This window comes from Chionomys nivalis, chromosome 9 (assembly GCF_950005125.1).
Source record: "Chionomys nivalis chromosome 9, mChiNiv1.1, whole genome shotgun sequence".
Classification (NCBI taxonomy): Eukaryota; Metazoa; Chordata; class Mammalia; order Rodentia; family Cricetidae; genus Chionomys; species Chionomys nivalis.
In genome coordinates, this window is record NC_080094.1 from 793,530 (window position 1) to 907,736 (window position 114,207).

At 50.3% G+C, this 114,207-nt stretch overlaps 2 protein-coding genes across 19 annotated transcripts; both read left to right on the plus strand.

The window, feature by feature from the left end:
• Window positions 1-6,611: 6,611 nt before the first annotated feature.
• Window positions 6,612-15,536, plus strand: Eef1a2 (eukaryotic translation elongation factor 1 alpha 2). Of its 2 annotated transcripts, XM_057781623.1 has the most exons (8): window positions 6,612-6,903; window positions 8,108-8,324; window positions 9,742-9,921; window positions 10,412-10,708; window positions 12,115-12,265; window positions 13,366-13,622; window positions 14,434-14,668; window positions 15,093-15,535. In XM_057781623.1, the coding sequence occupies exons 2-8, from the start codon at window positions 8,181-8,183 to the stop codon at window positions 15,218-15,220; spliced, it is 1,392 nt and encodes a 463-aa protein (XP_057637606.1). In that variant the 5' UTR covers window positions 6,612-6,903; window positions 8,108-8,180; the 3' UTR covers window positions 15,221-15,535. The 2 variants fall into 2 exon arrangements, with proteins under 2 accessions (XP_057637606.1, XP_057637607.1); XM_057781624.1 differs by lacking the exon at window positions 6,612-6,903 and having other exon boundaries at window positions 15,093-15,536.
• Window positions 15,537-26,878: 11,342 nt separating this feature from the next.
• On the plus strand, window positions 26,879-85,647 carry Kcnq2 (potassium voltage-gated channel subfamily Q member 2). 17 transcript variants are annotated; one of them, XM_057782050.1, is made up of 17 exons: window positions 26,879-27,356; window positions 47,993-48,083; window positions 49,041-49,167; window positions 49,488-49,663; window positions 50,341-50,466; window positions 52,192-52,302; window positions 52,821-52,916; window positions 56,559-56,653; window positions 57,932-57,961; window positions 61,021-61,089; window positions 64,843-64,872; window positions 69,161-69,214; window positions 72,888-73,111; window positions 73,655-73,763; window positions 74,243-74,467; window positions 79,101-79,224; window positions 79,640-85,647. In XM_057782050.1, exons 1-17 carry the CDS (start codon window positions 27,061-27,063, stop codon window positions 80,360-80,362), a joined length of 2,706 nt encoding a protein of 901 aa, XP_057638033.1. In that variant the 5' UTR covers window positions 26,879-27,060; the 3' UTR covers window positions 80,363-85,647. The 17 variants fall into 17 exon arrangements, with proteins under 17 accessions (XP_057638033.1, XP_057638041.1, XP_057638034.1 ...); XM_057782058.1 differs by having other exon boundaries at window positions 74,243-74,374; XM_057782051.1 differs by having other exon boundaries at window positions 73,658-73,763.
• Window positions 85,648-114,207: the final 28,560 nt, after the last annotated feature.

The window sequence follows — 114,207 nt, forward strand, 5'->3', positions numbered from 1 at the left end:
CAGTGACATATGATATGCCCATATATTGGTGCCTTACTCAACTCTCATCAGAGGAGCTTCTTGCAGGAGATGGTAATTATCACAGAGACCCACAACTGGTCATCATACAGAGAATAAGAGATTTTAGGATGCTCAGCCTTAAAGGGGTATCTATGTCACACCTCACCCCACAGGCTCAGGGATCTATGTGGAAGTAGGGGCAGGACGCAAAAGGTGGTAGAAGACATCAAGAAAACAATGTTTTCAAAACACGATAGGGAGGTTGCACATACAAACTCGCAGAGACTGTGACAGCTTGCATAGACTGTTACAGTTTTCAGGTTACAGACTTGTGAAAACTCAAGCCAGGCAACATTCAAGTTTGGAGGATGAGAGGCTGACATGAAGCCCATCCTGGGTAAGGCGCTGTTAACACTTGGCTGTTGCTAGGAGAACAAAAGCCAGTTTTATTTTTCAGTGGAGTGACACCTTGAATATAGACCGTGAGCCAGACACTCCAGAGCCTGGGAGTAGTTGGCCAATACAAGTTAAACTCTTTTGACTTTTTGTTTGTTTGTTTGTTTGTTAGAGAGAGAGAGAGAGAGAGAGAGAGAGAGAGAGAGAGAGAGAACATAAGAGCTCATTAAGTTGGGTGGATAGGGAAGAGGGGAAGAATCTAGAAGGAGTTGAGGTGGAGGAATGAATGTGATCAAAACACATTGTATAAAATTCTCAAAGAATAAGCCAAACATAGAGCTACACCTTTAGTTCCAGCATTTGAGAGGCAGAGGCAGGCAGACCTCTGTGAATCCCAGGCTAGCCTGGTCTACATAGTGAGTTCCAGTGGTACTCTAGTAGCCTAGAATGAGACCCTGTCTCAAAAAGCCCCCTCCCCAAATCTCAAAGAATAAATAAAAACATTGCTATAAATCAGATATACAAATGGGTAACAGGCAAGTATGACTGTGACTGAAGCCAGCCAATGTAAAAACAGCACGCCATTGCAGATGAATATGTACACACTAGGCTACATCCAAGTTAAAAACTTAGTTGATCTTGTCAATATCACCTTTTAAGAGACTGGGGTCAAGGGAGCCTCTCACACTCAGCCTTAGAGTTGTTGAAATTGCACGTCTACTCCACCATGCTGGAAAAACATTGTGAGCAATGCTGTCATGAGACGGAAAAGCAACTTACAAACTAGAGGACAATGTTTTCAAATCATACATCTGACAAAGGACTTGTGCTCACAATCTATAAGGAACTCTCAAAACTTGACACACAAAAAGATAAATAGCTCAATTTAAATCGGGTCAAGGACTTTACTAGACCTTTCTCCAGAGATTTACAAACAGCCAATCATTACGTGAAAAGATGTTCTGTGTCTCTGGTCACTAGGGAAACTTAACTCTTCTTGTTGACTGACAGCTGGAAGCCTCCCAGCTCACTCTCACCCAGCAGGAATATAAAGAAAGGACCTGGAGGTACCAGTTGCTCTCACATTCCAGCTCTCACAGTCTCAAGGTCCTGTGAACCAAGACAGATAAATACTCAAAGGTGTGACTCATTGGGCTTCACCCAGCCTGAGGCCACCACGTGGCTAAATAGAAAGAAAATTCTAGAAAACAAATGGCACTGGACAGCAATGGATCCAGCCAACGTGTGTGGGCTTCCTCGTTTATATATTTATTTGAGGAAGAACTTCAATTTATAGTAATGCCTATCCCAGATACATCCAGCACAGGTTCAGTGCAAGCCCACTGGAAGCCTTGTGGGGAGACGGAGGCTGAAGGCTGAATGGCACTCAGGAGGAGTCTCATGGCAGCTCTAACATCTTGGGAAGCAGTCTGTGTATGTCTGGGAGCCAAACGTCAATTGAGCAAAGGCCAGCCATCTCCAGAGGAGATCACAGAACTCAGAGTCACTTCCCAAAGCTCTGTATACGGTGAAGGAAAACCAGGTATATGAGGAATGAGGGCAGTGCCATCCATGGTGAGGGAAGTCAGTCAGTCACCAAGGGCTTCCAGCCGCTCACAACTGGTCAGTGCTGCCTGGGGATTAGCCGCTGCCTGGGTCCAATGGGGTACTGATACACATCTGGTCCACCATCACAGGGGTTGAATTGAGTCAAGAAGCACTACACCAAAGTCTTTGACTCTCTGTTTCAGAACCATCACTCATGATGCATACACACCTGCTTATGACAGGTTTGCTTGTAGCAGGTTAAAACTGCATGGGATAGCGTCTGACACAGCGTGGCTGAATCCCACAGCCGTGATGGTTGTGGTGTAGTGTGGATGTGTTTGGAGGCTTGGTCCCTGAGGTGGGACTGTTGGAGAAAGTAGTCTCTTTAGAGCAGAGGCCCAGGAGAAGGTCTTCAGGGTACGGGACTGTGCCCTTGAGGAGGACTGAGAGACCTGGGCCTCTCTTTTTGCTTCCTGGATAGGAGGTGAGTGATTTTGTTCTTTGACATATTCCTGCCTTGGCATGGGGCTATTGCACCATGAACCCCAGAGCTGAAGGCAGACTTCATTAGTAGCTCATATCAAGTGTCTGCTATGGTGACAGCAGCTGATGAGCAGGGAGGGGACTCAGACGGAGGATGCAGGTTGGAGGCTCCGGTTCGTGCTGTTTAAAAACAGCTCCAGTGAATCTGTGTCAGGAGTCCTCACAGGAGTGGCCACTGAGCGGTGGCCATTACCAGGAGGGGCACAAGGGAGTGATCAGGATGTTGATTCCGAGGCTATGTTCACTCTCTGGAAACTCAAAAGATACGGTCTTCCAAGTCTGTTCACGCTCTTTTGAAAGGATCTGCACGGTACTAGAGCAATAGCTCAGTAGTTAGGAACGTGTGCTGCTCTCTTCAGGAGGTCCAGTAGCTCACAACTATCTGTAACTCCAGTGTCAGGGGATTCGATGTCTCATTTGCATGTATAGACACCCCTCAGATTTAAAATTATGCATAATCTAAAATAAATCTTTTTTAAAGGACTATACCCTCTATATGTTGTACCCCCTCTGCGTCCCTTTGCCATCAGGTGTGACTATTGGTGGCATGAGATGATGGCCTCCCAGGGCTTCTCCTGGATCATGTAGACTATGGTTACTCCTAAGGTTGGCTGTTCCCTGTAGGGTCCCTGGCCCACTGTAAGGCAATTCTTTTCAAGGGGTGAGAGTTCCTACAGGCACTTGTGAGCACTGTTCCCTGGGCAGTCAGGCGGTTAAGAACATGTGTCCAATACACAGGTGCTGTGCTGCCCTTTCCCCAGTTAAAGATAGGACCACTGATGGGAGCTTTGCCTCCAGTGAGTCCTCAGAAGACCTGACCACACACAGGGTCCCCTCCATCCTACTGGACTTGGCTGTGGAGAGTGACTTGCCTCATGTACTTTCCTGGTCTTCCCTTCTGTTTCTGGGTGTTACTGGATGGTGTACCCTGACCTCACCCCAGAAACGGGTCTGCTGTGTGGCACTGATGGAATGTGACTTGTGTCACACAGTGTCTGTCATACTCTTAATGGTTTCCAGAGGGTGAGCAGTTCTCTGCTCCTTGGATGATGCAGTGCTGGGCTCCCTGGAGGAGGAGGGAGGAGCCTCCTGCCCGCTGAGCTGCTGCTCACCATGGCAACAGCTCCCTGTGGCTCTGGGCTCCCTGACAGACTCAGGATGCCTCAGACCTTGCAGGCCTCATGCCTTGGAGGATAGTATATTTGCTTCTGGCTAGGCTGAAATTTCCCCGCCTGCCCAGATGCTCTAACTCAGGAAGGTACCGATTGTTTGTTAAGGCCCCAGAGCCTAGAACTCCCCTCATCATAGAAACAGTTTATTTGCTGCCCCAGGAGCTTTCTCAGTTTGCTGGTATTGGTCTGGAAGCTGGTCTCAAGGGAGGACTTTGCTTCAGTGGCTGCCCAGGACTCAGGCTCAGGTAGTGACCGGCTCCATGCCCAAGGACCGTGTTTTGGGGCCGGAAGGCATCTGGCAGCCCAAACCAGGTGGAGCTCCCTGGAAACTCTCTGACTAGAAGGTGTCTAGTCACCCTGTCCCCAAGACCCCGTGTAAGCCACCGTGGGCCAAGTGACACACATCTGTTGAACACTGATTCCAGGAGGCTGGCCTGGGCATGGCTCACAGAAGGCACCCACACAGGTGGTTAGCTGGGCACCGCAGCTATTATTAACCTGACAGTGACATCACCGACAGCCAATGGGAGGCAGGTTTATTTGCAGGGCTGGCAGCTTGATAACGGTTAATTTTAGCTGTATCTTCATTCCCAACATTTGTGAAACCCCCACCAGCCAAAGAGGGGGATGCTGTCTCCCCAAACAGCTTGGAGATAGCATCTGGGGGCTCCCGTAGGAGCTGAGTAGGGACAGATCCTGCACTCTATCCTCCACACTGCCCCTAGGAAGAATCCTGGTTTCCTGTAGCCTCTCCTTGCTTGCCCTGCCCCACCTCTGGCAGCTTCCCAGTGTCACTGTGATTCATAACTGAAAAGCAGGCCACAAGTGAGACCTAGGCTTCAATCTGAAAGTCATACTGTCCACAGTGCTAGTGTTTTGAGTCACCTACTTGCTATGTGATCTCAGGTGGTAGGCTTAGTTTTTATTTGTCCAGTTTCCTCATAGGTTTTGGGGTCCCCAGGCCGACTTATTGGATCTGCTTTTATTTAGTGTTGCTGACTTCTTAGTTGGTTAAGTACTACTAACTATGCACTTGAAGAGGCTAGAAGCACAAAGTTCTGGCAAGGTGCCCAACCAGGCCCTACAGAGGAAGGTGGAAGGACAGGAGAGCCCTTCACAAGCACTTTCTATGGTGGTATTTAATCCATGGATAAGGCCAGCGCCCTCAGGACCTAAGTCCCCCTAGAAAGCCCCATCCCAGCCTTGGGATTCGGTCCCAGTGCTGAGCTTGGGGGATACATGCAGATGGAAGCAATTGTTGCTCAGTTGCTGGAGCCATTGTGTGCCTGGCAATGCTGCTGGGTTAATAGCCTCTTGGAACTGCTGCCCTCAAGGCTGCTCAGTGGGGTTAGTGTGTTATAGCTCAGCTCTGTTACCTCTTGAAGGTTTGTTTTTCTGCATAGTCACAGGGTCTTCCACGCTGGCAAAGGCTTCAGGGATTGGCACTGGTAAGCAAAGTATGTCCTAATGACAGGGTGGTACTTTTGGCCTGCCTCCCCTAGGTCAGCATATAGGTGTTTCAGGTAGGAGATAACCTCTTGCCATCAGTGGTCAGTCCTCTAGGACTAGGGCAAGCTCCTGGCCTTGCGTCTCAGATGCACATAGAGGAAGGCTACATAGGAAATGGGTGTCCGATGATACCTCCAAAGTTGAAGGACTGGGGGCTATCCCCAAGGATCCTGGACTCTGGGTCCCTCTACTGAGCCCACCCAGCCTTCTGAATCCTAAACCAGGCCTGATCTCCATGCAAGAAGGAAGGCATTCCGTGGAGAGACGAGCTGGGCAAGCGGGTGTGGTGAATGCTAATGTCTTGCCAGGAACTTATTTTTAATTCCTGGCTCCCAGTTGACAGTATCAACAGTCTGCAGAAGTGCCAGGTCATCTGAGAGGCCTGCCTGGTCTCTGACTGCCCTCAGCCAATGGACCCTCCGCTTCACCTTTACTCCTTCTTCACACTGGGCACCCATCTCCAGGGGCTCCTCATGGGCACCTCCAGTAGGAGGTGCTGGGCCCTGACCTGGCGCTTCTATGTCTTGATCAATTCCACACCGCAGTGGAAAGGATAGACATAGGCCTGCTGTCGTTCAGCATAAATACCCAAGGAGCTTTTGCTTCCTGCCTGCCCTACCATACCCTGCAGTGGCAAACACTGGTGGTAGCATTAGAAAATAGGAAGCTCTGGGTGAGGTGACAAGATAGGGATCTCTGAAGAAGCCTCTGATGACACATGGCGGCCACAACCCCCTTAAGGCCTATTTTGGAATCCTCAGGGCCTCTCTATTTCCCACCCATGGGGCCTGAAGGAAGCTGGTGCTCAATCCTGGGCTAGTGGGGGTCTGAACTCTGTTTGGATGTTCTTGATGGTCTTAGGTAAGACAGTCTGACCTGGAATGTGTGTCTGAACTCTAATGGGCTTCATGCATTCCCCACACCTAAGGGAATAGGTAGAAAAAGCCTCTTTCCAGGACTTCAGAACAAGGTTGTATCTGGGCTGGACTTGCTGATGGCCGCAAAGGTCTGCCATGTTGGGTCCATGCAAGTAAGCTTAGGGGCACTGTACCAGGGGGATCACATCATAGAAAGCCTCTGGAAACTGCCCTTCATGTTCACTGGGACTCAACCGTGAGCAGGGCCAGCACTGGATGCCCACATCAGGACTTGCAAGGACCTTGACCTGGGCTTGTGCCTCTTCTCTCCCCATCCCACCTCCATTCTCTGGCTCCCTGTCTTATGTTCCACCTTCCCGGGAACATCTTCATGTTGAGTGTACCTTTCATTCTTCTGCTCTATAGCAACCACTGTCTCTGCTATCCCAGCTCTTCTGTAGGTTGCTTCTTTCCCTTCTCCATCCCTGCCCCTCCCTTCCTGGCTCTGTTTCCCTGCCCCCACCTCTGCGTGCTCCCCGCCCTTTTGCCTGTTTTTCTCTCCTGATCTGCGCTCTAGTTCGCTGATTCTCTCGCTTGCTCCGGTGCATCTTTGCAGCTGCGTCCTCTCGGATCCTCGTTACGCCGGCTGGCGCCCGTGGGTGCTTGGCCCCTACGTCCGCGCATCTCTCGCAGCCCATCCACCCGTCTCCCGGAGCCCGCCTCCCCGCCCCCCCCGCCCCCCCCGCCGGTACCGCATTGCCGTACTGCAGGGGCGCAGTGCATTGCGCCGGCACCGTCAATAGGTGGACCCCCTCCTGGAGAGATAAAACCGCCGGCGCCGCCGCCACCAGTCCCTCTGACTGAGACTTCGGCTCTGGGTAAGGACACACACTCGGGCCGGCAACCCTTGCTTAGGTTTCCACCAAGAGTTCGCCTCCCTGGGAATCCATCCCAAGGTAGAAGGGGACACGGGGCACCTAGCTGAGCTACACCCCTGGGTTGGGGGTCTCTCGGTAGCACACCGGGCATGGTGGGTCCCTGTGGCAGCCGAACGACGTGTCTCCTAGGCGATTGTTTACTTAGTGACAGCGGCAGGGGGCCTTCTGAAACCTAGGATCACACTGTCACCGTGACCTTGGGGCTCTCCTGGGCGCTGCGGGGCTGGACAGGCTGGTCAGTGCGGTTGTTGGCGTGGTTCGGGGCTCTGGGGGTGTCAGTGATTTGTCAGAGAAGGGTCGGGGAGGTGGTGAAACCTGAGGACCCCTACCCCGCCCTACGTGACTCCCACCCTAGTATCACCCCCTCCCCGCCCGGGCCCAGCCCGGAGCTTCTCAGTTGATCTCAGCGATGCGCAGGTTCTGAGACCCAGGGCCTGGACCAGATGGTAGGGGGCGAGGGTGAGTGAGGGAATCTCTTAGGACACTTACTGAGCTGGGTCAGGGTGAAATTTTTATTTCTCTGGCTAGAACAGGACACTCACCTCTCAGCCTTGATGGCTGCCCCCTGCTTGAATATGGGGAGGGCCTGAGCTATTCTGGGCCCATGCCTGGGCCCCATCCAGCTGTCTCCCCTGCCAGCCTGTGGGCAGAGAGAGGAAGATGGCGCCCTCCCTGAGGAGGGGCTGAGGAGTGCTGGCCTTTTCTTCATGGTGGCAGCAGATGGGGGTAGGGCAGTGTCCCTCCCTGAGCTGTGTATGTGTGTGTGTTGGGGGGGGGGGGGTTGGCGGCATCGAGGACAGGGAGGACAGGGCACTGGAGAGCTGGGCACAGTGACTCATCACAGGGCTCTCCAGAGGATCACACAACCTGCTTGCTGCTCTGTGATATCCAGACCGGATTAACCCTTCCTTAGGGAACTTTCCTCTGAATCAACTCTCCAAACATTTACACTCCAACAAACCATTTGGGCGAAGGAGAACAGGTGGCTTAAGAGTGCAACCTGGCCGGGCTGGGCTAGGACCAGGGTAGGGGGCAATCCTTCCTCGTCCTACCTCAGGTGACTGGGTGGGAGTGGTGTGGGTGTCTCTGCTGGGCTCTCTCTGGGCCTCCTAATCACCTGTCTTCCTTGTCACTGGCCCCACAGAGTTCCTGCCCAGCACACTCTCAACCCCGAGCCAGAGCCCCCACAGTGCCAGCCCCTCCCTCCACCAGGCAGAATGGGCAAGGAGAAGACACACATCAACATTGTGGTCATTGGCCACGTGGATTCAGGCAAGTCCACCACGACGGGCCATCTCATCTACAAATGCGGGGGCATCGACAAGAGGACCATTGAGAAGTTTGAGAAGGAGGCAGCAGAGGTGAGCACCCCAGGCCTGGTGCTGGCATTGCTCGGTTTACTTCCTTCCGTTCCAAGGATAGGGGTGACTGGAGATGGGGATGAACAGGGCAGCCTCCCTCTGAGAATGCTGCTAGATTTGCTTCGTATTGAGGGAGAGAGAGTTTGTTCCCTGCTCAGGTCCACCAGAGGGCTCTGGATTCTTGGTCTCAGTGGGCCAGAGGGCCCTCAAGCCTTATCCTCTTGCTCCTCAGGGCTGAAGCTGGATGTGGTGCTGCCCTTGCTTGTCTTGTAACAACCAGGGCTCAAGGATGCTATTAATAGCATCTTGATGGGCAGTCAGCCTTGCCAGCTCCACTTTCTCCAGATAAGCTGGGGAAGGTTGCTGGTTCAGGATGATGCCTGGAGTGGGGGGGTCTGGGTAGCCTGCTCCTGGCAGAGACCTACGAATGGGCAGTGGTTGTAACTGGATTCTCTTCTCTGCCCCCAGAAGAGCTGGCTCCTGGGTAAGGGCTGAGGGCAGCCACTCTCTCTGTGCTGAACTCCTGCTCTGTGTGTATGTGTGTTTTGAGCCACAACTCTGTGTGTCTGAGTCTGATGCTTTTACCCTTTAGGGGGTGTTATGAGGGGAGGTGGTAGGAGGGAGCTGAATGATTGAAGGTCACCTGGGTCAGGTCCCAGCTGGGTTTTGTCTGGGTCTGACTGGACAGCTCCTCCAGGCTGGGTAGCAACCCTGGAATGCAAAAGCCTGTCCTGGGAGAGTCTGGTAGGGAGTTGTGTTAGGCTGAGCAATGACCACAGTTGTGTTCCAGGTTGTAGGAGTCTCACCAGGATTCTCACCTTGCCACAAGCTGGCAGAGAGCAGCCAGCCTTGCTCTTAGTAGGGGTGTTCTTTCTTTTCCTATTTTGGTGGAAGGGGAGAGGGGAGATGTCTCAGAGCTATTTGGAAGTACTCATCAGCTACAGAAAGAGCTGGAAAGCCATACGTTTCTCAAAACCTTGACCAATTTATTTATTTTTAATTTGTTTTGTTTTGAAATAACTCAGAGAGGTTTTTTTTTTAATAGCCCCAAATCCATGAGATGATCGACCTATAACTGACTAGGGTGTGGAGCCTTAGCCTCAGGCAGTGAGGAACCCTTTGCCAGGTATAGGAGTTTAAATGAGGTCTGGCAACTTCCAGATCCTCATGCCCCCTGCTGGGGGACTTGTGTGTCCACAGTCATTTAGGAGGGGAGTAGGGGTGGGGCTGGTTGATCTGGGTATCTTCATTTTGTGGCAGAGCAGGGTTTGGGGGTCAGGACCAGAGAGATGGTGCTGAGGTCCTTGGTTCAAGGTGCTTTAGCCCAATCCTAATCTCTCATGACTGCTTCCATGGCCCAGGGCAGGCCAGGCAGATGGATGTGACTCCTGAGTGCTGTGTCCCCCTACCCTTCCAGATGGGGAAGGGGTCCTTTAAATACGCCTGGGTGCTAGACAAGCTGAAGGCAGAGCGGGAGCGCGGCATCACCATCGACATCTCCCTTTGGAAGTTTGAGACCACCAAGTACTACATAACCATCATCGATGCTCCAGGCCACCGGGACTTCATCAAGAACATGATCACTGGCACTTCCCAGGTGTGCAGGGAGAGCACCTGCCAGGACAGAGCCCCGCCCAGTTCACCTCCATCCTGCTTGGCACAGAGTTCCTCAAGATCTGAGTCAGTTAGATGGGGTACCTGCAGGGTTACCCCACCACTATTGGGGCCAGCGAATAGTCAGAGGGGGAGATTGTGGGCATGTTCCTTCACAGACAGAGTCTTGTAGAAGAGGCCACACGAGGGACAGTGAGAGATGGGTAGAAAATCAGTCAGACAATCACAGGAAGACATAACAGAATCAGAGGCCAAATGACCCATCCAAGGGCACACAGCCTGCTGATGGTGGAGCTGATGGCCAATTCTGGGCCTCCTTGACTCAGGGCCTGGGGGAGGAGTCCCCTGCTACTCTTGAGGTAGAGATCCCGAGTCTCCATCCCAAGAATAACAGCCCAGGCCCCATTTTGTGGGTGGTTGGGACAGGTAAAAGGCTGACCCAGGGGGCTCACTGTGTCTGACCTGCTGGATAGGCGGACTGTGCGGTGCTGATCGTGGCGGCAGGCGTGGGCGAGTTCGAAGCCGGCATCTCCAAGAACGGGCAAACCAGGGAACACGCGCTCCTGGCCTACACTTTGGGTGTAAAGCAGCTCATTGTGGGTGTCAACAAGATGGACTCCACGGAACCAGCCTACAGCGAGAAGCGCTACGATGAGATTGTCAAGGAGGTCAGCGCCTACATCAAGAAGATCGGCTACAACCCAGCCACGGTGCCCTTCGTGCCCATCTCAGGCTGGCATGGTGACAACATGCTGGAGCCTTCACCCAACGTGAGTGAGGACGGGGATGGTGGGGGAAGGGTGGGCCAAGTTCCCTTTGGTCTAGCTGGGTTTCTGGGAGCACTGTAGTGATGGGTGCCAACCTCCTGGGGATCTCCCCTAGTAAGGGACCTGCACTTGGGGTCCTCATGAGGCCAAAAGAGGAAGATGGGGTTCCTTCTCTGGCTGCTGCCTGTTGGGCCCTGGATCTCACTATGGGGGAAGATCAGTTTTTATTTCTCCCAAGCCTTTGTCCTAGCTTTTGATACTGTGCAGGACCAGCAAGGCCACAAGGTCCTCCTTAGCTGCCTCCTCTGAGGTTGGAAGAGTAGGTTGGTATCTGGGAAGCATGCATGTCCCTGGGCTGGCCTGGATTGTGGAGGAATATCTCTTGGCTGGTCAACTGGAAAGCTTGAAGCTTCTGCAGCTCTGGGCTTCTAAGTTGGGGGTGAAGAGGAGGTTTTCAGACAGAGTCTGGGACCTAGATCTTGGTCTATCCAGAGGAGACCCCTTGCCCAGAAAGGTGGGCACTTGACTTTAGCCAGTTTTGCAGCTACCCACAATGAATGAAATGGTGTGAGGACAGGCTCTTTGGAGATAGCTGGGGGCCAGTGCCTGGTGGTATGGGGACAGAGTTTGGCAGGCAGGGGATACCCCATCTTGCTCTTGCTGATGTATGATCATCAGGACCTTAGAATCCCCTGGAGACTTTTGATCAGTAGGGGTCCCCCACCCACCACTTCCTACTGCTCTATTGTGCTCTGTTCACCCTTTCTTCAAGAGCCATCAGTTGACCTGAGATGCCTGAGACTTTGTCATAAAGATAAAGGCAGGAGGACACACAGCCCCTTTGGTGGATTTACTTCTTGTCTGTGGCAGGTGGATCACGCGGAGCTCTGTGTTAGGAGGGGTTGAAGTCACCTCCAAAGAGGCCCTGGTGGTGGTGGTGGTAGACCCTGGGCAGCTTGGCAGCAAGCAGGGCTTCGGGGTTGGGGCATAGGCTGGACTTTATCCTGGATATGGCCATTGGTCAGACTTGAGTCCCTACTCTCCTGGTTCTTGCCTGTCTTGGGCTGTGATTGACCAGGTCCCTGATGGAGCAGGGAATCAGGCCAGGTTGATGGGCCTCATTTGTAAGTGTTTGGGACATGGCAGTACAGTCTGGGGAGGTGTTTTTGTTTGGTTTTGGTTTTGCTCTTTGCCACTTCCCTTTTTTCTAAGTTATGTTTGCTCAGGGTCCCTGTGAGGTTGGGGATGTGAGAAGGGGTTGAGGAGCAAACTATTCATCTTGAACAGCGAGTCTCCTTTCCCAGGCTACCCTTTAGGCAGGTGCCACCCCCAGAATCTTGGAGATCTGAGGCTGAGGGGGTGCTCAGGTGGGTTGCCCTTTAATTGGCACCTTTTTTTCTTCTGCCCAGATGCCATGGTTCAAGGGCTGGAAGGTAGAGCGCAAGGAAGGAAACGCAAGTGGTGTGTCCCTGCTGGAAGCTCTGGACACAATCCTGCCCCCAACTCGCCCCACTGACAAGCCCCTTCGCCTGCCACTGCAGGATGTGTACAAGATTGGTGGTGAGTGAGGCCTCAGTACTGGAGCTCCCTGAAGGTGCTAGCAGGCTCTGTCCCCAGCCTTGACCAGGACATCAACAAGGAACCCTCAGGCCGGTTGTCTCCACTTCTCTCCCAAGACCAAGTTCTCTTATGCCCATTCATTTATCCACCGAACTTGATTCTTGTTCTATCCATCCAACCACGTCCACGTGTCCACTCGGTCACCTCTCCCACCCACCTCCACCCACCCATCCATTCACCCAGTGTTCAGTAGGATTTCCTTTCCCACGCCCCACTCCCCCAAGCCACCAGCCAGAGCTAAGGACATTAGATGGGAGTGTTGAACTGACTTACACTTCACCTGCAGGGAGAGGGGTGCCTGTCTCATGGGAGGCAGTCTTAGTCCAGGAATGAGAATTACAAGTCATTAGTCAATAAAAACAAAAGTAAAAATATGGACCAAGCAAAGGGAGAGGAACAAGAATGTCATGCTGAGGCTTACTGCAACACAGAATACAACTGTTGGCTCTTCTGTCACCCCACAACGCTACCACCCCCGTGCTCCCAGAAGACGGAGAGCAGTGGTCCCTCTCCCAGTCACTCATTCATCTAGGTATTTCTGTAGTAGCTACACTGTCATTGTGGGCAGGCCTGTCGGAAGGGCTGGGACCAGATGCCTCTTCAGTGTTAGAACCGCAGAGTCACAAGAGGACCCAGGGAGTCCTGTGTGGGCAAGAGCAAACCTAGTGAGTTGACCCGTGCCTGGCTGTGGTTCTCAGAGAGAGGAGGAAGGCTTGTGATGCCCTTCAGAGGGACAGCTGTCCTTTAGGGGACGACCCCATTCCCCCTTCTCTGCCCTGCCCTTTATCCTTGAGTCCTGGAAACTCTGATTTAGTTTCTCATTCCCTGACTGGACCAGGGGATTCTCTCCTACTGTCACCTCAACCACTGCTTTCCTAGGGACCCTCTGTCTACTTTCCCCCTCCGTAAGTCTATTTCCATTGACCCCCTCCAGAGAGGAGCGAATCCTAAGCTCTACCTACTTTCAGGCTCTCTGCTTTTTGTTTTGCCCTGAACCCCTCCTCTGGCCTACCCTCTCACAGTCCCCTCTCTTGGCCTAGGCATTGGGACTGTGCCTGTGGGCCGAGTGGAGACTGGTATTCTTCGGCCTGGCATGGTGGTGACCTTTGCACCCGTAAACATCACCACGGAGGTGAAGTCTGTGGAAATGCACCACGAGGCACTCAGCGAGGCCCTGCCGGGTGACAATGTTGGCTTCAACGTGAAAAATGTGTCTGTCAAGGACATCCGCCGGGGCAATGTCTGCGGGGACAGCAAGTCTGATCCGCCTCAGGAGGCTGCCCAGTTCACCTCCCAGGTTGGTGGCTGTACTAGTTGTGTGTATGGTGTATATGGACATTCCTTCTCGGAATAGGGGAGAGACGGGCCAAGGTGTCACAGAACAGTGACCTGGCACTGAAGGGGAAAGCCCTTCATTTCATCCGAAGGCCACTCATGTTCCAAGGCCACACAGGGGCACATAAAGAAGCAGAGCCTCAGGTCTCCCTGAGCAGTCCTATTCTGGGATATTTGACTTTCAAAAATACTTTTATTAACTTACTGACTGGGGTATCACTGTTAGCACTTTATTCTCTTAACTAAAAGTAAGTCACATCTGCTTGTGTGTGTGTGCGTGTGTGTGTGTGCACGTGTGTGTGCGTGTGTGTGCCACAATACACGTGTGGAGGTCAGAGGGCAACTTGGAATCAGTTCTCTACTTCCACCATGTGACTCCAGGGATTGAACTCAGGTCTTCAAGACCCGGCAGCAAGCGCCTTTGTCCAGAGTCATCTTGCTGAATCTCCTGCTCTACGTTTTCATGGAACCCTCTTTAACTACTTCTCCATGGGATAAGAGTTGTTAGGATAATTTTATTGAAATGTAATAGAAGCACTCTAATTGGTTCTGGCCAGGGTTAATATGTCTGTGTTGTCCTGATCCTTTCAAACAGTGCAGGTTCTGTTGATTGCCTTGTGGTTTGCTATATGCTTAGCAAGATGTTGGGGTCCGAGCCCAGAAGGGATCCCACACAAACATGGGGATCGCGAGGTGACCCTGTGACTGGAGCCACCCCATGTAACACTGTTCCAGGAGATCTGACTCATGACTGTCTTCAACTCTGCTCACAGGTCATCATCCTGAACCACCCTGGGCAAATCAGCGCTGGCTACTCACCAGTTATCGACTGCCACACAGCCCACATCGCCTGCAAATTTGCCGAGCTGAAGGAGAAAATTGACCGGCGTTCTGGCAAGAAGCTGGAGGACAATCCCAAGTCCCTGAAGTCTGGTGATGCGGCCATTGTTGAGATGGTCCCCGGAAAACCCATGTGTGTGGAGAGCTTCTCACAGTACCCACCCCTCGGTGAGCTAGGTGTTCCAAGGCGTCAACTAAGATGGTGGTTGGTCCAAGCTGGGGTCAATGTGCTGCTGGCGGGCGGGGTCAAGGGCTGGGCTCCTTTACTAAGGCAAACTACTGAGCAAAGTGTAGTGTTTAGTAGGAGGTCTCATCTCTCTCTCTCTGTGTGTATCTATCTCTCTGTCTCTGTCTCTCTCTCTCACACACACCTGCAAACACACCACCGTCCCTTTCAGTGCTTGACAGACAGCTAGGATGGTGCTTCTTATCTGAGGAAGAACCTTTGAGGGACTTCCCGAGACCAACAGCAAGTCGAGAGATCCCCACCCCCTTAAACCACTTAAATGGCGTTAAGCTGTTCTGCGGACGCCCAAAGCACCTGCACACTGCATCCTGGGCGCCCCCGCAGTTTATGCATCTCTCCCCGCAGGCCGCTTCGCCGTGCGTGACATGCGGCAGACTGTGGCCGTGGGCGTCATCAAGAACGTGGAGAAGAAGAGCGGCGGCGCCGGCAAGGTCACCAAGTCCGCACAGAAGGCGCAGAAAGCGGGCAAGTGAAGCGCGGGCGCCCGCGGCGTGGCCCTCCCCGACGGCGCCGCGCCGCGCCCCCAGCCCCGCCCCCGGCACTGGCCCCGCCCCCTCCCCCGCCCCAGGCGCGGCCCCTCCACCCCGCCTCCCCTCCAGGCGCATGTCTGCACCTCCGCTTGTAAGAGGCTCTACGTCAGCGACTGGATGCTCGCCATCAAGGTCCAGTGGAAATTCTTCAAGAGGAAAAGCGCCCCCGCCCCAGGCTTCCGCACCAGCACTCACCACGCTCAGTGCCCGTTTTCCCAATAAACTGAGCGACCCCAGAGCCGTGTGTGCCTACTGCTGGGGCCCTGATTGTTAAAGTCCTGTTGCCCAAGGTGTTCAGGCTGGCACATCTCACCGCTGACAGGTGACCTAGCCAACTACCCTCCTAAGCTGCGTGGGTAGGCGGTGGGGCCCACTGAGCGGGTGCTGGAAACTCCCAACTAGGTGAGGATGGAAAGACCGAATGGCTTTGATGGCTAGGACCCGTTTTGTGTGCCTTGGTGGGATGTGCAAGACCGATCGTAGAACCAAAGCTGTGGCTGGTTGTCACGAAGGGCCCCCTAAGGAATCGTGAGAACTGAGAGTTTCTCCCCATGAGTGTGGGCACACACTTCTTTCCCCTAGGTTTCTGGGCTCTGACAGAAGCCCATTCTTGCTTCCACTCCTGACTGCTGAGCCAGCCCCATGTCCATGCTGCCCAGATCTTAAACCCTTAAATTGCAGCAACACCTGCTCCAGAAGCCAGGAGACCAATGACTTATGTTAGGTGGGCTGGGATTGGTCTACTTGTTCCAGAACATGCCATGACTTTGATGGCCAGGAAAGGCTATTCTCCACTCACTGCTGTCCCGGGAAACTGTCTTCCCCACTTCCCACTTCTCAAGATCTGTTCATGTTATTGCACGGAGCAGTTGGATAGGGTGAGCAGATTTCCTTCATAAGGACTCAGGCAAGGGTACTGGTCCTTAGTGTTCCCAGGTCCCATTGTGTCAATTTCCCAGGGCTATTGTAACAAGTGGCCATACATAGTGTGACTTTGGAGCCAGATCAGGCTGAAATCGGCACCACTGGACAGAGGTGAAACCATTGCAGCTCTCCTCTCCTGGCTTTGTTGGCATGTCGGGGCTATTGTCCCAACCATTGCAGCCTGCTGTTTTCATGTAGCCTCATCTCTTCTGAATGTGAATCTCTCTTCTATAAGGACACCCGTGGCTGTGCTTAGAGCATATCTGAGAACCCACATAAGCTTCCCCCTTACCAATTGCATCTTCAAAATCCTTCCTTGCTCACAGCTGCTGTTCCAGGTGTCAGGTTTCTGACACCTTCGATACATTCAGGCCCTAGGCTAGGTGAAGACAGACATTGCAGCCGTGATGGGCAATTCTGACCTCCAGAGAAACATGCACACAGTCTGAATTCTCCCACCTAACCACAAGGCAGAATGGGCACCTCAGCATCCATGAAGTGGGGATAGGAAGGGAGGAAGACCAACATGGCTATAAGATGATGTGCCTGGGAAAGTGGTCCTCAGAGCTGTGCCCACACACAGATCCACACGAGATGGGTCTGAACTGATGAATCCCAGGCCTCTGAGGGAAGGCTGTTGGATACAGATACCCAGGTGAATCTGAACGTCAGATGAATATCAGATACTTTTTTTTTTTTTGGAGACAGGGTTTCTCTGTGCAACAGCTCTGGCCGCTGTTCTGTAGAACAGGATAGTCTTGAACTCACAGAGATTCACCTACCTCTTCCTCCCAAGTGCTGGGGATTAAAGGTGAGTGCTACCACCACCTGGCAGATACTTTTTTTTAATATAAAAGATTTTAGACATTTATAGTAAAAAGGAGTTGATTGTTAATCTGGAATTCTGATTTGGGTGTCCTGTACTTTGTCTTATGACTCTATCCAAGGACACCAGGCATATCCTGAGTCTTTTCTGGGCCACCATTATTGGCAGGAAGGGTCAGGTAGAGTGTGTCAGTCACAGAAAGTTGTTTAACACTTAGTCCTCATTGAATTGGAGCTAAATTAAGGAAACCCATTAGCCTGAGAGAGGATAAATGTAAGAAAGAGCCCCTGGCTGGAGTTAAAGGAAACTGTAGGCAGACCTGCCTCATCCTCCTGTAGCAAACTTTTGTGTTCTCCGGGAACCTTGGCAACCCAAACACTACAGGTTGTCCCAGTTCTGCCTGGCCAGCTGGTCACAGTGGTGTGTGTTGGGCCACACTGTCCTTCACTAGGCAGACACATTCCAAGGACTCCCTGGACTGCACTCCTGGTTCCCACTGGGGTCATTGGTAAATGAGTGTCTGTTGATTGTGGTGTCTAGAAGGTGGAGCCTCTGGGAAAGATCTTTAAGTCTTGGGCCCCTCTTCCAGGCTATGGTGATGATAAAGGCAGACATAGTACAGTAAGGGTCTGAGGCCTTATAGTAGTCTCTACTCCAGGTCAGAGCAGACATCTGGACTGAGTTCCTGGTGTCTATAGTCAGTGGGGTTAACACCTGGAGTTACCTCTGAGACTGCCAGGACGTTCCCTTTGTCCTATGAGTTGGGGCTTCTTATGTCTATCCCACCTATATCTCTTGGAGGGCAAGGACTGATTTTTCCACTTCCTACTGGGTTTCTGGAGAATTCCAGGAGCTGCCCACATTTAGGCCAGGAGGGACATCAGAGGACAGTAGCCATTGACTACATATCAGATCTGAAAGATAAAAGGGGTAAGAGATGCATCTGCTTTCCTGAGGGATGCCCAGCGCTGGTTATGAGCACACAACAACCATTGTACACGCCTCTGCTGCTGCCTGAGCCAGGGCTGAGATGGAGGGGCACTTAGAGCAGAGAGGACACGTGGCAAATGGGGGCTAAGGACAGGCAGGCACAGGGAGACTGAAGTCTGACCCCTGGACATTGACTTGGGGTACTTAGCAGGCAGTCAGACAGGAAGGTTGTAGGATAATGATGCATTACCATAGCTGATAACATTCAGGGGCCCAGCAGGAGTGACAGTAACACATTTCCGAAGGCAGTGTAGGGGATGGGGTGAGGGCCGGGGAATGCCACCCTATGCTGGGTTAGTGAACGATTTACAGCAGGCTCCACCAGTGCTGTCCAGTAGCCTCCATGTACACTTCGAAGGACTCTGAAAGATTCATGAAGCAAGTCTCAGGGATGCTGCACCCTCCCATAATGTTTGTAGAGGAACCTTTCTTTCCTTCCCCAGGATCCTGAGGGTGACAATCTTGTCTGGATGGTGGCTTCTGAGCCCCCCCTTTAAGGACTGAGCCTTGTGGCAGCTTTGGGACTCTGGATCTTCCCACATTCTGTGATGATAGCAATGAGCCTCTTTGAGGATAGCTGTGGGTACGCATAGGTGCTGCTGAATGGGCTTGTGAGTGTGAGGATTAGTGTTTACCAGTGTGTGCTTGTGTGGACCTGGGCCTTGTGTGGATGTAGTCGGGGTGTGGAACTGCACCTATGCAGATTGTGAGGCAGAGAACCTGAAAGAATGTCTCAGAGATGTTAGAAGTAGCTTATATATGCATGTGTATATGCTTGTGTGAATATGCTTGCTTATCAGTATATGCTGTGTGTGTGTGTGTGTGTGTGTGTGTGCATACAAAGAGATTGGTTTCATGCCTGTGCTTTAGCTCTGTCTCTGCTTCTGGCTGGCTTCTGAGTTGGGGCTGATTGTCCAGGAGGGGCCTTCTGGGTAACTGGAACAAAACAGCCCTGGGGAAGCTGTTTCTGCCATGCATGGAGCTGGTGTGAATTAGGAGGACTGTACTGGAACATGCGTGGGCCTGGTGTCTACTTCAAGACTCTGTTTATTGGTGTGAGGGAAATCTCTTCCGTAGAGATGGTGAATGAGGACCCTAAATGAATTCTGGGGAGCTGTGAGGGACAGGGTCAGTTCTGGCTTTCTTTGCTGCACCTGATGTCTTAGTTGGGGTTGGTTGGCAGAAGAGGGCCATGAGCAGCAGCAAGGCCGTTGAGGCTGCATGAGGCTGAGAGCTGCTTAGGTGTAGCATTGGTCATGGTTTCTGTCAGTGTGTTGGTTAACTTAGTCCCATCAAATCAGTCAGAATTTGGATGGAGGGTCTGAGTGGCCGGAGGCACAGAAACTGGGATAGTATAAGAGAATGTAGAGCCCTACTTCTTGTCTCCAAGTGGCTGGAAGGAGGCCACTTGGTGATGAGGCCTCTGTCCCGGCTACAGTGCAGGGATGTGCCACTATCTGGCTGCAGGCCCCTACTCTTCCTGGCACTGGCTCACTTTGTTCTTTGGAAGATGCTACAGCACCAAGGACTGAAGAACACTGCGGTAGGTCTCTTTCTCACCAGGAGACAGGCTGGATGGGCTGGGACTTGCGATGTAGCAGGAGCTGAGAGTACTGTGTAACCTGGGGCAAATAGCAGGATCTGAGAGTGGAGCAAGAACTAGGTACATAAAGAGTCGGGGGCTGTAGTAGAAACTGGTAGCATATCAGGAGCTGGAGGTGTAGCAGAGACTGGGGGTGCAGAAGGAGCTGGGGGTGTAGCAGGATTTTGGGGTATGACTGGAGCTGGAGATGTAGCTAGAGGCAGTGCTTGTATAATGCGTCTGGGAAGGGATTTGTGGAACACAGAGAAGTTCACATTCTCTGGTTGTCTCCCTGAAGATGCCAAAAAGAGGCTGCCACCCTGCCTTGTTCTGGGTGTCAACATCCTGAGTGGGAAGGGATCCTTCAGCCCAAGCCTGTGCAGGGTGTGCCGTGGGTCATAGGCTTTTCCTTGTATTTCCACCTCCTGGAAGGTTGAGGCTGCTTCCAACTGGCCCTTTAGCTGTCTTTGGTACCCTCTCACTGCTTCCCTGATGCATCCCTGATGGCCTCGAGTTTTGTCCTGAGTGCTGAGGAAGGCAGAGCCTGGCAGAGATACGCCTAGCCAGCTAGAGTTGGCTCATTTATTTTTACCTTACCACTTATATAATACTGCACAGCATCGTTCCAGTGCTTCACAAATCTCATTCCACTGTCATCACAATCCTGCAGTGTGATTGTCTTATTCCCATTATAGGTAAAGAAACAAAGGCACAGAGACTCAGTTACCTCCCCAGAACCACTCCTGTAAATTAAGCTTATAGCTGTAAAACACAGGCAGTGGCCCCACTGTCCTGCAGAACTCTCAAAGAAGCATCAGCCCACCAACTGAGAACAGAACCACCAAAGTTGCTTTGCTGAAATTGGACGTTGGGGTCACACCAATACTTTCTGGATGTCCTAAAAGCCCTTCCTGGGGGATGGGTAGCCTTCTTTCATGTGCTTCCACTCTGCCTTCCTTTCTCAAGAAAGTTATTATCTCTTGGCTTTGGCTACTCAGAGCAACATTGAGGTGGGTGGTAACTGAAGGATTTGTTTATTTTGGCTGTTTCACGCTAGGTTACAAATGGTTACATACCACAAACAGGTGCATTTAAAGAAAGGCTATGTTTCTGACATTTCTAGAAGATACAGTATCACAGAAAACTGCCTGACACTCTTTCTGACTCTTACAATCTTTCCACCCCCCTTTGCACTATGTTCCCTGCAGGAATTGTTTTGTAAATCTGTTCCCTGGGACTGGGTTCTGAAACCCATTTTGACTGGTTGTGGTTTTCTGTAATGGTATCCATCTGTTATAAAGAGATGTTTCCTGACAAAGGGTGAGAACTAACTTATCTGTGGGGGTTAAAGACAAATATTTAGAGTGTAGTTATGGGATTATGTTGATTTAGTAAATTGATTGCTGTAGGTTCTTTTCCAAGACCCATGCCTTCACTAGTCCTGGGTAGTTGGTTAGGTTTCCAACACTAAGCATGATGCCCTTATTGCTGAATGGGTTTTAATTCCAATAAAAGCACTGTTAGATACGCCAAGGTGTGCATGGCACTACTACTGCTGCACGCTCAGGGTTATGTGCCATGTTTGTCACTGTGTGGTTCAGAGGCATCACAGCTGGGTAGGACTGACTGCTGGTTGCTTCCTTCCTTTGGAAGCTGGCATGGTGCTTCCTAGGACCATGAAAGTTACCATTTAAAAGAGAGCAAGGAGGGTTATACGAGAGGCCTTTGGAGAGAGAAAAAGGAAAGGGAAATGATGTAATTATATTGCAATCTCAAAAATAAAGAAAAAACCCAAAACAAAAAAGGAAGGATATAGTTAACCCCCATTTCTTAACTTTAGCTCCAGTGACATTTGAGCTGGATCATTCTCTTGTGGGGATGGTGTGTCTTTACACTGTAACACTATATTAAGTGTGATTACACTCGTTTTGGGGACAGGTAGCCTCCCTGCAGTGTACATTTTACTGTCTTTCTCCTAAGAGCCAGCCTCAGGTTATGTAGCGTTCCCTCTTCTACTGTAACCACAGGAAGGTCTGTATTGGAGTCATGGAGGAGGCAGATGCTTGGACCTGGGTCATTGTGGGCATTCTCCTGTCATTAAGTAGCTAGATACAGCTAGGAAGGTCAAGCTGTTTTGCAATTTGTTCTGTTCTAAGAGGAGGCTGTGATTCTCCTTCTGCTAGAGGAAGACTGGGGGCTTTGTTGGCAGCTGTGACAGAAGAACTCAAAGCCAGGACATTTTGGAGGTGGAAGTCCAGGACTAAGGTGTATGGGGAGGGTCTGCCTCTGGACCTGCAATCTTCTCTGTGGCCTCATGTGCAGGGATCAGTGAATGCACTTAGGCCTCAGCTCCCTACGTAGCCTTGGACTGGACCATGGGGCTCCATCCTCACCATTTGCTCTTCCCCAGATGCCCTGAACTGACACCATCACTTTGGGTGTAGGGCCCCAACAAATCAACTTGGGAGACACAAACAAACTGAGTCTAGTCCAAGATTTGCTCAAGCAAATTGAGTCTAGCCCTTGGGCTGCTCAAGGTCATCCAACCTGTAAGAGCTACAGGGCTCCCGGGAGCCACACTTTGTAGCAGGCATTGCCTGGCCCTGCCCTTATTGTACCACCTTGACTTTGACAAAAGAGGAAGGCAAATTTGCTGGATGCTGGGATATAGCCACAGGGGTCACAGGAAGAGGCTGAAGCTCCTGTTGAGTATTCTCAAGTCATCTGCTGGTGGGGCATTTGCTAACTTTGTCTGAGGATAAGAGCCAGTTGCAGAAGGAACCTCAAAGACCCATGGTTGCTTCCCCAGGCTGGAAAGCATTGTTCAAGCCTACTGGTCAAGCAAAGCACCATAGCAAGCCTGGACTAGCTGTAGGCAGGAGCCAGAAGCAGATAGCTTGTGCATGGGCAGGTGTTGACCACTCTGCCAGCAGGAGCATCTCTAGAGAACAAAGTTCCAGGCACCCACACCCTCCCAGGGTACACTCCAAGGGCTCCAAGTTATGTAGTTCCTGTGGCTGGAGGCTCAGAGTGACCATTCTCTGATGAAAGTGGACAAGTCTCTCTGTGGATTAGGCTGTGAACTGTGAGGAGTCATAAGACCCTGAGCCAAGCTTACTGCACAGGGAAGATGAGCATATGGTAGGCAAATGAGCGATAGTTTTAGACCTACAAGGAACTTGGGTTGAAAGAGAAGGCAGGGAATGGGATGGGGATATCTGACTTCAGGGCTTTCCAGACACAGTGTCCATCCAATACCAGGACAGGGAACAGCATTCTAGACAGAGTGCACTGCCTGTAATTGTGTGGAAGTCACTGGGGGTGCTGTGCTTGTGTCTGAGAGGGAGTGGCAGGGCCAGTCTTACAGATGAGTGGCGTGAGCTGGAAAATGTTAGCACACACGTGCATCTTGGATTGCTCCACAGTGGGGCCTGTATCCAGCTCCCACTGCATCAAGGAGCCGCTATCTTCTTCACCTTTTATCTTCAATGGGTCAGGGAAAATTGCCACAGCTTCTAGGATGTGAGGAGGGGTGTGCAGGTGGTACTTATAAAACTGTGGTCCAGAAATGAAGAAGGAGGGATACAAAGACATAAGACTATCATAGAAGAGGGAAATCAGAGCTTTCTAGAAGCCTGAAAAGTTTGTCTTGGGGCTTCTTTGGACACTGCTAGGGCTGCCACCATTCTCTGTCTGTCTCTATCTGTCACCACAGTGAAATTATTACCAGTGGTTGGGAAGTACAAGTTCACTTCCTCATGTAATTAGCTAGTTTGCCAGGGGCTAGGACAGCTTGTTGAGAGCTCTGGTCCTTAAAAAAATGAAGCAACTATAAATTAAATTTCTATTGACTTCAACCAGTAAGTGTTCCTGTTAGATTAAAAAAACAAAACAAAACAAAACGCTTTCCCATCTTGTCTTTCCCTCACTTCATTGCTTTCCATTATCCAGACCAACACAGTCCTTCTTAATAGTGGAAAATTCCTTTGAGGGGGCCCTTTCTGCTGGGTAGGCACTTCCTGTTGTCCAAATTATAGGATTAAAACAACCACAGCTCTGCCCAGTCAGAGTGACTGAGAACCTGTCTCTTCTCATTTCCCCAAATTGAGTCTGTTTCCCGACTGGCAGCATTTTCCCTTCTGGTCCACAGCAGCTGTTCTGTCTTCTTGAGATCTCACTGGGAAGGAGGTCTCTGTTGGAAGGGCTGCAGTGGGGAGCATCCCCATGTACTGTGATCACTGACCCTTAGCATGAGGGTGACCAAAACTCCCGGCTGTGAGTGCTATTATGTAACAGTCAAGTGTGCTGAACGCACGAAGCTGGGCTTCCCAGCAGGGGTTTCGGATGGTGGCAAGTGTCTGCACATATTCTCTGTGGCTTCACTCGAGGCTTCTGACGGTCTGGGCAGCACAGATCATGGAAGCTGGACATTCTTTTCACATCCTTTTCGAAGCATTCCCTGTGCTTGGCATCTGTGAGACCAGAGTCCCACCTCAGCTGGATGGAAAAGAATGGTAGATTTCCATCCAGAAAGCACTGGGATTCCTCTGACTGGTATAGCTGTGTGTAGCTCTCCATCTTGAGTAGCCACAAGAACCATGGCTTATAGACCCTCACCTGTGTCCAGCTCTGGGACACTCAGTACAAAGATACAAACTCAGAAAGACCCAGGTAGAAAATATGTGGCCATAACCTCTTGAATTTTATTCCTTCTTTCTTTTTTGCTTTAAGATTTGTTTTTTATGTGCATTGATGCTTTGCCTGCATGTATGTCTGTATGAAGGTGCCAGGTCCCCTGGAACTGGAGTTATAGACAGCTGTGAGCTGCCCTGTTGGTGCTGGGAATTGAACCCCGGTCCTCTGAAAGAGCATCCAGTGCTCTTAACCAGTGATCCATCTCTCCATTCCCCTTTCTTATTGCTCGTTTCTTGAGGCATGGTCTTTCTGGCCTTAAACTTTTGATATTCCTACCATCTTAACCCCCGAGTGCTGGAATTACAAGTGTGACCCACTATGCCTGGATAAATACATTAATTTTGGAAAGGTTCTGGGGATGGAACCCAAGACTTTATACACGTTGAGCAAGCACTTTACCACCAACTCATACCCCCAGGAAGGAATATGAAGGAGGACTCCAAGGGCAATGGGCATTGGCATAAACTTCAAACTGCTCTTTGATAGAGCAGGAGCCAATGTGATTCCATGTTTTGATGGCTTGACGTCTCTCCCTGCTTCACGTAGCTCAGTGATAGCAGAGTAGGGGAGCCCCCCCCACATTCCCTGACCAGGATCAAGAGAGGGAACAGGCTGAGCCGTCAGGTTGCGAAGCGGGTGCTGAAGGGACAGCGCCCAGCGGGAGGATGACTTTGCTAGCCTGCAGCCTGGACCAGAGCTCTCTTTCTCCGCTGGAGCTGGGTATCGTGTGCATCTGAATTTTTCCACCCCCACCCCGCCCTCTGGCATCCTGTCGATGCAGCCTTGGCATAGATGGCCTGAGTCTGTAAGCTTTTGCCATATACTTTTAAATCAAATGAAATTCCTGTTGCTTGTTTGACTGGTTGTTCATGACCCACTTTCTTGGGTCTTGGGGAGGTCAGTGGCATTTTGATAACTGAGCTGCTGACAGTGCATGGCCCACAGGTATGCAAGGCATGATATTTAAAAAAATATCATAAATGATTAATGAGCCAGCTTGCTGGGAAGGCATCCTAAACAGAGGAAGCAGGGAGTTATAAGCCACGATGAAGGAGTCACTTTCTAGAATCTTCTGAAATGTAGCAAAGCTGTAGGTCCATAAAACATTGGTAGAGAAGAGAACAGAGATCTGGGAAGTGTAGTGGTGTCTGCACCAAGCTGACTCCCCTATGAGCTTCCGTGTGTGTGTGTGTGTGTGTGTGTGTGTGTGTTCTTACTCTGCAGCACCAGGGAGTTTGTGGGGCTAACTGATGGCTCCTAACAACCTCAAGGATATGTTCCCATATTTTTTTTCCCTGAAAGAGAAGATGATGTTATGGAAGTCCAGACAACCTTGAACCTTGCCCTCTTCTCAATGCCTCCTCTTGGAACACATTTCCCTTCTTGGGAACCAGGACCTTTGTTCCTCAGGTCTCTGACTTCTAATCAGAAAAATTGCTGTCCCAGGAGGAGGGATGAAATGGGCCAGGCCCTCCGAAGTTGTCATCAATGAGCTGTGGTCATTTATCTAGTTATTTTTAAAAGTATTATTTTTTATTTTTATGGTATGTGTATGTATATTTTGCCTGCATGAATTTGCATGTACCATATGTTTTCAGTGCCCAAGGAGGCCAGAAGAGGGCATCGAATCCCCTGGAACTGGAATTAACAATTTTTTTTTTTTGGTTTTTTTTTTTTTTTTTTTCGAGACAGGATTTCTCTGTAGCTTTGGAGCCTGTCCTGAAATTAGCTCTTGTAGACTAGGCTGGCCTCGAACTCACAGAGATCCGCCTGCCTCTGCGTCCCGAGTGCTGGGATTAAAGGTGTGAACCACCATCGCCAGGCCTTACAGACAATTGTTAACTGCCTTGTGGGTGCTGGGAACCAAACCCAGGTCCTCTGTAAGAATAATCAGTGCTCTTAACCACTGAGCCATCTCTCCAGCTCGACTTAAGTAGTTCCTTTACAGAGACTTGCTTGGAGAAGATGATCCAGAGGTCATGATAAAGCCAGTCTGAGGAGGGAGTGGACAGCACTTTTCTCCTCTGGAAAAATCAAGACCTCCTCTGACTGATTGGGTTGAGCCAACTGGACCTCCCTTAAGCAAGTTCAGTTGGCTCAGTAAGCCTGAAGTAGGCAAGGATTCTGTTCTAGGGCTGCTCAGGCTAACTCTTGGAGAGCCTCTACAGCCTTCCAGCATACCTACCCAGGGAAGAGGTGGAGCCCCCATGTCTGGTCCGCTTGATGATAAGAGCTAAGATTCTAGTGGGCTGATCTTTAACTCACAACTTGACAATGGTCAGTATCATCCTCTCCCAAAAGGATCTATTTCTTGACCTCAAGTCCACTCTGGACCCACTTTGGGATTCCTCAGAGAGCTGGAGCTGGGTCATAGGACTTGCTTGTGTAGCTTTGCCTTTCTCAGAGGTGACAACATGGTTGGACTTTCTGTCGAGCATCACGAGGCTAGGACAGTGGGAAGTCTTGTCTGGTGAGGCAGTACACCTGGACCTACTCTCCCTGCCTGCCTCTGCAATGGCGTCCTAGGGGTTAAGGCACGCGGGGCGGGGCGGCGGGCGGAGCCCTCGCGGAAGCGGGCCAGGCACCGAGGCGCGCGCGGAGCGGGGCGGCTGCGGCGTCCCCGCGCGCGGCCGGGCCAGGTAGGAACGCGGAGCCGCAGCCGCCTCGGCCATGCGGCTGCCGGACCGGAGGCCTGGGCTGGGGCCCGCGCCACCCCCCGCGCGCCGCCCCCGCTGAGAGTGCGCCCCACTGGGCGTAGCAGGCACCATGGTGCAGAAGTCGCGCAACGGTGGCGTGTACCCCGGCACTAGCGGGGAGAAGAAGCTCAAGGTGGGCTTCGTGGGGCTGGACCCCGGCGCGCCCGACTCCACTCGCGACGGCGCGCTGCTCATCGCGGGCTCCGAGGCTCCCAAGCGCGGCAGCGTTTTGAGCAAGCCGCGCGCGGGTGGCGCGGGAGCCGGGAAGCCCCCGAAGCGCAACGCCTTCTACCGCAAGCTGCAGAATTTCCTCTACAACGTGCTGGAGCGGCCCCGCGGCTGGGCATTCATTTACCACGCCTACGTGTAAGTGGCCAACGATGTGGTGCGCGGTGGGCCTGCGATACCCTAGCCCGGCCGTGGGTTGATTGCGGGCGCAGCTGCGGAGGACTGAGGGGCCCTGGTGTGCGTGTCCCCGCTCGCGCTTGGGTCGCGTCGTGGGCGTGGGGTTTGGGTCACGGCACTGCAGTCTCTGGTTAAAGCGAAGGACAGAGATTGGAGAGTGACTTTGAAGATCATTCTGGAGTCACTGATTTTTTTTTTTGCACGCGCGGGGGGGGGGGCGGCGGCTGCGTTGTACCAGCCCTTCCCCCCGGAGGACGGGATGTGCTGGTGCCCCAGCCCCCCTCAGCCGGAGAGGCCCCTCCCCACGGCCCACAGCGCGGAACAAAGGGCCGGCGAGGAGGGAGGGCGGCTAGGCTTTAGGTTTGAACTCATCAGCCGCTTTGCACCCATGGGTCTCACCGACAACCAAGTAAGGGTGGTAAAGAGGGCTGGCTTCTTCTCATCCATTCTCCTAACCTCTTGCTACCCATCTGAGCTTCCGGGTTGCAGAAATGGGGAGGGGACCTAACATCACATCATCTCAGCGCTGGGCTGAGGACAGCTGCCTGCACCCATTCCTGGAGGCCCCCTCACCTGTCCTCTACACTCTAAGCAGCCCGTTTGAACCTGCTGATGGGCCCCTCTACACATTCTGGGCTCTAAATCCCCAAGTGGAGACCAGCAGTAGGGACCACTGTTGATCCCCAGCACTGCCAGCCTTGGGCCTGGAATGGTCTGGTCCTTGTCTCCAAGTCTGGGACTCCTCCTGGGGCACAGCTGGCAAGGGGCAACCCTGTGTTCATGCGCACATGAGTGTTCGTGTGTGTGTGTGTGTGTGTGTGTATAACCTCCCAGTGCAAGGACGCTGGCTCTCCCATTCCAGTGGAACCAGGAACAGAGGAGGAACACTGAGACTCGGCCATTTTGTATGAGAAGCATTTGGGGATGGGAGTGAGATTCATGTTCAGGAAAAGTCTCTATCAAGGTGCTCACTTGTCCTGGCCTCGGCAGGGTGTGTGTCCTGTGAGTGGGCCAGTGTGTGTCTGGGAGTGTTCTGTAGGTGGTTTGGATAGGTCTGGGGACAAGGGAAGGTCCATAGAGGGAAATTCTGAGCTCCTTGCAGAATGATGGGCAGAGGGTAGCCACAACTGGTGTGTGTGTGTGGGGGGGGGGGGGCTCCTGTGGACAGTCCTGAGATTCCCCAAGGCAGAGGTTTTTCCAGATAGGCTGGCCAAGGTGAGCAGCCCATGAATCAACTCCTACCCCTTCCAGAGAGGTGAATTTGATTTTCCCCTGCCCAGGGTGCTGTGTTTCTCTTTACTCCAAGGAAGAGCCCATGTGTTCTTCAGCTATAGCCATTTTTTCCATCCTTGTCTTGGGGCACAAGGGTTGCTACTGTGGTTGGCTGTAGATTGTCAGGTCCTGGCCCCAGGTGACTCTTGGGACACAGACAGGATGGAATCCTGTGTCCACAGGGCTGGATGTGGATATCCAGGATCGTAGCATTATCTAGGATTCTTTTTTTGAGTCTGTAGCCTTTATGGGGCCCTGTCCTGTCCCTGGATTTGACTTGGCAGTTTCTCTGTTTCTGCTGCCTGCATCCTGATTCCTAAAAGCAGCAGCATACAAAGCTCACAGTCCAGCATGGGAGGCCCTTGCTTTATGGACTCTGTGTGCTACTCCAACTTACCTATCCCCACGTCAGCCCCAGTTCATCAGAGAGCGACCCCTGTCCCTGAAGTGTGCCAGACTTTAGGGCACACTTCAGGGTTTAGACACTTTAGGGTTTAGACTGGTAGCATGAAGGTGTCCTGCTTCAGCCTGCTGCAGGTCCCTTGGCTCCTCTACTTTGTGGCTAGGGCTCACAGGGAGGTGCCTGGGGGTTGGGGGCAGGAGGGAGAGCATTGAAGAACAGAGGATCTCTGGTGCTAACTTGGGGCCAAACACAAGTGTTTAGTCTCAGAACCCCTGATAGCCTTATCTTTTCATCAGTAAGCCACTCCTGGCTCCCTGGACTTTATATAGACCAAGTGATATTTTCTAGGCTGCCTATTGATCCCATTGTGAATGGTGACACATCTCTGACTGCCTATCTTGCTCACGACCCATCCCCCCAGCTTCCAGACATGGAATCCTCCACACTGACCGCTATCTGATTTAGGCAGGCCAGTGGCTTGAGATTCCCGAGCTTGCGTTCAGCCCTTGTGTTGACAGTTGACCCCCCACCCCCCATGGACTAGGCCATGCTGTGTGATAGGCAGTATTTGGTTTGTTCATTAGTTACCAAGGAAGATGCAGCCTCTCCTGGTATCTCATGGGGAACAGAGCCAAGGCTCATAGAAGTGAGTCCTCATCTAAGCTGTGCTGGATTTCCCTGGGCTACCTTCCTTCTGCCTTTAGCCATCAAAGCCTGATTTGTGAGAGGTGCAGTTATACCAGCCTCTTGTCCAGGCCCCTTGGCTCTCTGAAGGTCAGCCGCTGTCCAGAGTCAGGAGAGAGGTGGCCATCCTTGGTTTGGACTTCTGGTGGTCAAGGCCAATCAGACCCACCATCCACAGGGCCCTGCCGTTTGCCTTTTACAAAGTGATGCCGCTATGTACTGCTTGTGAGAGATATTTTCAGAAACAGTTCTGCACTCATCTGGAGCAGGGGCGGGGGTCACCCAGGCAGACACTGTGGATTGCCTAGCTCTTTTCAAGGGTGAGCCACAGCAAAGACAAATCTAGACAGAGGTGGGAGTATTATGGGGCCTTAGAGGAATCAAATCCATCTGTTGTGCTCAAGAGAACTGGATGGGAGCTCCAAGTAACTCGGGGACATAGGGAAAGGTTGCTGGGTCATGATGCTCCTACCACATGCTCGCTTTATTGCCTCATGGCCAGAGGAGCTTGGTGGGGAAACAGAAGCTGAAAGGGTTCTCCTGTGTAAGCAGAGAGGTGGCCTGACTTAGAACTGAGAGTGTGGACAACTTGGTCTTTTCAATATCCAGGCCAGCAGCCAGCTAGAAGAAAAATTGGCATTTAAAACAGCTAAGTGGAAAACCAAGTCATGAAGGTTTGTACTGCGGATTCTGGGCTTTCCCATGGCTCATCTCTTTGGGCTGATCACCAAGACCCCTCTGTCCACCGTGTCTAGGTATCCCTATAAGGGCACTAGGAGTCCCAGAGCCATTGCCAGAGGCTGTCCAACTAGGTAACACCTCCCATTTCATAGTAAGAGCAACATCCAGGATCAGGTTCAAGGGTCTTTGAGTGCTTTGGGCTCAGATCGGCCTCCTTCCCCAGTGGAATGGTGTCTAGTCTGCCTTGTAGATCTTTCTCATTCCCCTTAACTGCTTTTAGCTCCAAGGCTGGAAGTTGGAATTGGCGGATCATTTGAGGAGTAGGTACAGGCCTGGTCCTCACTAGAGCAGACAGGAGAGGTGTTGACTTGAACTTCCAAGGTCTGGTCTCCGACTGTATGTTTTTTGGCATTTGGGGAAGAACCCTGATCACTGAACGGTGGTGTGTGCTCAGCTTCTCTCAAGTAGCAGGTCTTCCTGCAGCCTCATTGATTGAGATTCAGAAAATCTTATGGAAATTTCCCAAAAGATGGGAATACCTCAGAGAGTTGTGGTTTCCAAGGAAACCTGTGTTTCTTCCCCGGCCTGCTCAGTTTCTAACCCTCAGTGATAACTCAAACACTGAAGAGATGAACAATCGTAGTCCCTCTGCCCTGGTTATGTGTAGAGTAAATCTTTAAACACCCTTGCATCTGCAAAGAAACAATGAATTAGCAAGTAGGCAAGGAGCTCTCTGGGTAGCATTCCAGATGCGAGCAGAGAAACCTCATTTCTACGGACACCAGCTTGAGTCAGACATGTAATGAGTCAGATATGTAAAGTCATCTATACGGAGACTCAGGAGGGCCCACAGCATGTTGCCAGCCTGAAGAAATTTAACATGGAGATTGTTAGGTGCTGGGAGTGCTCCCAAGTGCTGGCCTTGTAGGTAGGAGGCCTACCTCTGATTCTGAAAGTACTTGAGTCTGGAGTGTTTTCAAGGAGCCAGGGACAGTATCTAAGTACAGATGGAACCCAGTGGTGAATGTGGGGTGTTTAGTGTCCAATGAACAAAATACACAGGCTTCTGTAGATCCCGATGATCTTGGCTATTTCATTGCATCCTGGGTGAGGTGTTCTGACCCCCTGTTATTGAGGGAACAGGGTCCCTCAGTTGAAGTGAGGATGGTGAGCCCACTACTTATTGTAGGGTTGAATCTGGGGAAAAGGGCAAGTCCTTAGGACCAAGGGCTCTCTGGAGAACTGTGGAGTGTACTAGCAGCTGGATTTGAGCATGTGTGGGCTGAATTGACATGGGGAGGCATGGAGAAAGGATGTGGCATGTGCTGTGTGCGATTTGTGTATCTTTGAAGTTGGATGAAAGGGTTGGCCCTGGCCCTGATCCTGGCCATATCCTTTAAAGACTGAAATGCCACTAGTGAGCCCCATTCTGGGAGGAGAGTAAGCTCTGAGCTGGCCATTGTTGTCCCCTGGTAATGCAGAGTTGATGAGGGGAATGCTTCTTTTCAGGGACCTTCTTATTATTACAAATAGTGTTAAGCGAAACAGACCACCTTGTCACATAACTATCTATGTCTTCCACCCACCATGTGTGCACCTTTGTGCTCTAGCTGCTGAAGGTGAGGTTGGCAGGAGACTCTTATTACCTCTCAGGGGTGAAGGATGGCAGGGTTGGGACTGAGGGTTCTGGATGTCCCTCCTGCCACTGACTAGTTCAAGATTCTGGACATCATACGTGATGTTCCTAGGTGGGTGTGGATTTGGGTCATTAGACACAAAGATTTATAGGTACTGATGTTCATGGATTATGCCGCCTGAGATTGGCAGAGTGAGACTTTATCCAGTGGATGTGGAAGAGTGGGGACCACATCTGGCCCAGTTGTAGGCAGTGACTTTCCGCCTCCCACACATCAGTTAACCCTTAGGCAAAGCCTTGGGATATAGTCTGTACCTTGACCCTGGAAAGCTTGTTTGGGCCACTGTTTAGCAGGAGGCATAGGTTTAGAAGGCTTAGGCATGAGTCCTGAGTGTCAGAAGTTTGTCCAATGCTTGTCAGCTCCCGGAAAACCAACCGTTTTCCTAGAACAGTGTGTTTGGGAGTTTGAGGATGTGTTCCTGTGTGGAGCTGAGCGACATATGTTACAGGACTCTCATGATTGGGCATTGAGGAGAGGAACGATTCTGTCTTGACAAACACAGTGTGCACGTTCTACCAGTAGTCCCTCAGACTGCAGAGGAACTGCTGTGTAAGCCCTGTCAACATCTGGTTTCTACCCAGATGTGGATGAGTTGGCTTGACTGGGCCCCCTTCACAGTGAGTGTTGTCCTCTGTGTGTGGATACCTGCCAAGCATGGGCCTTTCCTTGTCATGGCTGGAGCTTTGCTTCCAGATAATAATTTGCTGGTAGCTCCGGGAGCTTCTTCAACACCGCCTCACTCACAGTGGCATACCAGACACCAAGCTATGGTTTGGAGGAGGAAACCCAGCTGCAGCCCTCCAACCACCTAACAACAGCAGAAGCAGTTCAGCCAATCTGAGGGCAAATGCAGGGTATCGAGTTGACCCGTGACTGTCCCCAAAGATCAGGTTGGCAGTGACTCATGGCTGCCATGTGCCTGCCCAGCCCTTTACAGTCAGGCTCCCACTGGGGTCTGTGTTCCAAGTGAACTCTGCTGACTTGCTTGAAGTTCTCAGAATCCCAGGTGTGTGCTGTGAGCTGTGTGCGGGTGCTATACTTTATGTCCACGGTCAAGGGTCTTGAGAGCAACTGTCTAGTGTGCAGATGCATCATTCTGTTCAGGACTACCTCCTTGTGCAGGACTGGAGGCAGTAAGAGTCCTGGAACTCTGCATCCTCTCTTATCCTGTGTGTGCAGGTCTATGTGCGCATGTGTGTAGAGGCAAAAGGTTAACCTTAGATGTCATCCAGAAGCTATCCATCTTGCTTTTTGAGACAGGGTCTCTCACGAGGACTTGGGTTTCTCTGATTCAGTTAGGCTGTCTCTGCCTCCTCAGTGCCGGGATAACAAGACTATACCACTATGCCTTTTTAAAAAAAAAAACAACAACAAAAAAAAAACACAAGTACTGGGGATCAAACGCAGGTCCTCATGGTTGTACGTGAAGGATTTTACCAACTGAGCCATCTCCCTAGTCTCATTTTTATTCTCTTTATCATTCCTGGCACCACCCAAGGTGAGAGACTTAGTGGTGAGGCTAAGGGATGTTCCAGAGGGACATGCTAGAAAGAAGTGGGCTAAGAGCAGCAGCAGCTGCCCCATGCACTCCTTCTGAGCAGGTGGTCTTTGGTCTGGGCATAGAGACCCACCCAAGGGGAAGCTCTTAGCATTTTCCCTGGTCATCCCTGTCTCTCTTCAGTTGGCTGAAGGGAGTGGCTGCAAGGGCTGTGGGACATTGGCTTCTCTACGTGGAAAAAGGAGGCAGGATATGTTCCAGACACACTCTTCATTGTCTTAGGGCTCTGCTGGCTATCCAGCTGGAGCAGAATTAGATCTTCAATTTCTTTTTTTTTTCTTTTTATATTGGGAATAATTTTGTGAATGCCTAGCAGAGCAATTATTCTAGAATATTCTAAATGAGAGTTGCTTGGAAACTGTCTGCATAGATTCCGTGATGATCTCACGGTGTCAGTCACTTCCAAGGCGGCATCCCTGGAGAGCCTTCCTTCCCCTAAGTAGGGGGGCTCTTCTGGCTCCAGGTTCTGCCTGGACTCTGGCCCCTTCCGTACAAGAGCCACGAACTTTGTCCTGTGCTGGAGACGTCACAAGACTGGTGCTACCTGTCTACTTTGACTTGGTGGGCATGAGGCAAGGGTCAACTCAGTTTTGAGACGCAAGATAGAAATGAGAAAAATTTGGAGACCCTGTTCAGAAGAGGCTGTGTTGAAGGATTGTGCAGTATATGTGTGTGGTTCTGAGCCAGATGCAGTGGTGCTGTGTGATACCTGGAGGAGGCACATGAAGGACTTCTGGAGCACCAGGGTTTGGCGGGAGGCTCTTTAGATGCTCTCTTTATTTTTGTTTGGATATTTTTTGAAAGATTCACACACATATGCAATATATCCTGATCATATCCACGCCTGTTCTCCCTGCTCCTTTCCCCAGCTATCTTATCTGCTTCATGTCCTCTTTTTTAAATTTTGTTTTTAATTTTAGATTTACTTTTACTTTATTTTGAGAAAAGGTCTTACCGTGTAACCCTGGCTCGCCTGGAACTTTATATGTAGACCAGTTTGGCCTCAAACTTACAGAGATCTTCCTGCTTGTACCTCCCAGTGCTGGCATTAAAGGCCTACACCACCACACTTGGCTGTTTTACTTTTTATAACCCATTGAATCCAGTTAGTATGGCCTTTAAAACGTGGGTGTGGGCTATCCACTAGGGCCTGGGCAACCTACCAGTTGTACCTCCCAAAGAAAGGCGATTCACCCTTCCACAGCAGCCATCGACTGCTGATAGCTCCTTAGTTGTGGTGTGACCTGGGTGACTTTCCTCCCCTTCTGGGTTGGAATTATTAACTGGCTGATCTTGTGCAGGTCTTGGTAGGTAAACCCAGCTGCTGTGAGTTCATGTGTCCAACAGATATGTCACGCCAGGAGGACACTTCACAGAAGCTTTCCAATCTTCCAGCTCTTACTTTTTTTTTTTTGTTTTTTTCGAGACAGGGTTTCTCTGTGGCTTTGGACCCTGTCCTGGAACTAGCTCTTGTAGACCAGGCTGGTCTCAAACACAGAGACCTGCCTGCCTCTGCCTCCCGAGTGCTGGTATTAAAGGCGTGCACCACCACCGCCCGGCTCAGCTCTTACATTCTTTAGTTTTCTTTGATGTTCTTTGAGTATTGTGCGTGTGTGCGTGTGTGCATGTATGCGCGTGTATGCGCACGTGTGCGTGTGCATGTATGTATGTGTGCATGTATGTGTGTGTGCATGCATCGTGTGTGCGCGCGTGTGCACGCGTGTGCATGCATGTATGTGTGCATGCATGTGTGTGTGCGCGTGAATGCGTGTGCGCATGCGTGTGTGTGTGTGTGTAGTTATTTAGTTATTAGAACTAGGTGGGGGGCATTACTCACCCTTTTCAGCCCTTACTTCCAGAATAGGCAAAATTCACATGAATCACACAGCAGTCCAGTGGAAAACCTGGGGCTGCATGAGGTGGTTAGCAGTGCAGAGATTCTCCAGACTGGCCTTCTCACTACTTAGCTGTCTTCCAGCCTCTTCTCTCCTCTAGAGATATGGTTTATACGTATTCCCAGGGCACATTTTTCGACCATGTGGAATCTATAATAGCCTTGTTGTTGCCACCTTTACCCTGCCAGTCCTGGCATTTTCCTGTACTGAGTGTGGGGGAGGTGCCCAACCCCACCCCAGGCCCGCTGCCTGGGCACATCCTAACATGTGTGAAGGGTTCCTTGTTGATGGAAATGAAGGACGGGTCTGAGCTTTTGCCTCTGCTAACATTGCCGCTGTGAGGCCCCTGGATGTCTTAATACACACGTCTGGGCTGTAGGAGATATCGCAAGAAGCTTCAGACTACTGTGAAAATGTTCTCATCCAAAACCAGTATTTCTCCTCAGGCTGGATATACGGATTTGGTCTTGGTGTTCATTACGTTTGTAGAAAGCCTCTGGTAGGAGACAGCATTGTGGAGCAAGGCAAGGGTCTGGACCATTCTTGTCACACCTTCTGTTCAGATGGCCAGCACAAAGGAAGGCCTGCTGCACTTGGGGAGGAGGTGGGAGTTTCTGTATTCCTGGAACTGGGAAGGGACAGGAAAAGGATGGGGCAGGAGTGTGGGGGAGCTGGATTGGCTCCGTGGTGCTGACCATGGTCCTGGATTCAAGTGCACAGTCGTATTTTCTTTTGGGTGAAAAGCTCCAAGCTGTGATTGCTGCTCCAGCCTTATGTTAGCCCTGAAAGGCACAAGAGCTTGGGGGATGATTTCTATGGGGTAGTAGGGACTATGAGTCAAAGGCACAGGGAGGTTTCCTTCTTCCTGGGTCAGCATGAGAAGAACTTCTCCATAACGGCGCTCCGTGACACCTAGTTGAATTAGCCAGGTGCTGAATTCTGGCATGCAGAAGGGACTGTGTGGGCAGACAGCTCTGGAGGCATGGGTATGACCAGCTTGCTTTGTCTCTCACAGAAGCGCTTAGTTATGGATATTATTTCTTTTCTTTTTTTATTATATCCCCAGTGTAGGAAACTGGGAACATGCTGGAAAACAAGAAGTGCGTAGAGATTTCCATCCTCTGCCTTTCTGTGAGTTTGTAGAGCAAAACGAGACCTGGGGTCTGGTTTCTATCCTGTGTTCACACCACACTGGAGTTTCCTTATGGATCATCTGTTCTGTGCTGTCTTCTCCTAGGGACTGTTTGTCATTCCATCTAGTTCACTTGGGGACACCCAGGTTAGGATGGTGTCTGAGTTAGTGTTCTGTAAGCCTGTATGTCTACATATGCCTTTGTCCATGGTATATCCTGTCCAGGTGGGTCATTTCTGCAGCCTGTGCTTCTGATTATGGCCCCGTTCCTTGCTCCGTTCATTTGGATCATTGGGAAGTCTGGTAAGGAGCAAGAGAGGCCCAGGGGTGGCCCAGGAGAGGCTAATATCAGGACGAGCTTCTGTTTGAGGGATGAGAACTCCATCACGGGAGCTGTACACATTTGTGGGAGAAAGTATTCAGTAATGATCAGGAATCAATGCTGTGAGCTGTGGGGCCAACCCAGGAGGCAGGACCGCAGCTGTCCATCTAACATGGGATAGTGGATGGGGAGGCCTGGGAGGTATTCTGTCAGGAAAGCCGTTGTTGGAGTACCATGAACACCTGATGGACCGCCTGAACCATGGAAGAAAATGGAGATTCACGTTCAGGAGTGGTTGAGGTTCCATGGTGATCTTTCATCATCAGCAGCTAGGGAGAATTGTCAATTTCATGAGGACTTCTATAAGCCACTTCTACTCCTCACAGCTGCAAGGTGGGGCCTATGGGGGGAGGAGCTCTGGCTAAGTTCGGGAGTATCTGTGTTAGGGGTTGAGTATCACGGACTAGCAGATACGGGGAGGAGTGCCTGGGAATGGAGGGAGGGACACTGGTACTGACCAAGGGCATCATCTTTTCAATGGTGGGAGAGGACATGTCCTGGAAGGGGTGATGCCCAGCCCATAGTTGCTGAGGTTCTTTCATGATCTGGAAACAACATATATACTCAAGTCTTCCCAGAGAGATTGGGTTGGTCTTGCCCCAGAGACCCCAGAGAGCACCCTTCATCTTTATCTCCATTTTCACCAAGATGGCCCCATGGAGCCCAGTGGTCAAAGGCTGGGGAGTCTCTGGAGAGCATGCAGACTGTCCTTTTACAAAGAGACCCTGAAGCAGAAGTATTGCTTGGAGCACAGAACTAACCACTCTGGAGAAATAATTAACTCTGCTTGCCTGTTGTCTTTTAAAACTGAGATGAAATTCTCCTAGAATAACCCTTGCCAGTTTGGGTGAATAAATCGGGGGTAGTTTGAGGAATTACCACATGGCCAGCAGTGCTCTGTGGTGTCGAGGACTCAGGTCTCTATGGGCAATTCTCCACAGTGCCCATTTCCATGTCCTGGTGCTCATTGATATCTTCCTGTCTGTGATAGGTTGGTTCTGGACATTTCCTACAAGTGGGATCATCATATTCCCTGTGTCCAGTGCTTTTCCCCATGTGCAGTTTCCTCTGAGTGCCTGGGTTGTAGGGCAGTGGAGCGAGCTTTACTTCTTTCTGTGGGTGGCTGGGGTCTATTTTGTCTGTTCATCTGTCTGCTGATGGATATGTGGGTTATCTGTGTCATTAGGCTATGCAAGCCCAGTTGCCATGTAATTTCTCTGAGGACACAGTGTTGTCTGTGGTCAACTGCTTTTGCACTGTGCCAGGCTTAGGGTGGCCAGGGTCTTGTGCAGCCCCGATCTCATCTGTGCTCAGACCTACACACCGTACTGACTTCCTTCTGTCTCGGCCCCCTTGGCCGTGCTTGTGAACAGCACGAAGAAGCTCCAAGTGATGCTGGAACTGGCATGAACACGTGTTCCGGAGTTGGCTCCAGTATGGTCAGGGTAGGATCCCACTAGTCAGGACCTATGGCCTGTGTACAGGTGTGGGCGTGGCTTTCTGGACGTTGGGAAGGACAGAACAGTGAAAGTGAACTTGCTTGAGGAAGGAGAGTCTGGGTTGTGTGAGTAGAAGGAAGTTCCAGGTATCAAAAGGAGATGTACAAAGGCCCCGAGGAATGGGAGGGTCGTGGCAAGGCTGAGAAAGAGCCGAAAGGAGTAAGGAAAGAACCAGGTATGGCCAGGATCTTAGGGCCCTGGGGCCAGCATAGAGCTGTGAATCTGGCTGACACACATTTCCACCGCTACTCTGGCCGCTCCTGGGATTGAGATGGGACAGGTTTCCTGTGGTCTCAGGGGGCTGCCCAGCAGACTGGCATGGGGCATTCTGGAGGGGGGACAGAGATAAGCTCCTGGGAAGGGGTAAAGATGCTAGGTTCGGGGCTATGAGCCTTCAGTCGGGCTGCCTTTTTGGATGATTCGACAGACAGGGATGCAGTGTAGGCTTGGGACAGCCATAGCTGATATATACTGAGCTCTGGCCGGCACCCATGGAGACTAATGGGAGTAAACTAACCTTGTGGAGGTTTAGTCTCCAGGGATCTCATGTAAGAGGTGCCAGGTCCTGAGGTGGTGCCTGGGAAGGTTTCTGCCAAGCCGAGCCCTCCATCGTCCTCAGCTTGGCCATCTGTGCCTGTAGCAGGTACCTGGGCTTTCTGGGGAAGCCTAATGGTGTCTGTAGCAGCTTCTGAGGCTGGAGTCCTTGTGAATCGTGGACTTCTGATGGGATGAATAACAAGAGAGCAATGTGTAGGCGTGGGTCAGGGGCAGTGGAAGCTCCAGACCTCTGTAGCATCCCCCATCCTTGAGATAACCATTGTTGGTCAGTGGGGATGAGGGGGCCCATAAGAATCCCTCCAGACCTTGGTGTTTGGAGATGAGGGACAAGATGGGGGCCATTTGTGGAGGCCTCAAATGCTGAGTCAGCAGCCGAGCCTCTGAGAACCTGGGGCTTCCTGAGCTGCGGTCTTCAAGGTCTAAGGCATTTTCAGAGCAGGTGTGTGCAGGGCTTTGTCTGTCTCTCCTGGGCAGCTTCCTCTCACCTCCCGAGGACTTTATGCCCTGGTGAGTGGTTCTGGGTTGGGTAGATGGGCCTTGGTGTGACAGACAGGCCAGTACTACTCCGGGGCAGGGCAGCATGAGAGGTCCTTGGATGGAGCGTGGCCTCCGTCCTGTCCAAGTCCAGGGGATGAGCAGCCATCAGCATCCCAGCTCCGCTTCATTTCCGACATCGAAGGAGGCAGTCGTCCTGGCAGCAGAGCAGTTTATTAGGGGCAGAAATTAGATTCCAGGTTACAGCGCTGCCTGCGCCTAATGGACGAGGCGGCAGGAGGTCCTTGGGGAGTCATGTGTGATCTGCACCAGAGGGGATGTGCGTGGCCTCACTGTGGCTACTCTCTTTGGGCCTTACGGTGCTCCCGCCTCAGATCAGCCTTATGGGAATGGGGATTATCCTGGTGGTGGGGATGCCGTGTGGGCATGTGATTCCCTTCTATGGATGGGGTTCCTATACAGGGTAACTTTGCCTGCTGTAGTTGAATCCCATGTGGGCCACGCCAGTGGCCTTGGAGAATCTTTTTTACTGTTTGTAAGTGGGGGCAAGAGCAGCTGTCTGCGTTTAGGGTCATCACACCACACAGCTGGCGTGAAGTATGCCAGCTGAGACTTTCAGCCCATGGAGCCAGCTCTCAGTAGTCTAAGAGTTGTGGGCAGGGCTGGAGGTCTGTGCTAACCCATCTTCCTTTACTGTCCAGACATTAGATCTTCTTTCAGTTAATAAACATGCAATAGGATAGTGGACCCTGGCCTCCTTGGGGCAGCCTTTGCATCAGGATGCAGGCTGTAGTGTGTTCTGGGTCTGGCAGTGGGATAGCCAGTGGGAGGCAGTATTGGGAGGAGATGGCAGCACCTTTGCCTTTGTTATGTTTTTCCAGAAGAGAAAGATTCCCTGTTATAAGACTGAGGGGGTGGGAGGAGGAGTGTTTCCCTGGGGTGGCAGCCATCCAAGTGTGCAGGGATCCTTGCATGGGCTGCATACATATCCAAACTGTGCCCTCGACAACGTAGGCTGGCACCAGCTGCCACTGACCACTAGGAGGTGCTTCTGGGCCTGACTGAGGGCCGCTTGGCCCTGCGTCTTTGCCCATCCCCCACCTTTGCTCCCAGCCTGTCTCCTCTCTTCTGTATCCTGGCTCAAGTGATCATTCTCTACCCAGAGTTGAGAAGTCCCTCTAGTTGCTGGATAAACATAGCCTGGCTCTAATTCTCCCAGTGGTTTCTTGTGATTTGGGCCTGGATATGTCTCTAATTTCAGAACAGTTCCATGCAAGCTTCATTTCTAGGTGACTTTCTCTGAGCTAGGGTGGGTTGCCAAGGACTGTCTGAGGTCCCTGCCTTGCTTCTTTTTGGCTCTTGAAATCTGAGGCTGGGGACCAGCTGCTCGTGATGCTGGTCTCCTTGGCAACTGCTGTCAGGGAAGCCTCCTGAAGTTGAATCTATTATCATAATTAGCCCCGAAACCCCTTGTGTTGTAATTCTTGGCTGCAGAGAAACCAGCCCTCTTCCTGACCCAGGCCTCTTGTTCTTTCTGAGTCTCCAGACTTAGCAATGGCTGCACTGCAGACTGTGATGAACGTCTTCTCATCCAAGGCTCCTTCCTAACCTTGGTTTGGGGGTGCTGTGGGGGAGATGTGGCCAAATGTCAGAGGGTGTCTCATGGCTTGGAGCTCCCAAAACTGCTTCTCCCATGTTTCCCCAGTCCCATCTGGTTGAAGACAATGCTGAATTCAAGTCTGAATGTTTGTCACAGGGACAATTCTTGTGATGGCCTGGGGGGAAGGGAGGGGATGGACATTCCCAGGACAGTTTCTGCCTGTGGTTGAATGACCACTGACACATGATGGCTTAGCCTGGAGGAGGCTAGCCTTGTGTAGGGGGTAATCTGAGGGATACGTCCATTGTTCTGTTGTCATTTCTTCCCCATACTGAGGCAGAGACCTGGATCCTGTGAAGTACCACATCATGGAGGCTAGAGATTAGGGGAGCATCCATTACCCCTCCCAAGGTTAGAAGGTAGGAAGAGCCCTGCCTGTCTTCTAGAGCTCCAGTGCCCCTCCTCATCTCTTAAAGCGGACACGAGTGTGGGATGTGCTGGGGCTCATCCAGGGATGAGCTGGATGGGACAGTCACCAGTCACTGAGGTACTTACAGGTGGATGGGTAGTCGTCTTGGGCCTGGAGGCATGGTTAGGCTAGGCCCCCTCTCCTTGGAGGCTTCCTGCCTGGGAGGAGCCTGGTCACACAGCCTGAGCTCCTTCCTGTCTCTGAGCTTCCAAGAGCAGCGTGGGCGCTGCTCTTCCTGCGTGTCCCTCGCAGCCTCCCCTGCACCAGCCTTCCTGGAGGGGGCCATCTGCTCTGTCTGTTCTGAAAACTTAAAAAACAAACCGTGGAGTGGAGGAGCCATGGCAGGCACTTTCTGGAGGCTGCTGGGGTAGCAGGGCTCCAGAGTGGTTTTTCTCTGTACGGTGGATGATATATAACCCGCTGGCTGCATGAGAGTGTTCTGGGGAACTAGGATTATGTTCCCGCCATTGGCTTTACATAACCAGGTCATCGTGGCCACATTCATACTTGCCCCTGCCTGTAGGGCCCCTAGAATGTTCTGAGAGGGCTCAGTGGTTTTTATTTAAATTCACTTACTTATTTGACGTGTGTGTGTGTGTGTGTGTGTGTGTGTGCATGCACGCATGCACATATGTGCCAAGTTGATTTCTCCTCTCATTTGGGTCTGACTGATCAGGTCATCGGGTCAGGTGATAGACTCTTTTTTTCCTGCTGAGCTATCTCATTGGCTCAGATTCAGTGATGTTTTTCTTTTCTTTTTTCTTTTTAGTTTTTTTTTTTTATGGGAAAAATCTGGATAAATTTATTCTTCACTTTTTATTGTTTGAGATTTCACACATGCATATAATGTGTTTTTAAACTTACCACCATCCCCTCTCTAATCGCTCCCTTATCCACCCACCACCATTTTTTCCCTCTCAACTTCATGTGTTCTTTTTTTTTTTTAAAAAAAAAAAAAACCTACTTGGTCCACTTGGTGTTGCTAATGTGTAGTGAGTGTCAAGCCATGGGCTGGGGGATAGATAGCCGCCTGGGGGCAGGATCCTTGAAGACAATGGGCTCCATCTAATCCAGCCTCCTTAATTTGCCAATAGCTCTTCAGCCAGAGGTGGGACTTCATGACTGTCTCACTCTTCCAGTCTGGTTTGATCTCGCACGGGTCTTGTGCATGAAGCCAAGAAGCCCAAGAAACCACTAAGGGGAAACAGGGAGGTTTCAAGGGAGGGATCAGAATGCAGATGGTATGAAGGGGGCAGGGAGGGAATACTGACTGGTACAGGAAGGGTTAAGTGAGACGGGTAATAGGAAGACAGGGTCCCTTCGGTCTTTTTAACATAAAACAATATGTTGTACCACGGGGAACTGGATTTTCTGAACTAAGTGTGGATTCTCTGTCTTTGAGGTCTGCCCCTGAAGGTCTGTCCCTGGCCCTGAATTCCTTTCTGCCCAGGTCCAGCACATATCCATCCTCTCTGCCAAATCATTCTTCTGGTCAAAACACCTTCCCTGCTTCCCTTCTGGCCAAGCTAGCTCCTCATTACTCCGCAGGCCCTGGACCCAGGGACCCCTCTTTGTGGAAACTTCCTCTGGGTTCCTGCCCAGGCTAAGCTGCTCCTGGTATACTTCCATGTTCCTCACGTGTTTTCATCACCACTCAAGCCTCCATGATCCTTATCAGGGCACGGGCATCTCCATTATTCTTCCCTCTCCTTTCCTGCTGTTGGGAGTAGACACCCAGGCAGTCGGAATAAGTGCTAGGAGGCATTCGAGATGTCTGTACTTTCTTTTATTTATCTTTTCAGTGCTTAGTTAATTGAACAAATTGGCTAATGAGCAAAGGAAATTAATTGCAGTTTTGAAATGTGACTGTGGCTTTTGTGTTGTTCTGATCGCTCCAGCAGCCGCCACTGCCGCCAGAGCCTCTGTACAGGAGCGTGGAATCCTGGGGCTCCAGGGCTGGATGCTCTCAGAGCCACAAACCTGAGACCTGTCGGAAGCCTGGGGCTACAGGGCTGGGTGCTCTCAGAGCCACAAACCTGAGACCTGTCGGAAGCCTGGGGCTACAGGGCTGGGTGCTCTCAGAGCCACAAACCTGGGACCTCTCAGAAGCCTGGGGCTCCAGGGCTGGGTGCTCTCAGGAGCCACAAACCTGGGACCTGTCAGAAGCCTGGGGCTCCAGGGCTGGGTGCTCTCAGAGCCACAAACCTGGGACCTGTCGGAAGCCTGGGGCTCCAGGGCTGGGTGCTCTCAGGAGCCACAAACCTGGGACCTAAGTCCAGGAAGACGGTCAGGGACCGTGCATCTCTTCTGGGCCGGTGTTGGTGGAGCTTTAGTTAAGGCTAAGGTTGAGGATCCTGGTGACAGATGCTTCCTGAATGCTGCTGGCTATCTGCTGCTGTGGCCTGATTCAAGCTGGAACATACAGTGTGGGCCCCGGCGGCATCCTCAGCTCTCGCTGGGGGGAAATGGTGTCTTGACTTCTGACCGGTGATCAGAGTGATAGGGTTCACTGTCTCTCACGCCAGCTGGCTTCCTCTCGGTCTCTTGGAGTTACTTTTCGGTTTTTGAACTCTATACTTCGGTTTTTGAACTCTATACTTCTATATATCTCCCTTGGCCAGTTCCCTGTGTCTTTCTGAGAGTACCATCCCAACCTCACCATCCTCTTGGGCTGGATATATGTCTGATGGCATATTGCATAGGTCATGGCATGGTATATTCACCAGCCTGCATGGGTCTTCATGGTACCTGCTAGTTGGCATTTTGAGAGCAGGGTAACCAGATCCTGGGTAGATGTTGGTGAGGTCAGTGTTGAGTGATGGAGACATTTGCTGGTGGTACCTGGCCCCAAATCTCTTCCCATGGCAGTCCTAGAGTATCATCAGGGCATTCCCCTTTGACGGCTAACTCACCTGGGGTCCCCAAGCACATGGCTAAGTCCCCTTGTCCTTTCCTTACCTATGCAAGTCATTTGTCTATTTCAGTGTGGCTGTGCTAGTATCCCATTGGCCACGTCTTGGTGCTGCTGTGTTTTCAGATGTGATGGACGCTTTTGTCAAAAACCACAGTACAGGTCACGCTCTACAGAGTTTAGGTACTTGGAATCATGGAGGTCTCAGAGCCCTGTTTTGGTGCCAGGAGTCTGCTGAATGGGGGATGAGATAGTAAGCCTCTATAAGTAAGGCCTACAGCAGGTCCCTGAGTTCAGGCAACCAGGTGGGCAACTGATGATTGCACAGGATGGGTATGTATTGATTACTGATATGTGCCAGGCTCTATCAATGAAACGCTTGAATTTCTGTCGCTACCCCAATGGGCCAGTTATGCTTTGGGAACGTGGGACCAGGACCTTGAGGGTCTGAGATGCCAGACTGGTGGTCCTAGGCTCTTCACCTAGACAGTGGGCCTTTGGACCTGTGTGCTGTGTACTGTTTCCTCTCAGGATGTGGGACCCAGCTTTGGGGGTTCAGGATTCTCCTGCCTCTACCTCCTGAGTGCTGGAATGATGGGTATGCATCACCATGCCTGGCTTATACTCTGCCGGGTACCAAACCCAGGGACCTGTATATGTTAGGCAGGAACTCTGCCAACCAAACAGGACCCACAGCTCCCTGTTTTCTGCCTTATGTCTTATTGGTTGTGGTTGTCTGAAGGGAAGGGGCCAGGGCGAGGTAGACCACAGCACCATTATGATGAGTGGTGAGATTGTAGAAAGACCTACCCTGACCCTCAGCCACTTACAGCCTAGAAAAGTCAGAGGTCTTTAATCTGCAGGACCAGAAACCAAATGCAGCATCTTTAGTGATGGGCGTCATCTCCCGCAGCTCCAGGGGTTCTGGCAGACCTGGATGGGAGGGCTCAGCTGTGTGCTCTTTCTCTTCCCCATTGCCTGTGGCTGGTTCCCTGGGACTTAACTCACAGACTAATTTCCTAGGCTAAAACCATTTTCCAGGTGGAAAGGGTCACCTTTGTCCTGGTTGTCTGGGCAAAAATCCTGGGCTGATATTTCTGGCACTGGCTGGCTAGGATTTTACCTGTGAGCACTCCGAACCCTGGACTAGAAAAGACAGTTAGGAGGTAGAGTATGTCTGTGCCGTAGAGGAGAGACGGTACATGTCCCCACACAGATAACAGCAACTCAATGACAAGTGGTTCTGTTTGTGTTTGAAGCAATCCCCAAGGAGACACGTGACAAGGGGTATGTCTGTGAGGAGGACCCTGCAGGTGGTCATGGCAGGTAGGGAAGCAAACTGTGCCGAGGTGAGAATGAAGCCTGGTTCATTGACTCTGTCAACCTGGATCGAACTTTCTAGACTCTAGCATCTAGAGAGTCTGATGCCGGGGGTGGGGTTATTGTCAGCATATTTAAACACAATAGAATTTGGGGGAAATTTTCCTAGTGTAATACAATCCCTGGTATACAAGGAGGCATAATTACATTGAAACTTTACTCAGGGTACATATCATTTCTTCCAACAGGATGGGCTCTGGAGATGGGCTACCTGTGTTAGCTTATGGGCCTAAGGAAGGATCTGGCCTGATCTCAGTCATACGGCTATAGTAGAGGTCATTTGGATGATTCGCCACCTCTGGTCCTGGCTGTGGGAGCTTGATATCCCTGGCCCAGCAGATAATGCACATCTCCAGACTGTGAATCACCTCCAGTTCCCAGCTTTCTGGATAGAGGAACAGGTTTTAAGTCCATTCCTATGAGAGAACAATTCTGTGTGCTTAACACTCCTGGTTTTCCTGGAGATCATTGGGCGCGAGTCCTTTGTGCTGTGCTCCAAACCTGTCTGGGCTGGAGGTGACCACCCAAGGGAGCATGCCTTGCGGACAGCACCTTGAGCCTGCAGTCGCATAAATCAAAGAGTAGCAAGAGGGAAGTTGTGAACTAAGGGGTGGGGACAGTGGCTGGTGCCACGCATTAGGCTGAGAGGGAGATTTGTGTGGAAGGAACCTGACCCTCTGGACTCGTCTGCTGTCCAGGTAGGGGTCACAGGAGGACACGGAGGCCCAACAGGAGCATGGTAGCTCTGTTGAGATAGTCATCATCATTGCTATCATCGTGTGCTGGGCATGTGGATGGACGCCTGGCTTTTGAAGGTAGCCAGGGACGGCTGGCAGGTGGAAACAGGCCCGAGAAACTCTTGGAGCAAGAGTTCTTGTGGTTCTGATGGATGTGAAGTTCTTCTTGGTGCCTTGTGGCCAAGCATGTTCCATGCACAGGACCCCATGACTCCGTGTTGGATGTGCCTCTTTTGTGTGATGGGTTGTCATCTGCAGGGGAGCTGCCTAAGAGATGGGTTCCTGACACACACACGTCCCATGCACACCCGCGAGGCTCATTTGTATTGGAGTTTTCATTTTCTGTTTAAAATTTTTTATTATAGTTCTCTCTCTCTCTCCCTCTTTTTTCTCCACCCTATCCCCTTTATGGGAATTGTTTTTCTCCTACCATGTGGTCTAAGGGATGAAACTCAGGTCCTGAGGTTGACAGCAAGCGTCTTTACCTGCTGAGCCATCTCACCGGCCCTAGAGTCTGTCTCTGGTGATTTAGCTGCAGCTGTTCCAGTCTCACGGGATGAGGTGTGGGTGTGGTGGTCCTCAGCCGGCAGTGTTATTGCCGTGCTATCATGTGTTTAGGTTGCTTGGTGTGCCCTTGTCAAAGGCTCTGAGCTGGGCTCCTGTGGTAGGACTCTGGCACTTGTCCTCTGGGGTTGGGTAAGGGAGAAGGCATACAGCTTGTCAGAGGATGCGCATAGCCATGAAAGAGGCAGAGGTCTTGCAGGAGAATTTTGGTAGGCCAAGGAGGGTCAGGTAAAAAAGGAGAGAGAAATAATTACAGCATACGCTGGTCTGCAGGGGTCTCTACATCTTAAGGAAGGGGAGATGGAGAGACCATGGCAGCTAGGGCAAGGCTAGAATGATGATCTGAAATGTTCTTGCTCAGCACCAAATCCAGTTGGAAGAGAAGCTTTCTGCCTCTGAACCTAGGGAGGAAGTGTTGCATTTCATGAAAAAGTATGAATATTTGTCTTTTGTGGGGCAGTGTGGGAGTTGGTTCTTTTAATTGCTCTTGCACTAGCTAAGGCTGTCAGGACCCAAACCAGATAGACCAGAGAAAGGGAGGGGGCCTGGCCAGCAATCAGTGTGATTACAGAGTCTTGGGTAGGAAACGGTGAGAACTGTGCTCTCCCTGCTACTGAGTGCCCTCCAGCGACTCTCATCCCAGGCTGGCCCACTAACCCTGTGCCTCTCACCTCCTGCAGGTTTCTCTTGGTCTTCTCCTGCCTTGTCCTTTCTGTATTTTCCACCATCAAGGAGTACGAGAAGAGCTCAGAGGGGGCCCTCTACATCTTGGTAAGCCGCACCCTTGGGTAGGGCAGCGGGGAGAAGCCTGGCTGGGAAAGAGCCCTGGTTGATCCCGTGCTGAAACCTCTGCAGTAGTCTTCCTCCCAAGTCTTGGAGCCCTCCAGTTATGTCCCTAACTCTGAGTGTTTGAGCAAGTCAAGCCGTTGTATCCAGGGCTCCTTCAGAGCAGAAGGCGTTCATGCATCCACAGCCACTATTGCTTCCGGCATTGTGATGCAGACCTCAAGCCCGTTCCCAGACTCCCAGTCCATAGCAGAAGTGACATCACAACAAACAGCTCTCACCACCTCTCCTTCCCACCCGGCTCTCTGGAGTCTAAGTGCATAGGTGTTTCCACTGGAAGTGTGGGTGCTCCACAGAAGATGTGGGTGAAGGGGTGGGAGGCCGTGATGCTCACTCACATAAACCCTGCGATGGGGCCGGGGTGGGCGTCATGGAAACAGTACGTAATTGCTCTGTTGCCGTTGGTAACGGAGGTGGCCCTTCAAGGAGAGCGATCCCACTAGGATGCTCTTCCACCCACTTTGCCCCCACTGCCCCGGGGCTGCCTGAATTCTAGAGGAACCCGCTCTCCCTTCGCTCTGACTGAGAACTCGCTCAGTGCTGGTGTCAGTGTGCCCACCCAGTACCCTGACACCAGAGCCTCCCAGGCCATCTCAAACAGGACAGATCTCGCTCAGAAGGGAGGCAGGAAGGGTGGTTCCTCTGGCAGTCTACAGGCCAGGACTTGCTGATAGCAGTGAGCCCTGGGAGAAGTGTATCTAGAAGGGATTCAGTCCTGGCTGACATGAGCTGGGGGACCTGTGGGGTAGACCTGCAGCTCTAACTTCTAGCTCCTGAGCCATGGGACTTTATTTATCCCTGTCCTGAGACTGCCGGTGTAGTATGCAGCCAGCCTTCCTAAGACCTGACAGTATCCTCATCTGTGCTCCTCCCACCTCCCAGGAAATCGTGACCATCGTGGTGTTTGGCGTTGAGTACTTTGTGAGGATTTGGGCTGCGGGCTGCTGCTGCCGGTATCGAGGCTGGAGGGGCAGGCTCAAGTTTGCCAGGAAGCCATTCTGTGTGATTGGTGAGGCCTGGCCGACATGGCCACCAGAGTTGGGTCTGGGGCAGGAGTTGCTTCTGTCCTGGCCACTGTGGGCTGAGTGAAAGGGGAGGGTCTTCTGGAAGCTTTCTTACTACTGACGTGAAGTTGGTGCCCCTGGCGACAGGGCCTAGATGTTGGCAGGGACAAAGTGCTGGGTGTCTTCCCTGGACACCGCAGGTAGGCAGGATGGGCACTGGGAACCACCCTTCCGCAGGCCCTACATGACCTTGCATGTCTATGGGGCCATTGATCCTTTGGGGGTCCAGAGGAGGTGACCCTGGGCACTGTGCCTGTCTCCACAGATATCATGGTGCTGATTGCCTCCATCGCTGTGTTGGCTGCCGGCTCCCAGGGAAATGTCTTTGCCACATCCGCGCTTCGGAGCCTGCGGTTCCTGCAAATCTTACGTATGATCCGTATGGACCGGAGGGGTGGCACCTGGAAGCTCCTGGGATCCGTGGTGTATGCTCACAGCAAGGTGAGCCCTGGCCCAGCCTGGGTCTTGCTGGTTACCCTGGCTCCAAAGTCTGGGGGTGCTCTAAAGTGGATGTAACCGGGGACCAGGTATGGGCGATCTTCCCCCTTCCTTCCTCATCTATCCCCAGAAGCTCTTTTCTATTTTTAGTTTGAGCTGTCCTCCCTATTGCTGGCAGCCCCTGTAGCTGAGTGTTTCCCTTCCTGGTTCTGAGGGCCTGGATCGATACTATGCCTGAATCACCTGCGTAGGGATTGTTTAAGCTGTGGCTTGTAGTGGCTGCTGACCAGGGAACTCGAACTGAGTGTATACCTGTTTAGGCCTGCACCCCCTTTTGAGGATATCTCCACAGTATCCAGTGCTGGGACTTCAGTTCCTGGCTTGGGGTATGTGTTCCCAGCCATGGACAGGATGTCTACTGGGCTGTTGGATGCTCTGCTCCAAGGTCTAAAATATTCAGTTGAAAGCGTTGTGCTGGTCGGCCAGAAGTCACCCTTGATTATCAGACAAGCCCTGCTGCCGGCCCTGACCAGTGTCTACTCTAGCTGTACCTTGTTGGCCTCGCGAGGGGACTCTGTCCCCCAAGGCCCTTGAGGTGCACAGTTCAGGGCAGGGCTCTCACGCTTGACATTGTCTGAGTTGGCCCGAGTGGGGCAATGATACGTTCTCTGCCTTTGCAGGAACTGGTGACTGCCTGGTACATCGGATTCCTCTGCCTCATCCTGGCTTCCTTTCTGGTGTATTTGGCAGAGAAGGGTGAGAATGACCACTTCGACACTTATGCAGATGCACTCTGGTGGGGCCTGGTAAGTCCTGGTCACGATCACTTCCTCCTCCACGTCCTCTTGATACTGCTGCCCTGAAGATATAGCCTGCCCCTTGGGACCTGGAGGAGAGACCTGACAGCCAGCCCTTAGGCTGACTGGGGTGGGCATGTCTCTTGGAGGCCCCCTGGTGGCTGACTGTAGTCATGATGGAGATAACAGTTGAGGGTGATGTTATTGTGTTGGTAGATGTGGTAGCGGACAGACTGGGTTCCTTTCTCCCCGTCACCTGCTTGCTGGAAGAGCATGCAAGTTTCAGTTTGAATCTCCAGCACCCACATAAAAGCTTGAGTGACCACACACACACACACACACACACACACACACACACACACTGCAAAGGGGGCCCTGACTCTCTGGGGCTTTTTTAGATGGTATGCAACCTGCTGACAGTGACCCTGACTTGCTGCTGCCCAAATGCTAGAACCTTACCTGGCCTTTATGACTGAGGCTCCCCATGCTGGACTCTGGATACTCCAGAGTCCTCTGTCATTGTCCCTTTTCAGAGGGACTGTTAGACACCATTGGATTTCTGCTTGGAGTGGGCAAGGATGACAGGCTTTCCTGGATCCCTTTTTTCTGAAGACCACACTAGTCCTGAGATCCATCCCAATTAGAGAGAAATGGGTTTCTTGTAGCCCCTCCTACTCCAAAGCTCTGGACTCCTTGGAGGCTCAGGGAAGAGGCTGTTGTCACCTGACAACCCATCAGATGGTGATCTAGACAGGTACTGCACTTGCAGTCTCTGGGAGAGGATCAGACAGCGTCCCCGGGGATGAAGCCACAGGGTAGTTTATTAATGATCTTCCTAATGTCCTCCTGGGAAGGAGCAGGGCTGTGGGAATGAAGTGAATTTAAGGCTGGGAGGTAAGTAGCAATGGCGAGTGTGTGATGGGCACAGGACAGGAGCCACTGGACTGTCTGTGTACCCAGGCTCTGCCACAAGAATCAGCTTGGCGTCCAGGAGATCTGAGCTGTAACCAGCTGGCCCCTGGGTCCTGGAGCGAGATGCAGTCCATTCTCTTCAGAATTTTTTGAGCCTAGGCCTTTCTTTTCTCCCAGAACTGAAGCAAACATTTTATCGTTATTGTTTCGAAGTAATTCTTGTATTTTAAAATGTCTGCTGGTTCCTAAAATACAGCCCCCTCACTGCTACTCATTTGTCTTCTTGGCCACCCCCTACCTGCCACCACTACCCTCCTCCCCTCCTGAGAGACTGTCCCCATCATCCCTGAATCCTACTCTCCTTGCCCTCTATGGACCCTGGCATCCTTGCACTTCCTATCAGTTCACTGATGCCCCCTACTTCTGAGCACAGAGCAGGGGCTTAGATACGTCAGCACCTCACCCGATGGCAACCGCTGTTCTTGTTTGGTTCCGGAGTGTACTGTGTAGCCCACCCATCTCAAGTGTTCCCTAGAGTCTTGGGAATGAAGAGAGATTGGGGTTTGGTGGGATCGAAGGATAAAGGATAGCCTTACTGACCCTGGCCTTGCTTTGCCCTAACATGGGTGATGTAACAAGGGTGACCCTCCTGTCTGTCCAGCCCAAGTCTGAGTGGCTTCAGTGTCCAGCTGCCCCCAAAGATATAGGCAAACTACTTGGGAGAGCTTCTCACGACTGAGCAGGGATGTCTGGCCTGGGATTAAAGGCCTCTGGTAGGCCATTGCCAGTCTTCCTAAGTGACCGGAGCCCCCTGCCCCTCAGATCACCCTGACGACCATTGGCTACGGGGACAAGTACCCTCAGACCTGGAATGGGAGGCTGTTGGCCGCGACGTTTACTCTCATTGGTGTATCGTTCTTCGCTCTTCCTGCAGTGAGTCCTACACCCCTTCCTGCCCTAGGGATGTTAGGGGGTGTCTCAGAGACTCCCTGTAAGACTTGACCACAGGCCACCTGTGAACTGTCCCCATGGGGTTCACATTCCCTAGAGAGGTCCCATACCAGACCAGAGTGAGGCTTTCCTGATTTAGATGGCTATCTCAGTATGTAGACTTCTAGAATCTTTAGACCAGGCCTTTTGACACAGCTCTGTTGACTTCTGTGGTTATCCCGTCTGAATGACCCTAGACAGTAGGGTCCTCATTCACCCTATACAGAATAGGATGGGTATGCCAATTGCCGCACTGGGGATGGCAGAGGGCAGCTGGCTGCAGCTCCCTTGTGGACAGAGCAGGTTAGGAGGGCTCCTGTTTGGGATCTGGCCAGAGAGTCCCCCAAGCCTGGTCTCTAGGTGATGAGGTGCTAGGGAATTCCAAGGATGCAGGAAGTCTTGTAGGCAAGGGTGAGGAGGGTCATGGTCCCAGGGTGTGGTCTGACCTCAGTGACTTGCAGGGCATTTTGGGATCTGGCTTTGCTCTGAAAGTCCAAGAGCAGCACCGGCAAAAACACTTTGAGAAGCGGCGGAACCCTGCAGCAGGTCTGATCCAGGTGAGCCTCAATTCCTGCCAGGGACCAACCCCCGTTCTGATTCCACCTTACCTAGAAGGGAGCCCACCAAGATTTTGGCATTGACAATGGCTGTACCAGACTTTTCCATGTCTATGGATAGACCCATGTTTGGAAGACAAGATTATTTTCAATATGAGAATAGTTCAGACAGCCTGAGGTCACACCCAGTGACTCACGGTAGTAATGCTGTCTGGCCCTCTTCCCAGAAGGTTATTGGCTAAGGCCATACTGTCCCAGTAACCATGCAGATCTTTCCAGTGCCCTGTGGGTAGGTGTCTCATCATATCCGTTCTGCAGCCATGAGACCCACAGCTTAGAGATGTTGGCAGTTTGGCATCAAATGGCTCTTGAACCACATCTGTGCTAATTCAGCCTAGCTGCTCAGCCTGTGGACACTGTGCCTTCCTTCACTGAGCTTATCCAGCTGGCTTTATCATTTAGGGGCAGATGGAATGTAGAACACCTGAGCATGCATGCAAGAAGACATATTTCTGCTGGACCCTGGAGCTGGCCAGGATTTCTTGCCAGCTGAATGTGGCCCTATATCTGTCTCTCTTTTCTAAAGGTGTGGCCTTCACAGTCTCAACCTTGGGTCCAGCCTCTTTTTGTGTATGTATTACATAGCTTTCACCGCAAAACACATGAACACATGGCTACTGTTTTTTTCGTAATTGAAAAAAAAAAAAAACAACCAAACAAAAACAGAATGCCCATTTGAAAAAGAAAATGACTACATGCCCATGGGGTCCAAAGGTTTAACAGAAGGCAGCAAAACTTCAGTATCTCCCCATATACTCCTCTCAAAGGCCATTCAGCAGCTGCCTATGAGTCTTCCAAAAGTCAGAAGTGACACTAAAGAGCAACAACATATGCTGTCCCCACTTCACCCACAAGTGACAGAGGACATGTGTGGGTGAAGTGTCTCTGCCTTACCTGCACGGTTTTCCCCACTGTGAGTTCAAGATGTCTTCTAGAGCTTCAAGATATCTCCAACCCATTTATGATGCAAGGCCGTAGAGTAATTGATCAAAAGGTCCTTCCTCTGAGTGAAGCTGGCCTTCCTGCATGTTTGGGGGCCAAAGATTTGGTTAGCGGTGACCCCAGTAGCCTTGAGGTAGGGGCAAGGGTATAAAGACTGGTTTTTCAAGAGATTTATCACTTGGGTATGATTCTGGCTCCCAAGCAGAAAAATGCCTGGAGGGGAGTCTCAGAGGAGGTACCAGGGCCTCCTAAGCTCTCAAAGTATCGCCATTCTGTTGCAGTCAGTCTGGCCAACCCGGACTCCATGTACTTTATGTAACTGAACTATTGATGAAGACCAAAGCAAGTCCATGTTCATGGACTAGAAGACTTCATCTTGTTAAAATGCTCTTCCCAAACATTGATATGCAGGTCCATTGCATTGGTCATAAGTCCAACGACTTCCACCCCTTTTTTGCAAAACCAGAAAAGCTAATCCTAAGGTGTCTATGGAATTATAACAGACTCTGAATATCCAGGCAATGCTGAATCAGGAGAACAAAGTATGGGGACTCACACTTTAAGCTTCTAAATTACAAAGCTGTGGTTATCAAAATGGTGTAGTTTTCACTTAAGGGCAGGTACACCAGCAGAACAGTGAGTGCCCATTTGAGTAGCACATCTGCAGGCTGCTTACAGATGAGAACTGTTTCAATCCATGGTGTTGGACAAATGGTTTTGTTATTGTTACTGCTTTTTTGCTTGTTTTGTAATAGAAGCTGGCCTCAAACTCATGTGATTCTCTTGTCTCAGCCTCCTAAGTTCTGTACCACAGACATCATACTCTGTTTGGAGTTTTGTTTTCTTTTTCAATGATGTGGTGCTTGCTTGTGTTCCCAGAACTCTGGAGATAGAGGCAAGATCTCGAGCTTGAGGCTAGCCTGGGATGTATAGTGAGACCTTGCCTTAAGTAAAAAAGTTAAGACTATTAAACACTTTAGAAGTAAACAAGATTTCGGGCTGGAGAGATGGCTCAATGGTTAAGAGCACCGTATGCTCTTCCGGAGGTCCTGAGTTCAATTCCCAGCAACCACATGGTGGCTCCAAACCATCTGTAATGAGATCTGGTGCCCTCCTCTGGCGTGTGGGTATACATGGAGGCAGAAAGTTGTATATATAATAAATAAATAAATCTTAAAAAAAAAAAAAAAAAAAAAAAAAAAAAAAAAAGAAGTAAACAAGATTTATTGTTTTTATCTTTTATATATGATACCAAGAAGCACCAAGGTAACAAAAGAAAATAGAGAACATTAAAATTAAAAACTTGTTCCTCAAAGGACATTCAAGAATGAAAAGACAACCCATAGAATGGGAGAAAAGTTTGGAAATAAATTTAATATCCAGAATCTATAAAGAACCCCCAAAACTCAATCACAAAAAGACAAACAATCCAGAGGGTTTTGAGGCAAGGGACTCAAAGAGACATTTTTCCAAGAAGAGAGACAACTGGCCATGAACCTGTGAAAAGATGCTATGTTATTAAGAAATGAAAATCAAATCATGAGATGCCACTTCACACTCACTGGAATGATTAAAACTTTAAAAAGTGGGAAATAAGTGTTGGTGGGGACTTGGTGGCATTGGGCCTTCACACATCACTGAGGGGATATGTGGTACAGCAACCACTCAGAAGACAATAATCAGAGCTGGGCTCACTGGTAGAGCTCCTGTCTCCCATGTGTAAGGCTCTGGATTCTATCCTCAGCACCAAAAAGAAGAGAAAAACAGAAAAGAAAGTGACACATGGAATTGTTTCCTTACCCACACGTTCTCTCCTTTGTTAGAACCCAAGACAGGTATTCAGCCAAAACCTTCCGTGTTTATCATGCTCTATACATAACAGCCAGAATATGGGATAGCTATGATCACTGGTGGATGATCAAAGTGTATGCGACACACCTGTACAACCAAGTGTTTTGTCAGGAAAGGGATAGAGCTGAGTGCACACTGAAGTTCAGGTCAGCTCTGAGGGCCTTTCCCTCCATGTAAGAAACTAACAGACCATATAATCATGGTTAGGAAATTTCAGAAGCAGTTGAATCTCTCGAGACTAAAAGGCTGATGCTTCAGAGCCTGGAGGAGGCTGGAATGGGAGTGTGGACGGATGGGCATGTCTTTCTGAGGGTGAGAAGCTATGGTTAGATAGCGGCCATGGTGACGCAACGGCGTGTGTACTTTAAAGCAGTCAAAGTGATGGACTTTATGTTGTGTGGATTATGTTGCATATACAAAACAAAACATAACAACAACAAAAACGTATAGAGAATGGAAAGAAGCCCGAGCCAGTGAGGAAGACCGAGCCTGCGCCATCTTGCCTGGAGGAAGGAGCTACCTCCTTACCTTACCTCCCTCCCTAGGTGTCATGGGGTTGGGTTAGGTCTTGTTTGGTCTGGGGAGGGCAGTGAAGTCACCCACCCCATGTCAGGAGAGACAGAAGGGAAGGAGATCACCAAGGCTCACTGTGAGCCAGAGCCAGAGTTATCTCTCACCTGAGGCTGTGGGGTGAGGACAGGCACGGGGGCTGCAGTTCTATGTCGAGGAGGTCCCTGGAGCGGGGTAGCCTCAGCCCAGCCGTAACCATCTCACCTCTTTCCACTGCAGTCTGCCTGGAGATTCTATGCGACTAACCTCTCACGCACCGACCTGCACTCCACATGGCAGTACTATGAACGCACAGTCACTGTCCCCATGTACAGGTACCGCGCCAGCCCGGCCTCCCCACCCTGCATGGTGGTTTGCTTTTTAATTTCCATTTGTTCTTTACCCCATTAATTTTTATTTCTTTTTTTTCCCCTGCGTATGTATTTTTCCACAAAGGATTCTGTGTGGTTTATTTCACCGTATTGATTTTGTTCTTTGTTTTACAGTGTCGTGGCTTTTATTTCTTACTCTTGTTCCCATCCTTTGCTTTCCACTCCTCTTTGGGGAACATTGTGTTGTGATCCCCACCCCAAGCTGTTCCGTGAGATGAGTGAAGGCCTTAGTGCTGCAATGCCCAAGAAGGGCAGTGGTGACTATATTCTTCTGACTGTGCTCTCCAGAAGAGACCAGGGTGATGATGGTGTGCATGAATGAGTGAGTGTGTGTGCGTGTGTGTGTGTGTGCGCACACACGAGTGACTGAGCATGTGTATGCACGCACATGCGTGAGTGAGCATGCGTGTGTGTGTGTGCGCGCGCGCATGCATGAGTGGGCATGTGTGTGTGTGCGCGTGAGTGTGTGTGTGCATGAGTGAGTGAGCATGTGCGTGTGTGTGTGCGTGAGTGAGCATGTGTGTGTGCGTGCATTAGCAAGGCAGAGAAAGGATACCCCACGAGGATCTGAAAAGCAGGAAGAGGTCAGGAAGTGCCTTTCTGGGGGGTCACCAGGGAAGAGTGTCAGCTGGACTGAGGGCCACTGCTCAGAAGTCAGGTAGCAGCACTGGCTTGGGAACGGTGTGCACAAAACTTGAGCTCAGGTGAAGATGGATGGCCAGATGCTTTAAGTCAGAGCCCCTTGGGTGCTGTGAGAGAGAAGAGGCTGGACCAGCTTCAGCTTCATTGCCTCTGTCAGAGCATTTCATCCCACCTGTTTCTATCCATCAGAGTCACCTCCAGGTAGCATGGGCACAGCGCTCTTCCAGGACTCCTGGGCTGGGGATCATCTTCAGGGATCTGGCAACGGTCTGATAGACCATCCACCACTCTGCCTGCACCAGTCACAGCCGGGCATTGCTTGGGACAAAGATGGCCTTGCCATTCCTCCTTCAGCACCCACCCCAGGCTCCTCTGGAGCCCTGAGCCCTTGCCTGGCCCTGCCCCAAGCTCCATGCTCCTTGCAGGGCATTGGGACAGGACTGAGCTGTGGGCTAATTTTCTTTATTCTGTTGTTTCCCCTACTTCCCTCAACTTTTTTTTTCATTTTCTTTTTCTTATCCCGTTCTTTTAAAAAATTTTGGTTCTTTCCCCTCTGTGTGTGTGTGAAACCTTTGAAAGCTCGCAAACTCAAACCTATGGGGCCTCCAGGTAGGACATGCATGGGATGGGAGATGTGTGTAGCTCTCGTCTGTCTGAGTTCGGAGTGTGGCAAGCCCTTTAGAGCCTCTATCCCACCCCAGAGTACCCACCCTTTAGTTCTAACGCTACCATCGTTGGACCCTGTCGCCCTGTGCCCCTCCCTGCCTGGAGTCCCTGTGTTAACCTCTAGCTCCTTCTAGACCAGTGTGAGCATATCTTGCCTCTCTGACTCCTGCTTCCTCAGCTGCTGCTTTCCCGTTGCTGGATCCCTTGTCCTCAGTGTGTCTTGTTCCTTGGCCTGCTTCCTGCCTTGTCTTACAGCTGATTCTCTACCCCTGCCTCTACTCCACCCCCACAGCCCCACTTACGAGCAGAGTGGTGGTCATGGGACTCACCATGCTTCTGAGAGACCTATGTCTGGGACCAGGAGCACACCCCAGACCGTTATAGTACTCTGGTCATCTGTTCCAGGGTCTCCCTTCCAGAGTCTGAATCTCCCCCACAGTGGAGAAAGTGTGAAGGCTCAGGAAACAGATTATTTTGAGTGGCGACTCCCTCTTGCTGTGTTTAGGGCCAATTTGAGAAGCATGAAGCTTATTTTTTGCTCGTGTGCAGGCAGCTGAGCTGCCCAGGAAGGTTTACCCTTCCTGTTCAAGGCGAGCCAGCCCCTCCCTGCTTGCATGGAGCCCGTGCTGGTGGAAGACCCACGTACCAGCACAGCCCTATAAAGTCCCTCCTGACCTGGTCCAGGAGCAGGTATAGGTTCTTTTTTCTGGAGCTGCGTCCTGTCTCCTGCCTTTTGTAGGGACTGGACTAGGACTTTCAAAATAGAAGGGTTGTTCCCTTGGGAATGCCCTTGGATTTCTCCTTCCCAGATGCTAGAGACACAGGCAGCTGTGGAAGTAGCGTCCTAATGTCTAGCCTTTCCTGGGGCTCCCGGTCGCCTTGCACATGGAAGACCTGTGTCCTGTCCTGCTCCTCCTCACCTCAGCCCATCTTCTCCAGCCAGTACCACACCCAGAAAGAAGATGCCCCCCCCCCAACCACACACACACACACACACACACACTCACACACTGTCCCCAACCTGTGTGGCTGGAGTTGTCCCATGAGACCGACAGTATCCTCAGATCAGCCAGTATTCTCCTGGGGTTGCCCCTCCCTCAAGCCTCTGTGACTGCTCAGGGGTGACCAGCTATGTGCACGGCCCCACTTCCATGTGTCTGCCCCGGTGGCTGCTTTGTGTGTCCCGGGCATGCGTCCAGTGTGGCTGGGAGGACTGGTCTTACATGTGTCTAACCTGGGCTGATGTGGTGGTGGTTGTGGGGGTCCAAGGGAGATAACTGTGCCAAGGACTCTGCTCCAGGCCCCAGGGCTGGGTGAAAAAGTGGAGGGGAGGCCCTCGGGGTTCTAGCAGCTAACTTTGATTGCTAGGCTCCTGCTTTCTTGCTGACTTGTCAAGGACAGTGAATGGCCTGGGGGAGGGGAGGCAGAAAGGGGTAAGGAGAGAAGCTCATGGGACTTTTGTTTTTGTTTTTGTTTTGTTTTTTTTCCCAACATTTTCAGCGACCCTCTAGGTCTGGCTCTGGGGATGTGGCTATGAAGCAAGGAGGGGCCCAGATATAGGTATCCTTGCCAGAGCCTGTGCCTCTGGGGTAAAGGGAGAGGGGAGGAGAAGACAGAGGCAGCAGTGGCCCAGAGGTGCAGGGTAGGTCTCTCTGAGCGGAGGAACAAGATTGAAGAGCAAGACTAGTTTTCCAGGAAACCCAGTGTTCCTTCTGTGTTGGAGGTGGTGGGAAGCCATTAAATGTTTGAGTAGAAGGATAGCAGGACTGTTGGGCATAATTGAGAGAGCTCATGGAGTGGGGTGGGGCAGAGAGATGATGAGAGTCCAGGTGAGGCAGGCAGATGAGGAAGAGAGGATATTCCCGTGTCCACACTGAGAGGAGGCCTGGCAGTGATGGGCTGGGAGGTGGCTAAGTGTTGTAGGAACCCAGGCACAAGAACCCAAGTTCTGCGTTTCTTACCTGAGGGGCCAAGAATGAAAGACAAGAACAAGGATAGAGCAAGGGTCCTGAGGGTCCAGGTGCATAGTTGGGACTCCAGGAGGTCAGTACTGAAAGAGATTTAAGAGAATCTGCAGAGTGAGGCTGTCCTGGAGCAGGTAGGGTCAAAATAGGGATAAGAGTGTCAGGACTTGGGGTCACAGGAGCCAAGGGACCACTGTGTTTATCCTAAAATGGGGGGGGGGGAGTTTTATAAAAAAGGCATTTGCCTGGAGGAAGCTGAGGGTCTAAGGGCAAAAATGGGTTGGGATGAGATTTTACCCCTATGCGGGAAGGGAGTCATTCCCCTTCCACATGGAAGCACGTTTTCTCTGAGACTGTGGCTGTGGCAGTGGGCTGACCACGTGCCAGGGCAGGCAGGCAGAGGCCAGGCATGGGGCTGAGAGTTGTGTGCAGCCAGGTCAGGAAAAGGAACCGTCAGCCTACCTGATGAGGGTCCCCAGGGCATCAGGGCCTGATTGAGACCAGAGCTTTCCCCTCAGTTGTCCAAGCTGACATCCCATAGACCCGGAAATGAGCTTCTCTTTGCCCGGCAAAGCCCTTTTCTGTGACCTTCCCCCGTACCATTCTAGCCAAGAAGCTCCCCCAGGGGACTTAAGAGACTTTGAATATTTTGGGGTGCTGTGCTTGCAGCTCCTTGAAAAATTTCAGGGGCAGGGAGGTAGACTGGAAGGGAGGTCAGGGGAAGAGGTATCCTAACTCTGCTCTCTTGATCTACTCCATGCTGAAGGGATGGGCCCCCATGGCCTGCTGTCCATGCAGGGTCCTGACCATTTCCTGTGTCTGAGGCCCCAGGAACAACATGAGAGGAGAGAGAGAGAGTAAAGAGAGCCCTGGAGCTTGGGAGAGGTGGAGGCACTGAGCTCAGAGCTTCAGGTGTTCCACACCCATGCTCTGGCATCTGCTGCCTGCTCCCAAGGGTGAGGGGGATGTGGGTGTGCAGAGCTGAGCCTCAGCTCTTGTGAAGGTTAGACCTACTCACTTCTCCCTCTCTTGCCCCAGACTCATCCCACCTCTGAACCAGCTGGAGCTGTTGAGGAACCTGAAGAGCAAGTCCGGACTCACTTTCAGGTCAGCACAGGGTCTCCTCCTAAGAGTCTGTTCCTAAGACTGAACACTGGGCCAGGTGGGCAACCTGAGTCTCCTGAGAGACTCTCGAACCTTGGCCAGTGACAAAAAGCCCTGGGACTGGTGTATACTTGACTGCTAGTCTTGATGATGTAGGTGACTTCTGTGTCTCCTGGCTGGGTTGAGGATCCTGCTCCTAGGAGAGTAGCTAGTTGAGGGATGGGCCCAAGGTGAGCGGGGTAAGGAGTGGAATTTGATAAAGGGTCATCTGGCTCCATTCATGGCTCATGCTTAGGACCCTGGTGGGAAGTAGTGTCCCAGCACTGAATCTCCCAGTGTTGGGTGGTAACATGTCATAATACCTACTGGTTCTTTAATTACGGAATCTGTGACTCGTGGTATTTGGACCAGTGATGGGTGTAAAGAAGGGCTTGCTCTCTACATAAGTAGACAATAGGGCTAGCTAGATCCCCAAGCAGCTTCCTGTCTCTGAAGAGCCTTTGGAAGGGCAGGAGGGTGGCAGTGGGCTAGCGGTAGGTCCTGTTCCTGAAGATATATGGGAACTTCTGAACCTGCTAAGGTGACCTTCAGCAACTGTTCTGCACCTGGATTTTCTGAGTGGACCCTGGATGCATTCATAATGTCCATATGAGAAGAAGGATTTTGGAGTAAGTCGCAGGGAAGCTAAATGAAGACACAGGCAAAGGCTGTAGTGATACAGCCACAAGCCAAGGCTACCTGGAGGCGCAAGGTGGATCCTCCGTTGGAGTTTGTGGAAGGCGTGCAGTGTCTGGAATCTCTACTCCAGGACTATAAGAGAGTAACGTCTTGTGGGTTCAACAACTCGATTATGACATTCTGTTGCTGAAACTCCAGACAACTCAGATTTTGAGTCTATAAAATGGGGTGATGTTGTAACAAATACCCAAAAGCATGACCGTGAGTTTCAAAGGGGTAATGATTGGGCTGGAAGAGGTTTGAGGCACTTATTAGAACAAACACACACTACCCTGAAGGGATGGCTGACGGAAGTATTGGTGTTACAGATACTCGGGGAGGTCTCCCAAGAAGTGAGGTTTGGGTTTATGGTTGGTTGGTTCCATTGCTTGTAGGATGTGGGAAGACAGAACCATTATGGCAGAAGGACGTGATGGATAAAAACTGTCCATCTTATGATGGCAAAGAAGAAGAGAGAGGCAGGAAGAAGCCAGGAGCATGACCTGACTCACCCTTCACACGCACACTCCACTGGTCTGTCTCTGTCTACAATCCCTGTACTGCTAACAGCCTGTTCACTATGAACTCATGAATGGATTAACTCAACACGTCTCAATAAAGCCATTGTCTGGGGACCAAGATTTCAGCACATGATATGATCAAGGAGATGCTTCCTATCCAAACTAAATGGGAATTGATACTGATGGTACTTCTGGCACCATTCAGAAGGAGGTCAGCAAAGAAAACTAAGAAAGATGGTGCCTGTGGTGGAGTTTCAAAAGCTTGCCTGCGTTGTTCCCCATTGGGTGGAAGCAGAATCATGAAGTAGATTTGGATGGTTAACCATTGGAGGAGTTTTCCTGCAAGTACTGAATGAGCCTCTTCAGGATTCTACAGTGAACTCTCCTGATCAATGGATTTTATCATGGGTCACTTCAGTGTCCCACATTAAGACTCTGGCAAGTGCCACCCACCTTGGGCCACATCAGAATTACACAGTGGACCCCCCTGAGGCTCCTTGGGGTACCACGACGTTCTGGGCAGCAGAGACACTTAAGCTTGGACTGAAAAGGGCAGAGACAAGCGAAATGAAGGCGGTTCTGTAGATTGTTACAAGCAGGAAGGATGCCAGTGGTCACGTACTGTCGTCAGAGCAGCAGAAGTAGAGATTAACAGAACCAGGGGTTAGCTTTTTACTAACTCTTGAATCTGAGTAGAATTTGCCCTTTGCATTTCAGACTTTGATAGCCAGGGATCCCTTTACCAACCTTTCCATTTTGAGAGAAACTGTCACCCTGTGTCTGTCCTGCCATCACAGCCACTAAGTGAGTGGCTTACTTTTGAGACTCATGTCTGTGTGCAGAGGACTTTCCCACACAGGACAACCACACTGGAGTCGTGATAACCTCGTTTATGTGATTTATCAGGCAATTAAGTGATTTTTTTTATAAAGACGGCGTTTCTCTGTGTAGCAGCCCTAGATGTCATGGAACTAACTCTTGTAGGCCAGGCTGGCTTTGAATTCATAGAGATCCGCCTACCTCTGCCTCCCGAGTGCTGGGATTAAAGGCGTGCGCCACCACTACCCGGTTTATTAAGGTTTTTTTTATTTTATTTTATTTTATTTTATTTATTTATTTTTTAAAACAGAGCTGATGCTGCAGAGGGTTGAGATTTAAGGAATTAGTGATGGGTGGTGTATTCTAGACCTTACACACACACAAATATGGGTGCACGAGCACTAACTCTCAAAACATGTCTGTGAATATGACCTTACCTTGAAAAAAGGCCCCTGTTCAGGTTGTAAGTTAAAAGCTTCAGCATCTACATGACTGTCTTCATGAAGGTCAGGAGAGGAGACACAGAATGCCGGAATGTATGCAAGGGGAAGATGGAAGAAGAAATTTAAGAAATAAGCTGTTTACCAAAATAAGCTGGAACCCCAAAGCTTGAAGAGACAGCCATTTCCCTGGTCCACTGGAGGAGTGGCTACCCATACCTTAACTTTGGATTTGCGGCCTCCAGAGTCAAGAAAGGAAATCTTGAATGCCTGACTGTCCCCAGATGCAGCTGGGGTTGATGGGGTGGGTAGGAGTGTGCACATCCCCCAGCTATTCAGGCTCTCTGGGAAAGATCACAGGGTTACCTCAACTGGACCCTCACAGGTGTACGACTCCTCCATGAGGCTGTGGAGGGAACTGCAATAGCTTGGGTTTATCGGAAGCAGGTGCAGGAACCTGTCTGGACCGCTTCTCTCTGCTGTATCTTCTCTGTCAACGTCAGAGGTACAATAGCTGTTGTGCACATTTGGAAATGTAGTGGTGAATCCTTGTCATACAAAAGACTGGCCTGGCACTGCCTTTCTGAGGGCACCAGGGCTCACTCCTCATTTTCGCTTTTCTGCTAAATAAGACCCAGCCACCGTCTCAGTGTTGCCACCAGAAAGAACCAATCCCAATAAAACAGATAATGGCCACCATAGGCCTGCAAATAGACCAGGGCTGGGGGATGACTACTGGCCTTGAAACAAATGCTGATTCTAGACCGTGACAAAGTCCTTGTCTGATTCCCGCTGCCACTGAAAAACTGCACGGAAGGAGGGAAATTCCATTAAGTCAAGAGCTTTCTTCAACCACATTTTTTTTTTTTTGTAATTTTATTATTATGCTGGTACGATCCTGCTGAAATGAGTATCCATTAATCTCAAATAAAAGAGTCCTCTGGGTTAGAGGATCACAGTCCCGTTGGGAGTCCCTTTCTTCCCCGGAGCCTTGCTCCTAGGCCTTGTCAGGTACTCTAGGAAGACCTCTCTTTGCATTGGGTCCTGTAACATACAACCCAACCTGTGGGCATGACAGCTGTCAGGGCCTGAGTAGATCGGAGGGACCCTAGGGGTGCCATGGGGCTACCAGAGGGGGTATCTACTAACTCTTCCTCTGTTTGACAGCTGTCAGGGCCTGAGTAGATTGGAGGGATCTTAGGGGTGCCATGGGGCTACCAGAGGGGGTATCTACTAACTCTCTCTTCCTCTGTTTGAAGGAAGGAGCCACAACCAGAGCCATCACCAAGGTCAGTCCCTCCTGCCTCCAGCTGCCCTGGTGTGTGCCGCGCCCATCTTGCCTCGTTCCCTCTGTGTAAACCATGTGCCATGGGGCGGGGCTACCGTGGGGCCCTGAGTGTGCTTCTGTGTGCAGTGTGTGATAGTGTGTCCTGACACACATCCGGAGTCACTGCTCAGTTACAGCCTCCTCACAGGGATTTGGGCAGCAGAAGGGTAGGGCTTCTTGGGATCGTTCCCCCCACCCTCACCACTGCCCACATGGGATTCTGAGGCTGATTCCTGTGTACGCTGCTGGGATTTGCAGACCCAGCTGGCAACCCAAGCAGGTGTCCTTCCCACCAATTTAGTGTGTATGGGGATATCGAGCCAGATGCTGGCAGAGGGGAAGAGAACCTAGTTACCCTGATAGCCCCCTGGGGTGAGAGAGAGTCAGAGTCCTCCTGAGGAGGTTGAGGTGCCCTATCCCCTCTCATATCTCCATGGAGATTTCCACCTCGCTGCTCCCTCTCCTGATCCCTGCTGCCCTCCAAGAAGGCTCCATTTGCTCAGGCTGGTTAGATGGGGATCCAGTGTCAGCATCGCTTGGTAAAGATGGACACAGACCATGCTGTCCTGGCACTTATAAGCAAAGAAAGACTACCTCACAGATTTTGAGTTGGGTGTGCATCTGCCTGGGTCTCCAAGGCCTTTAGGCTGAATTGTCCCTCCCCTCAAGTGACCTGTCCACAAGGTGCAGTGTGAATATGGCCCCTAGATTTTAGGCCTGCCTTCTTGTGCCCCCCGACCCCCGGATAGCAGGGTAACCTAGAATATATTTTTTTTAATAAACTGTTCTTGTGCAGAGAAAGGTAGAATTAGGCCGAACCTGTCCTCTGTCCCTTGGAGAAGGACACCGTCCTCCCCTCCCATACAAAAGGAGAATTCATGGGTGGTTGTCCGAGTGGCAAACACTGGCTTCCCAAATCAGCTCAACGGACAACCAATGAAGGGGAACCCTAGTCACTGAGAAAGCTAGCTGGAGAGAGATGGGCAGTCTAGTGTAGTCTTGGTTGTTGACAAGTGAAGGTAGGAGAGCTGGCCTGGCCTGGCCTTGGCGTGGGTAAAACAGCACTAGCAGCCTCACCGTCCACAGGCACCCACTCTCACTCCTCACCATCCATCAGGGCCATTCTGCTCTGTTCCTTACGCAGCACTGTTTCCAATGACCCCAGGGCTAGGACACCAGGGCTGAGATTGGCCTAACGCTCGGCCGTGCCCCAGGTGAACCGAGACTGTCCTGTTGGTGATGGGTCCAGACCTTTTGTCTTATCTCCACACTACCCTGACTGCCTGACGCTCGCACCCTGACTGGGAGCGAGCTGCGCAGGAGGCATCTGGCCTCCCGCAGTTTCTTGCGCTTGTTGCCATAGCTTTAGCACGCCCTGCGCGATCCTCGTCTCAGCCTCTCTCTTTCTCTCTCTTCCTCTTCTGCCCCCATCTGGAAAATCTTGCTGCCCCCAAGTGCTTTTAATCACTGTCATTGCCCTTCTTGGGCCCCTTTCTCGTCTGCTCTGTCTTTTGGGATGAGGTGCTGACCCTGAAAGCAGGACTCAAGGTGAGGACCCACGGGAGCCCCCCGGCTCTCCGGTATGTTCCATGGTTCCCCCGCTCTCCACCCTGCCACTCCTCTGTCTTCCCCGCGTGTCAGTGGCCCCTGCCTGCCTGTACCTCCACACCCTTCCCTGAGGGCCAGCGCCCACCAACCCAGTCCTCCTCCCAGGACGCCCTGCTTCCAAAATGCTCAATTGGGGCAGCAGTTTGCCATCCCTGGGAAGGGTGTGCAGGACCTTTGCACGGACACTGGGCTCCTCAAGGAGGTTGGGGCACCTGGAGAGCTGAGTGTTGGAGCGAGTGAGGAACAGCTTCTGTCGAGGGAGACCCCAATGCCTTCATTGGGTTGTACACATGCTGGCCAGGTCATGGAGGGCGGAGTGGTATCTTTAGCCTCTGCCACAAGCAGCTATATCCTCTCTTTAGCATCAAGAACATAGAAAGTGTGCAGGAAATTGCTGCTTAAGTGAAAATAGTAGAATGAGCCTTGTTTGAAACGCCGAGTGTGTGGTGGCAAGCCTAGTTCCCCAGAGTCTCCCCGTCCTTGGACTCAACTAGCTGTAGTCTAGCAGGAGTCAGTGGCCATGCTCTGACGGGCTCTAGACACTGCCTGGCAGTCCTAGCGAGCATTATCTGTCTAGACACGTGGGTGGTGTGACCCCAGGGCCTCTTCCTCAGCTGTCCGAAGATACCTTCCCAGTATCTTACGACTCAGGACAAAGGTGTATGGGGGGTTGGTTCCTGAGGAGACCCACGTGACTAGGCTGGACTCACTAGGGGCCTCTGGGCTGGGGAGTCCAGGGCAGGTGGGAGCTCAGGCCTGTGCTGTATCAGTGTTTCTTGTGACTGCACTTGCTGTGACTGTCCTTTGTGGGCCTGTCCTCTTCCTCATTGTCTCCTACCCTGTGCCTAGAGGAATCCTTAACCTCAGCTTTGCCTTTCTTGTCCATATGGATCCACTCTTCTTCACAGATGGAGGTGTCTATGTGTCTTGGTGCCCATCTGCCCTGTTTGGCCTGAGCCGGTGTCTGTGGGCATATCTGTTCCCCCACTTGGGTTCCTTGTGGGCCGGCCAGTTGGTATCTGCGTGGGATTGAGATTGACCAATCATTCACAGATACGGCAGAGCTTCACATTGCTGATGGGTCAGAAAAACGGGGTCTGAGGGATCGGACAGTGCCATACCCTTGATACCCACCAATCAGAGAAGGCTGTGAACAGAAGCTTCCTCTTCCTCAGATCTTGTCAGGCTCTCAAACCGCGTTTCCCCAGACAGGAATGACTGGCCACTTGCAGCATTCATTAAAACAGACACAGTTGGTGTAGATTCCTGAGTCTCAATGGCCAGGTGTGGTCAATGGCTACCCCACTAAACAGCACAACTGTCAGAGATGGTCTCTACTGCAGAACTAGGCCTCAGATCCTGGCTTCTCAAGAAGCCAGAGAGTTGGGGAACAAAAGGGACTTTTGTCAAAGGTGTTAGGAATGAACCCCCTCTGTCCTTTGTTCCTAAGCGGAGAGGCTCACGCATCAGTGACACAAAGCTGAGATTGGAAGTGGCTTGAATCTGGGGCTTGTTTCTGATCTGAGACGATCCTTCAGGCTGCTTTCCTCAGGTGCACAGTTTGCACCAGCGCTGCTATAACTACACAGGAAGAAGGCCTGGAGAAAAAAAAGTGTTTTTGTAATTTTCTCTTTTTCTTTTCTTTCCCTTTTCCTTTTTGGTTTTTCAGGACAGGGTGTCTCTGCATAGCCCTGGCTGTCCTGAAACTCGCTCTGTAGACCAGGCTCGCCTTAGACACCGGTTTCTTCCTTCTTACTTTTCCCCTTCCTTCCTTCCTTCCTTCCTTCCTTCCTTCCTTCCTTCCTTCCTTCCTTCCTTCCTTCTTTCCTTCTTCCTTCCTTCTTTCGTTTCTTCCTTTCTTCCTTTTTTTTTTACTTAATTTTTTTGCATGTTCTAATGCAAAACAAATCTCAAAAATTTGGAGGGATTCTTGGAAAGGGCCAGTGTTTGCTAGGATTTTGCTAAGGTATCTCAGGTACCTCTTTGGAGCTCTGTTGGCCCAGGCCATCGCAATAAGGTGGACTCATGGAATCCCAGATGAATGTACTTGGTCAGTCCTAAATATGAGTGTGTTCCCAAGCCTCTTCTCTTGAGCTTCCTTCTAATTGGGGGCAGCCACTGCCTCCTGGATAAATCAAAGTCCACTGCCAACAGGGCCATAGGATGGTGTGGCAAAACCTCGCCGCTTGCCGTTCGGTTTGTTAAGCTAAACTGCACATTTTTTCCCTCCCTAAAAGGCGCATGCTTTGCAGCGGTCACATCCCAGACTATCTCCATCCACATCTGGCCTCCTGCAACATCTTGGTTCATGTATTATTATTATTTTGTTGGCATGAATATAGCAAAAAATAATACATCTCTTGAAACATGAACCCACACTCTCTGGCTTTGGAAGGAAAAGGTATTTTTGGAGGAAAACCACAGGGGTTCTTTTTCTCCAAAAATAGAAAACTGTTTTCTTTCCCAGGCCGCGGAAGACTTTCGCGCGCACCCCTTTCTCTCTGTCCCTGCTCAGGCGCAAATACTGCGGCTGGGGGACTGTGAGCCTGAACTCCCCGGGTGGTCACAGTGCCTCAGTTACCTGCTCTCTGTTCGGGTCCTGTCGCCGCCCCCGGGACTAACTATGCTCTCCTCATTTCCAGTAAAGGCAGACCGTGCCGAGGGTGCCTGTGTGGATGCTGCCCCGGACACTCTAGGTACCACGCAATGCTCGCACGGACTGACCACGCTGCACGCTCCTGCCCTCCCTGCTTACTAGAGGTTCAGGAGGAGCCGGCACAGTGCCCACCCAACTCTGAGTTCCCTGATGCCTAAGCACAGGGCAGAGCTGGGTGCCTGGCCTCTGACTCTAGATAGAGCCCCCTCCTGTCAGAGCAGGGGGCTGTCTGGCCAGGGTTACTGCTCTAGAAACAGTCCGATGTCCTTCAAGGAACATTTCCTCTGGGGCCGGCCACTCTGGTACCTCTATTAGGCATTAAGGACCGAACCTTAGCCGGCACCTCACTGAGGGAGGCAGCTCGCTGTGTTCTGGGCCCTTCAGGACCTCCAAAAGCCAAAGGCCATGTCTCCCCCTTCTGACTTGCAGGCCTGGATTAGGGAAGACTGGAAACGGGATAGTGAAAAGCCTAACCCTTTGCACCTTGACTACACCTTTTCCGTCCCATCCCCCTGTCTGTTGTCCATGTGTGAAGGCATCTGTCCTGCTTGCTCTGGGACCCCTGCCTCCTGGTTGCCCTCCCATGCCTGTCCCTTTCCTGGCTGGTGCAACCCAGCCATATGCAGGCAGCTGTGGTGGCCCCCGCATGGGGGAGCCCCCATCATGTGCATGTGGCCGGCCGTGCCGAGCAGCATGCTGTGCATTTGCACCCGTGCATGCTCCGTGTCCTTCTCCACTGGGAGATGGGCTTGAAGGCCACCTCCACACCTCCACGGGCCTCTCTGCTGACTCTGTGCTGGAGGTGGGTGCTTGTGGGGAGAATGTCGCAGCTGTAGACAGGGAGCTGGGTGTCTGCACTGCCCTGCGAGGCAGCCTGCTGAGGCCCTGGCTGAAACTGCCTTGCTTGCCCATGGCCTTCGTGTCCAGGTGCTTCTGGCCACAGGTTGGACCTTCAGGGCAGAGGCTAAGGTCAGGCTGCTTGAAGACCAGGAGGGCTGGGAAGGATGGGCCTGCAGGAGCCCAGCCGAAGTCTGCCTTGCCCTACATGTTCTTGTAGACTGTCTCTTGGGCATCCTCGGTCCAGCACAGGCTGGGCAGTTCTCTATGGATGCTGGCTCCCTGCAATGCTGAGTCTGGGTCCCCATGCACTGACTAGGGCGAGGACCATCTCATGGCTAGTTTCCTTTTGTAATTTTAACTCTGGGGAGGGTGACAGGAAGAAAGAGACTGGGGTTTGCTTGCTTCCCCAGTCTGTCTTCCTGAACTGACTCCTGGCTGATGTCATGCCTGTGACACACTGGGTAGTTCTGTTCATGGGCTCACTTGCTAGGGCTTCTGGGGTCACTCTGGAGAGCCTCCTCCCTGATGTTTGCTTTGATCTTGGCTTGGTGACTTGGGAGGTAAGAGGGAGTTCCTTAGACTCCATGCCTCTATCCAGGCCCTAGAGATGTCCTGGCAACAGCAATCCACTTTGTTCCTTTCTGTCAGGGCCTCCTTCTAAGGAAGAGACAGCGTGAAGAGCTGGAGACTGAAGAACCAAGATTAAGGGTGGGGGTCCCTTTCCTGGCAGCTGTACCTCTGCTGTGGGCTGCAGCCCTGTGTAGGGCTGGAGTCCAGGCCTGCATTTGTGTGGTTGATAACTTCTCTTGGTGGCTGTGGAAGAAATCACTACTAGGAAGGAAAGGGGGCTGATTTGGGGTAATCCGCCCGAAGGGACCTGCTTAAGTCCCTCTTGATGTAACAGGAGTCAGAGTCGGGAGTCAGGGAGAGCCTGACTTGACCTCACCAGCTCAGTCTGACTGATAGCTGGAGTTAAGTGCACACTGATTATAAATTGTTGCAACACTGGGTGACTCCTGGGACCCCAACAGGAAGGCAGCTCTGTAACTTGATTTAGGGTGATCAAAGCCAGGCTGCTTAGCAGTGACTCATTTCCCTTCCTTCAGTGTGTGAGCTGGGGTGGGGGTGGGGCGGGATAGAGGAAGAGCCCCTGAGTGATACTGGGAAATGTGAGCTCCCCCAGCCTAGCTCCTACCCTGTCTTCCTGGGATAGTTCCTGTGATAGAGGGGCCCACAGGAGGAGAGAACATTATGGAAACCCCAGACCCTAGAATATCTAGTTTTCCTTAGACCCAACTAGACTTTTCTCTTTAGAAAGGGGTCAGAGAGTCATGTGGATTCTGGGTGTCCCTGGCCACTAACTGCCTATGTGTGGCCTCCAGTATTTAACATAGAAGTCCAGACTCAGGGCCATTTTCCAAAGCTAGCAGATGTCCCTGGATCCTGATGCCCCGAGGACACAGGACATTTTGAATCTTGACATCCTATTCTTTCTCCTTCTTTAGAAAGTTTGAGCAGGCAAGGATGGTCTCCCAAGTCGCCTACTGTCCCAATGGGGTGGGGAGGGCCACTAGCTCCATCTAAGTGGATGGACTTAGCACGGTGGCTTCTCTGCAATAGTCAGCTCTACTCTGTCTGCTGAACATGTCTCTGACTGGTGGCCCATGGTGGGGCACTGTGGATGGGTGTGAAGTTGGGTTCTGAGGCATTGATGAGCAGTACTGAACACTGAAACTTCCTTGGAGTTACCCTTAGTACTCTGTTAGGTATTGGCATGGGCCCTGTCTGCAGCTACTCCTGGAAGTCCTGTGACTCCTATGTGGCTGAACATGTGAGTCCCACTTCACAAGAGACTCGCTGCCTTCTGCCTCTGGAGTTACGGTGGGGTCATCAGTAGAAAAAGTAACTGGCCTGGACTGAGGCACGTTGCCCCCAGAGTAGTGGTGGAGGTCACCTCTGTCTGGAGCAACCTAGTCACAGACTCTCTGTCTCTTGATGTCTAGATCACAGTGAGCTGCTGAACTCTGGATTATGAAGAAACACAGCGTGAGGGAGGTCTTAGGACCTTCTAGAGTCTGGAAACAGCAGCCCAATGGGAAAGAACTTTGGGCAGGGGCTGGCTATTATCACTCCATTTCTACAGCCACCGCCTGGGGCCGGCCGAGGCTTGGGACAGCCAGTCCTGTGACAGTGGAAGCCTCAGAGTAACCTCATCCCTGAAGTCCTCCTAGAATCATCCTGACGGGGGTGGGGGTGGGGTCTGAAGTCCAGAGACCAGACAGTGTTGGGCATCAGTCCCACACAGAGGCCAGGCAGCTTCTGGGAACTCACAGAAAAGGCTGGAGCCAAGGTGGAACTAGACACATTAGTTGTAGCCCTGATTTCTGGTGATCCTGGAAGAGAGGGAAGCGGTAGGATGATGGTGGAGACATTGGCACAGGCAACAGGGAAAGCTGTTGGCTGGGCCAGTACAGACAAGGTCCAGGGAAGAGATCCAGTCTCAAGTGTATGGGAATGTGTCTAAGCGTCATTTGGGGAAGCGGACAGGACAGTGTGGAGAGAGCTCTGGCACCTTGTAGTGTTAGCCGAATGATTCGGGAGTCCCGCCGTTGCTTCCCCAGGTCTGGCCACACCTGTGCAGCACCTCACCTCTTCCCCGTGCTTCACCAGCCACCGCTCCCTGTTCCCGGCGTGGTCGGTTCCTCTTTGGACTTGCATCTCCCTCCTAGCTTGGGGATGGGGTGAGGGTATCAGTCTCAAAGAGACATGACTTGTTATTTCCAGAATGATTTCTCTTGCTGTTTTTCTGTCTGTCTGTCTGTCTGTCTGTCTGCCCGCCTGTTCTGTCTGCTGAATGGTTATCCTGAGAACAGTCAGAAGGTCAGTTTGAAAGATCGTGTCTTCTCCAGCCCCCGAGGCGTGGCTGCCAAGGGGAAGGGGTCTCCCCAGGCCCAGACGGTCCGGCGGTCCCCCAGTGCTGATCAGAGTCTCGACGACAGCCCAAGCAAGGTGCCCAAGAGCTGGAGTTTTGGTGATCGCAGCCGTGCACGCCAGGCTTTCCGTATCAAGGGTGCTGCATCCCGGCAGAACTCAGAAGGTGGGTCAGCACCACCTTCCCCAAGGCTGCTGGGGGACGGGCAATAGCATTTGGCTATATGGTGCAAATGGAAGTCTCTTGGAGCGGGAAGCCCCCACTCTTATTCTTTTAAGCGACGTCATGTGAGATGATCTACTTTAACACACATCATTCATTGGCGTCTTGTAATTCCATCGCTTGCGGTGCGACCTCTGCAGATAATGGAGAAGCCCTGAACCCTCTAGGTATCACCCAGCCCTCTCCAGCACAGGACGCCATACCTGCTTCTCTCCACCTCCAGTCTGTACATGTCACATGCATGATATCGAGCCTCATATGGTTCATGGTGGCCATTTCTGACCACAATGTGGTCATCCATTCATCTGTTGGCAGGGATGTCCTTTTAAACCCTCGTGTTTGTGCAGGTGATAGCTAATGGAGAAGAGACTGAGAAAGCAGAGTTGCCTAGAGGCAGGGGTGGGTACTGCAGTGCAGCAGAGGCATTGAAAGGGTGTGGGGGAGCCTGAGTGGGCCCCATAGTTGTCTGTGCTCCCTTCCACCCAGAAGCAAGCCTCCCCGGGGAAGACATCGTGGAGGACAACAAGAGCTGTAACTGCGAGTTTGTGACCGAAGATCTCACCCCTGGCCTCAAAGTCAGCATCAGAGCTGTATGGTGAGGGACCCTTGACCAGTCTGCCTGAGAGGGCCCTGTGCAGTGACCTCCTGGGGTCTTACCGAGTCACCAAAGGCCACAACTACTAGCAAAGCACAGAGAGTCCTGAGGGGAACCCCTGCCCATTCTAGCTCCTCTGTCTGTCAACTTGTGCCCAGAGGGCCAGGAAACCCTGGTGGAGCTGCTCGAACCTGAGAGCACAGACCCTGACTGTATGGATGAGATAGAGGCCAAGGGCAGGAGGGTTTTTCAGACAAATAACAGCTTCCTCATACCAGTGGCTCCAAGGAGGATGGGACCTGTCTTGAGGCTGAGCAGTGACTGGCCCGTGGTGGGGAAGGGTGAGTGGGTATCCCAGATGAGAATGGGTACTACTTCCCAGGGATTGTGGTGTTGAGGGTGACAGGCAGGTGGATATGGGAACTGGCCCCTGGCAGTATAGCCTCTGTCTAGAATTCATGACCTCTCCATCTCTGCAGTGTTATGCGGTTCTTGGTGTCTAAGCGAAAGTTCAAAGAGAGTCTGCGCCCCTATGACGTGATGGATGTCATTGAACAGTACTCGGCTGGACACCTGGACATGTTGTCCCGCATCAAGAGCCTGCAGTCCAGGCAAGAGTCCCTGCCTGTCCAGTCTGGGCATGAACAGGGCCCTCCGGGACAAAACCAGGCGTGGCACAAGGGGCACCAAGGGCTGGGTGACAGGTGTGCAGAACAGGGCCAGTGCCACCATTGGAGGTCTCTTCCCACCTTGTTGGCTTCTTGTTGCTTTCTGCTGTGTTTTCACACTATCTTGTGTCTGTCTTTGGTATTTTTTCCGCCCCTCCCTTTTCTCTCCCACTCACCTGCACTGTGGTGGCAAGTGTGTATATGTGTGTGTGTCCAATGCATATCTGTGTGCACATGTGTGTGAATGTGTACATGTGTGGGCATCTGAATATACTCATGTGCATGCACAAGTGCATGCATGTGTGCATATATGTGTGCAAACATGTGCATATGATGTGTGGGTGTATGCACGAGCACCATGTGCTGTGCTGTGTATATGCATGTGTGTGTTGGTGAATATGTATGCATGTGTGTGGTGTGCACATATGTGCTGAGATGGAAGTATTTCTGTGAAGAAATGGAAACAGGGATTCTTGTGGGTCCTGCCAGTCAGTGGCTGGGAACCCTGGAGCTGTTCCTCCAAGATACAGCCATCTGCTTCCTCATGATGGGGTCCTACTTTCTGAGTAGGGAGGACATCAGAGGCAACCACTGGGTTATCTGCGTGTAAAAACAGGTTTGCTAACTCCAGAAGTCATATACACATGCATCATATACACATGAGTAAGGCCTGAGTCCACCCACACATGCACATGCATTCAACATATGCAGATGTACACATACAGATGTTTCAACCTACCTACAACACGCTCACAGGAATGCGTCCTCAGATGCACACATACAAGTGTGCATTCCCCATGTGCAGGAGCACACAGGTATATGCGCAGACCATGTCCATAACTGTTCCAGCATGTCCCCACTCCCCATGTTTCTAGGCACACATCCTTAGCACACATGTGTGTGTTTGTGATACAGAGGAGGAACCTGTCTCCTAAGGGGGGGCACACCCTGCTCTCCAGTCCTGGAAATGGAACATGGGTTTCCGTTAGACAGAAAGTAAGGAGCATAAAGACAGCTTGGGGGACTCCTTGATGTCAAAGAAAGTTGCAGCAATGGCAGGTGTCAGGATAGTAGGGCTTCTAGGCCATGAGCTGCTCTCATAAGTGGAGGCCAGGCAGGTGTCCCCAGTTCAGTCTGGGCCCCTCTAACTTTCCCAGAGCAGAAGAAACTCTATATATGTTGCACGTGGGTGAGTGAGAATCCCCAGCCTCCAGCAGAATGCCATGCCCATCCCACAACTGTCTGTGCTCCACAGCCTTTCACCCCACACGTCCCTGCTCCTTCTCTTCCTGTCTGGGAAACAGATGCCAGCGAGGAGCCCTGTGCTTCTGGGCTCTGATGCAGACTTCGGTTGCTCTGTGGCTGCAGAGTCTCTTTGTGGGACTTAGCGCCCAGCACCAATGCATCCTGTACTCTGCCTGAGGTTCACTGGGCAGGCTGGATGGTTCTTGGGACATGGGAGAAGCCTGGCAGATGTGAGGGCCACAGTGCGGGTCCACTGTTCTGTTTTGAGCATGTTTTTCAGAAGAATCACTATTGTCACGTTATTCCATGTTTCTGTGCATGCCCGGCAAGTCACCTTGGGTTGTTTATGATGTGTTTTGCTGGTGTCTCTCTTCTTGTTTATGCTGCCAGGATAGATATGATTGTGGGCCCCCCACCCCCTTCAACTCCCCGGCACAAGAAGTACCCTACCAAAGGACCCACGGCCCCTTCGAGAGAGTCACCCCAGTACTCACCTAGGTTAGGATGCACTGCCTCTCCCCAACCCTCTGCTCTTTGCTCTTGGCCAGCCCCTTTGCTCTCGGCTGCATGATGGCAGCAGCTTGCACTTTTCTTTCCACAGGGCAGGGGACATTCAGGTTCTCTCTCTTCCTAAAGGGCACGTTAGAGAAAAGGCTACTCTTTGCCAGGGTTATTAGGTAGTGCCCCGAGTCCTCCATCTACAGAGATTGCCTTTCCATGGACTTCTCTATCTATCTGGTGAGGCTACTAAAGCAGAGGACATTGTACCCTTGACCAGTTCAAGCCCTTCATACCTACCCATTACAGGGGTGACCATCATGCGCACCTTGGCTCTGTGTAGATTAAAGCAGAAGGGTTTACTTTCCTGGGCTACTTCCTTAGATGTGAGATGCACCTGCCTACTAAATTGTTCTGAAGAATAGTGACGGCTGGGGATGTAGCTTGGATGCTAGAGCACTTGTTTGGCATGTGTAAGGCCCTAGGTTCAATTCCCAGCACTGCAGGGGGCAGAAATAAATGAAAAAATCCCCCATAGTACACCCACCACCAAGCTGACTCTGTCAGTTATGGTGTTATTTCAAGTTACCACCACTATTATTGATGTCGTTGATAAGAAAGATGGCAGAGGGCTGGAGAGATAACTCAGAGGTTAGGAGCACTGGTTGCTCTTCCAGAGGTCCTGAGTTCAATTCCCAGCGACCACATGGTTGCTCACAACCATCTAAAATGACATCTGGTGTCCTCTTCTGGCCTGCAGACATGCAGGCAGAACACTGGTATACATAATAAATAAAAACATCTTTAAAAAAGAAAGGAAGGAAGAAAGAAAGAAAGATGGCAGCCCACCTTATCCAGATGACAGATGGGGGCCAAGGAACAGTCAGTTGTCAAAGTCAGCTCTGGTGTGGTTAATAGAGACTTCAAGACCTGATTACCCTGTGACCACTCAGATAATTCCCTGTCTCCCTCTGGTGGGCCTGATTGTCTAGGAAAATAAAGCTCCCAGGGGCAGGCTCGCAGAGGGCAGGTAGACACTGCCCTGTCTGTCAGCTGGGGGCAGAAGAGCTCCGGGCGGCTCAGAGAGTTTGGGAAATTGGAACTGGCAGATGTAGCATCTGTCCATTTGGGCCAGGGTTGCTGCTCATGAGCACATAGGTCAATGTGATGAGCATACAATCCATGAGAGAGGGACCCTGGGGGAACAGGAAGTAGATGGTCAGATGACTTCCAGACTAAGAGTGGCCCATGACACTGTCTGCCAATGAGACTGAAGCCCGTGTTGTCCCCTGGGTCTTTCTGACAGTTGTGGTAGAGCTGGCCATCCAGGCATAGGCTGGGTAGGGCCTGCAGACCTCAGAGCCCTCTCTGCTTTCTCCTGTGTTACAGCAGGGTGATAGACACACACACAGGAAAGGTCTTATGGCACAGTTGCTCTCTCACCCAAGAGGTGAGCAGCACCTGGGGATTGAACCTTGGGGGAGGAGGTGGCACAGGTCTGCAGAGGACCCCTGTCTGACTACCTTGCAGTAACTTGAAGCCCACCCCTGAGATCCACCGGGCAGATGGCCCATCATGTGGCAGGGTGAAGGGGCTGTGCACCTGTGCCTGGACCGTGTGGACAGCGGGACAACAGGGAACCTGTTCCCTTGCCATTGCCACTGACTCCCCCCGCCATCCCTCCCACCCTCCTTTGCATGAGCCCAGCACGAGTCCAGTGGAGCATGCAGAAGCTGCCCCTGGCTGATGCAAGCCTGCACCTCCCTCTGGAGTTGCCAGAAAAGCAGGCAGGGCACCCCAGTTTGTATAAAGTGAAGGGAGAACCTGATGACATGTTCCTGCTGGCGTGTGCTTTATGGGTGGGGCTACACAGCTCAGCCACACTCTGGATACAGTGGGCTTCTAGGCTCTTCACAGCCTCTTTATTTTTAAGTGGTCTGCAGCTCCCAGCCCATGCTCACTCCTGTGACTCCTGCCAGCCTCTCCTCATGCTCACATAACATGCCCTGGATCTGCTGGTGCCACACTGGGCAGATAGGAACCCCCATCCCCTGGGACAAAGGAATTTCTTCCCTTCTTGTTGGTATTATGCTATCATTACTGATCAACTCAGTTGAGTTTCTCACCTCACCCAACACTTTACAAGCACACACATTCATTCCCATGGGTGTGAGTCTACCCCCCACACATGTGAGTTCACATGCACCACACTTGCATGCATGCATCAGCACACTTGTGTGCGTATATCCCCCACCCCCACCTCACAAATCCCTGGTTGGCAGTGCTCATCTCTCCCCTGGTTGTGCTTTGACCGTTCCTATGTGGCTCTTGTTTCCTTCTCCCTTCTTCTGATGCATGGAGCTGACACTCACTTCCTCCCTGCTTCTGTTGTCCTTGCTGCAGACATTTAACACTGTCCCTGTAATACCCATTGGGGTCCAAGGAACTCCATGGCACATTAATGTGGGAGTAAAGCTCGCAGGGGGTGGCTACTTGGGCAGAGGCACAACCTCCCCTACTCTGATCACTTGGTTAGATGCCCACCAACCACCTCTGACCCCCTGGGCCTAAGTATGCTGTGAGACCAGTGAATCCCAGATCTGGGAAGAGCTCTGAGGCAAGACCAATGGGGTTGGAGCCATGCTAGGGAGGGCCCTAGGGAGACACTTCCCTTTACTCCTTGTTAATGTGCCAGATCCCATGGGGATGGAACAGATAGGAAACAGGACCCAAGGTGTCAGGAGGCAGCCTGAGGTCATGAGGCACCAGCGTCCATCTGCCTGGCACCTGCTGCCCCCCGGTCGGCTCTGGATAGGGCTCGGAGCCCAGATCTGGGGGGCTGCGGGTTAGCCCAGGAAGAAGGGGCAGGGGCCTGGCCACACCCTCCCAAACTCATACTTGGGGGCTGGGTCTCTATTCCCGCTAGAGTGGACCAGATTGTGGGGCGGGGCCCAACAATAACGGACAAGGACCGCACCAAAGGCCCAGCAGAGACGGAGCTGCCCGAAGACCCCAGCATGATGGGACGGCTTGGGAAGGTGGAGAAACAGGTGCGAGAAGCTTGGGTGGGGAATGGCTTCTGCTCTCTCTCTCTCTCTCTCTCTCTCTCTCTCTCTCTCTCTCTCTCTCTCTCTCTCTCCTCAGTCTCATTTTGTTAACCTGTGGCTGCCGAGTAGCCCAGGCATAAGGATAGATGCAGCAGGAAGTTGCCTGAAGTTGCACATGGCCCTACTTCTTCCCCTTCTGTTTTCCTTGCCCTGTACTAGTCTTCACCCTGTTGGAAATGGATCCTTAGGAGCAACCACATGAGTCCCTCTGTGAGCTGGCCTGAGCTCAGAGGTTGAGCTGTTGGGAGTCTGGGGTAGAGGAAGGGCAGTTCCCGGATTCCTTTCTTCGCTCCTTCTCCCCTGGGTGCATCCTGGGTCCTCTCCTCAAAGGCGCCGCCAACAGCTTCCATTCTTACAGGTCTTGTCCATGGAAAAGAAGATAGACTTTCTGGTGAGCATTTATACGCAGCGAATGGGCATCCCACCAGCAGAGACAGAGGCCTATTTTGGGGCCAAGGAGCCTGAGCCGGCACCACCGTACCACAGTCCAGAGGACAGCCGTGAGCATGCGGACAAGCATGGCTGTATCATTAAGATCGTCCGCTCCACCAGTTCTACAGGCCAGAGGAACTACGCTGCACCCCCAGCCATGCCCCCTGCCCAGTGTCCTCCGTCCACCTCATGGCAGCACAGCCACCAGCGCCATGGAACCTCCCCTGTGGGAGACCATGGCTCACTGGTACGCATCCCACCACCTCCTGCGCATGAGCGGTCGCTGTCTGCCTACAGTGGGGGAAACAGGGCCAGTACCGAGTTCCTGAGGCTGGAGAGTGCCCCAGCCTGCAGGCCCCCTGAGGGTGCCCTGCGGGATAGCGACACCTCCATCTCCATCCCATCTGTGGACCACGAGGAGCTGGAGCGCTCTTTCAGTGGCTTCAGTATCTCCCAGTCCAAGGAGAACCTGGATGCTCTGGGCAGCTGTTACGCAGCCGTGGCGCCGTGTGCCAAGGTCAGGCCCTACATCGCGGAGGGGGAGTCTGACACAGACTCAGACCTCTGCACACCGTGTGGGCCTCCCCCACGCTCTGCCACTGGCGAGGGCCCCTTTGGAGATGTGGGTTGGGCGGGGCCCAGGAAGTGAGACTGGGCTGGGCTGCTGGGCCCCGTGCCATACCCACTCTAGGTCCTGATTTGGAGCTGGAGTTCCAGGGCCTCTCCTAACGTGACAGAGTGACATAGAGCAGTGTGGATTGAGGGGATGCTTGTGGGATCTGGCTCTTAGGGCTCATGTGGAGTGGAGAAGAGGCAGGGCTCCTTGGCACATATGGTAACATTTTATAGAAGTTCTTTTCCAACCAAGAGGGGGAGATTAAGGCGGGACCCTGGAGGCCCCAGGAGCTATCTACGACAGCAAAGCTAGCCCTGCTCGGTCTTCTTGGGGGACAGATATCACCCTGTGTGTGAGGAGCAGCAGAGTGATGGTGGCACCTGTAAGTGGGGGTGTGGCTGGGATCAAGTACGTGGGAGATAGCGGTGAAGTAGGGCCTGTCTGCTTCTGATGGCCAGTCCTGAGGCCCAGGGATCTCCCAGCATAGGCTGGAAGCTCAGGAGGTACCATAGGTCGCTGGGAATGGTCCACCTTCACACCCGACTGCTTATCCCCCAGTTCCTGACTGCCCCAGTAAAGCATCGCTAGGCCCACTGTTTGTGTGTGGCTAGGAAATGCCCCTCATCCCCGGGCATCTAGCTAGAGAGCTGCTGGCCGGCATCTTCCTCTTCCAGGTTTTGTGGAAGATCAGGACCCTTTTCCTGGAGCTGAGGAAGGGATGAGTCCTTAGGGGCCAACCTGGAGCTTAGAACTGACCCTTGGGCCCCACCCCTGGCTTCCACCTCTTAGGGGAGGACCCAGCCCACAGCCTTTTTCTGGAAGGGGGTTCTGTGGGAGGCTCTGGCTGCCTCCTCCCTGGCACTGTAGCCCGGGAGGTCTGGCTTGGCACCCTCATGGCCTCATTTTTTCCTGGTGTGGCGCTGGTCTTCAGGCTGTAGCCAGTACGTCAAGAGAACCATCTGGTGAACAAACCAGCACTGTCCTCAGCCAGGGCACCAGCTTGCCCGCTGCCCACTTGGCTCTACAGATCCAGGCAGGGCTGGATGGCACGACCTCGTCAAACTGCCAGCTCTTTCTCCACGAGAGCATGTCCTCTGTGCCTGGTCAAGGATCCTTCCCACGGAAGCCGGCCATCCACAGTCATTCAACCACTTGAGGTCCCTTGGCTGTGGCCTCTGAGTGTTTGTGGGAATTGGGAACACCTTGTCCTCTACTCTGGTGAGCAGGACTCTGTCCATCTTGTGAGTGGACCATCTCGGACCATATGGCAGCCATCTCTAGAGGGAGACAAGGTAGAGCCCTCAGCTGTGGTCCTGCAACGTCTGGCACAGGGGTGTCCGGCAATGAATGATATAGCATTTTTGGGGCCCCAGTCTCTATGAGGCAACAGTATTCCTGGTCAGTGAGGGCAAGGGCTGGAGAGCTTGAGCCTGGGAAGAGCTCTACCCACTTCTCCCCCACTCCCTTTTAAGTGTTCTGGAAGGGGTAGAAGCACCTTGGGGGGATAACCTCAGCAGGAGGCACCCCATCCCCAAGAAGAACTTGAGGTCATGTCTCTGTGAGGGACCTGGGCATCTGGGGAGCTGTGTCTGCTATCTGATGTGGCCTCCATATCCTCTATGTCAGGTCTTCTAGGGACTGCACCTCAGGATGCCTCTGCCAGGTGTCACACTCTGTGCCCCTTGGTCTCCTAGGGCCAGTGCCTAGCCAGCTCCTTGGTATGAGATGTCTCTTCCTATGTGGGCGTGGTGGGCAATGTAGACAGGAAGAGAAGCTGCCCCTTCACTAGTCTTCTCTTGGAGAGTTGAGCCTAGGCTCAGACCCTCCACCTGACACACGGGAAGAGTCCAGGGCAGAGGGGCAAGTGCACCTGCCCTGGACAGACCAGTCGTCAGAGTACTTCTCCCCTAGACCTGGGTAGGCAAGCTGTCTCAGCTCTACGGAATGTAGAAAAGAGGTTTGCATCTGCCCTACATGGTCCACACAGTGTATCCTGCCTCGTGTGCGTGGCCCCACATCCTGCCCCCAGAGCTGCCATGGATACAAGAGCCTGGGATGCCCTGAGCTGAGGTTTTGTGGGATGAAGGTGGACAGGCACCCTCCCTTCCCCAGAAACCCTGACCATACAGAATCTATCAGAAACCCTCATTTAGGTTACAGTAAAAGAGAGACAGGCCGTGGTCTGCTCTGCAAATGAGGAATACTGGTCAAGGCTGCAGTGTTGGCTACTCAGAGCAAGTTCATCTCGAGGGGTGACATGGGAACCCTAATATGAGAGATAACCGAACCCCTTCTTGGGGACCTAGAACCAGGCCCGAACAACACAAATGTGCACTGCCTTGGCGTCCCCACCCTCAGGGAAACAGGACAGGACGGAGGCTAGAAGCTCCTATAAGAAATGTGTGCACTTTCTTGGGTATTCACACGTAACCAAGTGTGACTGAAGGCCAGCAGCTGCCCCATGGCAAAATTTTCCTCAGAAAACATTTATCCCAACACATTCCCTCCCATGCCTACCAGCACATACCCATACACTGGGCATGTAAGTACATTCATATATGTATACATAAAAGCTTACAGACCATGCTTTCATATGCACGCACAAGTATACACACAGAGACACAAAGTGTACATACAGCAGGTGTACTTTCAAACATGTATTCCTTGTTACACACATATACATGAAAGCTCACACAGTTTGCCAGACCACACATACATACATATATGCATACATATGAACACATGTAAACATACAGGCTTGTAGGTTACATGTTAATTCTGCACGTGCACATACAGCAGGTATCCACCTTTATACCTGCATAGTCACATATATGAACATGTGCACACACACATATGAGTAACCTGTATGTCTAATGTATACACACACGTAGGCTTCAGCCCCCAACACTTTAATCTTTTTGTCTTTGGCTCTTCCTAATGGGAGCTACCTGGAGAGGGCACCACAAGACTTAACGATAAATGTTCTAAAGTGTTGAGCACTGACTGGGTGGTATGGAGCCCATTGAATTCCCACACTGCCTTCTCCTTGAACTAGCTGGTAGCTGTCTGTAGGAGCCAAGAGAGGCTGTGGCTAGGTCAGGGTGAAGCAGTTCTAGTGCCTGCTGAGGTCCAGATCAGTCTTTACATTGGGTCGTTCTTGGTATTGGCCAGTTCTCAATGCCCCTCTGTATACATGCCTGCTTCATCATGCCAGGCTGTGATTGGTATTTTCTGGCTTAACATCTTCCTTCCAGACCTTTTCAATTGGCCTCCAGGAAGTATACTCTTGTCTACCAGGGCCAGAATACCTGGGGTGAGGGGCCATCTGCTGTCCTACATGTGATCTGGGCAGACCAAGTGTCCATTAAGCTAGCTGTTACCCTTTTGCCTTTATAATGGGTCTCTTTGGAGGGCACTCTAAGCTGTAGTCATCCCCAGTCCCTAGAAATAGGGGACTCATATCCAGTACCCCCTTCCACCATTAATGCACTGGTTTAAGGTTCTTTTTCCCCTTGAGCGGATGGCTACAGATTCAGAATGTGGGAAATAAGGCCAGCCTGCCGTCTGCCATCCCTACTGGGTTTATCCTATATCAGGGGCACTGTGAAGAATACCTTTGCCTTTTGTGGAAAGAAGTGGGCCCAGAGATGTCTTTAGACCTCAGAGGTGAGAGAATCTGGGACAGGAATGCCGTTCTGAAACACCGGAGATTGCGTCTTTCAGTTTTCTGTCTGTAAGTAGTGCAGAGAGTGGAGGCTAATACACTTGCCCATGGCTCACACCCCAACACCAACAGGACAACAGGTGGGCCTTTCTCTGAGGCCACAACCTCTTGAAATAAACGTGAAAAACTTGGTTTGAACAGTGGGGCCCACAGTAGAAGGACCCAGATATCTGGGGCACCTTGCATTCCGGCAGGGTGGGTTGGGGGTAGAGTGGAGAATCGATACACAGAACACCCCTGAAGCCCAAGCTCACATGACTGGAATGATATCATCTGCTCCCATGATATAGAGACACTGGCCTTCTGCTCACCTGAGACTTCCCAGAGCATAGGATGTAGGATGTGGGGAAAGAGTTCCAAGAAGAGTCTGCAGGCATGTCTGTCTGTCTTTCTGTCCCAGGTTCCTACTGTGCCCCAGCTGAGCTTCCCAGGGAGGTATTGTGATGGAAATGAGGGTGCCTCTTCTTTCTGAGGAGTCTTCAGCATGTGCCCAACACATGCCTTAGACCCTAGGTTTAGGGGGCCCAGTGTCCCTGTGAGTAAATAAATTGGGGCCACAGTTTGATGAATTTTGCTTATCTATGAGGTGGTTCTAGCAACAGGTCTTGGGGAGCACCAGGAATGGGAGTAGAGAGAAAGGATTACATCCTAGGAAGGAGACCCATGAAACACCTAGAGGTGCCTGGGTTTTCTTTGTTCAGAGCTCTGTCTTAGATGCTCCTGGTGTCCTGGCTGACAGAGGATACTGGGCCTGACCTATGACCCACCCCGAAGCTCCCCTGGTATCTAGCTCTCTATCAGAGAAGGGATAGTCCCCAGGCTGTTCTGGGACTCTTAGGCAGGAGTATACACTGCTAACACCACACATCCAATTGGGACTGGCTTACAAAGTTGTTGCCTTAATGTATGTTGAGGGAAATTCACCAAGGTCACCCCTGCCTCACCTGATTCAGACAAAACTGGACTCCACCTCCAGGTCCTGCTACTGGAGAAGAGTGCCGGTATGATGGGCTGCCCCTAGCAGTCCCACACAGAGGGGCTCAAAGCTGTGATCCCCTTGACATCATCCATCTGCCTGGGATGGTTCCATATACAATGCAGCGCACCCTGCGCTTCCAGCCCACACTTGCCCATTGCAGTCTTGTCCCCCCGGCCGCAGTTGCGGCTGCAGCTTCCCCATCTGCGCTGTTGCCTTTGGCTGTCTTTGCACTTTTGTTCATGCTCCAAAGAATATTTCATAATGCCTTCATACTGACGTGCACCCTAAACATTTTGTACGTGCCCTTGGGCCACAGCAAATGGCCTTCTCCTTTTGGCCGCCACCTGCACACGACGCTGTCTTCTAGGGATAGATGCCCAGGGAAGGAACTCTAGTTTTCTAACTGACTAGCTGAAATGCTAACTTACTCGACATGAACAGAATGGCACTTGTGCTGTGTGAGCGAGCAGGCCAGTGTGTGCTCGCAGGGAACTTCGGGGCATAATCCCGTAGCAGGGATGCATGCAGATGGTTCTGGAAAGTTTTGCTGCCACAGGGCTGAGTTCAGATGCCCAGTGGACATGTGCACTTAGTAAAACAGTGATTCAACTTGAACCGCCTGGCCTCTTCATTTGCATGTGTCTTCTGGAAGCCCGTATAAGGGCTGGGGGTCTAGCTGGGGAGGCACGGCCACTCAGCACTTCAACTTGGGGCCTCTCAAGTCCCAGGCTCTGTGTTTCCTGGGGCTGTTACCTGAGTTGTTAGCATTACAGGCTGGGTCCTTCCAGTCTTAACAACCTAGGCTCAGCCACTCATCCTCAGTAGGCCAATCAGCCATGAAGGAATAGAAGCAGAAAAAGATCTTTAATGGCTACATAGTGAAGATGAAGAAATCTACTCACACCACCCCATCCCCACATACCAAATCCATCTTCAGGGTCCTGCCATTAGGATGAAGTTGAAATGGGAGTCAAGAGGTATGTGTAACCAAACAGCTTTGGTCAAAGTGTGGCCCTGCCCAGTCTTTGGTCTTTCATCTTTCTACCAGAACACCTTACAGGGCACCTTCAAATAGCCAGATGCCAAGAGCTCTTGGCACAGCTCGAAAAGACATCCTATGTCTCCTTTGCAGCATGACCTCCAGAGTCTATGGGGCTACATGATCCTGGCAGGCATTGTGGATGCCAGTGAAGCCTTCTGTTTCTGGGCTATTGTGATCAGTCTGAGTTTGAGGGCAGCTGGGCGGCCTGATTCTTGATGGCTTCCACCTTTTTGGGCATGGCCAATGTCCTGTGCTCCTCTTTCTGGCTATAATCACCTTCAGTGGTGCCTGCCTCATTTCTCTGAGCCTAGATGTCTCCTATAGGATTAGAATTGGAATTCAAAGTTAGCTGTGATGAATAGAGAAGGCCTGAATAACCAATGTCACTTGTTCACAGAGATATAACCCCAGTATAGGGGAGTCTGCTGTCTTGTTGCTCTGTTTTGCATGACTTCCTCCTTTAGGGTATTGCTACCACTCTTAATATGACCACTGTGGTAAGGCCATTGCAGCCAGAAGACTGGGAAATGGAATCTTTCTACTAGGTACTAAATACCTGGTTAAAAGAAGCCCATTATTAAGAGAACAGGTAAAGATGACTGGGGGGGGGGGTTACCAGATGTGTGTTCCCTTTGGGTGCATCTGATCCATACATCAGAGCCACATGGCCGTTGGTTATAGACATTGGCCAGTCAGCCAGTGACCATAGACAGAGTAGAGCATCAAGGATGGTTTCCTCTGATTAGAGCTGTGCCTGCCCCAGGCTCTCCGCAATCTGTTCTGGCCACGGTGCCCTGCCCAGGCTTTCTGTGTTATGCTATCTTTGTAGCAGTCTCATCTGTCGCTCCATCTCATAGGAAGGGAAACTGGTGTATGGGCACCCGAGAGTCTCTGGTCAGCAGGGAAGTGCAGAAGCATTCTGGCAAGTTCCTTCAAGGATAGCCATACTGGGGATACACCCTCACCAGGCAGCCACACAATGGTGTCTTACGGGTCCTTTAGATATCTAATGGCTAATATGGGTTAGTGGCCTGCCATTCCATGGGAAGGAATAAAAAGCAGGTCCCTAGACTGAGCCTGGGGCTGTGTCCTATGAGGGATCCCATGGACGGCTGATATCCAAGGACACTCTTCTTAGGGAAGTAGTGAGCTTGGGCATTCAGGGACTGTGTAGGCACAGAAAAACCCAAGGCCCCAAGACTCTGGCCTTGGGAAGCCACTGCATCCTGGCACTGTCTCTGAGGGCATTTCCTATTCCTTAATTCACGGATGTCCTTTAAGTCTATTTCCCTGTCTTTCTCCTGGCACCTCCTTCCCCTCCTTTCTCTTGTTCATGGTCAAATTTATCCCTTTAGCAGAAGGACTTCATCCAGACTCGAGGACCTCATCCAGTTGTCTCAGATGGGCTCTCCCTGGTGACATCAACGCCGCACAGGTCTGTAGTGACATCCTACTGGGTGTTAGTGAACATCTGTACACAAAGCACACATCTGGGCAAAATACACTATGACCCCAAACTCCACTTAGACCACTAGGGACTCGCCCATCACCTGAGAGAGAGAGGGGTCCCTCATGAGGAGGCACACTCACGGGGGCCAAATGGGGTGTGTTCGCAGACCAGAAGGGACATGGTACCTGTAGTGATATTTTGATTATGATCTAACAAATAAGACTTGCCTGAAGATCAGAGTGCAGTGCTAAGCCACTAGGTGGCCATAGAGGCCAGACAGTGGTGGCACACATCTTAATCCCAGGACTAGGGAGGTGGAGACAGGTGTGAGAGGGCTTGAGAGGAATATAAGGCGGGAGGAGACAGGAAATGCAGTCTGCAGTCTGCAGTCTGAGCATGCAGACTGAGGATCCGTAGAGACAGGATTGCCCCTTCAGTCTGAAGATTCGGTAGAGGTAAAAAGTCCCTCTAGTGGCTGACTGCACGGCTTCTCTGCTCTCTCAGCTTTCACCCTCTGATCTCTGACTCTGGGTTTTTATTATTAAGAACAATTAGAATTCGCACTACAGATATCCACAGGATAACTGCCCATGTCCAGAATGGCTTGGGGGACACTGGGGGTTACCTGTCTAGAGGCGGCTAGGGAATGACTCCCTAAGTTTATGATGCTGCTAACGCCTCTCAGGGATAGATGTCCCAGAAGGCTTTGGATGTTGGAGGGGAGGCCATGCCTAGGAAGGCCACCAGGTGGCAATGCTTACCAGGAGAAGACAGACAACTCCAGATTCCTAGAACCTGCCTCTCAGGAAGCAGGAGGCACACCCGTTAAGTCCTGCCTTTCTCAGCTAGGCTGACAAGGCTTGGTTAGCCACACCGGTCACTAGGGGCCCAAGGGCCAGAGGAAAGCATGGGAGTTGCCCGCTATGGGATTGTGGTAGACTCCAGAAGGTCTAGAGGCGTGGCAGATCCTGGATTGTGGGATTTGAGCCTAGACCCTTGAAGTCAGTGTGAACCTGAACCAATGAACGTCCATGCCCAGGGCCACGGCACAGAGAGGGCCTCTGTGCAGAGATGATTAATGCAGGATCTCAGGCCCCACCCTGACCAGAGCACCAAGGCTCAGCCTGTCCCGTGCCCAGGAGGGCTGTTGCCACACCTGACGTGGGGGTCTCACTTTGGGAAGCTGCGAGCCCATCTCTCTGGCATTTTCTTGTCAGTCTCAGATCTGGCTCCATCCAGCCTCTTTCATAGGTCCAAGCTGGAGGTGAGGGGGACGTGTGAGAAGAACTGAGGGGATCACACAGAGCCTGCCCTCTGCCTCTCTCATTGTCTGGAGTCATACATACTCAGGATGCCCACACTCTCAGCCTGTCCTGAGGGTCTCCACCCCTGCTTGTTACAGCCCTCCCTAGGGTGTGTACCAGCACTGATGTCCTTCAGAGCCCAGACTGCATAAGACCCAGCTGGGGCTGTCTTCCATTTATCCCCATTCCCTCCACAGGATCTGACTTTAAAGGAGCCTAACCTCCCTAGAGCTGGCTGGTTTGACTTCCTTGTGTCCCAACCTCTGGAAAGAAAGCTATTCCTGGCCTAGTGTGCAGATCCTAGCGAGCAAGGGCATTTTGCCCCTTGAGGCCTAAGAGGTTCTTGAATCATTGGTGCCTGGAGCCACGTGGTCCTGCTCATACCTCCCCTGTGAGCCTGACCCTCAACCAGAGCCTCTGGCCCTACACCCACCCCTGATTCTGCTGCGTTCTAGAATACCAACCGGAGCAATAACAACAGGGCCCAAAGCATGGGCCCTGTTTACTCAGGGACCGGGAAACTGAGGCCAGGGAATTGGAACAATAAATAATATTGTCTAGGCACAACAGCTGTCAGGAACAGAACCCTAGAGCCTCCTCCTTTCTTGTTCCTGCAGTCCTTCTGCCTTGAGCAGCTGTCTCAGGTATGGGCACCCTGTGCAAGGAAGGTAGAAGATTTCAGAGAGCAGCTGGCTACTTATGAAGGTGCTGAATTCAGGCTCCCACAGCAAGGAACCCCGGGTACCCCACAATCAATACCTGGTGCACTTTTCAAGCTGCTGACTTGAAAACCACGAAGGCCCACTCTACCCTCAATTTGTTTTTGTACAGGCTGACGCCAACCTTCTGCGCCAAACTCGACGTAATTTTCTTCTAGTATCACCTGGCTGCCCTTCCACCTGGCTGGGTCCCCATCTTCTCCTTAGGGTCCAAACCCATCCCCCTTCTTCTTACCCTCTTTTACAATGTCTTCTTCCCCTTAAATTTACCTCAAATCTTGCTGTGTCCACCACACTTCTTGCCTCTCAGGCACTGTACCCCACAGATAGCCTTTCTCATGGAGCACTGTTCCTGTGGCCTCTTCTCAAATGGCCTCTTTCTGTGATCCTGTCCTTCTAATTGGGTTCCGTTCCTGGCATCCAGGGTGGGGGGTTTGTTGCTGAGGTATTCTGGATACCTCTGAGTCCTCAATAATCCCCTCTCAGTTTACAGTTGCATCTGCTCGGTTACAAGGTGAAATGGAAAGATTTTGTTATTGTTTTTTTGTTTCTTATTTGTTGAGACAGAGTTTCTCTGTGTAGCCCTGTGTGTCCTGAAACTTTTTCTGTGGACCAGGCTAGCCTCAAACTCAGAGATCCGCCTGTTTCTGCCTCTTGGGACGAACGGTGTGCACCACCACTGCTCAGCAGAAAGTTTATTTTCGTTTTAAAATGAAGAAAAGTCCTAGATTCAGTTCTCAGCACAACATGCACTAAGTTAGAAGTGGGAACCGTGGACAAAGCCTGCCAAGTCTGCAAGTTGGTAGCAGACAGAGGAGCTGCCCAGGCTGACACTGTGTCCAGGGGCATCTATACAGGATCTGTTGCATGACTATTGCCTGGCTGTGCCCATCCCTGACTGCAGGTGCTGCCTGGCATTCTCTGCCCAATGTCTAGCCAATCTGTGGCCTTGGGACTCGTAGCATTGGGCCTCAGTTTGCTCTGGTCTGTCCACTACCCTGTTCTCATCCTCATGTACTGTTTATATTTAAGTAACCCACAGCATCCCTATCAGGTTTGACCCTAGGAAACCAGGGCACCAAACTCTGATAGGGACCTGAGAGCTCTTGCAAGGCTGCTGGGTTGCATCTGGAGGGTTAATTCAATACACCTTTGCCTTGTAAATCCATTTTCTGGTCTAACAGTGAAGTCAGGGGCTGGTTGAGCAGCCTTAGATCAGATGTTATTCTGTCTTACTGGACCTTGTCATCCACTCTGGGTATAGCCACAGTCAGAAGGAAGGCCCCAGGGACAGCTCTTTCCTGGCTCTGCCAGATGTGAAGTGCCCCCAAATCTCTGCTCACCACACCCTGTAGTCTCTCAGCCCACAGGGGCCTGGCTCTCACAGGGAGTTGCAGACCGTGTTCCCAATCCTGAACAGAGCCAGACAGCTGCATCTGGGGCTATGCTTGACATTCAGAACTGCTATTTTTCTCTCACACGTGGGTCCTTACATTTGCGTTGGAATGAATTCCCGCTAACTTCTTCGCTGCTGCTGCTGGCAGACAGTTCTCCGTGGCTTGTGCAGCATGGACACTTCACACCTGCCCACTGCTATCCCCCAAGGGAGCCTGATGGACATGAGCAGCTTTGCCCCCATCCTGACCTCTGTCCTCATCTGGACAGAGACATAGCTCCCTTTCCTGCCCTAAGTCCCTGCTTTTGCTGTGAAGGTGTCTGAGCACACCTCCTTCCCCACTCAGTTCCCCTCCCCCATCAGCTCCCTTCTGGTATGAATGTCTCCATGTTTCCTTCCCTGGCACTAGGGTACATTCTACCAGTCCTGGGATAGATGCCGGGGCATTGGTTATATAAGCCACTGAGGGTCCTGGATCCAGACCTGCCCCATCACAGTGTAATCTGATTGACAGCTGTTTTTCTATTGCCAATTTTGCTAGTCTCTAATCTTCACTATTTCCTTTCTTCTGCTTTTCTTTTTAGGTTTAATTTTCTCTTCTTTTCAGCTTCTTTAGGTGAGAGCTCAGAGCATCTTTGAACTATTCTGTTACACGCAGGCTTTGATGCTATCCGTGCCTTTCCCTCAGCACCACATTGCCTGCCTCCCACACATTTGATATGTGCGCCTCGTTTTCATTTCAGTTCTAAGGAGTTTTTCATGTTCCTTAAGTTTCATTTCTGGGGATTCTTTGGGGACCACTATTTAGTCCAGTTTAATTTCTTTATATTCTGGAACCACAGTTTGTGTGAGTCCTGCTCCTTTCAACTTACAATAGGCTCCGCTTCGTGGCCCAGGATCCAGTCTGCCTTGCTGAGAGTGAAACGTGCTACTGGGAGGTACGTGCTCGGGTCCCTCTGAGTGGAGCTGTATCAAGTTGCTTGCTTGGGTTCTCCGCAGCATTTCAACCACTGCTTTCTCTCTCATCGTGACACTGGATACTGGCGAAATGAGAAAACACTGACTGAAAACAACTTAGGGAGAGAAGGGTTTATTTGGTTTACAGGTTACAAGTCCATCATCAAGGAAAGTCAAGGCAGGAAGTTGGAGGCTGCCCATTTAATTTTTTTATTTTTTAATTTTTATTTATTTATTTATTTGGTTTTTCAAGACAGGGTTTCCCTGTAGCTTTGGAGCCTGTACTGGAACTTGCTCTGTAGACCAGGCTGGCCTTGAACTCACAGAGATCCGCCTGCCTCTGCCTCCTGAGTGCTGGGATTAAAGGTGTGCAACACCACTGCCTGGCTCCTTTTCTTTTTGAAAGTGATAGCTTTATTTGTTTCAATTACAAATTTTAAAATGTTTTAATTGAAATAGAATTATATAATTTTTCATTTTCCCCTTTCTCCCTCAGACTCCTCCCATGCTTCCCCCCCCACCCCTACTCAAGCTGATAGCCTCTTTTTCTTATTTTTGTTACATACTGTGATGGCTAAACTTGGTTGTCAACTAGATGACATTTGAGATTAACTAAAACCCAAGCAGCTGGGCACACCTGTGATAGATTTTCCTGATCTGGTCTTTGTTTGTTCTTTTGAGTTCTTTGTATATTCTGGATATTAATCCTTTGTCAAATGCGTAGCTGGCAAACATTCCCTCCCAGTCTTCGGGTTTCTTCTTCCCTAGCTGGACAGAGATTTTAGCTTTAGTTCTATCATATATCTTGAAGTCTGGAGTAGTAACTTTCTGTGTTCTTTTTCTGGCTACATTTCTTCTACAGCCCAGGTCCACCCTCCTAGGCCTGGTATAACCCACAGAGGGCTGGGGCTTCCTACACCCATTAGCAGTCAAGAAAACACTCTCGCAGACACGCCCACAGGCCAGCCCTGTAGGCAATTCCTTAACTCAAGTTTCCTTTTCCCAGCTTTGTCAGTTCCTGGCTGATGCTCACCACGAAGCCTCAGTTCCTCCACCTCCTGCGGGTCTTTTATATGGTTTCATTTGTATCTTACCAACAGGAAATGGGGTCCTTCTATCTTTACTTTGGGTAATGGAGTTATCTTTTAAAAGCAAGCAGAAATAAGAAAAGTAAATTTTATTTCGGAGTCACTGTGATTTGCATCACTTCTGGTTCACGTGCACCCAAGGTCTTGCTGGTTCCTCTGCCTGAGGAAGTTCCCCAGTGTGTCTAGGAGGAGATCTGAGGTGGTGAATTCTTTGCTTTGCTATGCCTAAGAAAGTCTTTCTCCTTAATAAACGGTCATTTTGCTGGCTATTGGATTCTGGGCAGACAGCATTGTTTCTCAGTTAAGGCATCGCTCCACTGACTGACTTCTTGCTCCAAGTTGAGTGTTTTTCACACCTTTGATTCTCTGCTGTCTGTATGTACGTTGTCTACATGTGTATATGAATGTATATATGTGAACATGTGTATGATATGTGAGTGTATATGTTTTTATGTTTATGTAGCTTATATGTGTATTGTATTTACCTAAAGTATTAATAAAAAGTCAGGAATCATAAATCAAGATTAAAAACCTGATAAATCCAAGGAGCATCGAAGGTATGTTTGGTTGACCCTACTCTCCATGTTTTCTCCATCCAAAAGTCCCGGAAATCTTCCTCAGCCCCTCCTTCTCTCTTCTTGTCCCTCTCTATCAGACTTCCTTTGTCCTCCAACATCTCTATGACTAATCCAGGTCAGCCAATTGTTGGCTCCATCCTTGATTCAAGTTGTCCTTATTGGCACAGCAGAGCAGCGGTGTGAACAACATTTTCCCCTTTTGTCTAAGTAAAAAGGAAGGGTTTTAACTCTAACATAATAAACCTATATACAATAAGAATAATTATCAAGGGGTTGGATAGATGGCTCAGAGTTTAAGAGCACTGCTTGCTCCTCCTAAGGCCATGAGCTCAATTCCCAGCAACCATATGTTGGCTCACAACCATCTGTAATGAGATCTGGTGCCCTTTTCTGACCTGAAGGCATACACACAGGCAGAATACTATACATAGTAAATAAATAAATCTTTTTAAAAAAGAATAATTATCAAATAAGAAATATACTCACCATGTCCAGTCCATTAGTATTTGGAAAATTCAAAGAAAATACTCCATTATTCTATCTTGATGATTCCAAAGTTTTGTATCTGACTTCCTTTCTATCAGAACTATGGAAAACTGTAACTATAACTGTCTAATCTTCAACCCCATCAGAGCCCCCAAAAGGGTATAATATTATCTGATTAAACAGGAAGTGCAGAGCAAGCAACTTCTAAAACTAAGAAATGACAGAGACATCTGGTTGCCTGGACAGTCACCCCAAGGTTCCTTTGCAACAATGGGGCATCCACCTTTGGCCTATGGTCCTAGAGTATCTGATAGACCTTTCTGTGAAGCATGGATTCTGAAGAATACCCCCCCTTGTCTTGGCAAAGGTTTGCAATTGTCTTCTTTTGTGTTCTGCTAGTCCAATTTGGACAGCATTCTGCCAGCAGTCGAGGCAAGCATGGCTTCTTTGCCCAGTGGCTAACTTTATCACAAAATGAAATTAAACTCCATATGGAGGTTCTTTGATGCCTATCATCCTCTTTTGAAGGAAATTGGTGTTGCCAGGAGCAGACATGCCTCACTGTCATGAAAAGACTTATATTAGTAAAACATTTTAAATGCCATATTTTGGAGTGTTTGAAGACCCTCTATCTCTTTAAAATATGTCTCTGTTTGACCTTGAAAGCATACCTAACACGACTATAAGTTTGATTGTATAGATAAAACTAACTACTAACCTATATTTTTTTATTATCTCAAATAACTTTTTTTTTTCTAGACAGGGTTTCTCTGTAGCTTTTGGAGCCTGTCCTGGAACTAGCTCTTATAGACCAGGCTGGCCTCAAACTCACAGAGATCTGTCTGCCTCTGCCTCCCGAGTACTGGGATTAAAGGCGTGCATCACCACCGCCCGGAGTCCCCAATAACTTTCAAGGACTAGAACTTTATATTACATATTTAAATGAGCTGTGTAGGCACAACACCTTAAACAAGAAATAGAAACATAACTCAATAGAACAAAAAATAACCTTAAATTTGTATCAATATACCAAAATCCATACCAGTATAAAATATTTGAGACTAGTATTTGCTTTTTTAGTTTGAAAGTAGATTCAATAATCCACCCTTTTATCCTGTCACTTCTATAGCCTCCCTTTTTCTTTTCAGAACAAGATCCCTGACACTTATTTTTTGTTTAATTTTCTCCCTGACCGTAACCAATAACAACTTGAAACCAGCCTACCTAAACAATAACAAACATCTATCTAATGACCAAACCCACCCACCCTACCTCTTGGAAATGTGGTCATTGTGATCTTAAAATTACTTCTTTCTGTCAGGAAGTGATGGCATCTTTAGGGGACCCTGTAAAACTTAGGTAAAGATCAAGTCCTGGAAGACTTAGTTGTTCTTTAGTTTTGGTGTGATGAGAAAGTGCAAGACTTATCAGAAGTCCTGGCTGGAGTAGTCTATGATGTTGGACCAGCTTAGCTAACTACTTGGAAGTTGTTCTGAGCCGTTCGTAGACCAAAACTGGTCTGTGCAGGGTGTTTGTCTGTTTAGTGGCATTATCGCAATCCAGGTTGATTTATCTTTGTGAGGTCGCAGCATCCTTTTGGAGACTTCAGAGGTCACTGTTAGGAATGGTTACAGTTCACTGCAGAAATTTAAACATTTTAAATGTCATGCACAGTAGATCTTAGAGAGGTTGCAGGACTGTAATCTAGTAAATACACCTGGGGTAAAATTACCTGCTTCAGACCCAAGCCCTAAATCATGTACAGGAAGGTAAATGAAGTTTATTTCTAGAATGAGTTAGTACTCCTTATGACCATTAATAGCATGACAGAAAGTTTATATATATATATATATATATATATATATATATATATATATATATATATGTGTGTGTGTGTGTGTGTGTGTGTATACATATATATGTGTACATATTATCTTATACATTTTGAGATAATCTTTATAGCTTAAGACAAGTTTTAAAGAGCCAAAATAAAACCAGAGTTTATGAGATTAGTGGCAATAGAATCGTCCCTTAATTTTCTTCTGTCCCATTCCAGGTGGCTTTTTGACATGAGACAGATACTTTAGATTTTCCCATAATGAGCATGTTTTTGAGACAGTTTAGAGAAGGAGAAAGTCACACTTCAACTCCAAAGCCAGCTTTTAATTTTAATTGAATTGGAACTATAAAAAGACCATTTGCTTTATATGTCTGTAGAGAACAGTAGACACAAACACTTGGGAAGATCTGTGAAACTTCTTCCTTTTAGAAATGTGTTATACCATTAAACCAGTTTACTCTTTTTCTTGAAACATTATTTTCTGGATGACTGGTCCTTCTTCAGATGTCTTACTTGTCCAGTGTTGTCACATTCTTTACTCGGATGCTGTTGGCTGAGGTTGCTGTCCTGCCCAGTCCCGTAATAACCACACAAAAACTATATTATTTGCAATACTGTTTGGCCAGTAGCTTAAGTGTATTTCTATTTAGCTCTTACATTTTAAATTAACCCATTTCTATTATTTTATATTTTACCATGAGGCTCATGGTCTACCAGCAAGGTTCTGGCTGGTGGCTTGCGTCTTTCTCTTCTGGTGGCTATGTGGCATCTCCTAACTCTGCCTACTCTCTCTGTATATTGCTTTTCCAGTCTGGCTATGTTCTGTTAAGCCATTGGCCAAAAGCAACTTCTTTATTAGCCAATAAAAGCAACACATATACAGAAGGATTTCCCATACCAGGATGCTTTTATTCTCCTGGAAAGACAAACAAAACCTTTTTTGGCAAGTTCTGTCTGATCAAATGAAAGACATTTGTTAGTCTTATAAGTTAATTTAGATAGAAGCCATATAGTTGATAAACTATCACCTTTTCTAATCATGAGGCCTCTCCTGTTCGAATCTAATCTTTATTAATCGTGATGATATCTTTAGCTTTTCTTCTTTGTGGACACAAGAGCAAAACCTTTTCCCCAGTGTAGCGTATATCCTGGTTTCCATTCTAAGGTCAAAACATCTTAAGTACACAGGCTAATTTAATTCAGCAGGGTTTCCCCCCCATTATCCAATGTCTCTTCACAGCTCTCTTCTTTTTTCATTAGCACTTAAAAAAAAGTTAATAAAGCATTGTGCAATCTATCTCTGGAGGTCTTTATTACTCCTTTCTGTCTATTTAGCATGTATTTTAAAGTACAATTAGATCTTTCTATAATTGCTTGTCTTGTAGGATGGTGTGGTATACCTGTAGTATGTTTTATACTGCAATATGCAAAACATTTTATTTTACTAGAGATATATGCTGGAGCTTTGTCGGTATTAATTTATGCAAGTATTTCCATAACAGCCATGATTTCTAATAAATATGTAATTAAAGAATCAGCCTTTTCAGAACTCAAAGCTGTTGCCCATTGAAATCTTGAATAAGGAACTATGGTATGGTGTACATACTTTAATTTTCCTAACTTTGCAAACTGTAACACATCCATTTTCCAAATTTAATTTCTTTGAGTACTCTTTTGATTACTTCCTGCAGGTCGTGGGGCTTGATTATACAAAGAACAAGCAGGACATTTCCTTATAATTTCCTTGGCTTGCTGCCAAGTGATAGAGAAATCTTTCTTTAAACCTTCGCTAATAACATGGTATTTCTTATGAAATTCTAAAGCTTCTAGTACATTTCCTACCAATAGCTGATCAATTTCATCATTACCTTGTGCTAGAGGGTCTGGTAGATCCATATGGGATCTGATATGTGATATATATATGGGATGATTTCTATTCCTAATTATTTCTTGTAATTAAATAAATAATAGAGCTAATTCTGAATCATCTGGAATAAGTTTGGAAGTTTCAATATAAAATAAAACTCTGCTATTGAAAATCTAGTAATACCAAGAGGTTCTGGAAAATCTAATAATACCATGAGAATAACATATAATTCTGATTTTTTAACTAAATCATAAGGGTTTTGAGCCATTTCACTTAGTTTTTCTGATTTATAACCTGTATATCCTGTTTTATTTGCATCAGTATAGAATGGAGGGGCTCCAGAATTTGGTGTTCCTAGTTTAGTGGCCTCAGTTCACCTATAACAAGACACAAGCTAACAGAATGGATACGAAAACTGGGCCCATCTTTCTGCTGCATACAATAAACACACCTCAACTTCAGAGACAGATATTATCTCAGAGTAAAGGGTTGGGAAAATCTCCCTCAGTCCCTTCTTTTCTCTTCCTGTCCCTCTCTATCCAACTTCCTCAGTCCTCCAGCATCTCTATGGTTAATCCTGGTTAGTCAATCATTGACTCTGTCCTTGATTCAAGGTGGCTTTGTTGGCACAGCAGAGCGACAGTGTGAACAATTCTCCCACAACATATGTAAGTGTGTATTCATGTGCATGTGTGTAGGTACACACATATGCAACTGTACATAATATATGTATCTATACATATGCACAGTGTGTGTGTGTGTGTGTGTGGCTTTAGGAATGTTATAGCACAAGTGTGGAGATCAGAGGACATCTTGTGGGAATTGGTTCTCTCTTCCCAGCATGTGGGTTCTGGAGACTGGAGTCAGATCGTTGAGCCTGGCAGCAAGCACACTCTCCTCTAAGCCATCTTGCTGTCTTGGCTTTCAGAATGTTGAGGTAGATGTTCTCATGCATAGTTCTCTTGGCATTTATCCTGCCTAGTATTCTCGGGTTTTCTTGGCTCTGTTGTTTTGGAGTCTGTTGTTAACTTTGAAAGCAAAATGGCCACTGTTGGTCTAGATGGCTCTCCTTGTTTTCTTTCATGTGATTCTGCTCCAAGTTAGATCCAGGCCTTGGTCCTTCTTTGCCTTTTCTGATTTTGTTCAGTTGCATGAGTCTCCTGGGCATTGAAGCACTGTCTTGCCCAAGTTGTTATTTCCATCTGGGTCTTGCTTACAGGCTCAGTCTCTGCTGGAATAGTTCTAGGCACCTTGCACACCGTCTCTGTCTTCAGAGATCACTTGCCCATATTTGAAGTTCTCCTCCTGGCAGTCCCGGCATCTGTCACAGCCGATCCACTCTGCTTCCTGGGAGTGTTCTCCTTGCTCATTTTAGCTCTCGTGGACAACCATGAGCACTGAGAGGACATCCTCACACTCGGCCACGACTGGCTTTCCTTTTAAGGTGGTGATGTGGCGGTCTGAGGACAAGTCGGGGCAGGCTGGCTTGAGGAAGCTGGTGCTAAGGTTGGTCCCATCAGCCCTTATTCAAGCTACAGCCTTTCACTAGAGAGGGTCTTAACGTCTTCCTTTTGGTTTGTGTCTTTTACTCCTGCTGTACTAGAGGGAATCTTCATGCAGTTTGGTTTCAGTCTAACCCTTGCTGGTGTCATGTGGTAGGGTGGGGACTCTTACACATGATTAGCAAGCCCCATCTTAGGCAGGAGCTGTGCTGAGATCTTGGGGCTATGCCTTTCCCAGCTCTCTGACTTCTTGGGGCCCTCAGCTGTGTGTTGGTTGAGCACTCCGTGATATTCCTTCAGGGCAAGGATCTCTTCTCTGTTCTACTTCTGTGGCAATATTGTCTTCAATGTTCTCTGTGGATGAAGACTCCTACTGCAGGATGGATGGAGCTGGGCAGAGTGTATGCCACCGTTCCCTTGCTCAATCAATGCCACACTAAGAGTCATGATCCTTCGTAATGTCCCTGATCTGTAAGTACTCAGTGGGCTGTGGAAAGAGTAGAATATCCTAAACTTTTGTTCCCAAGCAATTTAACAGAGAGACTAGCTCATACTCAGGCATCAGCAGTTTGCTAGTTTAGGGCCATATTGTTCTTGGCACCTAGGAGTATGTATTGGGTCACCATCACTCAGGTCCTACACCTAACAAGACTAGTGTTGCTGCAGGCTCTAAGTAAGTGATCCTTGAGACCTAACATCTAATGGGGTCAGGAAACGTTGATCATCTGTGTGTTTGGTTTCCCTGCAGAAGTTGGAGTGATGATTTCTGAACTGTCTGGTGGGGTCAGGAGATGTTGATCATCTGTGTGTTTTGGTTTCCTTTCAGAGGTTGGAGTGATGATTTCTGAACTGTCTTGTGAGTTGTGATTCAGCCTTGCCTTTGTTTTTGGAGGATACTTTATTGAGGTATAAAATTCTAGGTTGTTTTTTTTCTTTTATATGTAAATACATTGTCTCCACAGCTTCTTACATTGTTTCCGTTAAGAACAGTGATTAATCTTAGCCCAGGTGGTACCACGTGCCTTTAATCCCAGAAATCAGGAAGGAGGCAGAGGCAGGAGGTTCTCTGCGAGTCTGAGGCCAGCCTGGTTTAAATAGTGAGTTCCAGGGCAGCCAGAGATACAGAGTGAGGCCCACTCTCAGAGAGAAAAAAAAAAAAAAGAAAGAGCGGTACTCAAAGAGGCAAAATACGAGCAGAAGCTCACAGGCAAGGCATTACTGGAGAACACAAGGGCTGTGGGGGCTGGGCAGGTCTGCACATACAAAGAGCCTAAGACACACAAAACAACACATAAAAGGCACTAATAGTGACTCTAACCAAGGACATGTAGTACTGATACAGTATAAACCACTGCTGGAAGAAACCGAAGACTAAAATAAATGAAAAGACAATTGTATTCGCCAGGAAGACAATATTCTTAGTAAAAAGAGGAAATCTGCTATTCTTTTTGGAATTTTAATTTTCATTTTTTTTAAATGTGTGGGTATTTTGACTATTGTGCCATCTGTATGCAGTACCTGCAAAGGCCAGAAGAGGGCATGTGTGGAGTCTCTGGAACTGGCGTTACAGAGTGTTGTAAGATGCCTTGTAGGTTCTGGGACCTGAACCTGGGTTCTCTATAAGAACAACCACTGCGTCATCTCTCTAGACCCATCTGCTATCCTTTTTAAAATTTATTCTTATTATTTTAATAGCGGTGGTGTGTGTGTGTGTGTGTGTGTGTGTGTGAATGCAGGTGTCAGTAGAAGACAGAGGCATTTGGTCCCTCTAGACCTGGAATTACAAGTGATTGTGAGCTGCCTGGAATGTATATTAGGAACCAAACCCAGACCCTCTGTGAAGGCAGCATGTGCCCTTGACCTCTGAGCCATGCCTCTAAGCCCAAAATCTCTTGTTTCTTATTCTTTTTTTTTTTTTTTTGACTTGTCTTTCCTAATCTTTGGCTGCTTTACTGATTTATTCCAATGAATTCTGTTAGATTTTCTCTTTGCCATAGACTATGAGTTTAATTATGATAGATCTGCATGGACTGAGTCCCACATATGCCCTGTGATTGTAATGTATTCAATTTGGAGTCTTGAGATTCTAGAAAATTGTTGGTCAAGATTTGTTTTGGGGACAGGGTTTCTCTGTGTAGCCTTAGTTGTCCTAGAATTCACTTTGTAGAGCAAACTCAGAGACCTGCCCTGCCTTTACCTCCCAAGTGCTGGGATTAAAGGCATGCACCACCATTGCCTGGCTTGATATTTTAAACTTTTATTTTATGTATGTGAGTGCTTGCCATAATTTCTGCCTGTGCACTACATGGAGTGCAGTGCTCATGGGTGCCAGAAGCGGGTACTGAATTCCCCGTGACTGCAGTTATAGAAGGTTGTGAGCCTCTATGTGGGCACTGGAAGTTGAACCAGGGTCCTCTGAAAGAGCAGTCAGTGCTCACAACTGCTGAGCCATCTCTCCAGTCCAGTTGGTCATGGTTTTTTTTCTGTCTCTTTATGGGGACTATAATTATAAATGCATTACGTCACTTTGCGTTGTGGAGCTCATTGATTTTCTTTTATTTCCTTTAAAATTCTCTTTTGTGTTTCATTTTTAGTCCTTTCTTTGCTGTCCAAGTTTACTGGTCTTCTCTTTTGTCAAGTCTTCTACTGAATTCTCTAGAAACATTTGGGTCTTTTCTATATTTTCTCCATCTCTATTTGAGTTTTTTTAGTAAGTTAAATATAACTATAATAACTTACAAATGTTCTTGTCTGCCAAGTCTAAAATAAATGCAAATTGTGGTCAGTTGCAATTGTTTGGATTTTGATTCATTTACTCTGTTTCTTTGAATGCCTAGAAATCTGATTTAATGTCATACATTGTGAATCTGATCCGCAGGGATTCTTTTGGTAGGGATATTTTCGCACGCCCGTGATTTTGACACTTGTTATTGGGTGATGTTATGTTTCTTGGAATACTTCGAGGTTTGAATCTTGGCTTTAAGATTTGTTCATCAGCATCGGATCAGCATTCATCCTGGTTTCAGCTGTCTCTGCCAATGGGAGTTCTGCCTGGTGTCTGTTACAAGACTTTCCTTCTGTCCTTGTTTGGACACTTGTACTGGTCTGACCCCTGCATGGTCCTTTCTCCAAATACTGCAGAGCAGATCTCTGTGGAGGAGCACTCAAACTGGAAACTCACAAATATCCAGGGCTCTGGACCCTCAGTCATTTCTCCTCCGTTTACCAGCCACTTCTGCAGACTTCCTGCTTTGCTCAACAAGTTGGGGCAGCCAGGAAGCACATGAGAGGAACCAGAGGTCTTGTTTGCTTACTGTGTCCTGGGTGAACTGTTCCCTTCTGCTTGGCATCCGTGCCTCAAAGATGCTCCTTTCTGCACCCTGTCAGCTGTTCTGGGGTCCTAGCTCTGCTCTACTCATGATACTGTGCTTGCGTCATAACCTGCTGCGTATACTGTGCTTGTGTCAAGACGTCACACTTCCTTCACTGGTCCTTCCCTCACGCAGGTTAGCTCTCTGGAGAGTGGGAAGGGGGTCGGTGTAATGGATGCCAGGTTTTCCAGTGCTCTTGTATTTGCTGATAGTAAATCCTGGATGTGTTGGTGAAAGTCACTGGGGTTCCTCTATCCATATGGTCCCTTCCTTTCCTGAGGACAAATCCCACAGGTATAAGTTCACTGTGTCCCCAGTGTCAGGCATCCACCATCCTAGGCTCTCTGATATCTGCTAGAGCTTTGGGGGCTTGTATACTCTGAGGCCCAAAGAGCACAGGCTGCCCTGGGGAGCTGGCCTCCTCTACTGTGCACTGCAGGGATGGTGGACCTTGAGCAGTCCATTAAGAGATAATGGGGGCTTGTGCGAGGCAGCACAGAAGGGACTCCTACCCTCCCTCCCTGTGTTCCTCTGTCTTCCAGTCTCCCAAGCACTCCAGCTCTTTGCTTCCAGTTATAGGAGAAGGTAAGGGTTGAAGGATGCTGCCCCGGGAGACAGTGGTCATGCTCCCATCTCAGCAGTTGGTGGAGACGTGTGGGGTCCCTTCTCATTCTAATTACATGTGTAACTCTCGAGACAGTTACAAGCACGGCACATTAGTTTTGTAATTAAACAAGCAGAAAAGCAGTAAATATAGGGAGGCTAAGGAAACAAAACAAGAAACGGAAGTGAAGCAGAACTGAGAATGATAAACCGCCCATGCAGGACAGACGTGGATCTTTAGTGGCCAGTCAGCAGCTTCATAAACCGTCCATGCAGGACAGACATGGATCCTTAGTGGCCGCCCATGCAGGACAGACGTGGATCCTTAGTGTCCAGGCAGCAGCTTCATAAACCCCCCATGCAGGACAGACGTGGATCCCTAGTGGCCAGGCAGCAGCTCCACAAGACAAATACCTGGGTCTGTGATCGACACCCTCAACCAAGCTCTCAGAGGCTAGGTCTAAATGGGCCACATGGCAATTTAGGATGTGAAATAAAATGTATTTTCTTCAGGAAGCAATCTGGTAAGATGTTTTCTGCTGTAACAGTTCAGCTGAGAGGACAGTTCGGCAAGTCAGATGGGCCCGTGGCTGACAGGACAGTGACGTGGAACCCTAGTCTGCTCAAGGCAGGAGGAGCCTAGCTGAGTCTAGAATGGGCTCTTCCTGCCACCATCAGGTTCTCAGTAGATCTGGGGGTGGGGGAAGGCAAGGGGAGGAGGAGACTTTGGTTATAAGACTCACACCAGGAAGCAGCCAAGTTCTTCCCTAAGAGAGAGAAGACGATGAATCAAGAGTGGAAGAGACCTACCTATGGGAGGGGCCAGGCCTAGTGGCATCAGGATGCAGCCTGGGGTTCTGCTGGCAGAGGATACAAGAGCACATTTGCCCTCATAGGAGACTTTGGAAACTAAGGGATTGCCAAGTCCACTGGCAGCCTGGCCAGCACCTCCCCTGAGCAGGAGGAGACAGATAGAAGTCCCTATTTAGACTTCTACTCCATTCCAACCTAAGAGGTCACCCCTTCCCCAGGGGAGCAGGACCAGGGCTACAGGACTTGACACTCCTTCCCTGAAGGTGCTCCTGGGGCGTCTCCTCTGGTCTCTCACTGCCTGTTGTCCTCCTTTCAAATAGACTGGCTATGTATTATTACATCTAGGGTGAAGATGAGATAACTATGGCCAAGACTGAATGGTGAGGTTAGAATTGATAACCAAACAAAATGGTCCCAGCATCTGTATCCTTTCGGGGGTCCACTACCAAACACTTCCACAGTTTTCCAGCAGGTGGCACTGCAGTCACACCTACTTGTTTGGCTCTGGTGAACTTGAAGGCTCTTGTGCCTGATTGGGTCAGGGTTCCTCCTTTGTAGAGGACGGACCAGTGCTAATATCCATTTCACAAAATGAACCCACAGCTTTCTCAAGTGCACATTGACCTCAGATTAAATAGTATATCTGAGCTGCATCTACTTAGGGTTTCCTGGGTCTCAGGGTCTGAGCTTCCCTGGAGAAACTGTTTCCAAAGAAGCCTCTGCTATAATTCCCCTCAGGAAATACTGTGTATCCCAGAGGCAGCCTCCAAGTGGAGGAGGCAAACACCACTGAATTCAGTTAGGGCCCCTTGCCCTAGGCCTTAATATGGCCAGAGATGTCGACACAACCTGGGGGTTGGGACGGGAGGTGGGGGATGGGACTGGCAGATGGCGTCACCAGATCGCTCAGGAAGAGAAGGTGCAGGTTTCCCAGGTCCCCCTTCTCTGAGATGATAGGATTGTCAGGAGAGGGTGAGGCAAGGTATCTGGACTTAGGTTCACACCTTACATCCAGTGGCCACCATCTCTCAGTCACCAGTCTCCTTGGTGCAGCTTATTTTGAGTGAGGTGAACTCAAAATAAGAGACATCGATGCTGTTGTTTCAAGTCCACTCCTGGGTTTGAGGCCAGAGACATAGCAGGGCCAAGTGTTTGATGGGGCAAGGCAGATGTTGCCTATAGAAGTCTGTAGGCCTATCAGGGTGCCTCCATGGCAACCCTTCCCATGGGGCAGCCACTCTGGCCATCTTTTGACTCCTTCTACACAAGGCCTCCCATCACTGCCCATGTCCATGCTTAACCTGGGCCTGCCCACGTCTGGCTCCAAGCAGAGGAAGGTAGGGAGAAGGCCCAGTGCACAGCAGGAGTCGTGTGTTTGGAAGTTGAAGTGGTGGTAGTGTGTACATCTGTGCCTCGTGGTCTTCCCTGTCCAGGGAACAGCAGGCTTATAGGAAGCTCTGTGTCTCAGTCCATTCCAGCCTCCCATCCCATCCCAGGACTCCTAGATCGGAGTGCCCGTCATGAAGGTGTGGCAGAGCCTGTGGCACCACAGTGGTCTCCACTAGTCTTTGCCAAGTGTCAGCTGGCAGGCCTGGGACAGGAGTGACAACGAGTTAGTCACTGTAGTAAACCACAAAAGTCCCTGGGCAGTCATGGGGACACAGAAACAATAATGGTCTCCACGTTTTATTCCCCAATGGGTAAGTTCCAGTGATTTATTTGGGCTGAGAAATTTGCATCAGAAGTAATGGTTTTTCTACCAGAAATTGAAATGTAGAGTCTGGTGTATGTGAATTGATACAAGCTATTCACTTGCCCCCGAGGAAAGAACAGCCAGATGCTCACAAAGGGCCTTTTCCTGTTGCTCTCTCAGGATGCATGACATGATTTCAGCCACAGGGCTGGGTCTCAGCTGGGCCTGTTATAGCCGGGGTCTGAGGGGTCACCCTTTGCTCACCCAGTGCTAACTCAGGATGCCCTAGATATTGACAATGTAGATACTTGAAAATCTGATCGCCTTGCTATAAAGACGGGAACCCACAAGACACTAAACCAGCTGTGCGAGATGTCACAGCACTGGGAAAGTTGGTTCCGCTGCTAAAGTAGGTAGGCCCTCCTTCTACCTGTCCCCAGCTGCCCCAGTGAGTGCTCCTGGCTTTCTAGCTCCACGGATATGCTTTGGGTAGAGGGGATGAAGTTCCCATAATCTCTGTATTCAGGCGGCTGAGCAGGAAGATCAGGCATTCTGGCACAACCTGGGTTACACAGCTCCTGGAGCTGTTCTGTCAGGGGACCCCCTCTGCCCAGAGAGTTCCCAGCTAGAGCCAACAGTTGGCCTCTCACTGAGATACCAAACTCAATCGTTGTGTGTGTCCTGTGCTGGTTATAGTTGTCATTGGTTATCATGATTTCCTTGTTCTTTTTATCTGAACAGGAGAGCTCTCTCTCTCTCTCTGGACCTCTTTATCTATTAATTTTATGTGGGCTATTTATCTGTTAAATGATGTTAATCCTGTTTTAGGATGTGCTTAGGGAAATGACATAGGAGGTGATCAGGGCAGGGCAGGAGGGTATGCGACAGAGGTACCTACTGGCCCATGGTTTTGGTTCAAGGTCACGGTGTCCCCACACTTGAACTGTCATGAAGTATTCAAGTCAGGATGGCACCTTCAAAGAGCTCACTGTCTGAAGAGAACATGTGCTAGTTGCTATGGAAACACATGGGCTACTTGCTGTGGGGGATGGGTCCCCGAGGGTCGTGAGAAGAGGTGCTGAAAGATAAATGAGTTTGCTGAGCAGAGCAGGGCAAAGTGAAGGTGACATGGAGGATGTATCCTGAACAAGTAGGGAGCTCCTGGGTGCTTGAAACCTTAGGCAAGGCCACCAAGATTCACACAAAGATACCAGTGTACCTAGCAAAACCACTCTCAGACTGAGGGACACAAAGCTGTCAGTCACTTCATCCGGCTTGGGTGGCAGAGGCAGAACAGCTGGCTTACTGATATGTGATCTGTGGATGCTCCTACCCCAAAGCCTGGGTCTGGCTGAGGTCTTCAGGCCCTGGAAGAGAGCAGGACGATTCCATCTGTACCAAGTTGTGTGAAGGAATTATGGGTCCCCACCTCTCAAAGGTCCCAGATCCCAGGTTCTGAAGGTATGCGTATTCTCTTGCTCTGAACTGTATTGTATTAGACAAAGTCCTGCACAGTTCATCCTGAGTAGAAGCAGTTCAGTGAGGAGTGATGTCCCTCCATGGCAGCAGCTCCACGGGGTGATCCTTGGCCAGATATAGGGACCTAGAACCTCAGCAATAGTCTGGAATCTTCTAGCAGGCATCCAGAAGAAAAAACGTGTTATGCCCCTCCTCCTTTCCTTTTTTGGCCCCACCCACTATAAAGGGCTGGCATCAGAACTCAGGTCTTCCTCTTCAGAAACTATGCTGTTACAGTAAGACCTCAGGAGACCTATGGGTTTGAGGGAGAGGCCCGCAGACGTATGCACCCTGCAGGGTGTGGCCTCTTGCTTCACTTTTCTCTGGGACAAGCTCTCCCAGTTCCTGTCTTCTGCATAGTCAGGGCCTGGGGGTTACCCCAAAGTGGATATGAACGCAGACACAGCAGGACAGTGATGCATTCCCTGTGGTCTTAGAGAGGAGGTGCTGAGATCTCATCGGGAGAACTAGAATAGTGCATGTGTCTTTAGGGAGAGGAAACACCATGTGGTGGGCTTGCCCGGATGCTGGAGTCCAGTGAGCTTGGTCACAAGGGACCCTAGTTCATATCTCTTCTGTAGAGTTTTTCACTCTTCCCAAGGGCTTGCACCAGGCCTCATCACTGGGGCCTGAAAGTCTCCCATTTTGCCTCTGCTGTCAGGAATCTTGGGTACAATGAACTGGTGTATTTCAGGTCTAGAGCCCAAAGCCCAGGTGTTTCTCATGATCCCCAGAAAGACCACAGCTCAGATCCAGGAATCTTGCTCTGACCGGGTATTTATACAGATCTAATTTTGCTGACAGTTGGGATTGTTTCAAAGGACATGGTATCCTTCAGGTAAAGTGGGTGTCTCTGTCGGCAGTGCCTCTCATCTCTGGGATGAAGCCCACTGAACAGAGCCCCCCTCCATCTTCAACCCAAGTCAAGGCTTATGTGTCATTCTCCCCTGCATGCCTACAGAACACAGCTCAACCAACCAGCCCAGACCTGTCTCCAGTGGGACAGAGAGTCGCAGAGGTCTGATCTGTGAAGACCACAGGGAAGGACATAAAGGATGCCCCCTCCCCATCTGCACTTCATCATGTCCTCCTCTCCAGCCCTAGCAAAGAATACAATCAAGTCTCCAACACAAGGCTGAAGTCCTGGATGAAGTTCCTGGTGCTAGGAAAAGGTTCCCAGTGAAAGACTCCCCGAAGGATGTCTTTCTTCTTGAGAGACCCCCTACCCAAGGATCAGTCGAGACCACTCATGCGGATGCAAACAGCAAGAGGATTTTTATTCTGTCATGACAGGGTCCCTCAGGTTCGGGATATGAAGGACATCAATAGCTGTTACAGCCCATCTTTTAAAGCAAAAAACCACAGAGACAAGGGGGCGGAACCTGTAACTTATTGGATTGGCTTATTCAAAAAGGCTATTACCAATAATTAGCTGGAGAGTGATTGCCAGATCAGATGAGGTAAAGGGAAACTTCTGAAGGTCACTTTGCCCCTTCCCAGGGACTAAGTCAAAACATCAGTAACTGAGTCATAACCTAAGGGTTATCATGCCCCCATTCAGGGAGATGGAAAGTTTCCAACATCTCAGTACGTGCATGCATAGCTGTTATGTCCTTGGTTCCCAGGGGAGGTGGGGAAGTACTGAGAGTCATCAGAAATGGCTTTAGATTTTTCTTAAAGTTTTACATTTTCTTAGGGTTGAAGGGGCTTACAAATGCATTTAGAGTCTTTCACCAGAACACATAAAGGGGATGGCCAGGCACAGGGGAGCTCAGCTAGACCTGGGAGCTGGAGTTGGAGAGCCATCACCCCCCCCCCCCATCGCAAGCAAACACAGTCTCTCTGAAAATATGCAGCTACCAAGAAGCAGTGCTTGGCTCCCGTGTTTGTTGATCTAGAAGCCCTCTTTTTTTAAAAAAAGCTTTTTTAGGTGTTATGTGGATTCATGCCTCTGACAGTGGTGCCATTTTGTAAGTGGAGACTGCTCATTCATTTCCTGGCCACCCAGACCCAAATAATCACATAGAAACTATATTAATTGCAACACTGTTTGGCCTATTAGCTCAGGCTTCTTATCAATTAACTCTTACATCTTAAATGAACCCATTTCTATTAATCTGTGTATCACCATGAGGCTGTGGCCTACTGGTAAGGTTCTGGCATCTATCTCCTTCAACAGCTACATGGCGTGTTTGACTCCGCCTACTCTCTCTATATATATCTGTTTGAAGTTCCTGCCTGGTTATATTCTCCCTGACATAGGCCAAAGCAGCTTCTTTATTAACCAATGGTAATAAAACATATTCACAGCATCAGAGGGAAATCCCACATCAGTAAGGAACAGACAGGAACAGCCCCCTCATTTCTTCTTTCCAACATCATATCAAAAGTCCCATCTGGTGTAATAAGGCAAGAAAAGAAACCAAAAACCACACAGATGAGAAAGGAAGAATTAAAATTAGTTCTCTTCTTATGTAGAACATCCCAGACAACCTATAAAAAGTTCTTAGAATTAGCAAGGAGTAAGCTTGCAGGTTAGAAACACTACTGTATTTCTTCATGGTACCAATGAAAAATTAGAAACCAACGTAGTACTAAAAGTGCCACTTCTGGGCTGGAGAGATGGCTCAGAGGTTAAGAGTGCTGGCTGCTCTTCCAAGGACCTGGGTTCAATTCCCAACACCCCATGGCAGCTCACAACTGTCTGTAAATCCAGTTCCAAGGGATCTGGCACCCTCACATAGACAAACATGTAAGTAAAACATCAATACGCATAAAAAGTACCACTTATAATAGTCCTTAGACTCTGGCTAGAAGGAGTCTGAGCTGGGCTAACAGTTCAGGATCCTAGCTGGCTCTGAGTTCAAGGTCTTGGCTGGCTCTTTTTGTAGGAAGGGTCCAAGGTCTGATGATGAGACCTCCAGTCTTGTCTTCCATCTGAGGCTCAGAAGTCTACCCCAAACACAGGTGCCTGGAAAGGGACAAGCAACTAGTCATTATGGTTACTAGCATTATTAATTAATTAGTCAGGTAAATGATGTGGGGCTCACCTCTGTATGCTATGAATATGTTTTATTACCATTGGTTAATAAAGAAGCTGCTTTGGCTTATAGCAGGGCATAATAATAACTAGACAGAAAAACTAAACTGAATGCAGGGAGAAAGAAGGCAGAGTCAGGCACATACCATGTAGCCACCCAAGAAGCAAGATGTGAGGTAACAAACCGTGACCCTCGTGGTAAAATATAAAATAATAAAAATGGGTAAATTTAAGATGTACGAGCTAGCTAGGGATACATCTGAGCCATTGGTTTTGTGTGATTGTTCGGGTCTGGGTGGCTGGGAAATGAAGACACAGTCTCTGTGTACAGGTAAGTGAAGTATTGGGCACACCAACCAATCACCAGCAGCTGTCAGTGATTTTTTTTTTCTTTTTTGGTTTTTCGAGACAAGGTTTCTCTGTAGCTTTGGAGCCTGTCCTGGAACTAGCTCTTGTAGACCAGGATGGCCTCGAACTCCCAGAGATTCGCCTGCCTCTGCCTCCCGAGTGCTGGGATTAAAGGCGTGTGCCACCACCACCCAGCTGTCAGTGATTTTTCTAAAGATTTATTTATTATGTATGTAGTATCCTGCCTAAATACATGCCTGCAGGCCAGAAGAGGGTACCAGATCTCATTACAGATGGTTGTGAGCCATCATGTGATTGCTAGGAATTGAACTCAGGACCTCTGGAAGAGCAGTTAGTGCTCTTAACCTCTGATCTATCTCTCTAGCCCCCACCTGTCAGTGATCTCATCAGGGCAAATCAGAAGGTGGGAACCCAAAGTTCAGGAGCTGATTCCTCCTGGTATCTGCTCATGCAGGACCTGCTGGGGCCCATGAGCTCCTGGCTCGTATGATGTCAAGATTCTGGGACTGAGACACTTTCTCAGTTTGTAGGATTCTTGATGTGGGAGGTGATGTATGCTGTGAATATGTTTTATTGCCATTAATAAAGAATTTGCTTTCGGCCAGTGGCTTAACAGAGTGAAGTCAGGCAGGAAATTCAAACAGAGATCTAGAGAGAGTAGGCAGAGTCAAGGAGAAGCCATGAAGCCCCCGCAGGAGACTGACGCCTGACATTGGACGGAACCTGACCAGTAGGTCACAACCATGTGGCGATACACAGATTAATAGAAATGAGTCGATTTAAGATGCAAGAGCTAGCTAAGAATACACTAGAGTTCTTGGCCAAGCAGTGTTGCAATTAGTATAGTTTCAGTGTGATTATTTCGTGTCCGGGCAGTGGGGAAACAAACACACAACCTCCGCTTACAGATTCTACTGTGCCTATAAAAGAGCTATGAATGGAGCAACTGAGGCAGCTCCAGTGAAGCCACAGAAAAGTCAGATCAAAACCCAGACCTCCTGAGTAGGGCTGCCACTGTCACAACCTTCAACATCGTCACCATCCTCACCGGCAGCGGTACTGCCACCGTCCTCACCATCTTCACCATCACCACCCACAACTCCATCATTATTATCAGCAGCAGCCTCCTTTTCCTAGAGCAGTGGGCCTCAACTCTCCTAATGCCGTGTTGTAGTGACCCCAACCATAAAATCTGTTTATTTGCTACGTCATAACTATATTTTTGCTAGTTATTCTAATGGTCTTAGGCAACCACTGTGAAAAAGTCGTTCAACCCCCAAGTGGGCTGTGACCCACAGTTTGAGAACTGCTGTCCTAATCTGCACTGTCAAATGAATGTTCACGGCACCCAGACCTCTTTCCGGCTGCTTCTTTCTTGGGAATTGTGGGAGCGGCAGTCAGGGCCAAGAGCTGGTTATCTTTATCTCACACCTGCCTATCCTGGCAAGAGGTTCTAGGCTTTGGAAATCCACCAGGGTTTGGCAGCTCCCAACAAAGCCACAAGTATTTCCATGTGAATCATAAGTCCTGGAGAAGTCCTCCGGCCTCCAAACCTTTGTACCCTGTCTCCTTTCTAGTTCCTCATTTACCTCTCTGTTTCTGTGTCTGTCTCTGTCTCATTTTCTCTCTGTCTCTGTTTACTCCTCTCTCTGTCTCTATCACACAGACACATACACACATGCACACACGCATGCACATGCACACACACATGCACACACACGCACACACACCACAAGGATGTAAACCGTGGTGCTAAAGAAGCCTGCAGTTAGCTGACTGCTCTCAGGCCACCTTCAGGGCAGGGATCCTGACAACACTGAGGGTCATTAATGGTTCCCTTTGCTTGGATTGTCTGATATCTTTCCCAAACATTTATGTCTAACCCATGGAATTGAAGTAAACTTAAATGCACGGATACAAGAGGAAAATTGAGTGTCTGAAAGTGCCTAGTCCACAAAACCTGAATTACCACCAGTTACTGAGAAAATTACCCAAATTCCTGAGTCACAAACTCCAGAGCTGATGGAACCTGCTTCCTGGAACCTTGGCTTCTGGGGAAACACCAGAGTCCATGCAGGTGGATTAATACAGGGTAGAGGTGTGGATCTGGGGTGGGCACAGGGCTACTCTGGGGTAGTGGGCAGAACTGGGGGTGCAGAACTGGTGCAGGGTGAGGGTGTGGGGCTGTTTGACCTGGTTCAAACTTCCCAGCTGGTGTCAGGACAGCCCTGACTTTTCTATTTTATAAATAGAACGACTATGCAGGCTTTCTTTTGAAGGTGAGTCCTGTGAAGAGAACAAAGTTACCACCTCCACCTGGGGCCACAGCCCACAGTGACTTCTCCGCCAGTCCTAGAACCAGCTGGTGGAGGAGAAGTCCCAGGCAGGGGCCAGTGAATGAATTCAAAAGTGAACGCTGGATGTGCTGTATCCTAGAGACTCTGGCAGCTGTGCTTCCATGCCTTGCTGAAAGGTTATCTCCTGCACATCCTGAGAGGTGGGAGAGGGGTCCCCATAAACCCTGGGGATTCTTCCCACTTGCTTCTATCCAGCTAGCATAGTCTCAGGCATAGGAATTCTATTAACATCACTCTGAGCACAGCGTCTCTGCTACAGCGTCATAGCAGCTCAGCTGGCAAGCAGAGCACACCGCCCGTACATCCGGAGCCGTGGAAGATGAAGGAGCTCTGTGTGAAGCCTACAGGAACCTCTGTAGGAGACAGAACCCACTGGGGCTGAGTGGGTGTCACTGCTAATTAAGTGGGAGGTAAGGGGCATGAACCTTAATTAGCAGCGTAATGAACCTCTACCTCTCCAGAGCTGCATGGAGGTGGTTTATGAAGGAGCCTCTACCTCTCCAGAGCTGCGTGGAGGTGGTTTATGAAGGAGCCTCTACCTCTCCAGAGCTGCGTGGAGGTGGTTTATGAAGGAGCCTCTACCTCTCCAGAGCTGTGTGGAGGTGGTTTAAGGAGCAGAAGCTCAGATCGGATGAGAACAGGTGTTGGAGAAGGGAGAGAGATGAGCAAGCAGCTGCCACAGCTAGCGTTGCGGAGAGCCCGCCTGGGCTCACGGACCCACCTCCCTTCCCATGCCACACTCTTCCCCGCGACACAGAAACCCCCACCTCCACCATGGGGTGTTGGAGGTTCTAAGGATGGATGAACCCTAGTGTCTAGAGAGTGCTGACAAGGGGCTCCTGGAAGGGACCAAACAGTGCCCTGCTTTGAAAAAGAAACTCCAAGGCCTCAAACTTGCTTGGGTCCTCGGTTCTTCTCTGATGTGGTCACCAGACAATGACTACCTAACTATCCCTGGCTCCCTAGAAGGCACTGCCCTAGGGCTTGGCTCTAAGGACAGATCTAGGAAACAAATGTTTTGTGCCAAGGCCCTGCTGTCTTGGGCTTTTAATTCTACAGCTGAGCACTAAGTGTTGATTGTCCTACTTAGCTTGCAGAAGTGAAAAGACTTGCTCAAACACCAAAACCTAGCGAATGTTGGGGCTGGACCCTGGCTGTCACTCATCATCTGTCTGCACATCA

Excerpts from the sequence above, each read along its gene's own strand:
- Eef1a2 (XM_057781623.1), top strand. The coding sequence starts at position 8,181 with ATGGGCAAGGAGAAGACACACATCAACATTGTGGTCATTGGCCACGTG. Across the intron at positions 9,922-10,411 it reads TGATCACTGGCACTTCCCAG|GCGGACTGTGCGGTGCTGAT; the intron begins GTGTGCAGGGAG and ends CCTGCTGGATAG. Across the intron at positions 12,266-13,365 it reads GGATGTGTACAAGATTGGTG|GCATTGGGACTGTGCCTGTG; the intron begins GTGAGTGAGGCC and ends CTCTTGGCCTAG.
- Kcnq2 (XM_057782050.1), top strand. The coding sequence starts at position 27,061 with ATGGTGCAGAAGTCGCGCAACGGTGGCGTGTACCCCGGCACTAGCGGG. Across the intron at positions 57,962-61,020 it reads CAAACCTATGGGGCCTCCAG|ACTCATCCCACCTCTGAACC; the intron begins GTAGGACATGCA and ends CTCTTGCCCCAG. Across the intron at positions 61,090-64,842 it reads AAGTCCGGACTCACTTTCAG|GAAGGAGCCACAACCAGAGC; the intron begins GTCAGCACAGGG and ends CTCTGTTTGAAG.